We start from the raw sequence: 121,896 nt of genomic DNA, 5'->3' as shown, positions 1-121,896 counted from the left end.
CTTTTAAAAATCTTTTCCCAATTCTCTTAAAATCACACACACACACATCACAGGGTGTGTTCCCCTTGTTTAACTCCCCACAACTCTTCCCCCAGCCTAGGCATCGCGGACTTTTGTTTTTCTACCCCTCCGCCCTCACCTTCTGATCTCTTCCGCTAATTACTGGCCGCCATCCCTTTGTAAAGTAATCAAACCAGTCTGAGTACAACTTCTGCACCTGATTTATTACCCTAGTTCTCCAGGAAACAATCTGGATTAGATTAAATTGTTCAACAGTCTAGAAGGGTCAGTTAATGCTCATTTATTAGTTTATTCAACCTTGGACACCCATAATAAAACATGTAATCCCTTATATGGAATTACAAAATTCAATACGCTTTGAAAACAAAGTTTTCTTTTAATTTATTTGACCATAAAACCTGACCTGAACTTTGTGAGGATATTTATAGTCTATCTATATCCCACTTAGTGTAAATATTTTTACATTTCACGAAGAAAATGTTAGGAAGACAGTATTATAAGCAATATAGTACCTTTCTAAAGTCCTAATCATTCTGAATCTAAAATAAGCCATTGAGACGAAGACTTATTTGCAAATATTTCCTGTAATAATGCTCTATTTTATACTCATGTTTATGTAGCAATAAACAAAATTTTATTTCATTTTTTATTATTTATTGTACAAACATTATGTACACTAGATACTGAGGAACATGTATTCCTCAAGAAATAGAATATGTGGCATGTTAAAAATTACTCAAAACTTGGAACTAGACAAACAGAGATCACTGGAGACATTTTTTTTTTTTTTAAGAGATTTATTTATTTATTTATTTGTTTTTTGGAGGCGTTGGGTCTTCGCTGCTGCATGCAGACTTTTTCTAGTTGCAGCGAGCGGGGGCTACTCTTCGCTGCAGTGTGCGGGCTTCTCATTGTAGTGGCTTCTCTTGTTGCGGAGCACGGGCTCTCGGTGCGCGGGCTCAGTAGTTGTGGCACGCGGGCTCAGTAGTTGTGGCATGCGGGCTCAGTTGTTGTGGCGCACAGGCTTAGTTGCTCCGTGGCATGTGGGATCTTCCCCGATCAGGGCTCGAACCCGTGTCCCCTGCATTGGCAGGCAGATTCTTAACCACTGCGCCACCAGGGAAGCCCTGGAGACATTTTTTATGAATTACTGAGTATTCTCTAGCAGACACTCTCTAGGGATTATTGATTCCATAAGGGTGTGTAATTTTGGTTGACTTTCTATTAACTAGGCTTTTTTACAACTCTCTTATAAGAGTAGAGGTTAATTTGTAGAAAATGGGTAGGAATGCAAATGATTCTTTTCTGAGAACAATGCAAATGATTCCCAATCAGGGCAAAGCAAAAGAATTTTGTCCAGTAGAGATTCAGTTAATTTCCATCAGTTAGAAAATCTGATTTCAAGTATTACAATTTGTTGCCCTGTATATTAACCAGTTTTGCTTCTAGTAGAAAAGTCATTTTAGAATGCCTTTGACTGACTATATATTATATATCTGTTCCTCAAATTCTTCTTTAAATTCACTGTAACATCTTAATGGTTCCCTCATTAATTAATGAGTTGAGTGAAATCTTTGACACTTGTTCATTTTATATTTACATGAATGTCATGTTATTAATTTTTTGAAAATTATACTTTAAAAGATGCTTGCACTGTAGGAGCTCACATATTAGTTGACCAAAGACACAGAAAAACCATAAAAGCAGTATATAATAAGTTATCAGTATGGATTTGAGGGGCTGTGGTAGAGTTTCTGGGTGACTCTTCTTTTCATTTACTCTGCATTGCTTTATTCATTTAGCAGACGATTCTATCAATACTTTTCATTATGCAATGCAGAGGAAGGGAATGCAAACACAGATGAGGCACAATCCCTATTCTAGAGTTGTTGACAGTTGTTAAAGGGGGAACCACAGGTCCCAAATGACGTCATCTGTGCTAAAGTCCTGATACCAAACCTAGATTTAATATTAATACTTGACCTAATTGCGATTTTGACCTTCCCCAGGAATATACTCTTTTTTTTTTTTTTTCCCGGTACGCGGGCCTCTCACTGTTGTGGCCTCTCCGGTTGCGGAGCACAGGCTCCGGACGCGCAGGCCCAGCGGCCATGGCTCACGGGCCCACCCGCTCCGCGGCATGTGGGATCTTCCCGGACCGGGGCACGAACCCGTGTCCCCTGCATCGGCAGGCGGACTCTCAACCACTGCGCCACCAGGGAAGCCCCCAGGAATATACTCTTAATTGGGCCAGTCTGGAATTTTCTGGTCAGCACTAATGAGGTAAGCTGCATGATTAGACTCTCATTTTTTCCCCCAAAGAAGGTGACCTATCCTGAAACAATTCTTCCTTTTCTTTTGCTAGTAACTTCCTTGCCCCACTCTCCTTCTATAAAAACCCTCCATTTTGTACAACTCCTCAGAGTGCCCTTGTATTTACTAGGTGGGATGCTGCCCGATTAATGAATTGTTGAATAAAGCCAATTCGATCTTGAATTTTGTTTTTTAACATAGTCTAGTGTGGCAGAAAGACATGAACAAATCATTACAAAGTAATGATAATGGGGCTTCCCTGGTGGCGCAGTGGTTGAGAGTCCGCCTGCAGATGCAGGGGCCACGGGTCCGTGCCCCGGTCCGGGAAGATCCCACATGCCGCGGAGCGGCTGGGCCCATGAGCCATGGCCGCTGGGCCTGCGCGTCCGAGGCCTGTGCTCCGCAACGGAAGAGGCCACAATAGTGAGAGGCCCGCGTACCGCAAAAAAAACAAAAAAACAAAGTAATGATAATGGATGGGGATGAGAATAACATTAGAGACCTTACTGTGTTTTTATGCCTTTATATTTATTATTATGCTTTATATTTGTTATTTTATTTAAACTTAAGATTTTGTAGGAATTTTACCCCAGTTTTGTAATTGGAGCACAGACAACTAGCTAATGGCTGTAATCATCATGAATAAGAAGCTATGGGAACCCCAAAGCAATTTTATATGCTTCATTCCCAAGACCAAAGCATTCCCCTCATCTCTCTCTTAGCTCATTTGGTTGACTCTGGACTCAGGTCAAATCCTGCCCAGAAGACCACGGAATGGGAAGCCTGGTGCAGAGCTGGCAAATGAGGACATTGTGTTGCTGCAGGACTTTGGAGTCCTTCTCAAGTTTGGAATCCACCAGGACCAGCTCTTTTCTGGGAAGCCATATGGTCTGGAAGGTTGGAGACAGATAAGGCTAGTTGACTTCCTTGAGCTTTTAGACTTCAATGCTGCTTACAGTCTTAGGATACCTGGTATTTGAGAAAGGGGGAGGAGGTAGCACCCAGAGTTGGGTTTTACTTGGGAAAGCACAAGGAATGCACACCTCCACCCCCACCTCCCCGCCTCTACCCACAATGCTGGAGAGAGTTGCGGAAGGTGGACTGTAAACACTGGCAAATATCGACAGATGTGAAGGTCATGGCAAGACCATTTGGCCAAAATCTGTTGGGGAAGGATCAGCCTGCAGTTCAAAGGGACTGGTCAACTGGATTTGCATAAGCAACACTTGGGCTATTTCTGAAACTGAGTTTTAAAACCGGCAATTCTTTTTTATCACCCCTTTGGGTTTTTGCAAAATCCCTCCTTGTACCAACTTCCTTACAGCTACTCTTATTTCCTGTTGTAGAATTTTTTTTCCTTCCAGGGAAGAGAAATCAAGACAACTCCTTCTCTAGGAAGGAGGTGGTTGGTCTGATCTCAAGTGGTGTGAGAAGACCTATTTTGATCTAAACCAGGATCTTAGGCTGGGTTATTTCCAACCCGGGTCAAACAATTTTGATCGCAAGATGTTTTTCTGGTTTATGTGCTGTCTTGTGGATATGTGGCTGATTTCTGCCTCAGATGGTACGTATGCTTTTCTAAACCTCAGTTTGTAAGGCATGTGATATCAGTTTGTGGATTATGAGGCATTCTATCTGGGGTTTTAATGAAACTGAAGTTTATAAAATATATTTCCTTCATTGAAAAATCTCAAATTACTTGGCCTAATGCTCTGAACTAAATAGGGGCATAGTAAATATTTAATGATTTTGCTCTATGAAGTGGGTCATTGTCTGCTACTTTCCCGTTCTGTTCTGGGAACAAAAAATGTACCAATTTCAAAATCTTGAGAGGTCTTATTTATGATAAACTCCAGGACCACTATTTGGAAAGGGGATTGTTTTTTTTAGGAGTGGATAACTTACGGCTGAACTTGAGTAAAACTCCTGTTATTCTTTTGAAAACAAAACTTTGGGAATCCTTGGGCAGGAAGGGATGTGGATGTACATTGACATGGAAGAGTACAAGGAATCAGAATTAATAATCAAGCCAAAAGACACTTGGATGGGGAATCTAGTAAGTGCTTCCTCAGGGCACGTGATATGTCAAACGAATCGTTTTTTTTTTTTCCCCTCCAACAGAGATCTGTCCAGAACTTCCCCCAGTGGACAATAGCATATTTGTTGCAAAGGAGGGGGAAGGACAAATTCTGGGGACTTACTTATGTAACAATGGCTACCACCTGGTAGGACAGAAAACCCTTTTTTGTAATGCATCTAAGGGATGGAATGCCTCTGCTCCAGAGTGCCGCTGTAAGTTTGATCTTTCTGCTACTTTGTTCACCTTGTCATCCCTCTGTATTCTTTCATATCGTACCTCCAGTAGCCCATGGTAAGACTTTATAAGAAAGAAAATTCTCAACTTCTAGTAATACATTTTTAAAGCACTCTAGTTGTGGAACTTCTCTTAGTAGGTACATAATCAGCTCTTAGTATTAATTTAGTTGAATTAGTAGATGCAATCATCCCTAAAAGAAGGAAAGGATTTCTTTTACATATTAAAACTACTTTTTTGGGGGGGGCTGTAATTTGTTTAATATCATATTGCTTTAAAATTTTTAAGTTATGAAAAATTTTAAATATATACAAAAGACAGAACTGTAAAATGAATTCATATGTATGATCAACATGACTTTTTTAATCTACAATTCTGCTTTGCATTATTATTATTTTGAAGTAAATATATCTTATCATTTCATTTCATCCATCATATAATTTTTTTATTTTTATTTTTTTTTGCGGTACGCAGGCCTCTCACTGTTGTGGCCTCTCCCGTTGCGGAGCACAGGCTCTGGACGCGAAGGCTCAGTGGCCATGGCTCACGGGCCCAGCCGCTCTGCAGCATGTGGGATCGTGCCAGACCAGGGCACGAACCCGTGTCCCCTGCATTGGCAGGCGGACTCTCAACCACTGCGCCACCAGGGAAGCCCCCTAATTTTTTTTTTTTTATAGATTTATTTTATTTACTTTATTTTTGGCTGCATTGGGTCTTCGTTGCTGCACGCGGGCTTTCTCTAGTTGTGATGAGTGGGGGCTGCTCTTCGTCGTAGTGTGCAGGCTTCTGTTGTGGAGCACAGGCTCTAGGCGCACGGACTTCAGTAGTTGTGGCATGTGGGCTCAGTAGTTGTGGCATGTGGGCTCAGTAATTGTGGCTCGCGGCTCTGGAGCGCATGCTCAGTACTTGTGGCGCATGGGCTAAGTTGCTCCGCAGCACGTGGAATCTTCCTGGACCAGGGCTCGAACCCGTGTCCCCTGCATTGACAGGTGGATTCCTAACCACTGCACCACCAGGGAAGCCCCATCATATAATTTTTGAAATGGGAAAATTTATGTTCTCAATTTACAAATGTGATAACAGAAATCTAAGTGATTTGTTCAGGTTCATAAAACTCATTTGTGGTGTCTGTAGAGATGGAGAATAATTAGTCCACATTCTCTTTATTAATACTGTTTTTAGGAATAGCTGGATTAGTTCTCCTTTAAACCTAGAGTGTAAAGTTCTCCTTTATACCTAAAGCACACCTGTATATTTATCCTTTATTCATACAACCAAATTCACATCCCTTTGTATTCTCCTGTTTTTCTACCTGGGCAGAACAAAAGAAAACAAAGCAAAAAATGATGACTAATGTGTGTATTTGACAGGATGAAAGGGAAGGAAACATTTGCCTCAAACATGGGCTCAAGAATTTTGAGCAATGCTTAACATAAGAGAATGATGAACATGCTATTGGTAATTTCCAATTACATGCTTAATTTTAGTAAGTTCAAATGTCAGTTGTCACTCTTGTGCATGATCAAGACATTTTCTACCACAGTTAAGGGCAACCCAGTCTTTTCTCATTCTGCATTGATATGGTTTCGTACCATGTACCAGTCCATATTAAAAGGTGCAGTTTTACTTTCTCATTTTCAATTTTCTTGATGAAGCCTGAGGAGGTCTAGCCTTTGCTGTGGTAGGTTTCCACTTAGCCCTTTCAGATCTCTGCCTGTTTTCTTCTTCAGTGGGCCACTGTCCTGACCCTTTGCTGGTGAATGGTGAGTTTAGTTCCTTGGAGCCTGTGAACGTGAATGACACTCTCACGTTTAAATGCAATGAGCATTACGTCCTCAAGGGCAGCAATTGGAGCCGGTGCCTAGAGAACCACACCTGGGTGCCTCCCTTTCCTGTCTGCAAAAGCAGTAAGTATAAGAGAAAAAAAGGGTAAATCCCAAAGATACTGATCGCCAGTAAAAGTCTAGCCATTCACCACATGCCCACAACGCTGTCCTCTTTTTTGTATCTAGAAAGGGTTTAGGATCTAGCAGGCAGCCAAGAAAGAGCCAAGCTCAACACAAGCAATGCATTCTAATGCAATGATCAGCACCCAAACAATAAACAACACCCGCCCCCCCCCCCCCCCCCCCCCCGCCAAGTAGGATTCCTGTACTACTAGGGTAGTTTGGGACATCCAACTATATTTTTTTAAAATTTCAAGATTATGTGATAACTTTTTTTTTGAAAGATAAACAAAAAAAGGGGGAAAAAAGACCATAACTCATCATTGCAAAATTACATAGAATAAGAGTTGAAAATACCTCCTTTTATCACTATAGTTCATAGCTCTCAGAGGTAATTAGTTGGATGTGTTTAATGACTTTTTATTATGTTTACACAGATATTTTAAATAAATGCACACACACATACCAACACACATATATACCTACAAAGATGGGACTTTGCTATACATATTTTTTAAATAGCTTCTTTTTTCATATAACAATATACATGGGAATCTTTTTCAGATCGGTATGTATAGCTCTACCTCCTGCTTTTTAACTACATGTGGATATGCCATGATTTATTCCATATCTCTCATATTGATGAACATTTATTATACTTCCATATTTTTGCTATTACAAACAATGATGAAATGAATGTTATTGTATATATATATATGTCTATACACATACATCTTTATGTCTATGCTACTATTTCTATAGGATAGAGTCCTAGAATGATTGGTGAGTCATAGGATATTATTTGCAAAATATACCTGAAAAATCCAAGAAATTCTACTAAAGACTTCATTCTTGGATACAAAATAAATATTGAAAAATCAACAGTTTTCACTTTCTAGTAATAGTTATCAGATGGATATTGAAATGTAAAAATAATTCCATTCATGACACCTATAGGAAAATTTACCAAAGGACATAAAATAAGACATGACTAAAAGAAAAGATCCTGGATGGGCAGACTTGGTATTACAATGCACTCCTAACCAGAATTTTAAATTAAAAAATAGGAAACAAAAAATTAATTTTAAAATCTCATTTGGAATGGTACACATCTAACATTGCAAATTTATTTATTTCAATACTTTAATTTTTAGAGCAGTTTTACGTTTCTAATAAAATTGAGAGGAAGATACAGAGATTCCCCCTATTGCCCCTGTTCCCACATATGCACAGCCTCCCCCCTGCCCCCCCCCCCCATTATCAACGTCACTCACAAGAGTGGTACATTTGTTACAATTGATAGGCTTACATTGACACATCATTATCACTCAAAGTCCATAGTTTACCTAAGAGTTCACTCTTGGTTTTGTACATTCAATGGATTTGGACCAATGTATAATGACATATGTACATCGTTATAATCTCATACAGAGTATTCTCACCACCCTAAAAATCCTCTGTGCTCTGTTATTTATCACTTTACTTCCCCCACCCCTCTCAACCACTGATCTTTTTATTGTTTCCATAGTTTTGCCTTTTCCAGAATGTCATACAATTAGAATCATACCTTGTGTGGCCTTTTCAGTTTGTCTACTTTCACTTAGTAACATGCATTTATGGTTTCTCCATGTCTTTTCATGGCTTGATAGCTCATTTCTTTTTAGTGCTGAATAATGTTTCATTTCTGGCTGTACCACAGTTTACTTATCCATTCACTTTCTGAAGGACATCTTGGTTGCTTCCAAGTTTTGATAATTATGAATAAAACTGCTAAAAATATCCATGTGAAGGGTTTTTTTCTATGATGTAAGTTTTCACCTTCTTTGGGAGTTAGATCATGTGGTCAGAGTATATTTAGTTTTGTGAGAAACCACCAAACTGTCTTCCAAAGGGGCTCTACCATTTTGAATTCCCACCAGCAATGTATGAATACTGCTGTTCCAAAACCTTCCCAGCATTTGGTGGTGTCAGTGTTCCAGAGACTGACTATTCTAATAGATGTGTAATAGTATCTCACTGTTGTTTTAATTTGCATTTTGCTGATGACATATGATGTAGAGCATCTTTTCATATGCCATCTGTATATCTTTGGTGAGGTGTCCATTTGGGACACTGGAGTTCCTTAATCAACTCATTGAAATTCTTTTTCCTTTCTTCCACACAACTTTTGAACTCAGGTTTTGATCTTTTAAAAGTTATTTATTAACCGCTCAAGTAATACATCTCTGTTGTGGAAAAATACAGAAAATAAAAGAAGAAAACATTTAATTACCTACAAACCTACCACCCAGAGATAACAGAGTACTTCGGTATATAATTTTCAGACTTTTTTTTTTCTGTTCATATATGTTGGTATGTGCCTGTGTTTTACAAAAATAGTATTATATTATACATGCTCTTTTATGCTTTGCTGTTTTAGTTATCTGTTTTGAAGACTTTGTGTTTCAGTAAATACATAATTATTCTTAATTTAGCTGTTAATCTTTTTTTTGTGTGTGGTACACGGGCCTCTCACTGTTGTGGCCTCTCCCGTTGCGGAGTACAGGCTCCGGACGCGCAGGCTCAGCGGCCATGGCTCACGGGCCCAGCCGCTCCGCGGCATGTGGGATCTTCCCGGACCGGGGCATGAACCCGTGTCCCCTGCATCGGCAGGTGGACTCTCAACCACTGGGCCACCAGGGAAGCCCAGTTGTTAATCTTGATCAACAAGTTTAGACTCATAACCTCAGAGCTGGAAGGGACCTTAGGGATAATATTATTTAGCCTGCTCATCTTATAGATTAAGAAGGAAGCTGAGGACTTTCCTGGTGGCGCAGTGGTTAAGAATCCACCCGCCAGTGCAGGGGACATGGGTTCGAGCCCTGGTCCAGGGAGATCCCACATGCCGCGGAGCAACTAAGCCCATGCACCATAACAACGGAGCCTGCTCTCTAAAGCCCAAGAGCCACAACTACTGAGCCCACGTGCTACAACAACTGAAGCCTGCGGGCCTAGAGCCCATGCTCCACCACAACAGAAGCCACTGCAGTGAGAAGCCTGCGCACTGCAGTGAAGAGTAGCCCCCGCTCGCTGCAACTAGAAAAAGCCTGCGTGCAGCAGTGAAGACCCAATGCAGCCAAAAGAAAAATTAATTAATTAATTAATTTTAAAAAAAGAAGGAAGCTGAGAAAGGTAAAATGGCTTATTTCATGCCATTGGTCAGTGGAAGAGCCAAAACCAAAACTCACAACATCTAGTACCTTGTCCAACTCTCTTTCCATAATTTTACAGCTTCATTCTCTTTCCTCGCAGCTCTGTTCTCCGTTTTTTGCTGAATCCCTCATATGGTACAACTGTCACACAGGGGTAGTAAACCTCCATTTGAGCTCATGCTATTTACTGTTTCAGGAGTTACTTCTTCCATCTCTACCTATAGCCTAATTTTTCCCTTCTTGTACACTGACAATTAGCATCTCTACAACTTAACCTTCCTTTCCTCAAGTTCCTGCCAATCACAGAGTACTCTCACATCACTAATGACTCAGAGAATGAGCCAGGGGAGGGAGTCTTTCTCATGGATAAATATGATTTGACCAGAAGGAAATGAATGGAGAACATGTCCCAGATCCCACATGGGCTTGTGAAGGTGGCAGGCGCTGGACTACACAGTTGCACTTAGGGCCCTGGCGTTGTTAATTGAGCATTTCTGGACTTCACAGCTGTCATTCTTATACTCCTGTCTCTCAGGAGACTGTGGCCCTCCTGAGAATCCAACTCATGGCTATTTTGAAGGAACAGATTTCAACTCGGGATCTACCATTACTTATTACTGTGAAGCGAGGTAAGTGTATTGCAGCATTTTAAATATGAGACCTTGCCCATTGACTAGTAGCCTTGTTTTGGAAAAGACCCAGTCTATCTCCACCTAGTCCCCTGATTACTTAGCACATTCTGATATATATTTTTTTGAATTGATTTTTAAACATTTTTTTAAATTAATTAATTTATTTTTGGCTGCGTTGTGTCTTTGTTGCTGTGCGTGGGCTTTCTCTAGTTGCAGAGAGCGGGGGTTACTCTTTATTGCAGTACGTGGGCTTCTCGTTGCGGTGGCTTCTCTTGTTGCTGAGCCCAGGCTCTAGGCCCGCGGGCTTCAGTAGTTGTGGCACGTGGGCTCAGTAGTTGTGGCTCGCAGGCTCTAGAGCGCAGGCACAGTAGTTGTGGCTCATGGGCTTCATTGCTCCGCAGCATGTGGGATCTTCTCGGACCAGGGCTCGAACCCGTGTCCCCTGCATTGGCAGGTGGATTCTTAACTACTGTGACACCAGGGAAGTCCTACACATTCTGATTTTGAGAGCTGCTTTAGCCCACTGCCAGCTCTCCCCAAGCCCTAGAAGACAGACTGATCCTCCTGTTTATCCTAATAGAAGTATCACTCTTTTTTCTCTTAGCTAAGACAAGATAAAATATTTAAAATGTATGTTTTTCTGGGGCTTCCCTGGTGGTGCAGTGATTAAGAATCCACCTGCCAATAAAGGGGACATGGGTTCGAGCCCTGGCCCAGGAAGATCCCACATGCCGCAGAGCAACTAAGCCTGTGCGCTACAACTACTGAGCCTGCGCTCTAGAACTTGTGTGCCACAACTACTGAGCCCATGTGCCACAACTACCAAAGCCCGTGCATCTAGAGCCTGTGCTCTGCAATGAGAGAAGCCACTGTGATGAGAAGCCCACACACCGCAACGAAGAGTAGCCCCTGCTCGCTGCAACTAGAGAAAGCCTGTGCACAGCAAAAGACCCAATGCAGCCACCCCCCCAAAAAAAAATGTTTTTCTAAACAGTCTCAGTCCCAGAACAAAAAGTCAAAAAAACCCCACAGAATATATGGAAGTACAGAAATAGAATTATTTAGAATAGAGAGTCTTAGGACATAGTAATTAAAGTCTAACCTTAACTTAGACTGCCTGGTCACCTGCTTACAGATCTCCTAACATTTTCTTTTCCTGGCCTCAATCTTATTAACCCAGAGTCATGTGACCTCACTGGCATTTCAATCTCATTATTTACCTCCAATGCATTTTGCCATCAACTCTCATGTTTTTCTGATTAAGAGCTGAGGCTCCTTTTAAGCAGTTCCCCAAGATTTATTTCAAGGCTGTCTCTAGCTTTCTACTCCTTTTTAGAGCATAGATGACAGATGCTTTTTTTTTTTTTGCGGTACGCGGGCCTCTCACTGTTGTGGCCTCTCCCGTTGTGGAGCACAGGCTCCGGAAGCGCAGGCTTAGCGGCCATGGCCCATGGGCCCAGCCGCTCCGCGGCATGTGGGATCTTCCTGGACCGGGGCACGAACCTGTCTCCCCTGCATCGGCAGGTGGACTCTCAACCACTGCACCACCAGGGAAGCCCGACAGATGCCTTTTTAAAGTACTGAACAATGAAGAGGTTCCTCCCTCACCCTTCCCACCCAAAAACTGTGTGTGTAAAAACACATATTTAGAATTTTTCACTCCTCCATGTCTTACAGTCTGACTCATCACTTGGGTCCTCTCCGCCCCCAGGAGAATGATTTTACTTTATGACTGCTTTGTAATATTGAGATAACTTAAGCATGCATTAGGGCTCTGGGGCAGAAAAGTAGATTCTATTACAGTGTGAAATACTGAAACACTGTTACATAAAACCAGCTTTAGTTGCCCAGTTCAAGAAGTGGAAGTGTAAACGTTGTTGCCATTCTTACTTGCGTCCAGGTACTACCTGGTGGGCACACCCCAGCAACAGTGCATTGATGGGGAGTGGAGCAGTACCCTTCCGGTCTGTGAGTTGATCCGAGAAGCTCCCAAACCAGCTGAGTTGGAGTTGGAGAAGGCACTGGTAAGAGTGGGCTCTTTTCTGTCTTATTCACAGCTGTGCCTCCAGGGCCTGGTGTCGCTCTTGGCATACGCTCAGTAAATAGCTGTTCTATTTGGAATGTCTTTGAATGGATTGGTCTCGGCCTGATTGTAGAGTGGGGCCTATAAACTAATAACTCATGTTTTTGTATATGAATTTCCATTCTCCACCATCGTTAATACCTCATGAGGCCCTTTTGGTAGGGGTTGTTGTCTCATGTGCTTTAAAGAGCAAGGTAGGGCTTCCCTGGTGGCGCAGTGGTTGAGAGTCCGCCTGCCGATGCAGGGGACACAGGTTCGTGCCCTGGTCCGGGAAGATCCCACATGCCGCGGAGCGGCTGGGCCTGTGAGCCATGGCCGCTGAGCCTACGCGTCCGGAGCCTGTGCTCTGCAATGGGAGAGGCCACAACAGTGAGAGGCCTGCGTACCGCAAAAAACAAAATAAATAAAGAGCAAGTTACATAAACTTATGTCTTAGACTTGGAAGTATTGCTGCAAAAAGTCTCAAATTTTTCTAGACTTCAAAAAAAAAAATCACAAAAATGCTGAACAGATCCATTTTCATTGAGACTCCTCTCTTAGTCTATATTTATTACTGGGATGACAAGTAGATTTAAGCCACTAAATTTTATTTTCAGAAAATAAAAAAGTACCTCAGGGGCAGGCAGTGATAACTTCCCCCAAGACACACCAAGTTGCAAGATTTTATATATATCTCTGTACCCCAGGGAGAAGAGAGGGACACTTGGCAGCATCCTGAAAGGGGCCCTAGGCAGCCCCCAACCAACCTGCAAATTTAAATGATTCATCATGTTGAAGACCCAGATCTGTACTGAAGCTAGCCTTGTTCTGAGCCCCCATTTGGGCACCTAAGCACTACTCATTAGCTTCCGAGTGTAGAGCTGAGTCTCAGTTCTTAAATTGTTAACTTCAAAAAATGTTCTTTCTTCAGCTTGCCTTTCAGGAGAGTAAGGAACTTTGCAAAGCCATAGTGGACTTTACACAAAGATTAAAGAAAAGTGGCTTAACGATGGAGAAAGAAAAATTTTCTCTGGAAATAAGGAAAGCTGAGTTGAAGACAAAAATGTTGCCCTGACATTGTCTGAGCAGACTGAGTAATAGAAATACTCCTATGAATAAAATTTCCTCTTGGCTCTGAAATTGGTTTCAGATTTTTCTTTCTTTGGGCCGAAATGCAACTTCATAGTAACCAGCTGCAGTTGCATGACGCATGGGGTGTGTCTGTGTGTGTGTGTGTGTGCGTGTGTGTTGGATGTAGAATGATCAAGTGTGGTGATTGTCTAAGACCAGAATTAGAAACGCATTAATGGGAAGGGAAAGGTTTAATTTCCTGTCTGAAAGAGAATGGGAAGCTCAGATCACAGCTAAGGTACATGCCTTATTTTTTTTCTCTTTTCTTTTTTTGGCAGTGCCGCACGGGTTGGGGGAATCTTAGTTCCCCCATCAGGGATTGAACCTGGGCCCTTGGCAGTGAAAGCATGGAGTACTAACCACTGGACTGCCAGGGAATTACTGTTTCATTTTTTAATATGAGATGCAAATTATTAACAAAAATTAACCCCCAATTAACCAAAACTTATGAGGCAAAAATTAATGTCTCATTTTGGGAAAATAGGCTCAGAACAGCTATAGCCTTAAAATGACTTATGGAGACAAAAGTAGAGTTAGAACCCAAACTCTCGCCTGGATCTCCCAGACATCCTGTTTATAAAACCAGGTTTCCAAACCTTCTGTGGTAATATTGCTCACTGCCTTTTGGATGAAACTTAGCCCTCAATTTGAGATGTTGCAACACATATGAATATATTTTCTTTTTTTTCCTTTTTTTTTTTGCGGTACGCGGGCCTCTCACTGTTGTGGCCTCTCCCGTTGCGGAGCACAGGCTCCGGACGCGCAGGCTCAGCGGCCATGGCTCACGGGCCCTGCCGCTCCGCGACATGTGGGATCCTCCCGGACTGGGGCACGAACCCGCGTCCCCTGCATCGGCAGGTGGACTCTCAACCACTGTGCCACCAGGGAAGCCCTGAATATATTTTCTTATTCTTTTTTCAGAGGACGAAAGAAATAAGAATCCTTAGGTTTTCTTGTCAAGATTTTATACTGATCTGGTATGACAAGCTTCTCCCATCTCTGACTCTGACCTCTACTCCAAATGCATAGGAACTCTTGGTAAAATACAAACAAAATACAGAAAAGAGCCTGAAATAATGGAAAATCTCTAGGGGAAGTTATGAGGGAGAACAAGAAACAGCCTCTCGGGTAGCCTACAGTCTGTTAATAGACACATATATACATATCATTAATTCAGTGTGTTTAGAATGAAGCAAACCCCTCTCATGAAAACTGCTATGGGCGCTTGCATGGGAGGAGGCTGACTTCTGTCTTAAGAGGAGGACGAGGCAGGAAAATGGTCAAGGTAGATGGCACAGTATTTTTTTTTTTTTTTTTTTTTTTTTTTTTTTGCGGTACACGGGCCTCTCACTGCTGTGGCCTCTCCCCTTGTGGAGCACAGGCTCTGGACGCGCAGGCTCAGCAGCCATGGCTCACGGGCCCAGCCGCTCCGCGGCATGTGGGATCTTCCCGGACCGGGGCACGAACCTGTGTCCCCTGCATCGGCAGGCGGACTCTCAACCACTGCGCCACCAGGGAAGCCCAAACGGCACGGTTTTTTGGGTCCTTGAAAGTGATTACGATTTAGAGACAAAGATTAGGGAGAAGGATATTCCAAGTGGAAAGAAGATTTGAGAAATGTAGTAAAAAGTCATAAGCTTTTTTTTTTTAATTGAAGTAGAGTTGATTCACAATATTATATTAATTTCAGGTGTACAACATGGTGATTCAATTGTTAATAGATTATATTCCATTTAAAGTTACAAAAAAATAATGGCTATATTTCCACGCTCTGTACAATATATCCTTATTGCTTAAATATTTTATACATAGTATTTTGTACTTCTTAATCTACTACCCCTATCTTGCCTCTTCCTGCTTCCGTCTCCCCACTGGTAGCCACTAGTTTGTTCTCTATATCTGTGAGTCTGTTTCTGTTTTGTTATATTCATTCATTTATTTTATTTTTTTAGGTTCCACATACAAGGGATAACATAGAGTATTTTTCTTTCTCTGCCTGACTTATTTCACTAAGCATAATACCCTATAGGTCCAACCACATTGTTGCAAATGAGAGTCATAAGCTTTTTAACCAAGTAAATGGTTACTCCTACTCCTACGATTAATCTAAATTGACCAAAATTTCATTCATAGTGATAGAGTGGCATGGACATATATACACTACCAAACGTAAAATAGATAACTAGTGGGAAGCAGCCGCATAGCACAGGGAGATCAGCTCGGGGGTTTGTGACCACCTAGAGGGGTGTGTTAGGGAGGGTGGAAGGGAGGGAGACGCAAGAGGGAAGAGATATGGGAACATATATATGTATAACTGATTCACTTTGTTATAAAGCAGAAACTAACACACCACTGTAAAGCAATTATACTCCAATAAAGATGTTAAAAAAAAAGGCCAGTTTATGGAGGCTTTTAAATGGCAAGTTAGAGAATTTAAGCTTTATTTTGTAGGCAGTGAGTAGAGATGGAAAACTTTCAAGCAAGGAAGTGATAAGGACAGAACATAGATTTCTCTCACAACAGTATGTAGGACAGGTGTAGTAGGAAAAGAACTGAGACAGAGAAACCAATGAAAGATCTATAGCAATAGATCCACCCGAGAGACAATGATGACCTGAACTGGTTTGATGACATTAGAAATAGAAAAGAGACAGCAGATTTGAGAGACATTGCAAGATCAAAACATCTTGTTGACTGATTGAACGTTGGAGGATGAGGGAGATGAAGTGTTTAAAGGTGAGGCTGAAATTCCATTCCAGGAAGCCTGGATTAATCTTGGGGTCAGAAGGTAAAGTTTCTGGGCAGGAAATGAGAAGTTGTCCTTTGTTGAGTATAAAGGTGCAATGAAAAATGTAAGCCTGAGTTTAGGAGAGTAATGAGAGATAAAGATGTAGTTATGGGGTAGCCCTCTTATAGGGAATAGTTAAAGCCACGAGACCAGGTAAGATAGATGTAAAGAGAAACATTTTTAAAAGGAAGGACTTGGGATTTATCTATATTTAGGGTTGAAAAGTAGGAAGACAGGTAATAACAATGAAAAAAGAGCAGTTAGTAAGATAGGAAAATCAGGAATGTTTAGGGTAATGGGAGCCAAAGGAGAAGAGAGTTTCAGAAAAGAGATGATCTGCAGCATTAGAGGCTGCCGAGAAGTCATAAGTGTTGAGTTAAAGAAATTGTTGATTTGGAGACAAGGGCGCACCTCACAGAGGTGTGTCAGTAAAGGTGGGAGGAAGCCAGATTGAAGACCACAATGGGAGGGGTGGGGAGTGATTATAGAGAAAAAGTAGGCAGGAAACATAGGAGATTCTTTTGAGCCGTTCAACATCTCACAACAGAAGAAAACTTGAATTTGAAGTTTTGGCAAGACTGAGGGAACATTTCAGGATGGAAGATACATTGAAAATAAGGAAGGAAAGAAAAGAAACCTCTTCTGAAACAGGAGTGAAGAGGGAAGACAATCTGAGGCAGATAGAAGCTAACGTGGAATGATTTCTTAGTAAAGTAGGAGGCAAGATCATCTGCTGAGAGTAAGACAATTTGGTGACCTGGAGAGAAAAATCTGGAATAGTCACTATGGCAAGTAAAGAAAAGGATTCCAGCTGATTGAGAAATGGTATTTGAAGACCCAGCTTTAAAGGTTATATTTCCTCCAACTTCGTTCTCAAGACTGCATAGTTTTGTATCCTCTTTTATACTCATTCTTGTCAAATCAAAAATCAGCAAATCAGCCTCCCCTTTGTGACTTGGTCCATGCTTAAACGCTTCTCTCTCTCTTTTTTCTTTTGGCCCTGCCACATGGCTTGCAGGGTCTTAGTTCTCCGACCGGAGCTCAAACCTGGGCCCAGCAGTGAAAGCACCGAGTCCTAACCTCTGGACCATCAGGGAATTCCTGGTCTATGTTCTCTTTACCTCTAGTATCTTTCTTATTTTCATCTAATAATTTCCACTTGTCGTTCAAAGCCCTGCTCAAATCTCCTGTCTTTTGTCAAATCTTCTGCTGTGGTTCAACTCCTTTTCTGAAGACTTTATAGGACTTTTGGTGTTTATTACAGAAAAGGTGAAGTGGTCAGGAAGAATTGCTCTTTAGTAGCAGTCCCCTGAACATACAAACCTTAATCCTGAGGATTAAGAGCTTAATTGGATAATGTCAGGGTTTGTGGTCCTTCTTAGGACCACATGTGATAACAAACATGGCTGGCCCTTTGTTGCATCCTTCTGAGGAACACTCAGTGATAGACCAACTTCTGGAGGTCGTGTATTTCTGGAGTACTGATCATGTGCCAAGCATCTCAGCCTATTGCCGGAACTCTTCACCCTCTGTACTTTCTTGGAGTGGGATGGAGACCAGTACAGGGGAAGGTCATCTGTCCCTGAACCCAAGGAAAGCCTGCTGGACCTAGAATCACAGAAAGTGGATCATTTTTGTGGACCTAGTCTGAACACTGCAGTATCTAAGGTTTCCAGGCTAGCTGGTTTGCATCTTGTATAACCCTCTTTTGTTTATAAAAAGAAAAAAAAGAATTCTGGCGTCAAATTTATATTACCTTTCCACTTAGGGGAAATGGTTGGCACAGGAGAAAGTAAACAATTGCGACATGTTATCAAGAAAGAGGGCTAGTGAAGAGGAAGGTGATTAGATAAACACGGTTGCTTTACTTATGCTGTTAATCATTCACTGAGCCAGTAGGGAGTCTCTGCCCATCCATTTATATTTGGCCATCCCTGAACAGCCAACCACATGGCTGGAATTCAGGGACTTTTTGGTGGAGCAATTACTAGCCAGCTTCAGGGTGCTCTGGTAAACTCTTATCTGGGGAGGAACTAAGCCTATTACAGAACAAAGCAGTTTTCCTCACTTACACACTACCCAAGGCACGATGACAGAGTCTTCTTCCTCGGCTACCTGCAGGTCAGTGGAGTATCCAGGGCACCTTGGGGGAAAGGCTGGTAGTTTGGCCCTTTAAGGAATACAAGATTAGAAGGATAATGCAGAGACCAAACTTGGGGGTGTTTTCAACAGAAATCTTTTCAGGGATACTGCATTAGGGGACAGTGTGACTTGGAAAGTACTTTTAACCCCTACTGAGCCTCAATTTTCTATTATAAATAGGGGAATAATAATGCATGCTAATAAAATACACTGAAGCAAAAAAGAAGTAAGAAGTTGCTCTTATTATTGCATCTAAAAGTTGAGTGTGTTTGTTTGTTAATCCTTTACTACCTCTCCACGTAGGGCAGCTGAGGCAGGATGTAAGCCAGATGTCCCAAAGGAAGTCACAGGAGACCTGGTTTTCAGAGTCTACATTCTGAAAATTGGTGCAATTTCCTTTAGAGATTTTATTAACCCCTCTACATCTCCTCCACCACTGATAGCAAAGACCTTTAGATTTAATCACAAGGAGGATATTGGTCAGCCTCCAGTTAGTTTCTGAAGCTAGAAGCCTTTATTGCCCTCATCTCCTTTCTCTCCCTCACTTTTTGAATCTGGCAATGTTGATTAACTTCACTTCTTGAAATTCCCTTCTCCCTTGGTTGAGCAAGACGTAGTACTTCTCTGGTTTTAGTTTTAATTCTTCAACCACCCTTCTCTTTGCTGACTCCTGTTCTGTCCCTAAATGTAGTACTAAAGGAGAATACAAAGTAGAGTGCCCAGAAGAGGAAGAAGCATCAAAGAAGTTTTGTATTAAGTGTAGAGACACATTTGAATATAATATGGGTACAGAAGGAAGGAGCTGATAGAGAGATAAAGAAATTCTAGGAAAGAAGAGAATTTTGTGGAAGCAAGTTCTTTCTGGAGTCTGAAAGTTATGTGATTGAGAGTGCAGGTGTAAGTCAGGAGACACTCCATCTGAGATTGGAGAAAAATTAATTCTTTCCAGAGGTATCTGAATTTTTAAAAAGGGAGTTTAGATAAAATAAATACATTAACTTAAAAAGTAATCTCTAATGGGAGGAGGAATTTGGAGGCTGAGGATTTTCCCAGAGCCTCTCAAATTGTACTGCCTCGGCAAGTGCCAATGGTATTTTTCATAAGAGACCCTCCATGGTGACTATAGTTCTTGAGCTGGTTTCATTTCTATATGAATTTAAAAGGTGATGATGTCATTGAAATAAGAGGGCATTTGCTAGGGAAGTCTTAGATTTTCAGTGGGCAATTACAGAATTCTAGGGTTTGTAGGGAATAGAAAGATAATCCAAGTTTAATGTCATCATTTTAAGGGTGAGAAACTGAGATCTGAGGAGCTGACGTAGCTTCTTCAAGGTCATAGAAATTGACTGGTATTGCTGGGACTCAAATTCAGGTCTCCTCAGCTCACAAGTCCTAGGCTCCATCTCCATACTCTGTGGTTTGCTGAGTCCTATGCAGGCTCTGCTGAAGGACCACAGTGGGTCGTGATGATGAATTGTAAATGCTACACCTGGCCCACTGAGCCACTGCACATCCTGAGAACTAGTAAGGGAAGTCGAATCACTGAATCATCTCTTCAAAATTTATAAAGCACTTCCTACATATTATTTCATTTGGTCCTCAGTAGGTATTTAGTCATTCTCACTCTGAAGGTAAAACAAAATTAAATTTCATTTATTCATTCTCACTCTGAAGATAAAACAAAATTAAATTTCATTTATTTCACGTTTATTGGATAACTATTATTATGCCAGTTAATATTGGGTTAGAAAGTGGAAGGCTGAATAAACACCTTCTTTGTCTCCAAGGGACCTATAATCTACTGCAAGAGGCAAAAGTGAATAGTTACAATACAGTGTGGTGTTACAATGAAGGTATCAGCAAAGTATTAGGGAAGCATAGCAGAGACTGATATTTCCTGAGGAGAGGGTTGGGCAGTTCTTCACCAAGGAGGTGGCATTTGATCTGGATAGTGCATCACGGGGAGGCTGGAGGTAAGAGTATTCATGCACAAGAGACATCATACGATAATGTTTGAAGGTGTTTAGAAAGTTCCAGGATATGTTTTGGGAAAGGTAAGCACTTACATGTGGTTGAAGCACAATGTTTTAAGTGAGCAGAAGTAGAGGGAGAGTTGGGAGAGTTGTGGGGACCTAGAGAATTGGGGACCATGGATATTTTTAAGTAAATTGCTTTTTAGGAATATAACTGCATCAACATGGAAGGTGGCTTACAGTTGTTGAAGGCTTTTGCTGTGGTGGAGGCTGGGGTGAAGGGAACTAGGAGAACATAAACCAGGACTATGGAAGTGGGTATAAGAGAGAATGACAGATTCTCGTGTTGCTACAGCCAATGGGACAAGACTCGGTGACTCTGAATATGGAAAGGTGGCAAGCGAGAGGAGGCTAGGATGATTCAGGTTTCTAGTCTGGGAGACTGGATGGTGATTATTACCTTGGCTGAGACAGAAAGCAAAGGTGAAGCAGTGTTGAAAGGAAGATAGTGTGTTTAGTTTGGGATATGTTGGATTCAAGGTGCCTGGGAGATACAAATGAAGCAGTTGGAAATACTGAGCTGAACCTTGAGTCGTATTATAACAAATTTTGAAAAAGGGTTTTTGTTTTGGTTTGGTTTTTGCTTAAATAAGAAATCTAAGAAGTGGTTGTCAGGAACTGGGGGGTGGGAGAAACCTGGAGAGGTTGGTAAAGGGATATAAGTTTTCAGCTATAAGATGAAGAAGATTTGAGGATTTAATGTTAAACACGGTGATAACACTGTATTGTACAATTGAAATTTGCTAGGAGAGTAGAACTTAAATGTTATTTCCAGAAAAAAAAAAGAAGATACGCTTCTATGTGGAATCTAAAACAAACAAACAACAACAACAAAAAACCCAGAACAAATTTATAGAAAGAGACTTGTTGTTACCAGAGGTGGAGGGTGGGGGTGGGGTGGGGGGAGGAATTGGAAGAATGTGGTCAAAAGATACAAGCTTCCACTTATGAGATAAATAAGTGCTAGGCATGTAATGTACAACATGATGACTACAGCTAACACTGCTGCATGATATATAGGAAAGTTGTTGAGAATTAATCATGAGTTCTCATCACAAGGAAAAATTTCTCCTTTTTATTTTCTTTGTTTTCTTTTTTTAAATTTTAAGTGTTACTACATTTAAATAAAATATATATATATATATTTATTTGACTGCATTGGGTCTTAGTTGCTGCACGGGGGATCTTTGTCTTAGTTGCTGCATGGGGCATCTTTGTTGTGGAGTGTGGGCTCAGTAGTTGCAGCACGTGGGCTCTCTAGCTGTGGTGCTCAGGCTCCGGGTGGTTGCCCCAGGGCATGTGGGATCTTAGTTCCCCAACTAGGGCACGAACCCACATCCCCTGCATTGGAAGGAGAAGTCTTAAATGCTGGACCACCAGGGAAGTCCTCTTTGTTTTCTTTTTATTGTATCTATATGAGAAGATAGAGGTTTGCTGGACCTATTATGGTAATCATTTCACAATATGTGTAAATCAAATCTTCATGCTGTACAACTTAAACTTATGCAATGATGTATGCCAATTATTTTTCAATGAAACTGGGGGAAAAAGATAAATATGTGATGTGATGGATGTGTTAATTAATTAGATGGGGGAGCAGGGGGAAATCCTTTCATAATGTATACGCTTGTCAAATCACCATGATGTACACTTTAAGTATCTTACAATTTAAGTATGTCTCAATAAAGCTGAAATTAAAAAAAAAAAAAGAAATCCAACAGTCAAAAGTTTTAATTTACATTCAGGATTTTAAGTGAAGAAGAAAGTATAACAATTTATTTTTGGATTTGCAAAGAAAACTCACAAGTATTTATAACTTTCAAAAACAGAATAGTTAATTTAAATATTATCCAAGACAAAAAATAATTTGCTAAGATAACCAGTCAGAATTATAGACTTTTCCAGGGTTGAAGACTATGCTCAAGTGGTAGAGAAACAATCTCCTTTGTTAGAGATAACATTTGCAGGTCAATTTTATGATGTAGATATCTGCTTTTCTGTAGCTTCAGGGGAAGAGAAAAAAATTCCTTCTTATTTTGCTGAAATTTCTTTCACCGACTTTTAGAAAGATCCACAGTCATGAGGCTCAGCACAGGAATTTTCTAATGATTAACAAAAGTAAAGGAGGCAGCCCTGAATGGCTCAAAATTGACATGTGGTAAGTAATAGGGCAGAGTAAGGTTTTTTTTTTTTTTTTTTTTTTTTTTGCGGTACGCGGGCCTCTCACTGTTGTGGCCTCTCCCGTTGTGGAGCACAGGCTCCGGACGCGCAGGTTCAGCGGCCATGGCTCACGGGCCCAGCTGCTCCGCGGCATGTGGGATCTTCCCAGACCGGGGCACGAACCCGCGTCCCCTGCATCGGCAGGCGGACTCTCAACCACTGCGCCACCAGGGAAGCCCCAGAGTAAGATTTTTTATTAACAATAGAGTTTATGGAACATGTATGTTTCTGCACTTACAGGAGACAACGGGGCCCAGAGGTCTGTGAGTGATTCATGGATGATGGTCAAAGTCATGGGGTGGATGAGTTCCTTACAGGAAGACATCCTGATGAGGGAAGAATAAGCCCAGGACGGACCCTGCCGTGGGTGCCAGCTTTGCTGCTCTGGGTGCGGCACTGGGTTTCACTGTTATCACGGGCCACAGTGAAGACCTGACCAAGACTTCTGCCCCAAGTCCAGCGTGTTTTCCTCTTCACCAGGGCTTAGCTAAAGTTCCCTGGAATTGCAGCCATTATAATTTTATATCATTATCATGATGATGTTTTGACTCTAGGAGTTCTCATTCTGTCAGAATCACCTTCCGACACCAGTTCTGTCACCCTTTTCCTTAACGTTTCTCATGAATATTTACTATGTGCTGTCCATGCTCCAAACCAAGCCCTCTCATCAATTCTGGGAGACATGTGTAGTTATTTTTATTTTATGAAAAAGGAAATTGAAGCTTAGAGGAGCTTAGAGGGCTGAGTATCTTGCCCATGGGTACACAGTTCCTATGTGGTGGAACCAGCTTTGAACCTGCATGGCCTGGGTCTGATTCCATGCCCAGGGTCTGGCCACACACTATCCTGCTGTGTCTCCAGCACTGTGTCTGTGGCCCTGTTACAAGACTGCGTGATGTAAATCCCTCACCGCAGGGTAGGGTCTGTACGTGTGGCTGCCTTTTCGCTCCTGTCATAACCTGTGGTGTTTGTTTATTCCTTCCCTCCTTACTATCCTATGTTTTATGGTTGATGATATGATAACTTCGGGTTAAGGATGGGGAATAGCCGAGAGTAAAATCGCTAGGGTCTGTTCTTATTAAGATGTGCCTTTTTTTTTTTTTTTTGCGGCACTCGGGCCTCTCACTGTTGTGGCCTCTCCCGTTGCGGAGCACAGGCTCCGGACGCGCAGGCTCAGCGGCCATGGCTCACGGGCCCAGCCGCTCCGCGGCATGTGGGATCTTCCTGGACCAGGGCACGAACCCATGTCCCCTGCATCGGCAGGCGGACTCTCAACCACTGCGCCACCAGGGAAGCCCAAGATGTGCCTTTTTAAAAAATCAGCTAAAATCTGACCTTGACACAGCAAACACTGTAAGAATAGATATGGAACGGTGTTATTTTTCTTTAAAACATATTTTAGCACTAGGTGCTTTTGAGTGTAAATTCAACAAACATTCATTGAGCACTTTGAATGAGGCACGGCGCTGGATACCATGTAGGGCATGATTAAGAGCTCACCTTCTGACTTCAAGGAACTTATGGTCCAGTGGGGAAGACAGACTTCAGATGTCAGTTAAGCCAAGTCAGAATCAGAGTTATAAACACTCAATTGTAATTGGAAGTTAGAGTCTGGTCTGGAGGATAGGAGGGGACATTGGAGAAGGGACGGCTACAATAAGTAGGAATTAAAGAGGAAAGTGTGAGAGGGAAGATGATACGGGCAGGGGTAGGAGGTAAGAAAGTGTTTGGAAATGTCAGGGATCCAGGGTGTCCAGACCAGCTGGATTATAACTAAAAAATTAATCATTGGAAACCAGTTTGGTGAATGCCCATTCCTGAAGGATCAGTTCACTGAAATCGATCTGTTGAATTTATCACATTATCAATTTACTTAATGTTGTTCTAAGATATATTCATTTTGAATACATTCAATGATTATAAATATTCTTTTTGAACATAGCGAATGAATATGTTCTTTGAAGCAGCATTTTCAGTATTTTTGTTACCTGCAACTGTCTCCAGTCTCATGAGACTGCTAGCACAGAAGGAGTAGAGACTAGAGATCAGGATGAAGGTATTAGGAAAAGAGAGAGGGGGAAACAAGAAAGGGGCTCAGAACCCTGGTCCTGGCTCTTCTCAATTCATTCAGTACAAATTCTGCAAACATATTTTTAGTAACCAACGTATTTGATAAACTGTTCAACAGGTTAAACTTATTTTTTGGTGGAATTGTTCTAGTGACCGTGTCCAGAGCTCATGGGATAGGATGTACGTGGGGTGGAGTTGCCCACAACTGACAGCAGGTGGAGGACTGAATGTGAGAACTGAGTTTTAGAAAGATAAGTTTAGATGAGTCCTTGCTCAATGAAGAAGTTGGGGCCCTACACATAGTGTGAAGGGCCACTATGAACTTTTTTCCCCTCAGTTTGGGACAGAAACATCTTTGAGGGAAATATTGAGGGGACTCCCTTTATCTAAATGGATATGCAATTAGTATGAATTATGGACACATGTGGAGCGTAAGAATCGTGTGGATCTAACAGAAATATCAGAATAAAAGATGAAATTTAGTATTTCATTGGGACTTAACTTCATATATTCCTTTGAGGACAGAGACTATTTCTAATGTAAATTTAAGGTATACTGTTTATTTCCAACGGGAACAGGAGTGTGGTGAAGAGAAAAACATCCTTCATGATTTTGCTTTAAATATGTCTTTAAATAGTCTGATTAAGTAATGAAAGTACATTTGTCCCATATATTTTTATTTTTGTTTATATATCTATATATATCTACATATATCTATATCTATAGATAAAACGATTTTTTTCCAAAACTGCAAATTGCTTGGTTTATTGCCTTGGTTGACAGTTGTCATGAGGAACTCCCAATGTTATACATACTGATCCAACTCTTTTTCTCTATCTTATCATTTTCTGCTTTAAAAAAATTTTTTGAACTATTATTATTTTAATTAAAAAAATATTTTTGGCTGCATTTGGTCTTTGTTGCTGCGTGTGGGCTTTCTCTAGTTGCGGCAAGTGGGGGCTACTCTTCTTTGTGGTGTGCAGGCTTCTCATTGTGGTGGCTTCTCTTGTTGTGGAGCATGGGCTCTAGGCACACGGGCTTCCGTAGTTGTGGCACACGGGCTCAGTAGTTATGGCTCGCAGGCTCTAGAGCATGGGCTCAGTAGTTGTGATGCACGGGCTTAGTTGCTCTGTGGCATGTGGGATCTTCCTGGACCAGGGATCTAGTCCGTGTCCCCTGTGTTGGCAGGAGGATTCTTAACCACTGCGCCACCAGGCAAGTCCTGTTTTGTTTTGTTTTACATTTGTTTCCTTTTCTCTAACTCCTCTACTGTTTCCTTGGTCAGATCATCTTTGTGGCTCACCTGGCCAATCACAATTGTCTTCTTAATCAACCCCTCCATTTCTCCTCTCTGTTCACTTCAATCTATCATGTATGCAACCACTCTAGTGATCTTAAAGCACAATAATGTGTCACTCTAAGGACATATTAAAAACAAATAAAGCAAAACCAAAATCTAAACAACAAACAATGGCTCTTACTCCCGAAAGAATAGTGTCCATAAGTTCCTAACCTTGGCCCTTACAACCCATTCAGACACACCTATGAGCTGCCTCCTACTTAACAACCATCTCCAACACCTTACTTTGCAGCCAAATTGTAGTGTTATCTACTGCTCCCCCAATTTGCCCTGCATCCATTTTCTAACATTTACAGCATACCTGACTCAGATTCAGCCACCTACCATCTCTCCACTTGGAATTAATCTCTCTTAAGAGCAGAGTGCTTCTGCAGAGGTTAACACCCACTGTTTTGTGTTGTAACATTTATGCGCCTATCTTTTCTTTCACTCTAGGCTGTAATTTCTTCAAGACATGGATCCCATAGTATTGATCCTAGTGCTTTATGACAAACAGGAATTCAATAATTGTTTATTAAATTGAGTTCTTTCAGCAGAAAAGTGTCAGCGAAGCAACAGAGAGCTCCAGTTATGATCCTTCATAGAAAGGGGACAATGGCATCTTGGCCTTTCTCTGGGCCCTGGAGAGTCTCTGATCCAATTCTGTTCCAAGTGACCTTGGTTGCTGCTCTGTTGGCTACTGTTCTTGGTGAGTAATAGGGAGACAAGTTCAGATTGTCAACAAACATTCAAGATCATCTACTCATTCACTTTCAAGACTAGCGGAGAGCTGATTAAGCTTTTAGCAGAAATCCAGCTTCAGCAACAAAGGGTTTATTTGATCAGAAGTTTGGAATTTACTTGGAATTCTGAACTTAAGGGGATTTGGAATTATTTAGAATATAAGGGGAATTTGCTTTACCCATAAAAGAGTCCATTTTATAGACATTTTCCGTTAGAATTTCTTCTCCAGGAATTTCCAAAACTATTTGTCCCCAACCAAGACTTGAAACAAATCTGTATTATCTGTCAGCCTGACTAAACAATCTTCACTGTCTGTGGGTTTATCCAGAATGGACAGGGGAAGTATATTATTCTACTGTGGCTCCTGAAAGGTAAATCAGCCCTATATTTCATTCTTGCAGGCAAAGCAGGATGAAGATTTTTATGCTTCAAGGGCTCTATACGTCTCCCTTCAGATCACTCAAAATCCAAAGGGTACAAAAGAGTACAAATGAGAAATGTTATTCTCATCCTTCTCCCAGCCACCCAGTTTCTGTTCCCTGAGTCAACCTATGTTACATAATGTTATTATTAATGAAATAATGTTTCTGTTGAAGGAAATTGTAGGACTTCTGGATTTGCATGGATATATCTGAGTCAGCAGATATGGGGAAACTGATAGGCTGATGAAATCATGTCTGCCATCCTTTTAAGTTAAATCATCTCATTTACAGGAGAGAAGGGGTGAAAAATTTATGGCTTTTATCAGGATCATTGTCATTAATCAACAAACATGTATTACTAATTATTCACTGGATTCACTGAACAGTGGGGATAATAGGAGTTACTATTTTTCTTGATTAGAGGAGAAAAGAATGGTTCCTGCTCTAAAGTAATGCTACTGAAATTTTAAGATGCTGTGTCCCAAGCTATAACTTTTGGTGTTTTGTCATTTTGGTGTCCAGGCAATTGTGGTCCTCCACCTTATTTACAATTTGCTTCTCCAATAAATGAGTTGAATGAGACAGAGTTCGAAACTGGAACTACTCTGAAATACAGCTGCCGCCCTGGCTATAGTAGGACAAGTTCAAGAAGTCATGGTGTTACCTGTGAATCAACAGGCAGTTGGAAATACAGGGAATTCTGTGTCAGTAAGTATGAACATTTATTTTTCTTATTTGTGCTTTTTACTTCTTTGCAAATTTATCTCAGGAACTAAGCTTTATGAATGCAAATGAGTGTCTTGGGTCACTAAGAAACAATTCGGTTTGTCAGTTACTGATTTCAATGTACACATGTGTGCCACTTTTTGAAAAACATAAACAAACAAATGAATAAAACAAAAAAATTGGGAGCCACCTAGTTGCATTGGAAAATGTCTATCCTTTACAATATATTCAGTAAGAAATTTTTTTTGGAAGTGAACTACAAATTCAATTTTAGTACGTTGAAAACTAGATTCACTCTATAAAATTATAAAAAGTTATGTTGCTAGAAAATGGCAATGCAGTTTTCAAAGAAACCTCACCCCAAATATATGCTGTGTTTGGAAGAAGATGCTGTGATTCACTTAGTTGAGAATAAATTCTGTGATGTTTTTCCAGTAGTAGGGGTATACACACACAATCTATACTTTTTTTGTTTCTTTTGTGACCAAGGACATGCATTTTGAGTGGCTTAAGTTCAAAGTACACACTGGAGATGTAGAATGGAGCTTAGCTCCCTGGTCAGTGTGTTAAATCCTGGGCCATAGACTTTATTACCACAGTGATCCATCAGCTCTCTTTTCTAATGCCATATCCATGAGTACATGTAATCACTAATCATCATTTTAATTTTTCTCTCAGAGAAACGATGCGGAAACCCAGGAGAATTACTTAACGGGCAAGTGACAGCTAAGACAGATTACTCTTTTGGATCACAAATAGAATTCAGCTGTTCAGAAGGGTGAGTGAGAGGCAAGCTAGAGACGATACTTTTCTTTTAAATTAATTTTTAAAAAATAGCTAATGTATTCATATATTAAAAAAAGATGTAAAAAGGAATACATTGAGAATTCTCACTTCCAGTCCATTGCCATTGCACCATTCCTTTCCATCCTTAAACAGGGATCCACCTTTACTGGCTTCTTATGTACCTTTTCAGTGTTTACTTTTACATATACAAGCTAAGAAATTAGTATATATTTTTATTTTGCACCTTTCCAATAAGAAAAGTAGTTTTTGAATCTTGCTTTATTTTTTACTTACCAATATAAACAGGAGATATCTCTATGTTTGTGCATAGAGAGGTCTCTCATTAATTCCCTTTTACAACTGCATAGAATTTTATTGTGTGATGTATCATGGATTAATAATCTCTTTGATGGATCCATGAATATTTCCAATCTTTTGCTGTTCTAAACTATGCTCTAATACATAACCTTGTACATATAAGTCATATCTGTAGGGTAAATTCCCAAGATGGGATTCCTGGGTCAAAGAATACATATATTTGAAAATTTGAAAGTTATTTCCAAATTGCTCTCTGTAGGAGTAACATGGTTTTACAGAGTATACAAATGTCTGTCTCTCCATAAACTTTCCAACTAAGTGTGCTGTCAAACTTTCAAACCTTGTAAAAATTTTGAAAAATTTCCTATTTTGGAGGTAACAATGAAATCTTACTATAGTTTAAATGTATACTTCACTTATTCTGAGTAAAATTGAGCATATTTTAATATGTTCAAGAGATGTTTACACTTATTGTGAATAAATATTTGTGAATTACTTGGCATGTACTTTGCCTCTTTTTTCTATTAACCTGTTGACCATTTTATTCTTAATTTCTAAGCTATATACATACACATATTCACATGAATCTATGTGTATTAGGGTTTAGACCTTGTTTCTGATATGAGCTGCAACTTTTCCCTCAAGTATATTATTTTTCTTTTGACTTGGCTTTGGTACGTTTTTTCTTGAAGAGAAATTTCTTTATGTTGTCAAATTTATCAGTCTTCCTTTTAAAAAGGCTTCTGAATTTCAGGTCTTAATTTAAAAGGTCTTCCCAAATACAAGATTTTGAACTATTTGCCTAGATTTCTTCTACTACTTTTTATGCTTTCATATTTATTAATATTTAAAGCTTTGATCCATTTGGAGTCATTATAGAGTATACGGTATGAGGTACATGTCCCAGTCTGTATTTTTCCATATGGCTTTCCTATTATCCATACATTATTTATTAAAAAGTCTATCTTCAATTTACTGATAGGAGAGTGTTTTTTGATACTATATGAAATTCTTATATATATCTGGGTTTATTTCTGGACTTTCTATTCAATGCTGTTTTTTGCCTATACATTAATATATACATTTCACAGTCATCTACTTACTGATGTTTTATAATATAGTTTAATAATAATATGGGTAGTCCTATCTTATTACCTTTCTTTTCTAGGATTTTCCTGACAATATGTATTTGTATATTTTTCTATGTGAACTTTAAAGTTAGGCATATTTAAAAATCAGTGTTGGACATGGAGGCTAAACAATACATTGCTAAATAAACAAGAGATCACTGAAGAAATCAAAGAGGAAATCAAAAAATACTTAGAGACAAATTACAATGAAAAAACAATGATCCAAAACCTGTGGTATGCAGCAGAAGCAGTTCTAAGAGGGAAGCTTATAGCAATACAAGCCTACATCAAGAAACAAGAAAAATTTCAAATAAACAGTCTAACATTACACCTAAAGGAGCTAGAGAAAGAAGAACAAACAAAACCCAAAGTTAGCAGAAGAAAAGAAATAAAGATCAGAGCAGAAAAAATGATATAGAACAAAGAAAACAATAGCAAGGATCAATAAAACTAAAAGCTGGTTCTTTGAGAAGATAAACTAAATTGATAAACCATTAGCCAGGCTCATCAAGAAAAAGAGGGAGAGGACTCAAATCAATAAAATTAGAAATGAAAAAGGAGAAGTTACAACAGACACCGCAGAAATACAAAGCATCCTAAGAGACTACTACAAGCAACTCTATGCCAATAAAATGGACAACCTGGAAGAAATGGACAAATTCTTAGAAAGGTATAAACTTCCAAGACTGAACCAGGAAGAAATAGAAAATATGAACAGACCAATCACAAGCACTGAAATTGAAACTATGATTAAAAATCTTCCAACAAACAAAAGTCCAGGTCCAGATGGTTTCACAGATGAATTCTATCAAACATTTAGAGAAGAGCTAACACCCATCCTTCTCAAACTCTTCCAAAAACCTGCAGAGGAAGGAACACTCCCAAACTCATTCTATGAGGCCACCATCACCCTGATAACCAAACCAGACAAAAATACTACAAAAAAAGAAAATTACAAACTAATGTCACTGATGAATATAGATGCAAAAATTCTCAACAAGATACTAGCAAACAGAATCCAACAACACATTAAAAGGATCATACACCATGACCAAGTGGGATTTATCTCAGGGATACAAGGATTCTTCAATATATGAAAATCAATCAATGTGATACACCATATTAACAAACTGAAGAAGAAAAACCATATGATCATCTCAATAGATGCAGAAAAAGCTTTTGACAAAATTTAACACCCATTTATGATAAAAACTCTCCAGAAAGTGGGCATAGAGGGACCCTACCTCAACATAATAAAGGCCATATATGACAAACTCACAGCAAACATCATTCTCAATGGTGAAAAACTGAAAGCATTTCCTAGAAGGTCAGAAATAGACAAGGATGTCCACTCTCGCCACTATTATTCAACATAGTTTTGGAAGTCCTAGCCACGGCAATCAGAGAAGGAAAAGAAATAAAAGGAATACAAATTGGAAAAGAAGAAGTAAAACTGCCACTGTTTGCAGATGACATGATACTCTACATAGAGAACCCTAAAGATGCCACCAGAAAACTTCTAGAGCTAATCAATGAATTTGGTAAGTTTGCAAGATACAAAATTAATGCACAGTAATCCCTTGCATTCCTATACACTTATGATGAAAAATCAGAAAGAGAAATTAAGGAAAAAATCCCATTTACCATTACAACAAAAAGAATAAAATACCTAGGAATAAACCTACCTCGGGAGACAAAAGATCTGTATGCAGAAATCTATAAGACACTGATGAAAGAAATTAAAGATGATACCAACAGATGGAGAGATATACCATGTTCTTGGATTGGAAGAATCAATATTGTGAAGATGACTGTACTACCCAAAGCAATCTACAGATTTAGTGCAATTCCTATCAAATTACCAACGGCATTTTTTACAGAACTAGAACAAAAAGTCTTAAAATTTGTATGGAGACACAAAAGACCCCGAACAGTCAAAGCAATCTTGAGGGAAAAAAATGGAGCTGGAGGAATCAGACTCCCTGACTTTAGACTATATTACAAAGCTGCAGTGATCAAGACAATATGGTACTGGCACAAAAACCGAAATATTGATCAATGGAAGAGGATAGAAAGCCCAGAGATAAACCCACGCACCCATGGTCAACTAATCTATGACAAAGGAGGCAGTAATGTACAGTGGAGAAAGGACAGCCTCTTCAATAAGTGGTGCTGAGAAAACTGGACAGCTACAGGTAAAAGAATGAAATTAGAACACTCCTTAACACCATACACAAAAATAAACTCAAAATGGATTTGAGACCTAAATGTGGGACCAGACACTATAAAACTCTTATAGGAAAACATAGGAAGAACACTCTTTGACATAAATCACAGCAAGATCTTTTTTGATCCACCTCCTAGAGAAATGGAAATAAAAACAAAAATAAACAAATGGGACCTATGAAACTTCAAAGCTTTTGCACAGCAAAGGAAACCATAATCAAGACAAAAAGACAACCCTCAGAATGGGAGAAAATATTTACAAACGAATCAACAGACAAAGGATTAATCTCCAAAATATGTAAACAGCTCATGCAGTTCAATATTAAAAAAACAAACAACCCAATAAAAAAAGTGGCAGAAGACGTAAATAGACACTTCTCCAAAGAGGACATACAGATGGCCGAGAAGCACATGAAAAGCTGCTCAGCATCACTAATTATTAGAGAAATCCAAATCAAAACTACAATGAAGTATCACCTCACACCAGTTAGAATGGGCATCATCAGAAAATCTGCCAACAAGAAATGCTGGAGATGGTGTGGAGAAAAGGGAACCCTCTTGCACTGTTTGTGGGAATGTAAATTGATACAGCCACTATGGAGAACATTATGGAGCTTCCATAAAAAACTAAAAATAGAATTACCATATGACCCAGCAATCCCACTACTGGGCATATACCCAGAGAATACCATAATTCATAAAGACATATGCACCCCAGTGTTCATTGCAGCACTATTTACAATAGCCAGGTCATGGAAGCAACCTAAATGCCCATCAACAGATGAATGGATAAAGAAGATGTGGTACATATATACAATGGAATATTACTCAGCCATAAAAAGGAACAAAAGTAGGTCATTTGTAGAGGCATGGATGGACCTAGAGACTGTCATACAGAGTGAAATAAGTCAGAAAGAGAAAAACTAATATCACTTATTAATGCATATATGTGGAACCTAGAAAAATGGTATAGATGAACTGGTTTGCAGGGCAGAAATAGAGACACAGATGTAGAGAACAAACGTATGGATACCAAGGGGGGAAACTGGTCGGGGGTGGTGGTAGTGTGATGAATTGGGAGATTAGGATTGACATATATACACTAATATGTATAAAATGGATAACTAATAAGAACCTGCTGTATAAAAAATAGATTAAATTAAATTAGAATAAAAGAAAAAAAATCAGTGTTGGATTAGCTTTTAACTTAATTTTAGGAGAATAGATTTTTTTTTTTTTTGCAGTACACGGGCCTCTCACTCTTGTGGCCTCTCGCATTGCGGAGCACAGGCTCCGGACGCGCAGGCTCAGCAGCCATGGCTCACACGCCCAGCCGCTCCGCGGCATGTGGGATCTTCCCAGACCGGGGCACGAACTCGTGTCCGCTGCATCGGCAGGCGGACTCTCAGCCACTGCGCCACCAGGGAAGCCCGATTTTTTTTTTTTTTTTTTTTTTTTTTAATGTTGAGTCTCCCTAGACAAGAATATGTTACTGTAGGGAAGGGAAAACTTTCCCTTTGCCCTCTTAGGGTCTCTGGCTAGGCTTGAGAATTAAATTAACATAGATTAATAGGAGAAAAGTATATCAATCTTACTTTTACGTACATGGGAGCCTTCACAGGAAAATGAAGAACCTCAAAGTGGTTAGGCCTAAGTGCTTCTATGTTAAATTGGTGAAAGAATAGTAGTTGTGGAAAAGTATCAAAATATATAGGGAGGCTAAAGGGAGATAAGCATTATTTTTAACAAGGCCTTCAGTACAGATTTCTCTGTGAAATCAATACTCCATCTCTGGTGACAAAAATGTTCTTTCCTCCTGGTATAGAAAAGGCATCTTTCACTTGGGAGTTTGATCTGCTTTCAGGAAGAAAAGGGGAGGTCAGGAACCTCTTCTTGCATCTGCTGATTTTCAGGTGTCTTTAGCTGAAAATAATCCTGATGCCAAAGTGGCCTATTTTGGGGTGGCATGTTCTGCCCCATTCATTTTCGTGTTTTTCTCTTGTTTCTTCAGGAATGTTTCAACATTATCTTAACATAGATTTTGCATTTCTTGAAGTGTTTAAACCTAGGCATTTTATTTTTGCTATTTTAAATTGGGTCTTTTCGTCCATTAAATATTCTAACATTTTTTATACATATATATATATATATATATATATATATATACACTATTGATTTCTGCATGTTAACTTTCTGAATTCTTTTATTATTTATAATAGTCTTACAGTTGAATTCTCTTGGGATTACCCAGTTTGCAATCATATCCTCTGCAAATAGTGATTATTTTACCTCTTACTTTCCATTTTTTATGGTTCTTTTATTTTAATTTATTTTTCTTGTCTATTTATATCAGTTAGTTATATTAGTCAGGACTCATTCAGAGAAATATAAATAATATTATATCTGTTTCATATATAAATGTATATAAAAAAACCAACCAGTGAGGGTTAGGGTTAGGGTTATATATACATAAATATAAAATAAGGGATTTACTACAGGAATCTGACTTGATATAGTACTGGCAGCTGGTGAAACAGTGTAGAGGAGGCTGTTTCTTCTATGTTTGCTAACGTGGCCTGAGGTCCGCAGGGCAGGCAGTCAAAAAGGGAAGGTGAATGTGAAGTGGGAGATGCAAAACCAAAATGGGACCCACATGGTTGAGTGGAGTATAGACTGGAAGTCACAGTATGGATTAGAGTACACCCATGAGTATTGACTGGGGTTCACGTTGTTCTTTCACTGCCTCTTAGCCTTCAGCTTCAAAGATGGGTATGTCTTGTAGAAGCTGTTGCCCTTCCCCACAGTGCTAATGTACTTGGATCAGGAGTTGGAGTACATGAAGGAGGACATCCTCCAGGAGCTGGGTTTGCTGTAGTCCTGGCTGTGCCCAATGCCAACAAGGTGATAGCACAGAGAAGCAACAATATGTGTGAACTGCAGTCACATCTTGTGCTCTGCTCTGATCTTTCAAGCATATACAGAACTTGGGTATTAATTCACTTCCATCGTCTCTTATGGACAACACTAACTTGGCGCTATGCATGGAAGAAAATTCTGGAAAAAGTAATTTCTGTTTAGTTAAGTTGACATAATTTGAATCTACCAGGGTCCATCCCTTGTCAAATTTGGTATTTATACACACTTGTTTTAACCATACTTAGCTTAACTTCCAGATAAAAGCAATGGCAAAATTATGCTTCCAACTTACATAATGCAACTATACCTCATAAAACTGAAAACATGCTAACTCTCTCCCCCAAAGACGATCCTCTTTAAGCAAAGTCATACCTCCCCTTTGATATCCTGTAATTTAAATACTGAGATATAAGCTAAACTACTATTAACGCATCTTGTTTAGATGTTAGAGGAATGAAAAAATAAAGAGAAAAAATTTAATTTAGACCAAATCTATTCATATGAAAATAAGAAAGAAATGTTTATAACTATTATGGTTCTTATTTCTGCAACTGGTCATGTGGTTGTAGTTAGTATTTATAACTACCTGCTTCTATTACTCATTCCATATCCACTTTACCCTCAGTAACCACTTCATCTGATCGTGGTTCCTTGCGTAATGGGATCACCTGAACTTTTTTTTTTTTCGGTACGCGGGCCTCTCACTGCTGTGGCCTCTCCCGTTGCGGAGCACAGGCTCCGGACGTGCAGGCTCAGCGGCCATGGCTCACGGGCCCAGCCGCTCCGCGGCATGTGGGATCTTCCCGGACCGGGGCACGAACCCGTGTCCCCTGCATCGGCAGGCGGACCCTCAACCACTGCGCCACCAGGGAAGACCTGAACTTTTATTCTTGAAGGGTCTGGGCCATTAGCAGTCCTGCCTGTATTGGGTTGTTATAGTTTTCATTGACTTTAATTAGAGGGCATGAAAATAGTACAAAAAGGTGCCCAGGAAATCTCCCTGCATTCCAGACGTATACATCATCACCATTGTTGCTTTTAAGCAACCCAATTTCCCATGGCTAATCAGGATTAATCACCTCAGTCAGGAAAGTAACACCCTTCTTTGTCTGTTTATTCATTTGCTTGAGGAACCAGACTTGAGACCCAAATTCAAGTTTAATTTGCCAGATAAAATACAGGATTCCTGGTTTAATCCTAGTGCAAGTATGTCCCATGCAATACTTGGGGCATGCTTATATCAAAAAATGTTTATTGTTTACCTGAAATTCATGTTTAACTAGGCATTCTGGTTATTTATTTGCTAAATTGAGCAACCTTAGTTTAATGGAACTTTTGCTGTGTTAAATGGTAGAAGCATTCCTCCATTGGTTACTAAGACTTCTGGACTAACAGAGAATATTACTTGTATTATTTCTACTTTTTAGAATTTGTTAAGGTTTCTACGTTTTAGAATATTATGTACTTCATAATATATAATCAATTTTAATTGATATTCCATAGGCACTTGAAATGAAGTTACATTGTTTACTCTTAGTATACAGACTTTGATATATACATAACAGGTATAATTTATTTATTAGCTCTTTTGAATCTTTAATTATGCTTTCCTTTATGTATCTCAAGCTTAAAGATAAGAATTAAAGTAAATTAATTTCATAATTATTTAATATCACAAAAAGTCTTGATAAATAATAGCATACTTTTCTTATGTCCCATGTATTTTCCCGTTGCGGAGCACAGGCTCCGGACGCGCAGGCTCAGCGGCCATGGCCCACAGGCCCAGCCGCTCCGTGGCACGTGGGATCTTCCCGGACCGGGGCACGAACCTGTGTCCCCTGCATCGACAGGCGGACTCTCAACCACTGCGCCACCAGGGAAGCCCCGACCCATGTATTTTTTTTGTTAAAATCGCTACTACATTTTTTGGTACATAAATATTTATAGCTCTTCACTGCAAATCAAAATCTTTAACACCATAATATGCCCGTTTTGTGTAATTTAAGGATCTTGATTCTGATGTCCAGTTCATAGGATATTAAAACCAGTATCCCTTATTTTCTTTTTGTTTGCATTTGCTTTATATAACTTTGCCCCTCCTTTTGTTTTTAACCTATCTGAGGTACTTTTAGATTTGTCTCTGGTATACAACATAGAGTCGAATTTTGTTGCAACTAAAAGGTCTTTTTCTTTCAAAAGGAGACAAGTCCAATTACATTTATTGATATTAGTGATACTTATAGGTTTAATTTTCTCATATTATTTCATATTTTGTACTATATGTATATATGTGCAGTTATATATATATTTAGGAGAGTTCAAATTTTGATTCTAGTGGTTACCTGTATATAATTATTATATACCTTTATATAATTATATATACCTTTAAATACCTTCTTTATTTCTGTCTTTATTTTTAAACTTGTTCCTTGTTATAAGTTACAGTAAACTTATCTTGTACTCTCTCCTTCCCTCCCCACCCCTCTGTCTTTTCTACCAGTAAATTTATGTCATTTGTATTATCTTAGTGTTTGCTTTGTATTCAACATTAATGTTAAGTACTTATATATGTCTATAGCTTGATTTTACTTCCAGCTCTTACAGATGAGGCAATCAATGAGTTTGGTTTTTTTCCACTCTGTCCCTCATCTCCTTTTCTTTTTTTTTTTTTTTACAATTATCCATTTTATTTATAGGCATTTACTTATTAAGGAAAGATACTAAAGAGCACTAGACCAACTGTGAAATCACTTAGAAATTTCTATGAGAGCAGAAACCATATGGACTATTTCCATTTCATCCTACCACCACTATATGCCCTCCAACTCAGGACCTGTGGCTTAAAGATTTTTTTTTTGCATACAGAGGTTATTCTAAACATAGTGATTGCAGATTGCAACAACAAGGCTGTAACTCTAGACTCTTACTCCATGAATACATCATGGCTTTTTGTTCTCAAGATATATTACCAAGATGAAATGGCCTAAATTGTTTATATATTACAATTAAACCCAACAATCACTTTGCATTGAGAAAGCCAAGTAATTTTATATTAAATAGTAAATAGGCTTAAAATGACCTTTGGGATTGGAAGGGCTCAAACTGACAAAATTGAAAGTTACAGCCTATCTTAGTGTCCCATAATCTCTTAGGATTATTCAAAAGCAATGCTTAAGTATACATAGTAAGGGAAATAAACAATTATAGAGAAAGAAGAGAAAAAATGAGTGTGGTTAAAAGTTATCCTACATTAAAAGAATTTTAATATCCTGCATTTCATGCATCTGTAATGAAACCACAATTTTGTAGGTGTTTCATTCTTTTAAGATGAAAAGGTTTTTAATATATATTTGGACAAGGAATGATATCTATATCCATGTATCTATATATCTATATCTCATATAGATATATGTGCTGGTTTTTAAATGAGTAAAGATAAGCTATATTGACATAGTGAAGAATGTGCCAGTTTTGGCAATACAGAAGGACTGAATAGAAAAAGCATTTAAATTTAAATCAGTAAACTACACTTCTGGTTCTAACACAAACTGTGTAATCCTAAACAGATCAAACTAACTCTTTGCAGGTCCTTTTCTTCTCTGTGTTTCCCACTCAGAGAAGTTCCTTTAGCATTTGTTGTAGAGATGGTTTGGTGGTGCTGAATTCTCTTAGCTTTTGCTTGTCTGTAAAGCTTTTGATTTCTCCACTGAATCTGAATGAGATCCTTGCTGGTAGAGTAATTTTGGTTGTAGGTTCTTCCCTTTCATCACTTTAAGTATATCATGTCACTTCCTTCTGGCTTGTAGAGTTTCTTTTGAGAAATCAGCTGTTAAACTTATGGGAGTTCCCTTGTATTTTATTTGTCATTTTTCCCTTGCTGCTTTCAATAATTTTTCTTTGTCTTTAATTTTTGCCAATTTGATTACTATGTGTCTCAGCGTGTTTCTCCTTGGGTTTATCCTGTATGGGACTTGCTGTGCTTCCCAGATTGGGTGGCTATTTCCTTTTCCATGTTAGGGAAGTTTTCGACTATAATCTCTTCAAATATTTTCTTGGGTCCTTTCTCTCTCTCTTCTCCTTCTGGGACCCCTATAATGTGTATGTTGTTGTGTTTAATGTTGTCCCAGAGGTCTCTTAGGCTGTCTTCATTTCTTTTCATTCTGTTTTCTTTATTCCGTTCCGCAGCAGTGAATTCCAACATTCTGTCTTCCAGGTCACATATCCATTCTTCTGCCTCAGTTATTCTGCTATTGATTCCTTCTAGTGTAGTTTTCATTTCAGGAATTGTATTGTTCATCTCTGTTTGTTTGTTCTTTAATTCTTCTAGGTCTTTGTTAAACATTTCTTGCATCTTCTTGATCTTTGCCTCCATTGTTTTTCTGAGGTCCTGGATCATCTTCACTATCATTATTCTGAACTCTCTTTCTGGAAGGTTGCCTATCTCCACTTCATTTAGTTGTTTTTCTGGGGTTTTATCTTGTTTCTTCATCTGGTACATAGTCCTCTGCCTTTTCATCTTGTCTATCTTTCTGTGAATGTGGTTTTTGTTCTGCAGGCTGCAGGATTGTAGTTCTTCTTGCTTCTGCTGTCTGTCCTCTGGTGGATCTCCTATTTTTGTTAATTATATCATCTCAGCTTGTCAGAGCACATAACATTTATATTTCATTCAGTCACTCTTAACCACACCTTTTTGTCTTAGATCTGCATGCTCAGTACTCACTATCAGTTGTTTTTTGTTTTTGTTTTTGCTAGTTTCTCCTGTAATCTCTGGGTTGGCTATAGTTTGTCCTCTGGTGATTTCCAAGGAAAAGTCTCTGAGTGAAAATTACTGTTGAATTATTGCAGTTTTAAATACTGTCTGAGGCTTTGCTATTTAAAAGATAATGTGGCTGGATATAAAGTCCTTGGCGCATACTTTCTTTTCTTGAATATCTTATAGATATTGCTGTGTCTGTTTTTCTGGAGGATGTTGCTTTAGAGAACTCTGGGTTTTTTACTCTTATATGTGACTTAGCCTTTGCTTGGCTGTCCAAAGATATTCTGTACCTTTTAAATCTAGTAATCCTACTCTTAGTTGTTTTGATATGGACAATTTGGTTCAATTTTTCATTGCTATATGATGTACAATTTTAAAATGTAGATTAAAATATTACTTTATTTCTGTAACATTTACCAGAAATATGTCTAAAGATAGCTATTTTGTTCTGTTTTGTGTTCCTTCTTCAGGTTGTCCAATTAAGTATATGTTGATTCTTCTATGCTTGTCATCTATATCTAACATTTTTTCTCCACTTTTTGGATATTTTTGTTTCATTTTGTTTGATTTTCTCATGTTTCCCTTACTGTGTATGGCTTCCAAGAGCGAAAGTGAGAAGATTCAGAACTAACATCCTGTTGGAACACCAAAGTGTTCCTATTGGAATAACCAAAAACAACACTTTTCACTTGATTTCCTGGCTAGGTTAGAAAAATTACATTTTTAAGAAATTTCAAGATAAAGAAATGCTTAATTCTTATTGTAGTTTACCTTATTAAAATTACTATTAAATTATCATTAAAAAGTTATTAGTAAATAAATTTCAGGACCTCTTAGATTGCTGAAGGTAACATTTGTATTAGTGTTCAGTCACATTATAGGTTTATTCCTTGATAATAGTACAATTTGAAATTGTACTAATGATGCTTTTTTTTTTTTCTGTTACCGTAACTCATATGGGGTAATAAAACAAACTGAAGAAAGCTTAGGACTTGTCAAGTGCCATAGAAATGGGGGGTCATGAAGTGGGAGTTAATGGTGTATGAGAGAGGGCAAGCATCTGGACGTCAGGAGCTGACAAAGCAGAGGACAAGAGAGTTTGGCACCAGTTATCTGGCTGGTACACTCATCCAAAGAAAATTGCAGAACACACTCAAATGAGTCTTTTACTCTACATTGTCCTGCTTGAGCTCTGAATGAACTCCATGCCTGATATCTAGTCAGCGTCCAATAATAGATTACAGAATAAAAGAACAAGTGAACACACACATCTCATTGCAGTGATAACATTTTACAAAATGGAGTTCTCAATAGGAAATGTTACCTGAAAAAACATTATTTCTTCATTTTTAATATTGAGTAATAAATCCATTTGTTCAGACTCGTTTATTCAACTTAATTTATAGTAGGAATAATTCCATTAAAATCTTTGATCCTATCTTACTCAGGTATATCTTAATTGGCTCAGCCACTAGTTTTTGTGAGATCCAAGATAAAGGAGTTGGCTGGAGTGATCCTCTCCCCAGTTGCGAAAGTAAGTAAAGACTTTTTTTGACTTGCCTCTAAACCTAAACCATGTTACGTAATAAAACTCCTGTGCATCTTTGCTGCTTCTTATACCCTTCATTAGAATTTGCATCATGAATGTTAGATTTGTAAGGATGCTTTCCCTAATTATTTCTTCCTCTTCACTCACTCATCTCAGTTGTCAAGTGTGAGCCTCCTCCAGCCATCAGCAATGGGAAGCACAATGGTGGAGATGAAGACATCTACACTTATGGCTCTTCTGTCACCTACAGCTGTGACCCTGACTTCTCAATGTTAGGCACAGCCTCCATTTCTTGCAGACTGGAAAATAAGACAATAGGTGTCTGGAATCCAAGCCCTCCTATTTGTAAAAGTAAGTCATAATGATGAATTTTGGTTTGAATTTTTTGTTTAAAAGAAAAAGGAAGGTAAATGTATTGGGGGAAGTGAAATGATTCAAAGACAAACTAATTATTGCAATGATGCAGTATTTTTTTGGTAAACTGATGCTTATGCATGAAGTACCAGTATGTGGTAATAAATAACACTGATATCTCATTGGCTTTGTGAAGTAAAAGGTTTTTTTTTAATTAAAGTATCAATATAATTGACTCACAATATTATATTAGTTTCAGGTATACTACACGGTGATTTGATATTCTTATACAGTACAAAATGATCACCACAAATCTGGTTACCATCTATCACCTTACACTATTACAATATTATTGACTATATTCTTTATGCTGTATGTTACATCTTGAGATGTATTTATTTTATAGCTGAAAGTTTGTACCCCTTAATTCCCTTCATCTATTTTGCTCTGCACCCCCTTCCCCCCTGCCACTTCCCTTCCTTGTGGTGACCAACAATTTGTTCTCTGTATCTATGAGTTTGTTTCTGTTTTATGTTTGTTTGTTTTGTTTTAGATTCCACACATAATTGAAGTCATGTATTTGTCTTTCTCTGCCTGACATTTCACTTAGCGTAATACCCTCTAATTCCATCCATGTTATTGCAAATGGCAAGATTTTATTCTTTTTTTATGGCATATATATATATATATATATATATATATATATATATATATATATATATATATATGGCACATCTTCTTCATCCATACATCTATTGATGGACATTGTGGTTGCTTCCATATCTTGGCTATTGTAAATAATGCTTCAATGAACATTGGGGTCACATATATCTTTTCAAATTAGTGTTTTTGTTTTCTCCAGTTAAATAGTAAGGAATGGAATTCCTGGATTGTATGGTAGTCCTATTTTTAATTTTTTGAGGACACTCCATACTGTTTTCCATAGTGACTATACCAATTTACATTCCCATCAATGGTGCACAAGTGTTCTTTCTTTATCCGCATCCTTGTCAACGGTTTTTATTTCTTGTCTTTTTGATAATAGCCATTCTGACACATGTGAGGTGGTATCTCATTGTGGTTTTGATTTGCATTTCCCTGGTGATTAGTGATGTTGAACATCTTTTAATGTGCCTGTTGGCTATCTGTATGTCTTTTTTGAAAAAAATGTCTATTCAGGTCCTCTGTCCATTTTTTAATCAGATTTTTTATATTGATTTGTATGAGTTCTTTATGGATTTTAGACATTAGCCCTTATTAGATATATCATTTTCAAATATCTTCTCCCATTCAGTAGGTTGCTTTTTTGTTTTGCTGTTGGTTTCATTTGCTGTGTGAAAGCTTTTTGGTTTGATGCAGTCCCATTTTTTTTTTTTTTTTTTTTGCTTTTGTTGCCCATGCCTGAGGAGACAGATCCAACTAAAAAAATACTGATAAGACTAATGTTAAAGAGGTCACTGACTATGTTTTCTTCTAGGAGTTTATAGTTTCAGGTCTTACATTTAAATATTTAATCGATTTTGAAGTTATTTTTGTATATGGTGTAAGAAAGTGGTCTAGTTTCATTCTTTTGCATGTAGCTGTCCAGTTTTCCCAACACTATTTACTGAAGAGTCTGTCTTTTCCCCACTGTATGCTCTTGCCTCCTTTATCCTAGAAAAATTGACCATATAAGCGTTTATTTCTGGGCTCTCTGTTTTGTTCCATTGATCTGTGTGTCTGTTTTTGTTCCAGGACCATACTGTTTTGATTACTAAAGTTTTACAGTATAGTTTCAAATCAGTGAGCATGATAACTCTTGCTTTGTTCTTCTTTATCAAGATTGCTTTGGCTATTTGAGGTCTTTTGTAGTTCCATACAGATTTTAGGATTACTTGTTCTAGTTCTGTGATAAATGCCATGGGTATTTTGATAGGGATTGATAAATCTGTAGATTGCTTTGGGTAGTATGGACATTTTAACAATATTAATTCTTCCAATCTATGAACACATTATATGTTTCCATTTTCTGGTGTCATCTTCAATATATTTTATCAACGTTTTGTAGTTTTCAGTGTACAGGACTTTCACTTCCTTGTTTAAATTTATTCCTAGATATTTTATTCATTTTGATGCAGTTGTAAATGGGATTGTTTTCTTATTTCTCTTTCTGATAGTCTGCTATTAGTGTATAGAAATTAAACAAATTTCTGTATATTAAATTTGTATCCTGCAACTTTAATGAATGCATCTCTTAATTCTAATAGTTTTTTTTTTTGTGGAGTCTTTAGGTTTTCTATATATAGTATCATGGCACTGGCAAATAGTGACAGTTACTCCTTCCCTTCCAATTTGGATTCCTTTTATTTCTTTTCTTGTCTGATTGCTGTGGCTAGGACTTCCAATACTATGGTTAATAAAAGTAGTGAGAGGGGGCATCCTTGTCTTATTCTTGATCTTTGAGAAAAAGCTTTCATCTTTTAATGACTGATTTTGATATTAGCTATGGGTTTGTCATAAATGGCCTGTGATATCAGTTGTAACTTCTCTTTTACTTTTGAGTTTGTTTGAGCCATCTCTCTTCTTTTTCATTGCTTTTTCCTATATTTTTTAGTCATTATTTTATTTACTTTCACTGTGATTTTTATTATTTCATTTCTCCTACTAATTTTAGGGTTTTTTTTTTCTATTTCTTTTGGGTCTTTTAGGTGTAAAATTTGATCGTTTATTTCAGATTATTCTTGTTTCTTGATGTAGACCTATATTGCTGTGAACTTCCCTCTTATAACTGCTTTTGCTGCAACCCATAGATTTTGGAAAATTGTGTTTCCATTTTTATTTCTCTCAATGTATTTTTTGATTTTCTTTTTGATTTCTTCATTGACCGATTGGTTGTTTAGTATCAGGTTGTTTAGCCTCCACATGTTTATATTTTTCCATTTTTCTTCTTATAATTGATTTCCAATTTCATATCATTGTGTTTGGAAAAGAGAACTCGATCTTCTTAAATTTATAGAAACTTGTATTGTGGCCTAATATGTGATCTATTCTGGAGAATGTTCTATATGCACTTGAGAATGTGTATTCTGCAGTTTTTAGATAGAATGTTTTGTATATATCTATTAAAACTATCTGATCTAATATGTCATTTAAGGTCAATATTTCCTTATTAATGTTCTGTCTTGATGATCTATCCATTGATGCAAGGCCATACTACCCTTTGCCAGATGTTACTTGCCCATTTATATAGGCATTTGAGAGAGACAATTGGACTTGTTCCTTTAGAAAGCCCTAACATTATTTGATTCCATGCATATATGCAGTGTATATTCTATGCATATACGCACACTATTATTGCATTACTATCAGTTTCTCCCTTTGTGTTTGTGAACATTTGTTTAATATATTGTATTTAGGTGTTTCTATGTTGGGTGCATTGATATCTATAAATGTTATATCCTCTTCTTAGATTGACCCTTTATTATTAAGTAATGTCCTTCTTTGTCTTTTGTTATAGTATTTGTTTTAAAGTCTCTTTGGTCTGATATGAGTATTGCTATCCCAGCTTTCCTGTTGTTTTCATTTGCATGGAGTATCTTTTTCCATCCCTTCACCTTCAGTCTGTGTATGTTTAGCTCTAGAATGAGTCTCTTTTAGGCAGTATATAAAAGGGTCTTTAAAATTTTTTTTATCCTTTCAGCCACCTATGTCTTTTAATTGGTCCATTTAGTCCATTTACATTTAAAGTGATTATTGATATGAATGTACTTGCTGCTATTTTGTTAATTGTTTTCTGTTTTGTTTTGGTTTTTTATAGTAGTTCTTTTTTGTTCCTTTCTTCTTCTCTTAGTCTTTTCCCTTGTGGTTTGATGATTTTCTCTAGTGTTATGTGTTATGATTTTCTCTAGTGTTATATGTTATGATTTTCTCTAGTGTTATGTGTTAAACTGATATATATCTTTTTATTTTAAATTGATAGTCACTTAAGTTCAAATGAATTCTAAGAGCACTATATTGTTTCTGCCCCCCCATTCTACATTTTTCACATTAGAGTTTACAACTTTTTATTTTGTTTATCCCTTAAACTACTTATTATAGTTATAGTTGATTTTGCTACTTTTGTCTTTTACCTTTTATACTACTATTTTAAGTGGCAGATCCACTGCCTTTACTATATATTTGCCTTTACCAGTGAGATTTTTTTCTTTCATATATTTTCTTTTCTTTTTTTTTTTTTTTTTTTTTTTTGGTGGTACACGGGCCTCTCACTGTTGTGGCCTCTTCCATTGCGGAGCACAGGCTCCAGATGCACAGGCTCAGCGGCCATGGCTCAGGGGCCCAGCCGCTCCACAGCATGTGGGATCTTCCTGGACTGGGGCACGGACCCATGTCCCCTGCATCAGCAGGCGGACTCTCAACCACTGCGCCACCAGGGAAGCCCCATATATTTTCTTATTTCTAGTTGTGGCCTTTTCTTTTCTGCTTACAAAAGACCCTTTAACATTTCTTGTAAGGCTGGTTTAGTGGTGATGAACTCCTCTCGTTTTTGCTTGTCTGTAAAACTCTTTATCTCTCCTTCAATTGTGAACGATTCCCTTGCTGGGTAAAGTATTCTTGGTTGTAAGTTTTTTTCCTTTCAGCACTTTAAATACATCTTGCCACTCCCTTCTGGCCTGCAGAATTTCTGCTGAAAAATTATCTGGTAGACTTATAAGGGGTTCTCTTGTACATGACAAGTTGTTTTTCTTTTGCTGTCTTTAAAATTCTCTATCTTTAACTTTTTTCTTTTTTTTTTTTTTTTTTTTTTGTGGTATGAGGGCCTCCCACTGCTGTGGCCTCTCCTGTTGCGGAGCACAGGCTCCGGACGCTCAGGCCCAGCGACCATGGCTCACAGACCTAGCCACTCTGCAGCACATGGGATCTTCCTGGACCAGGGCATGAACCCGTGTCCCCCACATCGGCAGGCGGACTCTCAACCACTGCACCACCAGGGAAGCCCACTTTTATCATTTAAATTATGATAATGTCTTGGTGTGGATCTCTTTTCATTTATCTTGCTTGGGGTTCTCTGTACTTCCTGGACCTGGATATCTGTTTCCTTCCCCGGGTTAGAGAAATTTTTAGCCACTATTTCTTCAAACAAATTTTCTTCCCCTTTATCTTCTCTATTCTCCATTAATGAAAACGTTAGTTTCCTTGATGTTGCGCTAGATGCATCTTAAACTAGCCTCATTAATTTTTTTTTTCTTTTTGCTGTTCTGATTGGGTGATTTCTACTATTCTGTCTTTCAGATCACTTATCCATTCTTCTGTACCACCTAACCTGCTATTGATTCCTTCTAGTGTATTTTATTTTATTTATTGTATTCTTCAGCTCTAACTGGTTCTTTTTTATATTTTCTAACTCTGTGTTATTAAAGTTCTCTCTGTGTTCCTTCACTCTTCTCCTGAGTTCAGTGAGCATCTTTATAATCATTATTTTTTACTCTTTATCAGGTAAATTACTTATCTCTATTTCATTAGGGTTTTTAAAAATAGGGTTTTATTTTATTCTTTCACTGGAAACATATTCCTCTGTCTCTTCATTTTATTTGACTTTCCATGTTTGTGTCTATGAATTAGGCAAAACAGAATGAGCATGGGCTGGGGGATCCTGGCACTCACTGCATTGGGTCTGCCTTTATGGTACAGTTGGAGCTGGAATGGGTGCATGTGGGAGGGGGTCCCAGGGTGCTCTGCCCAAGAACCACCCTGGGGGGATGGCTGGAGCTGGAATGGGTATGGGCTTGGGGTAAGTGTGTCCCAGCAGCAAAGTAAAAGTTGATTCTCATTCATATTGAGTTTACTGCCTGTCCAGGAAACTCTCTAGGGCAGCTATAATTTAGGTGTTATTTAGCAACCATCTCAGCAATCCAGATTGCTTCAATCTTATGATATCAAAATGTGCTTTCACAATCTCTTTAGTAGAGGAAGAGAGAAAATCAAATTGTCCCCTGGCTTTAAGAGCTTTTTTCCTGGAAATGACCACATATCACTTTGCATTTCAGCCTTTTGTCCAAAACTAGTAATGTGTAGATGCTACTCATCCTAAGGGAACTGAGGAATATCACCTTTTGTCTGTGCAGGAAGAAGAACTGGAAATACTGTTTAGCACTTTTCATGTCAACCACATATACCTACAGAGCAAGCAAAACCTATTAAACACCGGAAGTTCAACAGGACAAAGCAAACAGTAATTGAACAAGAAGAAATATTGTGGCATTGCTAGTTTGCTAATCTAAGGCATCTTCCTTTGCTACTAAGCACCCACACAATATCACTTACTATTCTGACTCAGCACAGGACACAATCAAATTGGGGATAAACAAGCATGATACTGCAAACCGTTTAAAATGCCTGAAGAACTCTCATGAGTTCAGAATGAAGGTGAAGGGCAGGCACTGAAAGGCTTTAACCAAAATGTGCTGAATGTTAGAAAGATAACTCTGGCTGCAGAATGGACAACAATTTGAAGTGGGACAAAACTTAACCCATAGGTACCTGTTGCAACTATCTTGCTAAGTAGTGAAGCTCCTTCAACTGTTGCCATGGCAGTGGGCCTGGAGAGAAATTGAGGAATCCTAGAGGAATTAAAGTGGCAGGACTGACAGGACTTGATGACTGACTGCTGTGGGGTAGGAGGCAGGGGCAATTTGTTCTTTGCTTATGATGGTACAGCTCTCTGATGCCCTGGCTACCTCTGCATCATGACTATCACATCATTACCACTGACCACTGGCCCACCATCAAACTCATCCAGGAGAGCAGGTCATTATAGGAAGAGGTTTTGAGGACCTCAAGATATGTCTTTTTTCCTGGATTATATATGGCTAGTTTTTCTTGGGAAAGTGAAGAAGTTAGTGTTATCCACAATCATCTCACAATAGAACCTACATGATGGGATCTCATTTTACTGAGGCTTTTAAAAGTTGAAAAAAGGGCTTCCCTGGTGGCGCAGTGGTTGAGAGTCCACCTGCCGATGCAGGGGACACGGGTTCGTGCCCCGGTCCGGGAAGATCCCACATGCCGCGGAGCGGCTGGGCCCGTGAGCCATGGCCGCTGAGCCTGCGCATCTGGAGCCTGTGCTCCGCAACGGGAGAGGCCACAACAGTGAGAAGCCCGTGTACCGCAAAAAAAAAACCACAAAAAAGTTGAAAAAAAAAGCATATATATATAACCCATTTGTCTTTTCTTTTGAGTTTTTAGAAATCACTTGTTCTCAGCCAGTGGTTAAAGGTGGAAAAATAATCTCTGGATTTGGACCCATCTATACTTATAAACAGACTATTGTATTTGACTGCAATAAAGGTTATCGTCTCAAGGGCAACAAATTAATCCATTGTGGAGCTGATAACAGCTGGCATCCTCCTCCTCCCATTTGTGAACTCAGTAAGTACGGGCCATGAAAGAGTTTCAATGTCTGGCATCTAAAGATATCCAGAAATATTGATGGGGACATATTTATATGCCTAAGCCCATTTGAATCACAGTAAAAATTTAAATTTAGATCAATCCCTCAGTTTTTTTCTTGTTGGAAAAAAGAATGATTACACTACACTGTGCAAGGTCATATAACATCACAAAAGGCTGCCACACGCAGTTGTGCACACTACAACCCTAAAGAGAGATGTAGCATTGTAGACATTGTGGATTAGTATGTGTATTTCAATAATTTTCTTGCAGTTGATAGAAAATTGCTTTGTTGTAGCAAAAATCATTATATTATGGTGATTGTTTTAAAAGATATATAGTAAAGTGTCCTGAGGGAAAAATGCCTTTTTCTAACTTGCACAAAATTATTGTATGGACTAACTATGATTCTGATACTCTGAAATTATAAACTCATGTGGATCACTAAAAATTATCTTTTTTAAAAATTAATTTTTATTGGAGTACAGTTGCTTTACAGTATTGTGTTAGTTTCTACTGTACAGAAAAATGAATCAGCCATACATGTATATATATCCTCTCCCTTTTGGACTTCCCTTCCATTCAGGTCACCACAGTGCATTAAGTAGAGTTCCCTGTTAAAAATTATCTTAATGGTAACAATGGTAACTTGGTGCTAGTCTAAGTACATAACAAGAATTAATTCAATGAATTCTGTCCAGAATTGTGGGCACTGTTATTATCCTCATTTTAAGGATGAGAAATCCATTCACAGAGGTTATGTGACATGTCCAGAACAGGCAAATCCATTGAGAGAGAAAGAATTTTAGTGGTTTCCAGGGCCTGGGAGGAGGCAAGACTAGGAGGTGACTCCTAACGAGTACAGAGTTTCTTTTTGGGTTGACAAAAATATCCTAAAATTGGATAGGGGTGATGGTTGCACAACTCTGTGGATATAGTAAAAACCATTGGATAGTGTATTTAAAATGTTATGTTATGTGACTTGTGTCTTAATAAAACTTAAAAAAGACCCTTACCCTTGAAGATAAAAATAAAATAAACATCCAACTTGACAGATGTTTCTATTACATTTCCATACTGTGAACCAGTAGCAGCAGCAAAGAGTGAAGAGGACAAGATAAAAGGTTTAGGCTCAGAAGTCACTTTGTGCATGGTTTGTTCTTGCCAAACCTTTAAATGATAAAGTTTCTGGTGTCATCTGGATAAGGGGAATGACTCTTGTTTATTTTCTCCTATCAGCCAGGAAACAAAAGAGTTAGATTTATTTGTCTGCAACATTTCTCCAGTCATATCCACCTAGCAAGCCCAATGCTTCAATTCAGATACCAAACTTTCTGAAGTAAAATGAAGAGGAAGAAGAATTCATATTTTGAATAGTTGGCACGACACACAGAAACCACTTGTTAGTGCCCTTAGTAAGAACCTCTCTGGTGCCTTGCACATTTGGGTACATGTCCATGTGTGTTTTCTGGTGTGACTGATTCATCAGCTATGGCAGGCTGGTTCCTGGCTGAATGAGCACATGACACCCTTTGATAGGACAGGCTCATTGATCACTGTTGCATCCCTAGTAAGAGTGTCCTTTTCCCTTGTTCTTCTTTTATGGGCAGATGGCTGTGCTGGCTTACCAAACATCCCCCATGCCATCTGGGGAAGATATGGCTACCAGAACCCAACAGAAGAGGAAGTGTATGATATTGGGACTGAACTGAGGTACTCCTGCTTTCCTGGCTATAAACCCAAGGCAGATGGGCCCACGACTGTGACTTGTCAGAGAAATTTGGAGTGGACCCCATACATACAATGTGAGGGTGAGTTTCTTTTTTTAAAATTTTTTTGTATATTAAATATTCAGTATGTGATAGGATTTTCCATCTTAAATGAATATAATTTGTTTCCTCAAGATAAATTTAGAATTATACTAATTGAACACAATAGTGAACAATTATTGCCAGAAGGGACCATAAATGTTTTGGAGCTTGAGGAGCTGAGAAATTATAATCTTATCCTGGTTCAGAATCAAATGAGACAAAACACAGAAGTCAAATGTTATGAAGATTAAGTATGAGCTTCATTACTGGTAAAGGTACAATGGAGAATACAGCTCCACCACCGCCCAAGTCGGACCTCCATCACAGCCCTTTCCTCCCCAGTGTAGACTTTGGGGTGCTCGACAGAAGGAAAGTCTGTGAAACAGTCATGAACTCAAGCAGCTGCAAGGTGACTTGTGTCTCATGTCTCTTGAGCCATGAGACTGTGGGCTGAAAGACCTGCCTCTAGAAGACAGACTCTGACCCCTGACCCAGTGCTTTTGCCTCAGTAGGATAGAAAGGAGACTCTCTCTAGTCTCACTTGGGAGTAAGTGAGGGGCTGAAAGATATACGGATGCAATTTTATGGGCCTCAATGGAATTGACAACATGCATTCTTCTACACATCTATCAGACTCTTGCCATTTTAGAGGTAAAGACACTGAGGCCCAGAATACAGAGAACTTTATTCTGTAGATTGGAATTTGAAAAATATGTGAAATGCACAAATAATGAAAAATGGTAACCCACTTATTGAAAGATTGGTCATTTCACATTAGGACTTAAAGTTCCATTGCAGTCGTTCAGACTCATTTTGGGGAAATAGAATGAAAGATTTTAACAATATCACTGAATTAAAATATATTTAGTAAAAGTTATTGCCACCACTTAAATAACAAAGTATTGGAAACAACTGAATTGGAAACAAATGAGTTGGAGTGCTTTAGCAAATCAGGGCCAGGGAGAGCAGACTCAAATTGCCTCTGCTTTCCCAATCTCTCTTCAGTGGTGAGATCTTCTAAAGGTAGAAATTAGACTTTTAGCCATAGGGTCCTCCTCATGGTGATTTTACTAACCATTAGCATTCTTTTATATTTTTTAGAGGCTTGTTGCCCAGTAGTAGAACTGAACAATGGCAGAATCACTCCACTGAGAAAAAGCGACATTGACAATAGCTGTACCTATTTCTATAGAGATCAGGTTTCATATACATGTCATGAGAAATATACATATCATGCTACATGCACAGCAGATGGCACATGGAATCCCAAAACACCAGAATGTTACCCAGGTAAGAGCTTATGGAAGCATGTTATTTTAGAAGTTTTTCACATCAAAATGATGGAGATTGTTATTTTTTAATTAAAGTGTAGTTGATGTACAATATTATGTAAGTTTCAGGCATACAGCATAGTGATTCACAATGTTGGAATGTTATGTTCCACTTATAAAAATTGGCTATATTCCCTGTGTTGTACTATATATCCTTGTAGCTTATTTATTTTATACATAGTAGTTTGTACCTTTTAATCCCCTACCCCTATCTTGCCCCTCCTAGCTTCCTTCACCCCACTAGTTTGTTCTCTATATCTGTGAATCTGTTTGTTTTGTTATATTCATTCATTTTATTTTTTAGATTCCACATATAAGTGATAACATAGAGTATTTGTCTTTCTCTGTTTGATTTATTTCACTAAGCATACTACTCTCCAGGTCCATCCAGGTTGTTGCAAATGGCAAAACCTCATTCTTTTTTATGCCTGAGTAATATATATATATATAACATAGATATAGATACACATCTTTTTCCATTCATCTGTTGGTTGACACTTAGATTGCTTTCATATCTTGGCTACTGTAAATAATGCTGGTATGAACATTCAAAATGATGGAGATTATTAAGGAAAGTTTTCAAATTAGGTAAAAGAGACATGGGTTGGTTGGCCCTGAGGACACGGTAAGCCCTCACCTGGAGCCCCTGAGAAACTGGTCTCTAGGGGAATCAGCCCAGGATGCTTTTTTGTGTCAAGCATAGGGGTTCCAAGATGGTTGAGTCTGTGAGGGTCAAATACAACAGTCCCCAAGGCAAGGTCATATTCAAGTGTGGAGCAGAAAGTTTTCATTCTTTCAGTCTCTCTGTAAAATGAAAAAACCTCAGTAAATTTGCCTCTAGCCTTGGGAACAGAGTTACAGTTCGGATGTGAAACCACTGCTACAGCCCAACTTAGAGAAGACTGTTGACAAACAAGTTGGAATGGTTCCAATAGCCTACCTTGCAAAACACCTCAAATTTGCAGAATTTCCTTTGTAAAAACAAGGGAGGTGTCGGAGCTTTCATTTTAGATCAACAGCTTCAAATTCTTAGCATGGAAAATTCAGAGAAGACAGAAGTGGTTCTCCTTGCTTGTGGTTTTTTAATCCTATAATCAACACGCACCTCGAGTTGTTTGAGCTGGCCAAGGACTGCATGAATGGAAGAGGAAAATTAGAATTGTCAAAGGCATAATTTCTCCTATTGGTGATACATGTAAGAAGAAAAGACTCGTCTCTACCCATCACTGAGTTATGCCAGAACTTGCCACTAAGAACTCAAAATGGGTGAAAGGTGATACATGGAAAAGTCTTCAGAAGTATTGGATAGACTGCTAAAGTGCTAAGACACCATCAAGAGACCCTGGCGGCTAGTAGCTGTGATCAACAGCAGGACTCACCTATGCTGGAAAGGCCTAGATGGAAGAGGAAGTGGACTGAACAAAGACAAGATTTTAGTAAAAAAAAAAAAAAAAAAAAAAAAATCTGCTAAGTGAATGAAAGGATAGAAAATCAGATCTTAGAGATGAATGTCATTCTTCCCATCGCTTTTTGGAGGTTAAGAGTTGGAGTAGTACTAAAGAACAATCTAGAAGCAGGTGAAATTATCAAATTTAAGTTTGATTTCTTCTCTTGGAAATCTACTCTTAGTTCATCTGAAGTGTGTGTGAACTGCAGAAAGGCTCCAATGCTAGAATCTCTTATTCTGCATTTTTACCTAGAAGTTCCTATACCCTGATCAGCTGTGAGTATGTTGATCTCGGAACCCACTGGTTGAAGCATGTGGGCACCCTCCCAGGAAACCTGGTATTATTGTGCTGTTTATGGATCAACAACTTGAACATAGAACAAACTGCTTGGCTTTTGTCCCAGTGTCAAGGATGCTGCTAATACCACAGCATAATAGGGTTTTGGATATCCTTAAGGACAGACTCCCTCTTTGGATAATGGAAATTAGAACAATGAACTTCACAGGGTGATAAATATTAGTAACTGTTGTGACTTCCATTGAGAAAGAGGAAGTATGACATTGTTTATTCCCTACCATGCCTTTTTCATAATTTGCTTTTATAATGTAAATTTAGAATTTAGGAAATGTGTAAAGCTGGTGTTTTGTTTGATGCTGATGTTTTTTATGTGTGGTACTTTTTAACCGTTAACATTGTTTGTATAATTTGAATGCAACAAATGAACTTGCAGTGAAAGTCCTTTACTACAGCCTCATTCAGTTGGAAAAATGAAATCAAAACAAAGAAAAAAAAACCCCCACATTAGGTAAAAAAATTCGTATACCCTGAATGATTTTAAGAGTGGATAAGTTTGTTAAAAAATACTGCCCCCTCAGTCCAACTTTCTCTTTTCCCCCACTGTTTGTTCCCATTCTTTTGAACTTCCTGGATTCCTTCTTTTTTCTGAATCAATGAAAAGAGCCCACATCTAAAAGATAAGCTAGACAGTTCAATTATTACCTTTTATTTCTTGGTATTTATTCTTTTTTCTTCTCTTCCTTCTAGTCCATATGGCTTCACCTGCAGTATAAAACCTGCCCACATCTAGTGAACCTGCCTTTCTGAGCTTACTTCTTTTCTTCCTTCTCTATCTTCCATATTCTGGAACATCATCATGCCATCTACTTCTTGCTTATTCAGTAGAACTAACATGATGCCATTGATGTTCTGTATCAATATGATATTCTGTGGATGTCCACATGGTCATGATATCTCCAGACTCTATTATGACAGGGACTGGTGAGTTATCATAGCCAAGGTCTTAAAATGCAGATATTTGATCTTGAACCTTCCATGTGTATGCAAACTGTTTGTGACCTTCTTTTCTGATAGGGATGGAAAAGAAGGCCTCTGCTGAATCAGTGGCCTCACTTACTCGAAGACATATTAATCTGCTCTAGCAAAGATACCACATCTGGTACAGTGGCTGCAATAGGGGCTAAAATGCTGTTGGGTTTTCAGTAGCCTACTGGAATTCTCCAGAATCCTAATTTTTGTAGTAGACACACTGGTGAAGTACATGGGGATATGATGACCCCTCCTGCATCTTTAGTTCTTTAAGAGTGGCACAAATTTCTCCTTCTCCCCTACCCTTCAGTACATGATATTTTAAAAAAACTTACCTTCTTTGCCTCCAGGGGGAGGGTATAGGTAGTATCAATGTCTTGTACTTGGCCTTCTTGGATAAGACAGCTCTAACCCCATAGGCCAAGGACCAATGTGGAGGTTGTACCAATGACCCATTTTGTCTATCCCGTTTATACTTTCAAAGATAATGGGGCTTCCCTGGTGGTGCAGTGGTTGAGAGTCCGCCTGCTGATGCAGGGGACACAGGTTCATGCCTCGGTCTGGGAGGATCCCACATGCCACGGAGCGGCTAGGCCCGTGAGCCATGGCTGCTGAGCCTGCACGTCCGGAGCCTGTGCTCTGCAACGGGAGAGGCCACAACAGTGAGAGGCCTGTGTACCACACACACACACAAAAAAAAGATAATGGAAAAGGCCACCAAATGGCTTAATAGGGGGGCCATGATGGTTCTAGGTATCCATGTCAACTCAAGCTCTATGTTCAATAATCCTTGGATTACTGTGCACCTCTCACCTGTGCACAGTTACCTATGTAAATAGACATAGGTTCTCTTAGAAGACTGGGGCGCTCATTACTGTGTATACTTCCCAAGGTGGTGTAGTATCTTTACTTCTGGAAACTGTCTTTTTTCTTTAGTCGATGATCTCCAGACCTGACAACTGGCACAGGTCCAGAAACTGAACAAAGGATTATAACTTTTTATTGGACCAAATGCCAACAGCCTCCTGATCATCCATCCTTAATTTCTTTCGATGGTACAAGTTGAGTCGTATCTGGTTGGCTTCTCATCTGTTTTCACCCTTATGAATGCCATGTTCTATTAACCATATTCCTAACTCTCAGGCACCTCTGGTTGTCTCTCTAACTGGCCACTCATTATGATGATTACATTTACTTAGCTTCTGAAGCATATAAGCACCTCTCAGACTGCGATTGCTAAGAGTGAAATTTGTTCTTTAATGTTCTTCGCATCATCAGCTCTGGCCTTTGATATGGGTGCTCTTCTTGTTAGGATATTCCTTCTGACCTTGGTACCTGTATCCTCCAGGCTTTCCCAGGGACCATAATCATTTGGTGGGGTTTCCAGCATGTGTGTGGTACATCCACTCCAGCATGCTCTCTTCTCTGAGTCACTTAATCTCTCTTTCTACCACGTGCCATGGCAACTCCAGCATTTGAATCTCATTGTCAGCATCATGTTTTCTATGCCTCAAGGAGGCATCTGAGGATAGTACTTGTAGATACTATAGCCTGTCAGTTTAATATTGTACCTGACTTTCCTGGTGCCCTGTTCTATTTAAATTTCTCATGCACTGTTTGTGGAACCTGACAGTGTTCCCTTTCAGAGAGGTACCCAGCACCATGCCACATCTATTATTCCAACCTGCAATCCACCTTTTTTATTCTTTCTATGAGCTCTTTTCTAAAATATTTTAGAAGACAGTAAGTATATTCTTGGGGGGTTGGATGGACAGGCTTGATTGGGAGCAATGAGTCAGAGATTGTGGATTTATTTCGCATCTTTACAGTCTCTCCCAGATGTACATCTCTGCATTTAGCCTGAAATCAGTGGAGTGTACCACTAGTACAATGAGACTTTGGACTGAATTCAGCCTTCATGCCAAAATGGTTCCTAAATAGTGTCAAGTTTAGTGAATTGTCAATAAAATGAAACAAATCTTAAGTGCTTGTCATTCCATTGGAGCCTTTCTAAGGTTCCCCAGCCTCACGCCTACAGAAGGGCAGCATAGGTCCTGGGTTTGGCTAAGTGAGCAGATGGGCAGAGAAGATAGAAGGACAGAAGGAAGCCTCCTACAAACCACACAGATTCTGGGAAGTGTTGATATAAGCATTCGACACTCTGACCCTCTTTGATTTTTATGTCTCACTTCAAGATTGCGATTCTCCTCCTGTCATTGCCCATGGACATCATAGACTAGGCGGTTCATTATTTCCATTTGGAAATGTTGAGGCTACATACAGATGTGATGAAGGGTACACCTTGGTTGGAAAGAACAAACTCTCCTGCTCTTCTTCAGGCTGGTCATCTGAAGCCCCTCAATGTAAAGGTAACTCCAGCTCTCTCTTCAGCTTTGTGTGTGAGGGAACTATCCTGAAAGGCTTGAGAGCACAGTTTCTTCTCTGCCAGAGGCAGCAAAAAAATATTTGATTTGATTTGATTTATTTAAAATACTTACTATATTCTGACAGTACCCGAAGCAAAAAGTACAGAGGGCACAACAGAAACATTAATCTCTCCTACTTCTTTCTCCCAGGTGCAAAATTCAGCCTCTGTGAGGCAGCCCCTATTCTTTGTTTCTTGTATACTTCCAGAAATATTCTACAGTTGGTACATCTTATCTGAGTGTAGTTGTGGCCCATAGCAAAATTGTCATGGAATGTTGGTCTAGCATGAATGTCGACTCCCATGGGATAATTGCAAGCGTCGTGGTGAGGTCACAGGTATTTCCATCAGAGCCAGTGCAGGGCACCACCAGCCCAGGACGTAGGCATGTCGTGAGTGGGGGACTCCTAGTGTGCCAGCTGTGTGGGGACAAGAGGGGACAAGATCGGGTCTGATTGTTACATGCACACAAGTTTAATATCACTTTGTCATCAACAACCGCAGGGATTATTTGCCACCATTGTTTCCATTGCACACGGGAGGATAATAGGCGAGAGGGAAAATCTTGTATTCAGCATCTTATAGGGATCAAGATACGAGAGGTAGTTGATTTGATAGATGAGGATTTAGGGTCACATGCCCTTTTTATATTCTGTCATGCTATTTAAAATTGTTATGTCCTTGGGCAAGTTACTTAACTTTTCTGTATCTCACTTTCTCCTAGATAAAATAGTGAGACTTAAATAAGATAATCACATAAAGTACTAGCCCAAAGTCTAATACATAGCCAATGCTCAATAAATATGTTAATGAAAATTATTTCTGTTCTCAAGATGAAAGAAAAGGTAAAACAATTAGCAGCACTTCAATATAGTTCATTCGTAGTACCGTAGACTCATATCTTTTTCTTAGATCTACAGATTGCTTAAAATTATGTTCCATTTCAGCTTTGTGTCTGAAACCAGAGATAGAACATGGAAGGTTATCTGTGGATAAGGATGGATATGTTGAACCTGAAACTGTCACTGTCCAGTGTGACTCTCGTTATGGTTTGGTTGGTTCCCAAAATATCACTTGTTCAGAAAACAGAACGTGGTACCCGGAGGTGCCCAAGTGTGAGTGGGTAAGTGGCACAATTCAAGGAAGTTTACAATCTATCAAACCCTAAAATGGGTGTGTCTCACTCAAAGGACTGTCCTGCCAGTAAAGGTGACATCTGACTTGTCAAGATTCATTCATGCAAAGGAACTCTCAATTTTGCCTTGAAGCCCTCTGGTCAGAAAGGAGTGGCAAGTTTTCCTGTTCTCACTTGAGAACAGGGAAAACTGAGCCCCTTTGGAGTGGAGGTTCTCAGATACCTGGGAGTACTGACTCCTTAACTTTACTTTTCTAGGGGATATGGTATACTGTTGTCCCATTTCTGAATGGTCAGCAGAAATAGTCTCTGTTCCCACAGAGGCTTTCTGGGAGGCTGTCTCAGAGCAGAGTTATATTCCTCTGAGGAAAAAGATGGTGGGGTCCAAGGTGTTTTCTTGTTTTCCTGCTCATCCACCAGTTCTGGGTGGGTCTTGGTCCTGAATCTGTAGTCCTGCCTTTGTCAGCATGAACTATGCCCCCTAACAATTGGAAGAGAAGCCTTTTAAGCACACTCATCACATATTTCTCCTTTAGGAGTACCCTGAAGGCTGTGAGCAAGTGGTCAAAGGCAAGAAACTCATGCAGTGTCTCCCAGATCCACAGGAGGTGAGATTGGCCCTGGAGGTGTATAAGCTGTACCTGGAGATTCAAACCCTGGAGCTTCAGAAAGATGAGGCAAAGCAAGCCACTCAGGAGGGTTCACTGTAATGTTTCTCATGAAGGGGAGGAAAATGTGCCTTGCTGCCTTAAATCCAATATGGATCACTTCAGTTAATCACCTTTACCATCTCTTTTACACCATCAATTGTGGTAATAATTATCTAGAAAGGGTAATTGGTTAATATTTAGTGCTTTGATACTGTAGAATTATTGATCATTTTCTGATTCATATTTTTGCTTTTCTGGACACAGAGTACACATTTTATCAATTAAACAATTTACATATCCAACAGTATTTTGTCTTCGTGGTCATTAGGACTCTGTGAAATGAGGTCTGTGAAAAAACCCATACATAAAGTTGATATATTTATTTTACTGTAGGGACTTTGGACATATGAACATGGGTTCACACCAATACATTTCCATGGATTGCCTTTACTCCACAGTTCACATGTACAAGTCACTCAGGTGTTCAGTATTTAGATTAAACATCAACACACCCCAAAAGCCTTGTCCCTTGTCCCCCATTTGAAGCAGTCACGCCCTTTTCTAAACCCCCATGCACTTGACCTCTGCCTCACTAATGCTCCCTTTTGGCTTTTGGCTTGTGAGAAGGAGATTCATGTCGGTGTCTGATCTCCTGATTCCATCCTCAGGAAGAGACTCTGAAAGCCTGATGAGTGGAAGCCCGCCCGGCAGCCACCTTTGTGCTCCCAAGTCCTTGTTCTGTTATGGTCCTCATTTTCCTTAATAGAAAGTAAAATGGCTCAAGCAACTACCCCCCACATGAGGAGAAACCCCATATTAATCACATTTATGTCTCGGGGTGTTTGGCGACTTCCTCCAACACTTGCATCCTCTAAAATCTCTCTCTCATTCATATCTCAGTTCCTTTGGTTGTTCTATCTCCTTTATACACAGAACTCTATGGGGGAACAGTGACCTCTTTAGTTTAATTCCCCCAAACATACTCCAATGAGACAAGGGTGTGTAGCAGGCTTTCACTAAACCTTAGATAGGTTTGAATTGCTATAGTAACCTACTTAATATAGAAGGTATCTGTCCATGGTCTTTTTTTTTATTCACTATTTTTTAATTCCAATACTGTATTTCACTCTATGTATAATATGCTCATTCACCTTCATATAGAAATACTGCTAAGTGAGTTACCATAACCATGGTCTTAAAAGCCATTTGTCTGGTCCTTTTACTCAGAATTTCTTTTGGTTGATGTTTATTTTGGGTTTCTCCTGAGACAAGTGGGGATCTACTTTCCTTGGGAGGTTCCCCAGAAAGCACTGTGATTGAGTGGGGTAGTAAGATGGGGGAGTGAGGACAGCCTCAAGAGGTCATTGCTGTTGCAAGCAGGAGCTCAATCATGCTGACTGCCTTCTGGGAGCATGGGGAACACAATTCCGAGTTGTCTTTCTAAGGAGGATGAGCCTGGGTATTTATTCAACAGTACCCTCCTCTCATTGGTAAAGACTTGCTCTGGCAGCACTGACACCCAATCACATCTGACCCCATTGTGGGCCGGTGGGGCCAGCAATAAGACATCAAGGCCGAGACACACGGGTAGCCAATGGCTCTGTGGGGACGCTTGTGGTAATCTCCAGAGCAGGGATGTGGGGAGAACACAGATGATGTCTTCTCCAGTTGCTTTTTCTCTGTGGACATGTTGTTCCAGTCTATGCTTTTTTCCCTACTCAAATCTCTCATTTGCCTTTATTAGACTCCTGCAACAGTTGGATTTTGTAGCCCTTAACACAATTCCCTTCATTTTTTCACAGTGAGCAGTTTAGTTCTTCGTCCTCCATTGGGCTCTTTTCCAATTGTGGTATTTCTTGTTATATGAATTCTAACAAATCAAATATTTGCTCACACTGCCTAAAAAACAGTTAAAATTCACCAATCCCCTGTAACAAATATTATTCCTCCTTTTTTTGGTTTGGGACGTGAGGATGCAGTATGAGCCTCAGGGGTTCTTCAGACACTTTGTGAATAGGATTGCATCATCATCTGCTCTCATTGTCCAAATACCTTGTGTATTATAATTATCTTCACATTCATCACCAAAAATATGATCTAAGAAAGTGGAATATCCTGTTAGGAATGGGAGTGAGTTGAGAAGGCTTAGGAAAGCTTTATTAGAAGAATCTGCAAGAGAGAAACTTGTTCAATTTGGTGCTCATTGAGGGTTTGTGTGAGAGGAAGAAAAGGGACCTGGATATTTTATACCAAAAATTTAAAGTTTAGAACATATGGAAAAATAATTTCCATTGCCTTATGAGGAGGGTGTAGGGCAGATGTATTTATTTAAAAAAAATTTAAATTGCCAGCATAGTCTCATGTTAGCAGGAGCTGGATAATTGTAAGCAAAGGAAACCCAAAGAGATGTCCCTTCTGTTTAAGTCTGTGTCTTCCTGCAATGGTTCTTTCTACTTCCAGCATCAGCAAGGACTGGAGGAGAAGACGCTGGCCAGTTCCTTGCGATTAGATGTGGATAAATATCTGGCAATTGTTTCACTCACTGGCTTTTACTACTTCTCACTCATCTTCTCCCACCAGCAGGAGTGATTATATGCTCCCATCTCCCTCCTTTGCCAACAAACCTCACTCAGAAAAGCCTTCATTCATTAAGTACTGTAATAATTTGAAAACCATGTCTTTGCTTATTTATTTTATTTTGTTATGTGCTGATTGAATTAATTTCCTATTTCATTATAATTTATATCATTTATTATTTATATCACATTATTTCATTTTTTAACTATAGTACATATCTTCTCTACAATTGAATAAAAACGTAATTTCTATTTCATACTATATAGTATCACTGAACACTGCTTGCAATTATACTCACTAATGAGTTCACTGATTATTAGATAAAGATAGTTGATGTTTTTAAATGTATTATATACATAGAAATCCTTGGTAGATTTTTGTAGCTGTGCTTAAGAAGGTTTTACTGATACAGAGAAACTGGTTTGGATATTGGGATAGGTTGGGAGAGAATAATTTTTCTCATTTTCATAAATGAAATTAAGATTTCTACTATCTGATTCTTACTTCCACATCATTTTATTAGTGGATTAGAATTGAATAGCTAAGTATGCTTATGTTTGGGTATTATTTATGTGCTCAGATAAAGAATTCTACCTCAAGCTTCATTCTTTAGCTGTAAAGCAGAAATAGTTGGGGCTTTTAAATGTCAATCCTTTACGTTTCCTTCCTTGCCATTCTCTGTGAGTATAAAGGAGCAGTACAGAGACTATAATTCACACTGATATGAATTATTTCTCCATTCTTTACTTTATTCTTTTATTTAAATGCCTCTCAAAATATCTAAAATAAGTGCGTGTACACATAAACAAATATTGAAACAAAGGTGGGTGTAAACAGTGCAACTCCCTTACATTTTTCTTTTTTCATTTTAAATTTCACACTTAAAGTTTTAATTTTTATATATAATTATAACTTTAAATTAAAGTTATAAATTATATAAAATTATACATTATATAAAAATTATAAATTGCAAACCACATTACAAGTGAAACTATTTCTTTCTTGGGGGGGGCCCATCTTTTTTTTTTTTTTTTTGCGGTACGCGGGCCTCACACTGTCGTGGCCTCTCCCGCTGCAGAGCACAGGGTCCGGACGCGCAGGCTCAGCGGCCATGGCTCACGGGCCCAGCCGCTCCGCGGCATGTGGGATCTTCCGGGACCGGGGCACAAACCTGTGTCTCCTGCATCGGCAGGAGGACTCTCAACCACTGCGCCACCAGGGAAGGTCTGACACTATTTCTTGACTTATCAATCTTATTTATCTTTAAAATTAATTTAAAACCTAAGTACATTTAACAAGTTAGTGCACTAACTGGACCCACACAATCCCTTTTCCCTAGTCTCAGAGAAACACTGTCACTTCTTATAACATTTTTTTTTTCCTGGTATTTATCACTATATTTTTACCTAACTTGTTTTTTCTGCTTTTTAATGAATTGTCCATTTGTCTATTGAATACAAACAAAGATTCAATCATCTTCTAATTTAATCATCTGCATTTCTTCCTTCTTCCTGTGTAGTTATTGCACAATTTCAGTTACACGTTGTGACTGAACTAAATCAAGTAGTGTTTTGTGAGCATGTTCCTCTCTTTACAACTTTCTTTTGTTCTGTCCTGTGTTGATAGTGCCCTTTTTAGTGAAGTTGTCTGCTTGCTTGCTTAGTTTTCTATATTTCTATTTCCAATTCCTCCTAAATGCTCCAAGAGATTTTTCAGTCTACCAAGATTGTTCCAATGTTCAGAGACATCAGGTGCTTATCAACTCCCTTCTAGTCCCCATAGACCCTCCTCTCAGAGCCCTCCACTCTCCCACTTGGCCTTAGTTTAGGTTCCACCAGGAGCAGACCCTGAAACAAGAATTAAAGTGTAAGTAGTTTGTTTGGAAGATGCAGGAAACACCAGGAGATGAGTAGGGCAGTGAGACAGGGAAGGAAAGACAGACAATAAAGGTATGTTAACAAGCCAGTTAAGATGACAGGAGCCTAACACCAGGGGAAACTGGTAAAGATGTTGAACTCACACCTCAGGGTAATCACCCAAAGGTGAGGGAGCTGGGGTAGTGATACTAACTTCCATCAGTTGTTAATTGAGAGCTGCTTCTGGGAGGTGTTCCTTACCACCATTTTTCCTGCTAAGCCAAAATCAGAATGGCTTTAAATAGTTCTGGAAAAGCCTAGGCAAAAGGAAGCAGAACTGGCATCTGGAAGTTATCCAGACTGTGCTGAAGTGGTAGGGCCCTAGTGACATGGACAGGACTTGATGGTCTGCTACACACTTCAGCACATGGTGGATGCTCTCACACCTGCAGACTCACTTCTGTTACTTTCTCTGGTTCTTGGATCCATGTTTTCCTCTTCCTTGAATTTTCATTTTACTAAAGCCCATCCTTTGGGAACTGCCCGAGAAATGATGCATAGGAAGTAAACATTTGGGTCTCGGCATGTTTGAAACTGTCTTCATTTTCACACTTGATTGATAGTTTGGCTGTGTGTAGAGGGCTGGGTTAAAAATAATTTCCCCTCTCATTTTAAAGGGATTTCTCCACTGTCTTATTACTTCCAGTACAGCTATTGAGAAGTCAGAGGACATCCTGACTTCTGACCTGATTTTCTCCCCCCTACTCTGGAAGTTTTAAAGATACACTCGTCACCTGTGACATTCTAAAATATCATGTTGATGCACTTTGCTATATTTTATTTCTTCATTCACTTTGCCGGTTTTTGATGAGTGCTTTCAGACCGTAAACTCATGTTCTTCTGGTCTGAGAGATTTTCTTATGTAATTTCTTCAATAATATTTCTTCACTCTTTTCTCTTACTGAAGTCCAATTAGTCTGATATTGGATCTCCCTGTTGATTGGTTGATTGTCTACTTTTGCTATGTTTTCTGTCTTCATTCTTACCCCAGCCCTTCACACACTTCCTGGGAGATTCCTTTGGCTTTATATTCCAACACTTTTGTTGAATTTTTCAATTTCTTTTAAGAATATTCAATGTTTTCCAAATGATTTCTATTCTTTTCTTTTTCTTAAAAAAAATAATATCCTGTTCTCTCTACCTAGATTCATTCTGGACTCCATGGAGCTATTTGTAATAGCTAGTGTTATTTTGCTCCCTGCAAACCTTTATTAATGATCACTGGTCAGTTCTTTTTGAAGAGTGAGGCCTGAATAATCTCATTTAAAATTCCGTGTATATGAACAAATTTTGCTGACTGTAGGCTTACTTGCAGTCTGATGGGACAGGTGAGGCATTTTTAATTAAATTGTCATAACAGAGACTGCTAATTGTTTTTCTATATTAACCCCCTTTTGATTTTAAGAAGCAGAACCCCTTCCACCATTTAAAATATCAGCAGGACACATTGCCTCTCTTCACTAGAGCCTACCTTGGAGCAACTTTCCAATGGGTGTGACTTCCTGGTTACTTACTTAAAAAAGAAGCTGCTTGACAGAGTTATAGATATAGAAAACAAATAGGTGGTTACTAGAGGGGAGAGGGTGGGGGAAGGAAATAAATAGGTGAGGGAGATTAAGAGGTACAAACTTCCAGTTGCAGAATAAATGAGCCACCTGTACGAAACGTACAGTGTGAGGAATATAGTCAGTAACTATGTAGTGTTTTTGTATAATGACATATTGTACCTATATTTATCATGGTGATCATTTTGAAATGTATAAAAATATTGAATCACTATGTTGTGCAACAGGAAATACCGTAGTGCTGTAGGTCAATTATACTTCAAAAACAAACAAACTGATAGAAAAAGAGATCAGATTGAGGTGGAAGGGGGAATTGGATGAAGGCAGTCAAGAGGTACACACTTCCAGTAATAAGATAAATAAGTGCTAGGGATGTAATGTACCACATGATAAATATAATTAACACTGCTGTATGTTACATATGAAAGTTGTTAAGAGAGTAAATCTTAAGCGTTTTTATCACAAGAAAAAATTTTCTATTTGTTTAATTTTGAATCTATATGAGATGATGGATGTTCACTAAACTTATTGTGATAATCATTTCATGATACATGTAAATCAAATCATTATGCTGTACACCTTAAACTCTCATAGTGCTGTATGTCAATTATACCTCAATAAAACTGGGAAGGGGGTGGGGGTAAGAAGCTGCTTGCTCTCTGATTCCTTTTTCCCCATGGTGAAGGCTGAGGTGCTGACAGAGTGCTGGTGAACCAACTTCCACCATGCCGAGGAGGGTAGCATCCCGTGGGATGCTGAAGCAACAAGGAGGAAGGGACCTGGTCCTTGGTTAATCATGTGGGCAGAACTGCTGACCGTCCTAAATGTCCTTATGCCTCCTGTTTCATGAAAGACAAATACATTTCTGTCTGATTTGAGCCACTGAGCTTTTGGATGTCCTGTTTCCTGACAAATACAGAGTGGGGAAGCCCCCAATATTATTGTTTATTAGTGTCTTCTCTGCTGCTGTCTAGTTTCTCCAGAGAAAGAGCTTCTGGTCTTCTGCTTGCTTATTTACAACTTGAACTTCTACCATGCAAGATGAGAAGATTATTGCTTCTATATTCTCTTTGGATTCTGTTTTCTCCCTCTACCACTCAGCCTATTTCCATCACATTACTTTTGCACTATCAACATTGAGAGAACTTTCATTTTTCCTGAAATAGTTGCTCCCTTTCCTAAAATGCAGAGGATTTACATTTGTCTCTTTGTTTTAATGAAATGTTTTCCCTTCCACTATGATTAGTTCATCTTTGCATTTCCCTCAGAGGTTTGCTCACAGTGATGCTGAATAATTATGTTGTGAGTAAAAAGTGTATACAGTTGTATGAAATGTTAATTTGGTGCTAAAGTTTAGTTCAGTCTAAGAAAGTCAGCTACAAAGCCTCAGCTGCCAAATATTCTCTGACCACAGGAAAATGAATTACACATAAGCGGATTATTTCTATTCTAGGTTTAATAACCTTGGGGAGAAGGAAATTGGTAAACCAGAGGCTCTGCCATGAAAAATTTTAACTAAGGGGAGACTCTATTGATTGTACTGACATTTTGTATTTATGGGAGCCCAAAAAAGGGGCATGTTATTTTCTAAAACTCCTCTGAATCCAGGACTTATTCTTCTTAGTCCTTTTGTCACCAATTTCAGGCAAATAACCGATTTTCTGATACAAATAATGAGCCTATTTGCAGATTTAAAGATATGATGAGTTCTCTTATATTCAAAATATATTTAAATACTCTACATGAATTTATGTAATTAAAAAAATTTATTTCCAAAAACTATTTTTTCTTAGAACCTTTAGATGTCATCTAGCTCAATACCTGATGGAAGCTTGAGTACTGCAAGTTTTAAATTATATCTATTTTTAAGGTATACCAGAATGTACATGTTATCAATCTGGGTCTAATCAGGAGAGAGAAACCACACAATGATTTAAACAGGGGAAGTTAAATATAAAGAATTATTAAATTGTGATAAAATAGAAGCTATAGGCTCTAAGAAAACTCTATATGTTTCCCTAGGGCTGTGGGAAAGTACTCAAGAAAGGACAAACTTCAAAGGAGGGCCTTTTCCAATGCTTGGGTTTAGATCTCATTGGAAAAGGTATAATTGCAACCTACTAGATGCTGGGGAAGTTCAATAAGTTGCCTGGACCAGAGATGGTGTACAGAAACTACGCTTGGGAATGCAGGCAGGGCATAAATGAGCTACAGCTGATGAGTATGCACGTGGGCCTGAAGCTGGCCAGGGGCACTAGAGCATTCTGTGTTAGTGAAGTGACTGCCGATGGTAGCCAGGAGCATAGGTGTGCAGAGTGATAGAGAATCCAGTGACAAGCCTACAAGACAGAGATGGGGTGCAGGCACATGGCAGCTGGTGGCCAGGTGTGCAGGCATGCAGACAGAGTGCCAGTGTGGCAAGAGGCCTGGAATAGCACCGCTGTCAGGAGAACCACAGGAAGGTGGTGGCCAGACCAGTTCAGGGCTGCAAAATTACCATGGGATTCTGCATTCTGGGCACAGGGCTGGGGCAGAGTGCTAGTAGGTATCCTTACACTCACAATGCTAACCCACTGTGAAGCAGCAGGAAACAGCAGGAGCATATCTTCTTCCCACAATGTTCCTCTGGCACACTCTACTGAGAAAGTTTAGCATCATGCTCACTGCAAAGCGGAAATGTTTAAAGGAATTCTGTTCATGATCACAGTTGTGTGTAATAAATGGTGAATTTGGAGCTAAAGGCAATACATTGATAAATAGCAGAGCATGAATAACTTAAAGTTGCTAAAATAAAAAGGTGAAGTCAAAATCACTCAACGATTGCTTAGAGTTAAATCTATAAAGAAGGAAATGCTGGAAGAGTAGCAGCAAATTTATTAAAATCTAAGTTTATAATCTAAATTTTGTTTATTTTCCACCAAGGAAAAAATGGGAAATACAATGGTTATGTATTTCCTATTGGTTGATAAAACTAAAAATATTTCTGACAGACGACCTTATTTGCTCTTACTAAAATAGGTGATATTAAAATAGAAAATTAAAATTTATCTCATGAGTTATTTTATAAGAAACTGTGAATAACATCATGGACAGCACCATCACCAATTTCAAAGCTATTCTTCTAATAGCCAAATATATAGCCTTTTATAAGAACTGAGTTGATCTATTAAAACATAAGTTGAGATTGATGTTTTTGCAAGGAGTTAAGCTACTGTGAGTCTATCCAGACACATAGCTACAAAAGCTCTATTTTGAAGCAAAGATGGACCATGGAATATATAGAGAAATGAATAAATAAGCATCTCTGTTAGACTAGTGATTCTCCAATTTGTTGCATATGAGAATCACTGGGGGCATTTCAGTAATAATTCAGATACTTGAAGACTTACCAGATGTATTTGTAGGGGGTGGGGCCTGAGAGTCTGGATTTTTAACCACCACAGGGCATTTTTGGGAAACTGCCTGAACCAAATATGCAATCTCTCCTTGAGGGCAGCCCATAATCACTCACAGGTTGATAAAGTGGTTCAAAGGCCCACTTCCCTTGACCCAATCTTGGACATCTTCAAAGGGCCATCCAGATTTCCAGTGCCCTGGAGATCTGCTGAAACTGTTTTTTTTACATCTTTATTGGAGTATAATTGCTTTACAATGGTGTGTTAGTTTCTACTTTATAACAAATTGAATCAGTTATACATATACATATGTTCCCATATCTCTTCCTTCTTGCGTCTCCCTCTCTCCTACCCTCCCTATCCCACCCCTCCAGGGGGTCACAAAGCACTGAGCTGATCTCCCTGTGCTATGCGGCTGCTTCCCACTAGCTATCTACCTTACGTTTGGTAGTATATATATGTCCATGCCTCTCTCCCGCTTTGTCACAGCTTACCCTTCCCCCTCCCTGGGTCCTCAAGTCCATTCTCTAGTAGGTCTCTGTCTTTATTCCTGTCTTACCCCTAGGTTCTTCATGACATTTCTTTTTTCTTAAATTCCATATATACGTGTTAGCATACGGTATTTGTCTTTCTCTTTCTGACTTACTTCACTCTGTATGACAGACTCTAGGTCTATCCACCTCATTACAAATAGCTCAATTTCGTTTCTTTTTATGGCTGAGTAATATTCCGTTGCATATATGTGTCACATCTTCTTCATCCATTCATCCGATGATGGACACTTAGGTTGTTTCCATCTCCGGGCTATTGTAAATAGAGCTGCAATGAACATTTTGGTACATGACTCTTATTGAATTATGGTTTTCTCAGGGTATATGCCCAGTAGTGGGATTGCTGGGTCATATGGTAGCTCTGTTTGTAGTTTTTTAAGGAACCTCCATACTTTCCTCCATAGTGGCTCTACCAATTCACATGCCCACCAGTAGTGCAAGAGTGTTCCCTTTTCTCCACACCCTCTCCAGCATTTATTGTTTGTAGATTTTTTGATGATGGCCATTCTGACTGGTGTGAGATGATATCTCATTGTAGTTTTGATTTGCATTTCTCTAATGATTAAGGATGTTGAGTATTCTTTCATGTGTTTGTTGGCAGTCTGTATATTTTCTTTGGAGAAATGTCTATTTAGGTCTTCTGCCCATTTTTGGATTGGGTTGTTTGTTTTTTTGTTATTGAGCTGCATGAGCTGCTTATAAATTTTGGAGATTAATCCTTTGTCAGTTGCTTCGTTTGCAAATATTTTCTCCCATTATTAGGGTTGTCTTTTGGTCTTGTTCATGGTTTCCTTTGCTGTGCAAAAGCTTTGAAGTTTCATTAGGTCCCATTTGTTTATTTTCATTTTTATTTCCATTTCTCTAGGAGGTGGGTCAAAAAGGATCTTGCTGTGATTTATGTCAGAGAGTGTTCTGCCTATGTTTTCCTCTAAGAGTTTTATAGTGTCTGGCCTTACATTTAGGTTTAATCCATTTTGAGTTTATTTTCGTGTATGATGTTAGAGAGTGTTCTAATTTCGTTCTTTTACATGTAGCTGTCCAGTTTTCCCAGCACCACTTATTGAAGTGGCTGTCTTTTCTCCATTGTATATTCTTGCCTCCTTTATCAAAGATAAGGTGACCGTATGTGTGTGGGTTTATCTCTGGGCTTTCTATCCTTTTCCATTGATCTATATTTCTGTTTTTGTACCAGTACCATACTGTCTTGATTACTGTAGCTTTGTAGTTTAGTCTGAAGTCCGGGAACCTGATTACTCCAGCTCCGTTTTTCTTTCTCAAGATTGCTTTGGCTATTCAGGGTCTTTTGTGTTTCCATACAAATTGTGAAATTTTTTTTTCTAGTTCTGTGAAAAATGCCATTGGTAGTTTGATAGGGATTGCATTGAACCTGTAGATTGCTTTGGGTAGTATAGTCATTTTCACAAAGTTGATTCTTCCAATCCAAGAACATGATATATCTCTCCATCTGTTTGTATCATCTTTAATTCCTTTCATCAGTGTCTTATAGTTTTCTGCATATAGGTCTTTTGTCTCCTTAGGTAGGTTTATTCCTAGGTATTTTATTCTTTTTGTTGCAATGGTAAATAGGAGTGTTTCCTTAATTTCTCTTTCAGATTTTTCATCATTAGTGTATAGGAATGCCAGAGATTTCTGTGCATTAATTCTGTATCCTGCTATGTTACCAAATTCATTGATTAGCTCCAGCAGTTTTCTGGTAGTATCTTTTGGATTCTCTATGTATAGTATCATTTCATCTGCAAACAGTAACTGTTTTACTTCTTTTCTGATTTGGATTCCTTTTATTTCTTTTTCATCTCTGATTGCTGTGGCTAAAACTTCCAAAATTATATTGACTAATGGTGGTGAGAGTGGGCTACCTTGTCTTGTTCCTGATCTTAGTGGAAATGGTTTCAGTTTTTCACTATTGAGAACGATGTTGGCTGTGGGTTTGTCATATATGGCCTTTATTATGTTGACATAACTTCCGTCTATGCCTACTTTCTGGAGAGTTTTTATCATAAATCGGTGTTGAAATTTGTTGAAAGCTTTTTCTGCATCTACTGAGATGATCAAATGGTTTTTCTTCTTCAGTTTGTTAATATGGTGTATCACATTGATTGATTTGTGTATATTGACAAATCCTTGCATTCCTGGGATAAACTCCACTTGATCATGGTGTATGATCCTTTTAATGTGCTGTTGGATTCTCTTTGCTAGTATTTGGTTGAGGAGTTTTGCATCTACGTTCATTAGTGATATTGGCCTGTAGTTTTTTCTTGTGACATCTTTGTCTGGTTTTTTTATCAGGGTGATGGTGGCCTCATAGAATGAGTTTGGGAGTGTTCCTCCCTCTGTTATATTATGGAAGAATTGGAGAAGGATAGACGTTAGCTCTTCTCTAAATGTTTGATAGAATTTGCCTGTGAAGACATCTGGTCCTGGGCTTTTGTTTGTTGGAAGATTTTAAATCACAGTTTCAATTTCAGTGCTTGTGATTGTCTGTTTATATTTTCTCTTTCTTCCTCATTCAGTCTCAGAAGGTTGTACTTTTCTAAGAATTTGTCCATTTCCTCCAGGTTGTCCATTTTATTGCCATATAGTTACTTGTAGTAATCTCTCATGATACTTTGTATTTCTGTGGTGCCAGTTACTTCTCCTTTTTCATTTCTAATTCTGTTGATTTGAATCTTCTCTCTTTTTTTTTCTTGATGAGTCTGGTAATGGTTTATCAATTTTATTTATCCTCTCAAAGAAGCAGCTTTTAGTTTTATTTATCTTTGCTATCATTTCCTTCATTTCTTTTTCATTTATTTCTGATCTGATGTTTATGATTTCTTTTTTTTTTTTTTTTTTTGCGGTACGCGGGCCTCTCACTGTTGTGGCCTCTCCCGTTGCGGAGCACAGGCTCCGGATGCACAGACTCAGCGGCCATGGCTCACAGGCCCAGCTGCTCCGTGGCATGTGGAATCTTCCCAGACCAGGGCACGAACCCGTGTCCCCTGCATCGGCAGGCAGACTCTCAACCACTGCGCCACCAGGGAAGCTCCAAACTGTATGTTTTTATTCTTTTTTCTTTCCTTATTGCACTAGCTAGGTCCTCCAATATTTTGCTGAATAGGACTGATGAGAGTCAATATCCTTGCCTCCACTTCTAATCTTAAGGGAAAAGCATTCAGTGTTTTAGCAGTAAATGATAATATTTATAGTTTTTTTTTAAAACATAGGTTTCCTTACCTTGATAGCTTTCATTCCAAAGATCAGAGTACTAATGTGAGGGTCCTATGAACTGCTATACACTTGAGGACCACAGAAATGACCACCAGGTGGGTCCAAAAACTCAATAGATCACTGTGAGATTGACATGAACTAGGAATCCTTTATTGCCTGGCCCCTGTAGCATCTATTTTAATGGGGTCATGGTGACACTTTATGTTCCCAGGTACCAGTGATAGTTCAGATACAACAAGTCTCTAAAGATTCTAGTGCACAATGACTTAAGTAAATTATTGAAGATTCCTTTGGGGTAAGGACTGGAGAAGTATACAATATATATACTTGTCATGGTGTTGCACAGTCCTTCCTCATAGGAATCTGTCCTCAATTTCAGTCTGAGAACTGGTGAGAAAATTACCAAGCGGGGAGAGTGGAAAGTAACTGAGTAAAAGATCATGACATTCAATGGAACTAGCTGACCTTAGTCTTTGTATCATTCATTTTTGACCTCTTTTAATTATATTTCAAGAAATTCCCATGTTGGCTGATCCTTACCCTAAGGAACATCATATCTATTAACCCTCTTCACAGATTCTACAGGTCAGGATATCCTCTTCCCTTGGCTGCATTCCAACCTTACTGCCCTACATGCCTCACTCTTAAGGAGACTCTCATTTTCAGGGTCAGCGTTTCCACAACCTGAGAATAAGTTCTTATTTAATTTTGCATCCTAGGCACATCTCTTGCATCTCCCTGGTTCTAGCCCTCCAGTATTTTTCACCTAACCTGCTTTTGAAGGTTAAGTTCTTCCACTTAGCCCTGCTATCCTGGGATTCTATATTCCCCAGTGCTGCTAAACAACCACAGCATCTCCTACCATAAGATGCAGCCTTCAGAGAGCCAGCCACAACTAAGTTACTGTATAATTTTGGTCCTTGTCACTAGTACATTGCTTATTGTCCTCAGGGCTCCCATGAAGAAGATAGCAGGTTGGTCTTCTGGTTTTATAAATTAGATCATTCTAACACGTCTACTTCTCTGAGCCTTTGATCACTTCCTACTTAGCCTGCCATGGCTGTTCTGACATCTCTACACATTTAATATTGACTATCACTTTTACTAACCTTCCCAAATCATCCAGAAACATGTAAGAACTGACACTCAGGGCACTTGCCAGGGTGTTAAATCTTGTGTTAAGGGAGAATATTCCCTATCCTGACAAACTCTCCCTTATCCTGCTTTGGGATCCCCTCCTAGACATGCTCTCCTATCTCCAAACTCATGCTAACTAGGTCCCATAGATCCTGCATATGATTTCTCTCTTCCCTCAGCAGGCGTGTCATGCCTTTAGTCAGTTCATGCTGAGATTTGATTCCAGCTATTGGTCTGATGCTTGGAGGGGAGGTGGGGGGTAAATCTTGAGAAGGGCAATTATGGCCTTATAAGATATCTGTCACATTTGATTCCTCTGCATAGTCTTCAAGCAACAGGGGCACTATCTTATAACAAGGGATACTGGACCAATTATATAGGCTTTTTTGGTTTAGGGGAATCTGGCGTTCATGGTTCTGTAGTGCAACTACCCAGATATCCTCATTGAAAATCTAAAGGCACCATTCCTTCCAAAAGGGTCCTGAGTCTGAGTAGGAAGCTTGCCAGGGCTAAGAATTCACCTTTTATTGAAGTTCTAGTATTCCTTTATGATTATACCCTGAACCTGGTCCTTAGCATGATTAGCCTCCCAGCTACCTGAGATAACGGTTTCTTTAAATAGTAACTAGTAGCTTTCACACTTGGATTTGAATTGTGATTGATTGTGTTGAGCTCTCACTTTCAGGCCTGTATCAATGGTACTCAACTGTCCCTTGCAAAATCCTAATAATTGCTATTTTTATTACACTTCTCAAATGTCAGAGATATTGCACAGCCAATGCATCTCCTTCCATCTACATGCCATGAGAGTTTACCAGGTAAAAATGTTTTTTGTTGCAAGGATACAGCAAGCCAGGACTATCAATATTTCATGAATCACCAGAGATGGAGTCTTGATGGTCAGTTGGCTGAAGAATGATCCAATTCTAGAATCCCATTCTTAGAGTTTGCTTCCTAGATGCATTAGTGGTACAAACTGTCTTCAGTCAGCTTCTTCAGAAGGCATTCAGATGCATGTGAATTTTTGATGCTGTGATCTTCAGCAAAAACAAAAAGAAAAAACAACTCTAGGGGAATAAAGCAGCAGGATACGGAGAGAAAGGAGCTGATCAAGGACTGTTCTCAGGTTAAGTGGAGAATCACCTGATCCATGGTGGCTCTAGAGAGTAGATTGCACCACAGCTTTGTCCAGCCTTGAGGCAAGGAGTCATAGCTTTTGTATTCCAATATCAGTCGGCATTCGTTGCTCCTGGGGGACAGGGTATAACTTCCTAGATACATCAGGATGGGGTGTTTCTTGCCATTCCAGCACATTCTCTGGAGGAGGTCACAGGTCCAAGCCATTAACTGCAGCACCAGCAGCAACTGGAGGGTAAGACTACTATTGAGTAAAGGCCAACAATGCTGATTTACTCCCAAATGGTTGGTTCAGTGTTCTGAAGGAAAACCATTATTGGCCAGTAAGTGGAAATTATTTTGGTATAAAGAAAAAATCTTGAATTTATAAGCAGTCTTGGGTTCAGAATTTGGCTTAGCTGCTCATTATCTGAAATGTTTGGAGGCAGTTTACTTAATCTATTTGAACCTGTTTCCTCATCTATGCAAAGAGGAAGGTAAGAACCAGGTCACAGGTTTTTCTGAGGATCAGTTATGATAACTTAGGTAAAGTTCTGGTATATGACGTGCTTAAAGATTAAAAGCAGCTCAGCAAAACTTTCTGGTTAATCATTAAATTGCTTTATTGTGGCTCCTCTTTCTAAAGGCAGCAGCCATTTAGTAGGTTTCCTATTTTTTTCTTTCTATCTAGGAAGTTGAAATTTAATTTTGTTTTCTTTAGTATGCCAAAGGTGTTCACTCAGCTATATTTGGTAATGCTTCTCATTTATTTTTGAGAAGTAGGCATTTTGGCTATTATTGATATGTAGAGTCACTCCAGGTCAGCTGAGTAGTGAAGCTCATTAGGACAGTTCCCAGAACTTAGTCTTCTCTTTTGTTTAGCCAACTATCTTCATCTCCTCTAGGAACAGTAATCCACAGTTGGTGGGCAAAGTATAGAATCCACGTTAGTAGTTTCTTCTGGCCCACTAAAGGAGACAAAATTTAGGAAATGATCTGGATGAATAGACAGGCAGTCCCAGATGGTTAGGAGAAATCTTAGTCTTGGGGGTTAATAATCCATGAAAAATAACACATGTGCCTTCCATCCACTTGTCTTTTTGTGCTTAGAGACAAAATTTGGGGCTTCACTCAGATCCAGCATCATTCAGATATTCTGAGAGTCATAATAAATCTTCCTTTCTTCTTAACTCATCATCCTCAACAATTTAACTTTCTGTGCATGCTTTTTCTGTGCTACAAACACAGGCTAAAATAGTTTCTACACTAGAATATCTTCCTAGAGTGAATTATTTGCTTTTTTATGTGCATTAGAAGACCCAGGAAATAGGGAAAAGAAGTTCCTACTGAAGTATTGTGAGAATAATTATTGTCTGGGCAAGATCTTTAGTATTTTCACACTGAGAGACATTTTACTCTGTTCTGGCTAGACTGTGGGCTATCTAGGGAGAAACACAATTTTCTAGACTTTTAAAAAACCTATTTATCTGTGAGCAATTCATACCCCTGATTAACGAAACCACTCCCTGGACAGGGACTGCTTCTCAGACATCTTATCTTCCCTCATGCTATGGCTTCTACCTCCTGAGGAGACAACTGTGCATCAGACACTGTGCATCATGAGCTGAAGTCCTTGCACCATGTGTTCTTGTTTACTCAGAGAACATCATGTATATAAATCCAGAAAGGATTCATCATGTTCTGTATCTGAACTGCAAGAAAGTCTTGGGGTTACAATAGTAAATACATACAGAATTCCTGAGGCCTCCAGATGCTTCTGCCCAAGAAGGAGGCTTCTGAGCTTGTCCCTGTCAGAGCTATGCCAAGCACCTGGCCTTCTAGTCACTCCCCCAATCCCTCCCCTTTACTGACACATAGCTGGGCTTTGTCAAGGCTGCTTTTCTTTGCTTAGGCACCATTTCAACTGATGCTTACTTTTCCTCATCTTGATCCAAGGTGTCTGAGAACAGCTGAGTGCCACTGTGGCCCCTCTGAGACTGTGCCATGGCCACCAATTTGTCTTGCATTTTCCCAGCACTGCATTTTTTTGGGGTCTTGGTGCTATTGCTGTGCCCTTCCTGCTTGTGTGGTGAGTACAGAGGTTATGGGAAAAGGGGGTATTTTCTCTAACATATGTAGAAAAATACCCAATTAAGAATTAATCAAATACAGTGAAATGCAGGGAGATCAGCTCGGTGCTTTGTGACCACCTAGAGGGATGGGATAGGGAGGGTGGGAGGGAGACGCAAGAGGGAGGAGATATGGGGATTATGTATATGTATAGCTGATTCACTTTGTTATAAAGCAGAAACTAACTCACCATTGTAAAGCAATTATACTCCAATAAAGATGTAAAAAAACAAAAACAAAACAAATTCAGTGAAATGATGGTATATCATAATCTTTTTGAGAGAGTGCAATGAACTATATTAATAAGAAATAAAATTTAAGTATAAAAGAAGTTGTTCCAATTCAGATAGAGGATTTTATAGTGTCTAGAATAACAAAGTGTTGAAATGCAAAAATTCTTGTGAGGCTGCTTTAGCAAGGAATAATCTTTAATTTTTAAATCAATTTCTTGAATTTAAATGCTCTAAAATGCTTAATACAGATTACTTTCCAAATAGGTTAATTATACCATCTACAATCTTAGTTATTGCTTAATTTTTAAAAATTCCATCCATAAACAAAAATATTTTCTGTTATTACAAATACGGAGTAAATTTTCTAGAGTAAAAATATAGAGTACTTCATGAATTCTAAACCATTATATAAAAGTAAGGCATGGTTATTGAAATGTAAGAAAATCTTTAGCAATGAATGAGAAGCCAAAGCATTTGAGAGAACTTACCAGAACTGAAGACCTGTCACTATGAAAATTAATTTATTTTTACAGAATTTAGATGGAAATGTCCTCTAAGCAAAGTGATGTTTTACTCTTTTGTTAGCTAACATTTTATCTAGGAGAATTAATTTTCATAATAAATTTAAAATATTTATGAATTTGTTCCCTGAAACAGCTGTCATGGCATAAAAATGGGAGATTTGGGATAGCTTAGAGGGAATATTCTGAGCTGAAAATAATGGCTGAATGCTCTTATGCGAGCTAGCTTACTGATTTAGAAATGTGGAAGCCATGTTTTCTTCCTCACTGAGACTGGTAAGGGGGAAAGCATGGGTTAATTAAGGAATATCTATATTTGAAAGATGATTTTTCATATCAGATGCATGAACATTATTGAGGGACAGTATTAATTTAGGTTATAGTATCAGTACAGGATAAAGAACTTTATGCTTGGGGGTTTTCCGTCCTCCAACTTCATCTCTAAGTTCCCCTCTTCTAGAGACTGAGGTAGTAGAGGAAAGCCTTATCAAATTTGTCAACAAGTCTTTCAATTATTTTTTCATGTTTCTGTTTCCCTTTTCCTTTCTCTTCTGTTCCCTCAAATCTTCCCATTACCCATGACCCTGACTCTCTGAAATGGCATTAATGTCTGCCAACTCTGATGTAAATCTCCCTTTCTGATTTGCCTCCCCTCTCTCACAGTAATGACCTTCTGAGGCCAGAGACTTCGCCATTGCCTCAATATCCATCTGCCTCTCACATCTTGTCAACTACTTACCTTCTATCCGTCCTTCAGGGTATCTCCAACTTATTCCTGGATGCCTTCCCTGGATACTCTGGTGCCCAGTTCTGTCACCACCTTCTCCTACAGAACTAATTTCCTGTTCTAATCCTCTGGCACAAGTGTGACTAGTGTTGTGGTAGAACTATTTGTATGGTTAAATCTTATGTTTTAAAGTACACTGCAAGAAAAGCCCAGTACAGAACTGCATATATGTGCTTACTTAGAAAAACTAAGAGCCATTTTTATATTTTTATGGAGGTGCTTAATCTGAGGTTTAAGAAAGGCTGTATGGAAGCTGTTGATTTATACACAGATGAATTTATTTTCCTCACAACTAAAACAGAACTTACTTGGAGTTACCGTTACTATGCTTTCTGAACCCTCCAGAGTTGAAGTTTTGGGAGGAGCACAGGTAAGGGAAACAAGAACCTGAGCTGGCTCTTGGCCTCATGGGTATTTAAAGCTTATTCTCTCTTGTGAGTTTTTTTCTTTTTTTTAAATTGGTCCTTCATCATCACTGAGGATCTTCTAAGTGCAATTTGCAGTTCAGAGTCTGGCTGATCCAGGGAGCCACCTCTGATTCTGGTTGTTCATTTCCTATTTCCTATCTCCTAGGTATCATCTGGTGACTTCTAGAGTTATTTTGTTTTTACAGAGGGCTTCCTCCCACCTCAGGAGACCCTTTTGGACTGGCCTGAGGACAATTCCACCATGACTGTCTTTCTCATGCAGCCCATTTCTAATCTACTTGAAGTGCTAACTCAGCCTTGCTTCTGATAATGTCAGGAGTCCAGGCCAACCTCAAAGCAGCAGAGATCTGTTCTTCAGTCTCACCTTAGAGCCTTAGAGTGCCTGTCACTAGACGGCCCATCCTTTGCCTTTTAGATTTCTCAGACAGGAGCTGGACACTAGTTCGCTGTGACTAATGTCCCCCCAGCCTGAAAGGAGCCACATTAGGTTTTCTCAGTGATCTCCTGAGGGTCCTTCTCTCAATGTGAAGCATAAATTCTCTCACACATTAGCCTCACCTGGGACTACAGGTGGTGTTCACAGGATATCGAAAGCTTTATAGAAATACTTCCCCAACTATTATTCTTAAAATAATTTAAATTTCTGACCTGTCTTAAATTCCTGACATTGTCTTTAAGTGAGGGAGGTAAGAGTTTTCTAACTGGTTTCTGAGCTACTTGCTTAATCAAATATGGAGCATTGCTAGACTTTGCAAGTCACAGGAGAGTATTGTTCTTCAGCCCAGACTTTCATTTTATGGCCTTTAAGCATCCACTGATGCCGTAGAAAGTGAAAGTCCAATGATCAGTACCGAGAGCAGAATTCCAGAAAGTGACAGTGGACTTTGTACTAACACAAACCTGAGTTGAATCCTCAATTTGATTCATGTTACTGGTATTTACTAGCTGTGACCTTGTACGGTTGTGTTTCCTTTTCTCTAATGTGGGTCTGATGCTCATACGGCATCAGAGAGTTAGCATGAGGATTAAATGGTATAACATATATAGATGATTAACACAGTGTCTAGCAAGTGGTTAAGAACTCAATAAATCATTCCTAGTGATTTTAAGTAAATGAAACATACCTCAGCAGTATAATTTAATGACTTTGTTCTATAAAATGGGAAGAGTCCATCACTCTGAATAGTTAATTAAACTCTAGCTCATTCTCTTCGACCCTTCTCTTTTGCCATTCAAGACTGCGACATGTTTCCTAGCATTGCCCATGGATCCTATGAAGATGTGAGTCCAATTTTTTCCTTTACTACTGTGGTGCAGTATAAATGTGATGAAGGATATATTCTGGTTGGAGAAGAAAAAATCACCTGCAGAAATTCACATTGGTCATCTCTAGCTCCTCAGTGTAAAGGTAACTCCACTTTACTGATGGCCCTTGCTAAGATGGTAGGACTACCATGCAAGTTCTGACAGTATGGTTTCTCCCCAGCGAGAGGCAGCACTTAGAAATTTGTATGTATGTATGTATGTATTTATTCATTTCCTGTATTTAATACTTGGATGTGGTACTGTGCTGTTTAAAAAATATGTGCGGTATTAAAAAATATTTGTCTCAAAAATATTCTTCTATGTTATCTTCCAGAGCTTTGTGCTTTACCTTTCACATTGATATCCCCAGCCCACTTGGAATTCCTACGGGTTTATAGTGTAAAGTAGCGGTCAAAATTTGTTTTTCTCCAATGAGTAGTCAATGAACCCAGCACCACATTAAATGGATCGTAGTTTTCACACTGCTCTACAGTACTACCTTTATCAATATTCAAGAGTTAGAGATAATAATTTTTAATTTAAGAGAATAGTGAGGATTCAGCAAAATTTTAGTGAATTCCTGTGAAAGTTAGAATGAGGACTCATGGAAAAATCCCAAACGTCCTTGAAGTATCTGGTATCTCCATTAGTACCTGGTGCATGTCATCACCTCCTCATAGAAAAGCTGACTTGATATGAGACCAAGATTAGGTGTGCATTTTTTTTTTTCTTACCACACGGCTAACAGCAACTCAAGTGTCTAATTTCCCACCATTGTCTCCATTTAATACAGGAAGATACTAAGGGCATAAGAATAGAAATTACATACTTAAGATGCTGAAAAGAGTCAGGTTTTGACATACAGTAGTTTTTAAAACTCAGATTTTAGACCACAATACCTAGGTTTATATCATAATCATGTCACCTAAAAGCTACGCAACCATAGACAAGTCACATAAATTGTCTTTACCTAATTTTTCTCTCCAGCAAAGTGTAGATAATAATAGTGTTTTATGTTGGTGATAGCTATACATTAACATTAATATTGTTGTTATTAATTTTATTGTTATAATAATACAATAAACGTAGTTAAAGAACAACTCTCAGACTGCAGGCAAAATTTACTATCAGTGTTTCTCACCCCCCAGTATTCTTTCCTATTGTAAAATCTTATTCTGAGAATCACAAAATGATCAAAATCGTGTTTGCATTACAGCTCTATGTCTGAAACCAGAGATAAAAGATGGAACTTTGTCTCTGGACAAGTATAAGTATGTTGAGTCTGAAACTGTCACTGTCCAGTGTGACTCTGGCTATAGTGTGGTCGGCTCTCCGAGTATCATCTGCTCAGAGAACAGAACCTGGTACCCAGAAGTGCCCAAGTGTGAGTGGGTAAGTGGCAGACACTTCGGGGTATTCTATCACATTGTAAAAATTGTAACCTGCTCCAGAGCACTGTTCCAGCCAACACTGATGAGATCTGACTTTTATTGGGACTCATTTCTGAGTTGTTTAAATCAATTTCAGAATCAGCACTTTTACTCTCAAAGCACATGTTGAGCTCTTAAAGCAAGTTCTAATTCTCTTATTTTATAGCAAGAAAGACCAAGCCCCTAGATAGGAAGGTTCCATAGATATAGGCAACCTGGCTCCCAGCTCTACATTTTCTATTACAGTAAGTGCTATGCTTTTGCATAGACATCAGATCCATCCCTTCAGCTGACCCTGAAGAAGTTCCCCGGGTATCTTCTGCAGTGCTGTTCCTTCTCTGCTTAGTTTCATTGCTGCCTTAGAGCAATGCTGGTCTCGATCTTAGGGCAAATACTCTGCTGAGATGCACAAAGTATCTTCTGATTTCTTGCATCAGTCCTAAGGAGGGTCTTGATACTCCAATTTTATTGTCATCAATAGGCATCCTGAAGTAATCTTATACCTTCACAGTTTGGAGAGAAGCCTCTCAAACCATCCTTTTATCTCTTTTAGGAAGTTCTCTCGGGCTGTGAACAAGTACTCGCAGGCAGGAAACTCATGCAGTGTCTCCCAAATCCAGAGGATGTAAAAATGGCCCTGGAGGTGTATAAACTGTCTCTGGAGATTGAAAGATTGGAGCTACAGACTTGAAGTGGAGCACCAGTTAAAAATCAGTACATCTATTTCCCCTCTCTTCCCCTTAAAAACAGAGAATTAGGTACGTTTCCCCTATTAGCAACTCTACTGGTCCTTAAGTGCTATTATTTACTGAAAAAATACCTGTGTTAGAAGAATCTTTGAAATTTTTGACGCCACTGCTAATGTGGAACTATTGGTGGTTTATATCCTATCTCATTTTAAGCTTCTGCTTCCTTAGGTTTGGTGGAATGGCAAAAATAAATAATCACCTGTCAAAAATGCAGTGTCTTTGTTTTCACTTTGATTCCCTTGGAATGAGAAATTAGGGCCCTATATCAATCACTTCCTGATGCTTCTCAAATTAATGCCTCTTTTCTATTTTCATACTGGAGCCTTGTCTGAGATGTATTTACACTACATCTTCACTTCCTACTCACCCTTCAGTGCCCAGGTCAAATATTACGTCTTCCTCCGTCTTTTCCTTTCTCTTTCTATTGATTACCAATATTTTCTCTGGAACAACTTCTCAGTTCCTCTTTATATTTAAGGTATATTTGGTTTTGCTTGACATACACTCCATCCAATAATAACCAGCTTGGATGCCTTTGAAAGCCTGTGTGAAACCCAAGTATTCTTCTTGAGCATGTCCAAGTCTTCCCATCCAGTGTGATCACTCTTTTCTTTAATACTTCAACTAAAATAGCTTTAGTGTCTCTTTTAGGACAGATTCTCCAGAAGCAGACCCTGAGAAGAGAATTTGTGTGAAAGTAATTTATTAAGGAACTTCTCCAAGTTCTCAAAGGAGAAATGGGAAAAGGAGTAGGGTAAGCAGGATGGGACAGGGAAGGCACATAGTAGGGTGACCAGGCAAAGTCGAAGGAGGGTGGCTTAACCTTGACCCAGAAGGGAACCCTGGACTATAAGTTTGTGTACATTTTGTCCCAATTCCAGGTAAAGGAACTGGGCTTTCATTCTGCTGTACCAGTCAGTTATTGGTGAAGGGACACCCTGTGGGCACATGAGCCCCCAGGGCATCCAACTCTTTCTGTGTGACTACAAAGCTGACTTGCAGCCTGAGGGGAGTCCTCCCAAAAGAGTGGAAGTATAACCCTAAGAAACCAGAGTACACAGAAGCCTGCAGAGTAGAGCACAGAAATGGTAAAAAGGTCTGAGGGCCTGGGTAGAGCTTTCAATGCTTATCCCACACGTGTTATTCTTATATCTCTGGATATTCTGGGGAGCCTTATAATTTCTTATGGTCACCTCTTCTTCCATTTTTTTGCCTCCCCAAATGTCATTCTCACTCATGCTTACTTAGCTACTATGGCTGGCCTCTGGTTCTTCACTGCATCTTGATCAATTATAGAGAACATCACCTCTTTTCTTTGATTTCTTCAAAATAGCAGTCACATAAGAAAGTTGCATAGCAGACTTTTACTAACACTCTTGAGTTAACAGAGGGATGTCTGGCTGGCTGCACAAGACTGGACTTTCACATCGAATGTTACATAACTGTGATCTTAAAAGACGATTGCCTTTCCCTGCCACCAGGAACCTCTTCTAGCTGACTTTCTCAGCATGACCCTGCCAGCCTCCAGAATTTTCTGGTCTGATGTTTTCCCTCCTCCAATCACTCCTTATCACACTTCATCTGTTCTTGCTATCACTGCCTCGGAAACCCATTTCTTTTTACTTTATTAGGGAAAGCATTTTAGCAATCTGTCTTTCCCTAGTTTCAGGGATTTCATATCCAAAAATCTATGAATGTACTTAGGTAAACAAAGGACTATCCATTCCAGGTCTGGGCGCCAAGCTGTAGAGAAGATTCAGAGGCATCTCTGAAACCTGAGTCTCATATTTCCTCCCCTGCCAGTCTCCATCCAGGGCAGTGTGGAGACCTTTCCACACTGATGTGAATTATGCCACAATCTTTTCATGTGTTAATTCTAAATTAATTACACATAATTATAATTAAAGAAGTAATATATGTGCAGGAAAACAAGAATTCAAATCTTACAAAGGGATTTACAAATAATAAAAGATTCTTCTCTCTTCTGCCTCATGTGATATGAACTCATATCACATGACTTTTTATCTCTAAACATATATTTTGATTTCCTGCTACAAAATTGATCAATCTAGCGTCGACTTTCCCTCTCTTCTCTCTCTCCATTGGTCAGTCTCATTTAATTTTATATATTTTTAGTGATTACTTATCTTTAAGGCTTTAAATAATGTACTTAAACCTCTATTATTTATGCAACTTTATTTTTAATAATTTAATATTTTATTAAAGTATTACAAGCAAATAATTAAAAAGTCAAATAATCCAAAAAAAACCTTTTAATGAAAACCCTAAGATTCTGATCCACTCAATTCCACCCTTTGGTCTCTTTCCCCCAAAATAACCATTTTCAACTCCTTTAGCTCTGTGTTACGATGTTTATCTACATATTTCCAAATAATATTCTTATTATACTTATGTTTATTATTTTTAAACATTATGTATTGACTGATTAAGCAAATCTTGATCTTTGCTAAGCCAAGGTAAGCTTAACAGTGATCTGTGAATATATTGCTTTACAGCTCTTTAATTTTTAAGGCATTAATAATTTATCTTGTTTTCTTGTTTAGTTTTCTATGTTTCTATTGCTGATTCTTGCTACATGCTCCAAAAGATCTGTCATAGTCTAGCAATCTATTTCTAATGCTCAGACATGTCAGATGCTGTTTTAATTCCACATGCTTCTCCACCATCACTCCTGGATATTTTCTTCCCAGGCTCTCTTTTCAGTGATTCTGAAATAAATAGTTTACTTTTAAATCTTAGGTCTTCTCTTTGCTGTTCTCTTTATTACTTTGATTCCAAGTCTTTGTTCTGGTGTATTTCCTCATTTTTGTTGGAACAGATCCTTCAGAAGGTGCCTGGGAAGTAAATTTTTGAGTCCTTACATGTTTAACTTTTTTTTTCTACTCTCATAGTTAATTGATAGATTGTTTGCATGTAGAAGTTTGTGTTCTCAGAATGTTGAAGGCATTTTTCCACTGCCATGTGCCTTCCATTTCTGCTATGGAAGAATTCACGGTATTCCAGTTCTTGTTACAGTGTTGTTGATTTTTATCTTCTCTCTCTCTCTCTCTCTGGGAGATATTAGTATCTTCTCTTTATCCCTGTGGCCTTGCTGTAATATGTTTTTCATACATTAACTTGGGTACTTGTTGGGAATTTTTGACCTGTAAACACATAACCTTTAGGTCAGGGAAAAATTTTAGAAGTTTTTTCTGTTATTTTCTGTTTTCATTTTATTTTGTCTTATCCCTCCACCCCACCCACCTCAGAACTTCCTTTAGTAAAATATTGTTTTAACCTTTTTTTTTTTCTGTCCTACTTCCCATATCTTGTTTTTTGCAGCCTACTTTTGGGAAGATTTTCCTGACTTTGTATTTTAAGATTTTTATTGAAGACTAAAATCTATCACATTTTAATTTCCAGTAACTTGCTCTTGTTCTCTACATGTTCTTTTAATGTATTATTCTGTTCTTTCATCATAAATTCAATATCATTTTTTCTGTCTCTGAAAATACTAATTATAGGTGGAGTTTGGGGGACATTCCTTTCTCTCTATTCATACAAAAGAGTGGGACCCTTAAATATTGATTGATATCTCTGCATGTTGAGTGAGGCTTCTCTACTGGTGAACTTCTTTGTAGCATGGTGGGCAGCAAGAAGGTTTAACTATTTGTATGTTTGTTTTATTTTTAAATGGGACATGTATCTATCGGTCTTTTCTTAGGAGATGTTCAATGCCTTCTGAGAAGATTTCTGTAATCCCTTCCTTACTGATTTATCGACCTTAGTCTTTTCTCTTGAGTTTCTAACACTTATATGTACTACTATGTAAAATGAAGAAACGTGTGCTTCTAAGTTTATGTTCAACTTCACTGTCCTTTCCACCTGTCAACCTCTATCAACATACTATTATTTTTATATTGCATCATTTATAGCCCTTTGATTCTATTGAGTATCTCTGACCACTACCCACTGAAGGTAGAACTAACCTCTGTCATATATTGTACTTACCATTTCATTTGTGGGCTTTGTTCACATTAAGTGTTCAAAAATCATTTCATAAAAGGATGTTTAAATTCCATGAGCTAAGATTTAGTACAAAAGATCAATTTTTAAAACTCTCTGCTGAATGGAATTTTTTCTATGGGGCCAAGTACAAAAACAAGTGATCTGTTCATTTTCTGGGTTTATCACAAGACCCCAGGGCCATGAAAAGGGCCAAGAATAGCCAAGATAATCTTGAAACAGAACAAAGCTGGAGAACTAATATTATTAGAGTCTTCAAGAAAGATGGATTATAAAGGTGTATTAATTAAGACAGTGGGTGTTGGTGCAAATAGAATCAAGCTGACTATATCCAGAAAAAAATATACATACATATATATTTATAAAATTTATATTTACAGTAGTATATTTACCTTAATTGTGCAAAATTTGACTCTTCAGTGTAGTGGGAAGTGATGTCTTTTCAATGAATATTTCCTACGTTAATTGTAGAGTTACATGGAAATATTGTATCTTGACCCTCACCTTACATTTACCAAAAAGAAATCCAAAGTGGATTATAGATCTACATGTGAAAAGTAAAAAAATAAATAAATAACACATGTAAAAGTATATCTTCATGATCTTGAAGTAGGAAGATAACCTTATACACAACAACATAAAAGGCATTATGAAAAAATTTATAAACTGCCTAATATTAAAACAAACATTTCTGTTTATTTAAAGATATCATTAAGGTTCTCCAAAGAAGGTGTACAAGTTGCCAGTAGGCACATGAAAAGATATTCAGCATCATTAGTCTCAGAGAAACGCAAATCAGAACTGCAGTGGCATACTGCTTCCCACCCACTGAGATGACTGTAATTTTTTTAGTAGAAAATAACAAATGTTGGGAAGATGTGGAGAAATTGGAACACTCATACATTGTTGGTAGGAATTGAAAATGCTGTAGTTGTTTGGAAAAAGTTTGACAGTTTCTCAAAAAGTTAGAGCCCCTATATGATCCAGCAGTTAATTTTCAACCATATATGCAAGAGAATTGAAAGCATATCTTCCTACAAACACATGCACATGAATGTGCATAGCAACATTATTCATAATAACCCCAAAGTGAAAACAACTCAAATGATGAATGGATAAGCAAAATGTGGTCTATCCATAAATGGCATACTATTCAGCCATAAAGAGGAATGAAGTACTGACACATGTTACAGTGTGGATGAACCTTGACAACAATATGCTAAGGAAAAGAAGCCAGACACAAAAGACTACATCCTGTATAATTTAATTTATATGAAATGTCAACTCTATAGAGACAAAAAGTAAACTAGTATTTGCCAGGGGATAGGAGAGAGAGGGAATGCAGAGTAACTGCTAAAGGGTAGAGGGTTTCTTTTTGAGGTGTAGAAAATGTTCTAGAATTAGATAGTGATAGTGGTTGCACAACTTTATGAATTGTAGACTTTAAAATGATAAATTTTGTGGTATGTCAATTATATCTCAAAAAAAAGCTACTGAGTTGAGCTGAATTTTGTCCTCCTCAAACTCATATGTTCAAATCTGTGGTACTCTAGTACTTCAGAATGTAACTGTATTTGGAGATACGATCTTTTGAAAGGTTATTAAGTTAAAATTAGGTCTTTAGGATGAAAAATCTAATTCAAAAAGATACATGAAACCCAAAGTTCATAGTAGTACTATTTACAATAGCCAAGACATGGAAACAACCCAAATGCCCATCAACAGATGATTGGTTTAAGAAGATGTGGTATATATATACACACACACACACACACACACACACACACACACACACACACACACAATGGAATATTACTCAGCCATAAAAATGGATGAAATGTTGCCATTTGCATCAACATGGATGGACCTAAAGAATATCATATTAAGTGAAATAAGTCAGACAGAGAAAGACAAATATTATTTTATACCACTTATATATGTACTCTAAAATATAATAAATAATCTTATATACAAAACAGAAACAGACTCCCAGACATAGAAACAAACATGGTTACCAAAGGGAAAAGGGAGTGGGGAAGGAATAAATTAAGGGTATGTGATTAACAGGTACACATTACTATACATAAAATAGATAAACAAGAAGGATTTACCATGTAACACAAGGAACAATATTCAATATCTTGTAACAACCTATATGGGAAGTGATATTTGCAATACCTCTGTCCAACTAAAGACTCATATCCAAAATATATAAAAAATACTCTTACAGACCAATAAGAAAAATATAATCAGCCCACCAAAAGATCGAACAAAAGACCTGAAAGAGCCATCACAAAAAGGGATATCCAGCTGGCCAACAACATATGAAAAGATGATCAACTTCATTAGTCATCAGGGAAATTAAAATGAAAACCCCAGGATGACAGTGGGGCATGAAGACTGAAACAAAATACATATCCTGTTCAGTAAAAAAAAAATAAAGAAAACCACAGTGCAATTTCACTACATACCAAGAAGAATTGCTAAAATGACAAAATACGAAGTGTTAGCAAGAATGTATTGCAGAGTCTTCCGGGAAGATGGCGGAAGAGTAAGACGCGGAGATCACGTTCCTCCCCATAGATACACCAGAAATACATCTACGCATGGAACAACTCCTACAGAGCATCTACTGAACGCTGGCAGAAGACCTCAGACCTCCCAAAAGGCAAGAAACCCCCCACGTACCTGGGTAGGACAAAAGAAAAAACTAAACAGAGACAAAAGGATAGGGACGGGTCCTGCACCAGCGGGAGAGAGCTGTGAAGGAGGAAAAGTGTCCACACACTAGGAAGCCCCTTCGCGGGTGGAGGCTTCGGGAGGCGGAGTGGGGGAGCTTGGGAGCCGCGGAGGAGAGCACAGCAACAGGGGTGCGGAGGACAAAGCGGACAGATTCCAGCGCAGAGGATCGGGCCGACCGGAACTCGCCAGCCGAGAGGCTTGTCTGCTCACCCGCCGGGGCGGGCGGGACTGGGAGCTGAGGCTCCGGCTTTTGTCGGAGCGCCGGGAGAGGACTGAGGTTGGCGGCGTGAACACAGCCTGCAGGGCGTTAGTGCACCGCGGCTGGCCGGGAGAGAGTCCGGGGAGAAGTCTGGAACTGCCGAAGAGGCAAGAGACTTTTACGTCCCTCTTTGTTTCCTGGTGCACGAGGAGAGGGGATTAAGAACGCTGCTTGAGAGAGCTCCAGGGTCGGGCGCGAGCCGCGGCTAAAAGTGCGGAGCCCAGAGACAGACATGAGACGCTAGGGCCGCTGCTGCCGCCACCGGGAGGCCTGTGTGCGAACACAGGTCACTAGCCACACGCCCTTCCGGGGAGCCTGTGCAGCCCGCCACTGCCAGGGTCCCGGGATCCAGGGACAACTCCCCCGGGAGAACGCACAGGCGCGCCTCAGGCTGCAACGTCTCGCCGGGCTCTGCCGCCGCAGGCCCGCCCCACACTCCGTGCCCCTCCCTACCCCCGGGCCTGAGTGAGCCAGAGCCTCCGAATCAGTGGCTCCTTTAACCCCGTCCTGTCTGAGCAAAGAACAGACGCCCTCCGGCGACCTACACGCACAGGCGGGGCTAAATCCAAAGCTGAGCCCCTGGGAACTGTGAGAACAAAGAAGAGAAAGGGAAATCTCTCCCAGCAGCATCAGAAGCAGCGGATTAAAGCTCCACAATCAACTTGATATACCCTGCATCTGTGGAATACCTGAATAGACAACCAATCATCCCAAATTAAGAAGCCGTGTGGATGAAAGGCTCTTGGTGCTGCAGCCAGGAGTCAGTGCTGTGCCTCTGAGGTGGGAGAGCCAACTTCAGGACACTGATCCACAAGAGACCTCCCAGCTGCACATAATATCAAACAGCAAAAATTTCTGAGAGATCTCCATCTCAACGCCAGCACCCAGCTTCACTCAACGACCAGCAAGCTACAGTGCTGGACATCCTATGCCAAACAACTAGCAAGACAGGAACACAACCCCACCCATTAGCAGAGAGGCTGCCCAAAATCATAATAAGTCTACAGACACCCCAAAACACACCACCAGACGTGGACCTGCCCACCAGAAAGACAAGATCTAGCCTCATCCACCAGAACACAGGCACTAGTACCCTCCACCAGGAAGCCTACACAACCCACTGAACCAACCTTAGCCACTGGGGACAGACACAAAAAACAACAGGAACTACGAACCTTCAGCCTGCAAAAAAGGAGACCCCAAACACAGTAAGATAAGCAAAATGAAAAGACAGAAAAACACACCGCAGATGAAGGAGCAAGATAAAAACCCATCAGACCTAACAAATGAAGAGGAAATAGGCAGTCTACCTGAAAAAGAATTCAAAATAATGATAGTAAGGTTGATCCGAAATCTTGGAGATAGAATGGACAATAGAATGGACAAAATGCAAGAATCAGTTAACAAGGACCTAGAAGAACTAAAGATGAAACAAGCAACGATGAACAACACAATAAATGAAATTAAAAGTACTCTAGATGGGATCAATAGCAGAATAACTGAGGCAGAAGAACGGATAAGTGACCTGGAAGATAAAATAGTGGAAATAACTACTGCAGAGCAGAATAAAGAAAAAAGAATGAAAAGAACTGAGGACAGTCTCAGAGACCTCTGGGACAACATTAAACGTACCAACATTCGAATTATAGGGGTTCCAGAAGAAGAAGAGAAAAAGAAAGGGACTGAGAAAATATTTGAAGAGATTATAGTTGAAAACTTCCCTAATATGGGAAAGGAAATAGTTAATCAAGTCCAGGAAGCACAGAGAGTCCCATACAGGATAAATCCAAGGAGAAATACGCCAAGACACATATTAATCAAACTGTCAAAAATTAAATACAAAGAAAACATATTAAACGCAGCAAGGGAAAAACAACAAATAACACACAAGGGAATCCCCATAAGGTTAACAGCTGATCTTTCAGCAGAAACTCTGCAAGCCAGAAGGGAGTGGCAGGACATATTGAAAGTGTTGAAGGAGAAAAACCTGCAACCAAGATTACTCTACCCAGCAAGGATCTCATTCAGATTTGATGGAGAAATTAAAACCTTTAGAGACAAGCAAAAGCTGAGAGAGTTCAGCACCACCAAACCAGCTCTACAACAACTGCTAAAGGAACTTCTCTAGGCAAGAAACACAAAAGAAGGAAAAGACCTACAATAACAAACCCAAAACAATTAAGAAAATGGGAATGGGAACACACATATCGATAATTACCTTAAATGTAAATGGACTAAATGCTCCCACCAAAAGACACAGATTGGCTGAATGGATACAAAAACAAGACCCATATATTTGCTGTCTACAAGAGACCCGTATGCTAACACATATATATGGAATTTAAGAAAAAAAAAATGTCATGAAAAACCTAGGGGTGAAACAGGAATAAAGACACAGACTTACTAGAGAATGGACTTGAGGCTATGGGGAGGGGGAAGGGTAAACGGTGACAAAGCAATAAAGAGGCATGGACATGTATACACTACCAAACGTAAGGTAGATAGCTAGTGGGAAGCAGCCGCATAGCACAGGGAGATCAGCTCGGTGCTTTGTGACCGCCTGGAGGGGTGGGATAGGGAGGGTGGGAGGGAGGGTGACGCAAGCGGGAAGAGATATGGGAACATATGTATATATATAACTGATTCATTTTGTTGTGAAGCTGAAACTAACATACCATTGTAAAGCAATTATGCTCCAATAAAGATGTTTAAAAAAAAAAAAAAAAAAAAAAGAATGTATTGCAGCCATGACTCTGAAAAACTGCTGTTGAAAGTGTTGATTTGTCCAACTGCCTTGGAAAATTCTTTGACAGTAACTCCCAAAGCTGAACACATGTCTACTTTCACTCCTGGATATTAACTCTCAGAAACGCATACATCTGTTCAACAATGGACATGTATTAGAATGTTTGTAGCAGCCCTATCTGCAATAGCCCCAAACTGGAAACTACCAAAATGCTTATGTGTAGTAGAGGGGATAAATTAACTGTGATATATCACATGATGAAATATACCACAACAATGGAATGACTGATTATATGGATGAATTTCAAAACATAAAATATTTAGTGAAAGATGCCAGACACAGAGTAGTAGATACTGCTTCATTTCATTTATGTAATGTACAAAAGCAAGCAAAAGAAATCCAGTGTTCAATGTCAGAATAGCAATCCCCCTTGGAAGGGGGCATGGGGAGGGCTATGAAGGTTTTGGTAATATTTTGTTTCTTCATCTGGATGGTGTGACATGGGTGTAATTCAATGTATGAAAAGTCAACTAGCTCTATACTTAATTGCACTTTTTGGGGTATAATATATTTTAAATATAAATTAAATTAAAAATTGGAAAAAGGGTGGATCTTCCATACCCTAGTGATCTGGGAGGGTTTGGGTAATGACAGGTTTTCCATTTACTTAGAATATTCTTATTAATAATGCATTCAGATACAGAGAAATTGCCATTTTTCTCACTGTAGAATTCATCTTTCCAATGTCTTTATTGGCTGCCACGTTTTGCCCCTTTACAGCTACACCTGACACCCCCAAGTTTACTGTGGCACCAGTTTTGTGGGACAATGTGAGTAAGTCCCAGTAGCCACATGCTTCATCTGTGTTGTTTGGTTTCCTCTATTGGCTCATTGATTTTTATTGGGGCAGGAAATAATAGTCAGGGTATCAGATTTCATTGTTGTTGCTCTCCAGATTATTCTACTAGACCAGATCCTTGAGAGTTAAGGGCATAGTTATTATGTCCCACTAGTAAGTTCTACCTTCCATTATACATCTCAAAGTTTTAGGTATCTCAAACTATAGATGGTAAATAACCTGGCTTTCACAATATCATACCTCTCCCCTTCATTGTCCCAACTTTTTCCTCACAGAGATTTAGAGATAATATGTGTGGAGACTGTGCGTCAACCCCACTGTTATCACTAATCTACTCAGTGATAGTATTTACAGTATTGACAAATGTCAAGAGGAAGGTCAGATTGATGCGAAGATCAGATGCTTGGTTGGGTAAATCAAATCATTTGCTTATATAAAACATATAGAAATACAGAAGGATGTCATCAAGGTCTGGACATAGGGCAGAGAGATCAGTCACATGTTCCAGGTTAGGCAGAGGTCAAGTTTCCAAACTTCAGAATCATCACAGTGGATTCAGTGTTGAGATGATTTCATCTAAGTGAGTAAGAGTCTCATCAGAACATCTGGAAATTCAGATGTTCCCTTCTGAGCATTGCCTTATAACATTGAAGCAGTTCTACACACTGGCCGCTTTTGATAAATGCTGAGCCCACTCATCTGGGCCAGGTGTACCTCATCAATATACAAAATGACTAGCGGTATAAAAACTTAGCCTCCTTGGCTAACAGAGCCCACCCCCAATACATTCCTAAACTGGAACAAGGGTTAGTTACTGAGACATCTCTTGGAATCAAACTAATAGGTCATTAGGGCTTATCCTATAATTACTCTGCACCTGAGTCATTATATTTTATTAAAATAGTACCATTCTCTCCAAGATTGAAGATCACTGGTTTCTTTACCTCTTCCCTTTCCCTTGCACTCTACATCTAATCAGTCATGTAATTTGGTTGTTTCTTTGGGCTATTTTTTATTTGTTACTCCAATTACAGCAATTCTTTGACCTAAAATGGACCTTTGGTCCTTTGCTCTTTTACTTACCATTATTCTCCACCTCCCTTTTGAAAGTCTTTTCAAACAAGTTGTGTTCAAGAAAGATTAAAGAAGGAGGGTTGAGAGTGTATAAAAAGAAATGATTATAGAGATCAACAATAGAATCTAAATATATCTCAAATTCTGTCATTTCTAATAACATCTACCACTATCACCCTGGACTGAGACACCATCATTTCTAGTCCAGATTACTCCAATAGGCTTCCACTCTTTTTCTTCCTGGTAGCCATGGAGACCTGTTGGGGTTGTTCCTCTGCTCAAAATCCTTGATTAGTTTCCCTTCACAGACTAAGTCCCAACAGGGCCTACCAAGCCCTACATGATCTATTGCTCTTCTGTGTTCTTCCTTCAGCACTTTAGAGAGGCTGGTATACTGTCTTCTGGCTTCTATTACTTCTGGCGAGAAGTTAGCAGTCATTCAATGTATTCTCTGTATGTAAATAATGTTTTTTCCCTAGATGCTTTCAAAAACAATTTTTTTAAAAAATCTTTCGTTTGTAGTTGTTTAAATATAATGTGCCTAGATATGGTTTTCTTCATATTTATCCTGCTTGAGTTTCATTGAACATCTTGAATCTGTAAATATACCTCTTTCCACAATTCGAGAAATTTCTGATCATTATTTTTCCAAGTAATTTGTCTGCCCCATTTTTCTTTTCTTTCTTTATGAGACCCTAACTACATGTATATTAAATCTTTCCATTGTTCCATAAGCCCCTGCAACTCTATTTTTTTACATGTCAATATTTTTTCTCTCTCTTCTTAAGATTGGATAATTTCTATTAATGTATCCTCAAGTTTGTTGACTCTTTCCTCTGTCATTTCCATTCTGCTGTTAAGTTCCTCCAGTAACATTTTTATTTTAAAGATTGTATTTTTGAGTTCCAGAATTTCTTTTGGTGGTTTTATATAGTTTCGGTTTTTCTGCTGAGATTTCTTGTTTCTATTGATTAATAAGCTTCTATTCCTTTACATCATTGAGCATAGTTACAGTAGCTATTTAAAAATCTTGTTTGCTAATTCCAACATTTGGATAATCTTGAGGATAGTCTATTGACTTTTTTTCCCCTTAAGAATGGTTCAAGTTTTCTAGTTTCTTCATATGTCGAGTAATTTTGGACTGTATCCTGGACATTGTTAATGAATTCTGTTATATTCCCTCCAAAAGACAGGTTCTGTTTGTTTAAGCAGGCAATTAACTTAGTTGGACTCGAACTGAAAATTCTGTCTTGGATAGCAGCTCAAAACTTAGTTCAGTTCTTTTATCCTCAGGTGGGCTGTTTTCAGTCATTAATAAGTGATTCAGAGATCAGCCAGAGACTGGGGCAGGGTTTACAGAGAGTATGATCTCCCCCTCTCTCTGGCTTCTTAATTTTTAGCCCTTCATTTTCCAGGGCTCTTATTGCTCCAAACTCTGTTTCTATTTCTCCAGGCCAGAAAGTCAGCTGGTTTTCTATTAAAGTGTTAGCCATCCCCCCCATGCCCTTAACAAATGGAAACTTGTGCTATGCTGTTCCCTTCCTCTCATAGTTATTGCTTTCTAGAACGTATTCACTTTGGTTCACTCACTAGTCCCTTTAGGTAGGTGCTCCCTGCCTCCATATCTTGTCCAGAGTTCATAATAGTTATCTGTGGGAGAGTAGAACCATAGAAGCTTACACAGCTATACTGAAAACAGAACTCCACATACTCTTACACATATTCAGTCTTTTAAGTTTACAGACATGTTGTTATCTCTTTTGGTAAATTTTTCCCCTGGATATTTGTATGGTTTATTCCCATACTTAATTCAAGTCTTCACTCAGGTGTCAATCATTTGGAAAGAACTTCTTTGAACATATTGTTTAATATATGCTGCCCATCCCACCTCACACATTACTATCTACCACTTTACCCTGCATTATATTATTTTCACAGTACTTCTCTTTCTGACCTTATGTTATACATTAAATTTTATTTTTGTATATATTTATATTTCTTACTAGACAATAAGCTCTATGAGTATTGAAATTTTTGTTTGCCTTGGATAGTACTGCACCCTCAGCACCTAGAGGAGTTCTTGGCTCATTGTAGGGGTTCGATACATACTTGTTGAATTAACAGCTCATGCTAGACAGTTAAAAATAAATCTACACACAAATATGCTCAACTGATTTTTGATAAAGGCAAAAGCAAATCAATGGGGAAAATGTAGCCTTTTTGACAAATAGTTCTACAGCAACTGGACATTTATCGGCAAAAAATTAACCTTGATCTAAACCTCATACCTTATATAAAAATTAACTCAAAATGAAACCTGGACTTAAATGTGAAACATAAAATCAAAAGAACTTTTATGAAAAAACACAGGAAAAACATTATGTAATCTAAGACTTAAATGTAATGTGTAAAACTATAACACTTTTAGAAAAAAAAAAGGAGAAAATCTTGGGATATAAGGCTAGGCAAAGATTTTAGGCTTGACACCACAAGCCATAAGAGGATATTCATAAAAGGAAAAATTGATAAATCAGACCTCATTAAAATGAAAAACTTTTTCTCTGCAAAATACCATGTGAAGGGAATGAAAGACAAGCTATAGTCTGTGAGAAAATATTTTTAAATCATATATCTGACTAAAAACTAATGTCTAGAATAAAGAACTCTCCAAACTCAACAGTGAAAAACAATCCAATAAGGAAATGGGCAAAAATCATGAATAAACATCTCACTGAAGATCATCTATAAGTGGCAAATAAACACATGAAAAGATGTTCAACATCATTAGCTATATGGGAAATGCAAATTAAGACCACAAGCTATCACTACACACCTATTAGAATCACTAAAATAAAAAATAGTGACAACATCAAATTCTGGCAAGGATGTGGGGACTCTCATTAGGTGAATGGTTGAACACTGTGGTATATCCATACCATGGAATACTACTCAGCAGTTAAAAAGAACAGACTATTGACACACACAAAAACTTGAATGGATGTCAAAGGAATTATGCTGAATGAAAAAAACATCGAATACCCAAAGATTACATACTATGTCATTCTGTTTATATAACACTTTTAAAGTGACAAAATTTTTGAAATGGAAACCAGATTAGTGGTTTCCAGGGGTGAGGGATGAAGAGATAGCCAGGAGGGAGATGGGTGTGGTTATAAAAATTCCTTGTGATGATGGAATTTTTCTGTATTTTGACTGTCACAGTTGATGCACAAACCTACATATGTGATAAAACTGTATAGAACTGAGTACATTCACACACGGGTATAAAAATGAGAATAGATGAGTAGGTTGTATCAATATCAATATCACTCATTGATATGTATGAATGAGCTCTTGATTATGTCCTTACTTGATTGGAGGAGAGAGACAGTGCTTCTGCTTTCTAGATCATAACCCCATTTCCTTAACTTCATCATGTCTACCTAGTTATCTATTTTTCTTTGACAATTATTTACATTATTTAAAAAGTACTAAGTTATAGTGGAAAGCACATATCTGGCTCAGATCTTGGTTCATCCATTTATTGCTTGTAAAATTTTTGGCAAGTGTTACTTAACATTTTTCAAGAAAGGGATAAAAAAATTATAGGATTGTTGTAAGATTAAATAGAATTGTTTATGGAAAGTGCTTAGAACATAATAGGTGCTTAATAGATAGAAGGGATAATTCAAAATTGTCTTCTAGTGAATGTTTTAAATTCCTTTGTTTCTAAATAATATTCAGTAGTACCTTGAATTATCTTTCTAAATTAAAGCAAATTCATGGTGGATTTATTTGCTTTCCTTCCTCTCTGGGAAGGTTGAAATTTGGTTATGTTATGATCAATATTATGCCATAATTTACTTAGTTATCTCTGGTGAGAGTCAGCACTTTGGATTTCGAACTCTTACAACAGTCTGCAGCTAAGCTTGTTAGGAAGGTCGTTTTCAGGCATTTGCCAAAACTCATTGTTTTCTTTTAATAAACATCGGCATATTTTCAATTATTACTTCCCGTTAAAGATAAAAATTATGCATGTAAACACTTGTCTTTTGCTGCTTTTGTCAGAGATATAACACAGGACTGGACGTATTTTTTGGCTGACAGAATACATTCTGAATATTCTTAAGGTCTTCAAGAATGTTCGTCTTATTTAACCACTTCCAACCACTTCAAAGTCTGGTGCATGCTTTTTCAGTGTTTCAGGCACCACTCTTCCCTCTTCTAATGGATTAGAATGGCACCAAACGGTGACTCATTAGGTGTTTTAAGTAAATCAAGAATAACAAGAAGGAATATCCCACTCAAATACTGTCTAAGTGATTTTTTCAGGCCCATCTATATTCCTGATTCTTTTCATGCCTCTCTTTCCCCACTAGGCTTTAGAACTTCAGGAAGGAAACAACTTTCTCCATCAGTGTTTGTTCTGTTTATGTTTTAATTTCATCCTGCTGTTGGCAGCCTAAACTCATAACCAAAGTCACAACTTTTCCTAATAGGCAGTGTTTCTCAGGAATGGCTTCCTCGCACACTAATTTCCAAACTCCACTGGACTTAATGCTTAGCTTGACCTAACTCAAGTTTTGCTTTGAAAGTTGCTGAAACCTCCCACTCTGAACCAAAGTGCTTTTTAAAAAAATCCCTTGTTTATCTTTTTACTTGGAAATTAATTATTTACATTTCAAGATAGCAATTTCCCACTCCTGATACCCAGGTAGGGCCCCGTGGGACTCCTGGGCACAAAGCCTTTCTTTGTCCCTCATTTCTTTGATTACAAGGAAATAGGCTTCATTCAGCCTCCATGACCTTCCCTGAGTTCCAACGGGCAGATTCAAGCAGTTGTTAATTAGGGAAGGAAAGGGATCCAAGACCACGGAGAAACAAACAGTCAAGAGAAAAATTAGTGCAGCCTTGGGGCAAGGTCCTGGCTCCCCATCAATGGATACACACAAAAATACCTTTGAGCTGTTTTGCAGCTACTGAAACCTCCTCCAGATGGGAGAAGTTAATGAAAGGTATGCTGCCCACAAGTATGTAGACTCGAGACCAGTTGGAACATGAAGGTTGATGATGCTGACTCCTACGTACCTCACAAACCAACCCATCAGAAGAATGTCCATGAGCTGATCACGCCCTCTTTGAACCATTACAATAAAACTTCTCACTGTCCTCTCCAAGTTGAGACACATAGTTTTTCAATGCAGGAGGCTGCTGTGTCCCCTTTGCCTGGCAAGCTATCCTTTTCTACTTCACCCAAAACTCTGTTTCCGAGATTCAATTCGGCACCAGTGTACAGAGAAGTTGAGCCTTTGGCATCACTCCTAGCACAAAAAGAAAAGATTAGGGTTACACTTCTAAATACTCTCAGAGTTCCAAAAGTCTACTTGCTCCTGGCATCGAATCTTGATGATAGCATTGTCAACTACAAGTTGGCACTTGCCACGGGCACTTGCCATCTACCTCTACAAAGATTGCCAGGTGCCACTGCAGCTGCTAACTTTCAACACCCCTTGAAAGGAGTTCAGGGTGGAGAGCAGAAATGAGGCACTCTGTGCTCTGGGAAAAACTGGGAGAACAGGTCTTCAGATAGTTAGATATTTTTAGGAGCTGATTTTATGAGACCAATTCTTGTATCTCCTCATATCTAGAAAAGCACTAAATTCCCTCATGGTGACATCTGCTCCTTGTGACTAGCAGTAACCCTCACAAGACCTTCTGCAAAAATATGTGTTTGATTGCATGTATTCCCTCTCACCAAAATCACATATATACTGACCTTCCCCCCCACCTCTTTCGAGCAGTTTCTCAGAGCTATCTGAAATGCTGTCTCCCAGGCTACAGTCCTCATTTTGCCCCCAATAAAATTTAACTCACAATTCTCATGTTGTGCATTTTTTAAAAAGTCAGCAGCATTGAGGTTTCTAGTGCACTTTGACTCAGCCCTAATTCTGCCCTCTTCTGCTCAGTTTCTTCCGAACTCAGAGTTCAGTATTGACCTGTATTTTACCCTGGGGTTTTGCTGACTGTTCTGCAACTGAACTCCAGTTTGGAGAGTGCTGCTGCTAGTTCACTCTCTTCCTTCCAGATATTTTGGGTGACATCTGAGATTGTTGAGCTTCGGTTGGTGCACGATTGGTTGTCAACACTTACCATGAGGCCTTTTTTAGGGAGCAAGTCCCCAGTTCTGTACCTCCTTGGGATTCTGACCATGCTCCTCTGCCCCGCCAGCCCACATGGTGAGTAAAGTAGTTGCTGGTTCTCAGGGCCCCAGGAAAGCAATTAGAGAAGTTCTCAGTTAATGGAGAGACGGTAGTTTAGAACAGTCAATTGCAAATGTACTCATTCCTCAGAATGGGAGAAAATATTTGCAAACAAATCAACGGACAAAGCATTAATCTCCAAAATATATAAACAGCTCATGCAGCTCAATATTAAAGAAAGAAACAACCCAATCCAAAAATGGGCAGAAAACCAAAATAGACATTTCTCCAAAGAGGACATACAGATGGCAAAGAAGCACATGAAAAGCTGCTCAACATCACTAATTATTAGAGAAATGCAAATCAAAACTACAATGAGGTATCACTTCACACCAATTAGAATGGGCATCATCAGAAAATCTACAAACAACAAATGCTGGAGAGGGTGTGGAGAAAAGGGAACCCTCCTGTACTGTTGGTGGGAGTGTAAATTGATACAGCCACTTGGAGAACAGTATGGAGGTTCCTTAGAGAACTAAAAATAGAATTACCATATGACCCAGCAATCCCACTAGTGGGCATATACCCAGAGAAAACCATAGTTCAAAAAGACACATGCACCCCAATGTTCAATGCAGCACTATTTACAATAGCCGGGTCATGGAAGCAACCTAAATGCCCATCAACAGACGAATGGGTAAAGAAGATGTGGTACATATATACAATGGAATATTACTCAGCCATAAAAAGGAACAAAATTGGGTCATTTGTTGAGACGTGGATGGATCTAGAGACTGTCACACAGAGTGAAGTAAGTCAGAAAGAGAAAAACAAATATCGTATATTAATGCATATATGTGGAACCTAGAAAAATGGTACAGATGAACCGGTTTGCAGGGCAGAAATTGAGACACAGATGTAGAGAACAAATGTATGGGCACCAAGGCGGGAAAGCCATGAGGGGGTGGGGGTGAAGGTGTGATGAATTGGGCGATTGGGATTGACATGTATACAGTGATGCGTATAAAATTGATGACTAATAAGAACCTGCTGTATAAAAAACTTAAAAAAAGAATTTTAAAAGTATGATCAAATTGAAGTAATTTACACTACTTTGTGGAAGGTATAATAATTTGTTTTATTAATGTTAATTTCAATTAACAAATTGCTTTATCAATGGTATAATAAATTGTTTATTGACTTCCATTTTATTAATGGAACAATTGAATTCCAAAATATTTTCAAAGCGTTTTATTTTTTTAGCTTATTTATCATTTCATTTTTAATGGAGTAGGTTGTTACTATTTTTATTAAGATATAATTTACACGCAGTAAAATTCACTTTTTTTTACTAATACAGTTTTTCAAGATTTGACAAATGCATACAATTATATAACTACCACTACAATCAGAATATAGAACAGTTCCATTACCCCAAAAAGTTCTCCCATGCTCCTTTATAGTCAATCCCTTCCCTCAGCCCCAATCTCTGACAACCACAAATCTGTTTCCTGTCCCTGAAGTTTTGCTTTTTCAGAATGCCATATAAATGGAATCATACAGTATATAGCCTTTGGACTTGGCAGAATGCATTTGGGATTCAACCATACTGTTATGTGTATCAATAGTTCATTCCTTTTTATTAATGAGAATTATTCTGAACCACAGACTGAAGGACATTTTGGTTGTTTGGCTGTTTGCCGTTCTTACAACTGCAAGATTACAAACAAAGCCACCATAAGCATTCACATATTTGAATCAGGATTCATGGGAGAGATTCAGCTTCCAGATTCTAGGATTAGTGCCAACAATTTCACAGGTGCTCTTTCCACACAATAAATCACCCCAGCACCTGATCTCAACCTTCCTTGGATACAGGATCTTCCAGGTCTCCAGGAGAGACTTCTTTTACTTCTTGCACAAAACTTCTTAAAATTCATATTAGAGAAAGTCTCGATATCCTTTGTTTTCTCAGTACTTAAGAAATATGAGCAAGTCTGTAATATTTACCCATTGCCTTAGCTACATTTTTAAAAGAAACTTCTTCCTTACTTGAGGATTCTCAAAGCTTGAGTTTGCCTTTCTTCCTTCGTACATTTGCTATAGTGTGGAGTACGCTCTTGACGTTTAAATGGATGGTCCCAGACAGAGACATTCGTTCTTACTTTGGTTCAGTATATTTTCAATTTCCTGGTAAGATGAAAATTTTACTGTTTCTGAAAATCACATAAATGACAGCTAAGGAGGAGAAAATGTCTACAGAGAATGTTCATGGATAAACTGAGAGATTTTGAGGTCATAGAATAGACTTGGCCTTTTTAGAGGTGACCCCAGCTTTAAGGACAGGCAGTATGAGAAAATCCCAGTTAATAACCCACACATATCAGGTTCTGGATAGTCATCTCCACAATCCTCATTTCTTTCAGAAAGCATTTACCACGAGTTTCCATTTGGAAAGCAAATTCTCTAGTTCTTTCAACATATTTAAAATGTCCCCCTTTCAGCAGTGTACTTATTGCATCAAAGGAGGTAAGGCATGGTTTCAGTTTTGATGCTAGTTTTATTTTATTGGAGGGTAACGACTACCTCTCCTCTATGTATTTGGGAGTGGGGGCTGTGAGGAGGCAGTGGAAAATAGTGAGAACTGTTAATTTTTCCATGAGATCATTTTTCCCTTGACATGCAATTTGATGCTTAACAATTTTTCTGAAAGTCAAAAGGAATACTATGTTCTCTAATTTTCACAGTGCTATAAATAGTCCCTGACAAAGTATAATTGTATAAAAGAGATGACATTTTTTATACGTCTTTATTGGAGTATAATTGCTTTACAGTGTTGTGTTAGTTTCTGCTGTACAACAAAGTGAATCAGCTATATGCATACATATAACCCCATATACCCTTCCTCTTGACAAAGCGTTTTAATACTTTTAGGTTTATACTATTATTATTACTAGAGAAAAACAAAACGGCTGTTTTGTATGAATTCCTCGGGGTCTGCTCTAGTAAACAGGTAATGAATTGTGGGGATGAAATGTACAGCATGGGGAATATAGTCAACAATATTGTAATAACCTTGTATGGTGACAGATGGTAACTAGATTTATCATGGTGAGCATTTTGTAATATAAAGAAATATGTTGTGCACCTGGAACTAACATAATGTTGAGGTCGATTATCCTTCAATGAAAAAAAAGAGAATGAATTGCAAGTAACTTCACTTTCTTATATATAAATATGAGCTCACAAATGCTTATAATTTTTAAATTAGTTTATTATCCTCAGTGCTTTTTTATTTCTAATCAGTTGTCATATTTTTACTATCTATTAAGCAAAAGTGAAACGAACTGTTACCACTAATTCTGAGAAAATTAACTAGAGTCTAAAGTTGTAAGTTATATGTAAAAAGCTCTCTGTAAATGATATTTGATAAATGTAAAGTTTTATTTTTTGCAGTTTGGTGATGTTCATAAATTAATCAACATTGAGAAGATTTGATAATATCTGTAGGACTCCATGGGGAAATGTGACTAGAACATTTTTATATTTTATATAAATGAATATCCATGCATTAAAGGTGATTTTCTTAATTAGAAAATATGATTTCTTTTTTTCCTATGGATAATTTAAAACATAAACAAAACTCCGTATACTTATTACCCTGCTTCAGCAATTATCAACTCAGGGCCATTCTTGTTTTATCCATATTCACATCCATTTTGCCCACTCTAAGCTATTTAGAAGGAAATCCTTTTACTTCTGAAGATTTTAGTATGTATCTTTAAAAGCATTCTTTTTAAAGAATAATCACAAACCATTATCATATATAAAATTAAATAATAATTCTATAATATCAAGTATCTAGTGTTCAACTTTTCCTGATTGTCTTATTTATAAATGTTTTTGTAACTGTTTATTTGTTCAAATTAGAATCCAAATATGGTCTACACATCACAATTGTTTGATACATCTCTTAAGTCTCTTTTAACATATAGATTCCTTCCTTTTTTTTAATATGATTTTTTAAATCTGAGTTAATTTCTAAGGAGGATATGGAGGTACCTTTATTTTGGAGGTTTCTTCTGCAAAAAGATCAAAATATAGAAAAGGCTGAAAGTTAGGCAAAAGAGTCAATATAGGATTATAAACTTCTTCAAGTGTTTGACTGATAATTGGACCTGATGATTTTTTTACTTATTTAGTAACTAATCACATTCTCGTGTGTGTGTCTGTGTGTGGTGTATTTATTCTACCAATCTTCCATGTTCATCTTTGAATTTCTTTTTCCATTTTGACTAAGTCAGTGAAGAAATGCCTCATATCATTTGTCAAGAAATCTTGTGAACTACTCAATTATTTTTTGGATAAACTCCTTCCTTTTCATTCCCTTAATAATTCCTTGATTTTTTATGGAATTATGTCTTTAACTCAGTCTGTTGTTTAAAACCTGTCATACTCGGATCCCAACTTTATAGTCTATCTCTCACACTTCTCCCGCATATGAGTCTCTAGACAAATTAGCCTATTAACCAACCATAAATGTTTCCATGTGTTTTTCTCCCTCTCACCCTTGCTAACATAATTCTCCCCCAATATAAAATGCCTCCCACCAGTGCAGTTACCTAATCCAATTCCAATTCCTCTCCCTAGGAGGCATTTTCCTGGCATATTTAACTCATGGTATTCTTTCTCTCTCTTCCTATAGTACATATTTTCTGCTTTCTTTTGACATTTGCCATACTCTGCCTGGTATTTTGACTTAACTATTTATATGTTATGCCTTAGTATCCTAATGAGATGCAAGTGTGCTCCTTATGTTCTCCATGGAGTTTAGACGTAAGAACAACTATCTTATGTCTATTGTGTTAATAAAAATTGATTTCATATGAGGCTCAGAAAAGGCCATACTTGAGCTCTAGACTTTCTGTGTAAGTAACAACATCACCTTCACACAAATATGTATTTTGGAACTACCCTTTTCAGAGGAACTTGTCTGTGGCATGGAGAGGTATGAAATGTGCTCCCTGCTCTCAAGATGCAAAAGTTAAAATAAAGATCTGTCCATCAATTTATCTATCTGTTGACACAGATACAGATCTGTCCATCTATTTATTTATCTGCTGACACAGACACAGACACAGACACAGACACACACACACACACACACATACACACACACACCCCACAATATAACTGCCACATCAGTGAGACAGAAAATAGAATGTCATTAAGAGCACAGATTTTGGAGGCATACCTGACATACTTCATTCATTGAATGACCTTGTGTGATTTATTTGCTTAGTCTTTCTACTTATACTTTATTGATTAAGTTAGTCTGTTTCTTCATCTGTAAATGAGGATGATAACGACACAAATAAGTTATTGTTTTCATAATTAAATGGAATATTTTAAGTGAAGTGCTTAACACAGTACATAGATAGATACTCCTGTTATTACTGACAAGAGTTATACAGTTCAGAGAAACCAAAGATTGTTGTGTGCCAGGGGTAGTCAGGTATGTTCACAGGTACAATAATGTGATTTATAAGAAAAAAAAATTTTTTGGTCATTCAGAAAATATGTATTTGGTCTTCATCCATGGTTCCTGGCTCACAGCTCCCAAAACCCTTATAATATCCTAAGTAATGAGGACAACAAAAGTGTCTTTTGTTATATTAATGACCTAACTTTGGGACACCACCTAAGGATGGTGGCTGGAGGTTGAATCAATTGCTAATGGAAATTGATTTAAGTAATCATGCCTATGTAATAAAGCCTCCATAAAACCCCAAAGAGATGGGACTCAGAGAGCTTCTATATTGGTGAATACGTGGAGGTGCAGGGAGAGTGGCACCTGGAGAGGGCATGGAAGCTCTGTGCCCCTCCCACACACCTTGCCCTCTGCATCTCTTCCATTTGGCTGTTCCTGAATCTAGTAAGTAAAATATTTCTCTGATTTCTGTGAGCTGCTCTAGCAAATTAATTGAACCCAAGGAGGGGGTTGTGGGAAACTCTGATTTATAGCCAGTTGGTTAGAAATGCAGGTAACAACCTAAACTTGAGACTGGCTTCTGAAGTCCAAGGAGGAGGCTGTTGGAGGAGGCTGGCTCTAATCTATAGCCAGCCAGTCAGAAGCACAGGTGATAACCTGGGCTTGTGACTGGTGTCTGAAGCGGGTATTGGGGGAAGAAGTCTGGTAGGACTGAACCCTTAACTTGTGGGGTCTGACACTATCTCTGGGTAGATAGTGTCAGAATTGAGTTAAATTGTAAGACACCCAGCTAGTGTCTGAAGAATTGCTTGTTGGAAGTGTGGGGAACCCCCCCATTTAAATTGGGTCCAAGAACATCACAAAGAACAAAAAAGGAGGGAACTGAATTAGATGGGGAGGAGGATCAAAGGGATGGTCAGGAGAAAAGACTACGTAAGTAAAGATACAGACGTGGGAACATAGGGCAGACGGGAGAATGATTTCTGAGCATGAGTTTTCAATGAGAAAATCCAGGAAAATGTTTCAGTGAGAAAATCCCAGGGTTACTATATGGCTTTAATCTTTTATTTATAGAAGATGCAAAACTATGAAAGTTTTTCCAGTCCCAATAAGACATCTTCCCTAAAATCTCTTTCCTTAAAATTATCTGTATTTACCAATGTATGAAAATTCTCCAACAAGGTTTTATGAAATTTGATATAATGTCTTTAATATTGACTAATTCTTATTTCATTATCCAAGTAATTTAAAAACAGTTTTCTAAGATTCTCTTCTATAAAAATTCAAAAAAATAAATCAAAAACACAGAGTACTCTTGGGATTGGTGGATAAGGAGGTACTTGAGGTTTCTGGATTTGCACAGCCCTTATAAGTTTTCACAGAACAATGTCTCTTGATCACAAATGTTTCTTTAGTAACTTAAGTTAAAAAAAAAAAAAAGACTCCTCCATTGCTGACTCTAAGCTTTATTACGGAAGGTCCTCCACGGTCCCCAAGTAGCCCATTCTCTCAACTGAGGCAGCATATTGCCAAGAGCATGGTCTGTGTGGAGCAGAACTGCACTGACTCAGCCCCTCCCTCATTGTGTGACCTTGGTCAAGCTACTTCACCTCTTTGTGTTTCCTCATCTATAAAACACGGATAATAATAATGCCTACCTCATAAGTTTGTTTAGGAGAATTAAATGAGTTAAAGTATGGCCTGACACACTATAGTAAATGCTTATACACACATTCCATTAAATATTTAAATTTATTGAAAAAATAGTTCTATACAAGGTGAGGAGTCAGTTCTCTTTCCCCCATATACCCATACATATACCCACTTTCCTTAATTTCCAGGCACATGGTAATAGAAGGGCACACTCCTACTTTGTGAATTATTCCAAGTTATCTTATGGGCAATGAAATTGATTGGGAAGGATGAAAGTCTTCCAATAGATCACCTCAGTTGAATGCTGTTTTGTTTAATGAGTCAAAAAAAACACTCTCTCTTCTTCTCTCTCTCTTTCACCATCGAAGGTTGCAGTTCATCATGTGGAATTAAACATGGACACTTTAGATATACTAGTGAACAAAAATTCTTCAATGCTGTGGTCGAGTATGAATGTCAGAAAGGATATATTCTGGTTGGAGAGGCTAAAATGTCCTGCACTCTTTTACAATGGTCATCACTGGCTCCTCAGGGTAAAGGTAATCCCAGTTCCCTGGGACAGAATAGCACTAAGCTGATAGTACAACTGTGGAGCGGTTCAGAAGTGATTCTGAGAGAAAGCGTCCTCCCAGGCAGAGGTAGAGTTGTCATGAGCATGTGCTTGAGCCTGAGTGAGGTCCACTGTGGTTTAATTCCAAATATCCAAGAAAGAGCACCCTCAGATTCTTGTCCAGCCTGGAATCTTTCATGAGAGAGTTGACCGATGGGGTTGACCTCTTTATTGGGAGAGCAGCTATTATAGCAGAATAAGGAAAATGTTCCTAAAGGTTACTTACATCATTTCACTCAGGATAACTCCAGGAGCTGAGTTGCTGTCACTGTTTTCATTTTACAAAGGGGAAAACTGAGGCCAGAAGAGGGGTCCTTTAGTGTAGAAATAAAGAGCTCAGAACAACCCCTGGGTTTTCACTCTGGCTCTGCCACTTAAAAGCTGCTGTGCGACTTGGGGCAAAGCATTAAGCTTCTCTGTGTCTCAGTTGCCTCATCTCTAAGATGGAGATAGCCATGGTGCCTCCCTCACAGAGTTGCTGAAAGCTTACATGAAATAATGTGTGTAATGTGTTTGGCATGTAGGTGACTGCAGCCAGAGCTCAGATAGTTGCCAGCGTTGGTAGAAGTAGTAGCCGTAGTGGATCAATAGTGTAGAAAGAAAAGATAGAATTCAGCAATATTTTTAACCCCTTTTTAATGATATTATCAGTGTTAAAATGTGTTCTCTCTGAGACACTCAAGATGCTAAGAAAATGTGTCTTGATTACAGCTCTGTGCCTAAAACCAGAAATAATAAATGGAAAGCTGTCTGTGGAGAAGGATCAGCCCTGAAACTGTCACCATCAAGTGTGACCCTGGCTATCAGATGGTTGGTTCTCAGAATATCTCTTGCTCAGAGAAAAAAATCTCGGAGTCTGGATGTGCCCAAGTGTGAGAAGGTGAATAATATTCAACGAATTTTATGTCATATGACACCTCAAAATAAATGATAGGAAAATAGGATGGCTCATAAAATAGGAAAGAAATAATATGTCCTAAAGGACCATCTCAGTTGTGGGGTTAATTTATAAAGTGGTTACTGGCTCTTTCCACCTTATAACAGGTCCTTCCAGGTATGTGAACATGAGAGTCTTATTCACCAGATATCTAGCCTTTGGTTTTTTCTCCAATAAATGATGTGCTTTTGCTCCATTTCTGGTTGGTCAGCAGAACTAACATACTCGTTGCTCTTTTGGATGTTTTTTTGGGATTCCCTTGCTGCTTACACTCTATGCTTGACACTGATACTGATTATTACTTAAATACAGATATGGATTCACCTCTCAGGGAAATATTTTGCTAGGATCCAAAGTATTTTTCTGGAGTTTCCTGCCCATCAATAAGTCCCGGGGTTATCCTTCATCTTCCAGTCTTCCTTCTGCCACAAGACTTCCTGAAGAAGCACACCATTTACAAGAATGGGGAAACTTTCTGAAATCACACTTTTGGTTTCTTCTTTCAGGTAGGCACTGAAGATTGTGAGATAGTCTTGAAAGGCCAAAAACTCATACAGTGTATTTCAAGTCCCCAGGACTCAAAAGCATTCCTGGAGTTACATAAAGTATCTTTGGAGATTGAAAAACTGGAGTGACAAAGAAACAAAGAGAAAATTTCTTGAGGCTTTCTCTTGGATACACACTCAAGAAAGAAGTTGCAGTATCAACATACTTCACTATGCAAAAGAGTTCTTGCCACACTTGCACAAAATACAGTATCTTTTACCTTACTAACTTTTACAGTTGGGTCTTTCTTATTATCCTTTGAATAGCTGTAGAATCTGTAGTGATGCTCATTTCTGATGCTGATAACTCACATCATCTCTCTTTTTGCTTCCTGACCAGTCTGCCTTGGATTTATCAATTTTATTGATACATAATTTATGGCTTAGAATGTGACACTTGCTAAATGTTCCATGTGTTCTTGTAAAGATTGTGTGTTTTGCTGCTGAGAGGCATTTCCTATAAATGTCAGTTAGGTAAAGTTGGTTGCTAATATGGTTCCAGTCTTCTCTTTCCTTGCTGATTTGTTGTCTATTTTTTTCTATCACTTATTGGAAGAAGGTGTATCAAAATTCTCATTGTAGGTTTGTCTATTATTCCTTGAAGCTTTTAGTTTTTGCTTCATGTATTTTGAAGTACTGTTAGTAGGGGCATAAATGTTTAGAATTTGTATGTATTCTTGATAAATTGATTCTTTTATTATTATGCAATAAACTTCTTTATCTTTCATTATGTTCTTTGTTCTCAAATACATTCAAATATAATTTGTCTGATATTAATATAACCATTTAAACTTTATTTTTCTGTAAATTTCTGGAATAAATTCTGAGAGGTAAAAGTGTGTAATTTTCACTAGCTACATTTAAAAAGTAAAAATTTGAAATTAATTTCAATAATATATTTTATTTAACCCAAGTTTTTGAAATATTCTCATTTTGACATGTAATCAATGTAAAAGTTATTAGTGTTATATTTAACATTCTTTTTTTCATACCATATCTTCAAAATGCAGTATATATATATATATATATATATATATAGTTAATAACTGTCATATTATACAAAGCAATTCCAGATTTTCTACAATGTGGATGTTAATAAATATTAAAATAAAATATGTTTGTATTTTCATAATTCTAGTGATTGTATTTGACCTTTTTTAAGTATACCTTAGAATCTGGAATCCATAAAGAAGAAAATTGCAAGAATACAAAGCCAGGTACAAGAGAGGAGTATGTTTACCTGTGAGTAAGTTATGGAATATTACAGGAATGCTAATACTTGAAGTTAAGGAGTAATCGAGATTAAAATAACTCAATGCTCTAATTCCTCCACCTCTTGAAAATTCACACAGTAATGGTGTGTTACCCAGATTTTAAATATCGAGTTCCTGATTCGGAAACCATTTCTATAATTTTGTACAAAAGTGACAGACTTTTATCCCAAGCCATACAGAACAGCTGTTTTGTGCTATAGACACCAGTGCAGATTTGGGGAACTAGAGATGTTGCAGGACATGACTCAGGCTTCTGAAGGGTCCTGGTAGGAGTGGGATGAGTATATTGAGTGAGTACACCACCTCTGATCAGACGGCTATTTAGAGGAAGCCTCTTGTGGCAGATGGCAAAAAATGGCCACAGGTGTTTTCTGTCCTTGTATCTATATCTTTAATAATTCCTCCCATTGGAGGTACAGGCTTTCTTCATCCCTTGAGTCTGGGCTGCTTTGTCATTTGCTTTGGCCAATGGGACAAAAAATAGCAAATATGATATAAGCAGAGGCTTGCAAATCACTTTGTGCATTAGGATCCCCCTGTTGCTGTTCTTGGAACCCTATGTCCACCACTGGGTGAATAAGTCCAGGCTAACTTGCTGCCTGATGTAAGATATATGCTTCTTTGCCTCAGCTGATAGCAGACATGTGAGGCCATGGCAACTATTCAGTCTCCAGCCAACTCACCAACTGACCACAGGCACATGGGAGCTAGTCTAACTGAAATCAGCTGAGCTTTGGCCGTACCAGAAAAACTGCCCAGAAGAATCCTTGCTTATATATAGTTGTTTTAGGCAACTACATTTTGGGATTGTTTTGCAGAAAAAGCCAATCAAAATACTCTTCTAATGTGCATGCAGTTTGTTAAGCTAAGCCACAGAAAGGATTAAAGTTATCAACTTGGCAGTTATGTCAATTTGTCAACCCCAGACATGTTGCAGGGCTTATTATATGTGGGACAGATTCAGCTTACAAATGACTGACCTAGTCTTTGACACATGAAGTAATTCACTTTTTGTTGTTTTGATGAGGTGGCCCTTGATCTGGCCTTTGTGATAGACTACTCAAGGAAAAATGACAGAGACCTTGGAGGAAGAGGCTGAAGTACTCACCCGATGCATTCTTTCCAACACATGGGAGTAAACCCCAACTCAGGACTTGAGTGGGGATGGAAAGGAAGGGTGACAGAAGGCTCGTTCTCCTAATGCTGCTGCATACCCTCTGATACCAAGAGCTTCTCTCTGTAAGGGTGTGAGAGAAATGCCACAGTGAGAGTGCAGACTTCTCCATGGTCCTAACAAATCAGGCCAAGCAAGGAAGTAGGAAACAAGAAGGGTTTCATAGATGCTACATGCAATACCCTGGGAGAGCAGTGGTTCAGGGGGAGGACAATGAGGGAGATAAGGCTGTCTCAAAATAACAATTATAGAGAGATTAGCTCAAGATGACAGAGTAGAAGGGTAATAACTTTGTATGATGACGGATCGTAACTGGTCTTATTGATCATTTCATAATTTATAAAAGCATTAAATCACTATGTTGCACACATGAAACTAATATAATATTGTATGTTAATTATAACTCAATTTTTAAAATCCTTTATAAAAATAGAAGCAGCTGCAAGAACTTGATGTGGCCCTTCCTTGGACCACAGGGAAGTTGGGTGGAGCTAGATTGGCTTTCATAGCAAATAATCCCCAAATTTCAGGGGCTTTACAAACAAGATTTATTTCTTGCTATCACTGCATACCCATCTTGGGTTGGCAGGGGGAGCTCTACTCTGGGACCTAGGCAGAAGAAGCTTCTGCTGTAGGGGGAAGGAACAGGACAATCACGCTGGCTCGTTAAGACTGCACATTTTACTGGCAGAAGCAAGACACTTCAAGGGACCTTTAAAGGGAACACAGAGCTATCCTACTCTGTGTCTGGAAGGAGAAGAATCAGAATCATTGGTGAGCCACACTAATGACTACCTTAGTAGGACTACAGAAATTTCCAGCAAATTCTGTAAATCACATATGCTCATTCTTTTTGGGTTTCTTGTGCATGCCAATCAAGGGCAATTTCTTAGCTGGTCACACATGAAGCAGAGACTATTTTAACAAAAATAGATGGAGAAGCACAGTCAAGGGGAGTCAGGAGGATGTACAGACAAAAAGATTCAACAGGAAGGGTATGAACTGCTGTTTAGGCCAAGTTTATCTGTAAAAGCAATAAACTGAAGATAACTCAAATGTTTATCAATAGAGGACTCATTTCAACTATAGTGCACTTGTAAACAGTGTACTTTATTCATTCACTTATTCACCGAATATTCATAGAGTGCCAACTATGTGCCAGACACTGTCCTAGGCACTGAAGATAGAGCAGTGAATATTAAAAAGCCATTAAAGGGCTTCCCTGGTGGCACAGTGGTTGAGAGTCCTCCTGCCGATGCAGGGGACACGGGTGCGTGCCCCGGTCCGGGAGGATCCCACATGCCGCGGAGCGGCTGGGCCAGTGAGCCACGGCCGCTGAGCCTGCGCGTCCGGAGCCTGTGCTCCGCAACGGGAGAGGCCACAACAGTGAGAGGCCCGCATACTGCAAAAAAAAAAAAAAAAAAAAAAAAAGCCATTAAAGTTAAATGCAGCTATTAAAAAGAATGAGGTGTACTAATACGCACTGATGTGGAAAGATATCTAAAATGTATAAAATGAAAAAAACATGTTGCAGGACAGCATGTATCATAGGATTCCATTTGTGTAAGAAATTCTTATACATCTATATATATTGCATACACATATACACAAACAATCTTATAGTGATTATCTCTGGGGTATGTATTTGGGAGATGGTTAAGAAGAGAAAGCATTTATTTAACACTTTGTATTTAGGTAATGTGAGCATGTTTATATATGTAATATATAACAATAATCATAATTTTTATATAAACTTATAAAGTAATAGTAATAGAAAACACTATAATTCCAAAGACCAACAAAAATTACATTTGACTGCTAAAGAAAGTAAAGACAAAGAGAAGGCAGTAGCTGAAGCAGGACGTCAGGTTAAGGGATAAATTGCTGATAGACAGATGTGGCATAGAGGAGACTGGGATGGGAGAGTAGCCCAAGTTTCTCTGTGATAAAGCCATAGAGGAAGAGATTCAGAGCTCAGGCAGAGAAAGTAACCTCAGATAGGAGGATGGACATCTCCCTTTAATGGGAGGAAAAAGGAAAGAATGGGTGGGGATGCTGCTTGGTTGTATATGAAACATCCTTTATTACAGCTTCTGTTTTCCCACTGAAGTAAAAAGTAAGCGCACCGCCTCAAAGAGAGGGAAGAAGTAGGGAGGTCTGCATTTCAAGAAGGGTAGAGAAGGATTAAAAATGTTGTAGAAAATGTAAGAGCAACCTTATTCAAGAGGGAATTTCCAGAGGGTCAGGGTTGAAGGCCCGGGTGAAGTTGGTGTCATAAATTTATAGTGGTACCATTCTGATTAATTTTATCTTTTTGTTTTTCCCCAGAACTCTGTTGGCATAGAACAACTGAGCCCTGATTCATTTAAGCGTGGGATTTTGTTAGATGCGTGTGATGAAAGGACAAAGGGGCAAACAGTTTAAGATACTGATAAAAGATTGAAATGTGCACCACTGACTCTCTATCTGAAGAGGGGTTGATGATGTTGCTAAAAGATCTCAATATCAGGAGACTATTCAGAGTGAACAAACTGGAAAGACAAAAGGATGTGGTCACAAAATGACATATTTGAATTCTTTATTCTTTAGGTGAAACAGTTCTGGGTAATGACAAAGTCTAGGATGGCCATTGGAGAGGGTGCTGAATGTCACTGAGTGAGGAGCATGTCACTGCAGATACAGAGCTTGAGGAACTGAGAGGCCAGGCCCTCGCTCAGGTCATTTCCTGACCTTATATCTCCCAATTTGGGAGCCAGGGCCAGGGAGCAGAGGTGGAGATAGAGTGATGGCAGGGAAGGAAGGTGAGGCATATTTGGCAAAGCATAATTCAGGTATTTCTGAGTCCCCTGGACATACTTCTATTTATTGCCACTCAATCCCTGTGTGGTCTCTAATAATGAGATCACTGGTCCCCTGGAGATCAGTGTTCTTTGCCTTAGCTCCTATATCCTGGGACCTGAAATTCCATCACTGGCCTGATTGATCACTGCTCCAGGTCGTCCAAAGGCGAGGGCTCAGATATTTTGCTATAACTCTGTTCCTTTATCATGCCATTTACTAGGTCTAGTTTGTGGCCATAGTGTATTCACAATGGGGTACCAAGAGAGGATCAAGCCTACTCCCTCCAGGAGGTAGCAACACTTGAGGACCGATTAGCAGAGGTTCTGCTGGAGATGTTTTCCCTCTCTCACGGGTTCTGCTTTTCACGGTCCTCCCAACCCTCCCAGGTCTGCCCCTATTCCAAACTTCAGAATTTGTATGAGAGCATAATCTAAAGTCATTGTAAGGCTTGCTATGCAATTTCTATCTTTTGTGAGTAATATGGGTTCTTGGGATGATTAGAAGAGATGGTATTTTTAGTGTCCAGCCTGGTGGGGAAGGTGGAAGAAATTAGTGGTTATCCACGTGGAACCTAACATTCCTGCTGCTAAAGATCACAGAATGGTTCTGAATACTATTTGGGAGCATGTCTAACCAAGGCATCTTCGCTAATGCTATTATTGCTTTTTTCTCCCAAAGTAAAGGGGATCATGGTAAGCCATATTTGATGACTGCTTGCCCAGAACCCATTTAGGGATAATCCAAGCAATTAGGGTGCACTTCGAAAATGCTGAGCAGAACTCAGGGGGTCTCTGGTGACGTACTTACAACTGACATCCTTCAATTCACATTAACATGTGACACGTGCACCCAGACCAGGAATGCATTTGCCTACCCTTACCCATGTGTCCCAGGAAAACCATCACATTAGACTTCACACTAGAACAACTACCCCTCCAGCCTACAATACCATTTTAGTGGTGTAGCTACCAGAGATGCACCCAGTAGCCTCAGTGCTTGACCACAATTTGCTATTCAGCTTTGTCATGTGGAAGGCCAGATAGCTGAATGTCTCTTGCAATGTAATGCCTGGCGTTCCTGAAGGCCATATCTAATCACAGATAATCAGAGTAACAGTGGTGGTAATGTCTAAAAAGAATGTCATTCAGATTTATAGGCACTACCGAACATTCTCTCATAAGTATAGGTAGGTATTCTAGATGTAACTCAGGGTGAAAAGTCTGCTTGTGTGCTTTATACTAAGATCCTATCAGTCAGTTGAAGAATATATATATATATATATATATATATATATATATAAAATACAGGTATCATCACAAATACACCCTGTGATTACTGATGACTGTTAAAGCTATTGATTGTATATTAAATTTTTTTTAACATTTAAATAAGTAGAGAAATAGTTTGATAGTCAATATAAATATTGAGAGTACATTACACAGATGACTTTACGGGAAACATAATTTTTTATCCAACAAACATCTCATAAATTAAGTAATTAATATATGGGCAGAACACAAGGCAGAATAATAGATTAGATTGTATCAAAGCGATCATTTTTATAAAATTGCTTGATACAGTGGCACTCATTGTGTTAAACGAAATGACCTTTGATAGCTGAATTGAATTATTTCATTTAGGCCACTACATCTTAAAGAGCAAGTTCTATAAGGAATTCACCAAAACAAATAGAGAGGAGAATGTCAAAGCTGGCCACTTGAAATGTGACAAAAAAAGAAAAATTCTAAATCATATGTAACATTCATGATATATTATCATCAATCTGAATATAATCACTTATTATAAGACATATGAAGGGGAGAAGAAATTGTTAAGGAAAAATGAAGTAGCCCCCAAATATCTTGCTCTTCTTCTGAGGTCAGTTGAAAGTGAAGACCTATGAAGTATCACAGGGAAGTGATTCAGTGAGCATAGGAGCAATCGAGCAGCTGGCAGTGCTGATGAATTCTTGTTCCTCCATGAAAATATCAAACTTAAAAAATTTGACCATTAAATATTCATAATATATTTGAAATAATTATTAAACTGATTTGGGTTAAAGTCTACTTTTCTCCTGCAGCATCCAAATGCATTCCGTGATACTGATAATAAGTGTTTGTCTCCATTTGTTCAAATATTATACTTTAATACCTGGCCATTTGGCATTAGCACAAAATGTATGTTTGATGTATCCTTAGGGATGCACTTTGCAAAGTGGTACACGTCTAACTTAAAAACAAAATTCCAGGTTTTCCAGGCATAGTTCATTCTGCTTCCAGGGATCACCTTGCCATTTGTATAACTTCAGCTCCCACTGCTCAAAATCTACATCAAAATTCATTTTAAAATCTCTCTTCGGGGCTCTCCACATCTGTGTTCACTAAACAGCGTCAGACAAAATGTATGAACAGATCCTGGAATAATACAGACTCCTAAAAATATTTCAAACAATAGTTGATGACTATATCCACAAAATTGACCTTTGTCAGTATGACGGATGATAATTTTTAAATAAACAATACTGTAATTTTAAATAAATTGCTGTGCCACATTCAATGTAATGTTAAGAATACAGAATCTGGAATCCACTGCCAATTCAAATTATAGGTCCTCCATCTACCTGCTGCGTGTCCTAACATTTTTGTGTCTCAATTTCCTTATTCATAAAATGAGGATTTAAAATTTATTTACCTTATAGAGTTGTGGCTACTAAAGCAACAAATATTTATAGACCACGTATTCTGCACTTTTACAATGAGGTGAAAAAAGCAGACAAAGTTTGCTGCCTTGTGGAATTTATATTCTGGAAAGAAAAAATAGAGAATAAGCACAATAAGCAAGTAAATAGGAAGAAAAATAGGATGATAGATGAGTGGGCACCAGAGTCAAGCAAATCTGATTTCGGGTCATCAAACGTTTTAAAGTTAAGAAAAGGTAGTTAGTGACAGGGTATAATGGAGGGACAAAGTCCAAGAGGAAGACAGAGAAGGGAAATAAGAGAAGTATGTCCGCAAGAGCTAAGAGTGCCATATGAGAATATGGTTATAGACAGGAATAATCTGAGGAGAAATATGTTGGGGTTACACAGAATGCCTTCCACCTAGGTCAAGTGGGATGGGAGGTTATCCAAGGGTGGGTCAAGTGACAGGTGTGGAGCTATGCCATCTCTACATTCTACAACAAGAAGTCATGAGATGGCTGCTGTGAACACTACCTTAGAAACCGAGCAGATGACTTTAGAAAATGCATAACCTCTGTCTCTAAAAGGGGGGAAAAGATGAAAGAAAAAAAAAACCCCAGAGGATTTATATTACAATTCTAGAAAAAACACGGCCACATATTTTTAGTTTTTTGCTCCATAAAAGTGGTTTTCCTTCTAACCCTTCTCTTTCCCTCTTCCATTGGCTCCGACCATCTCTGATAAGGAACTGTAAGATGGCAGTCAGGACACAGGGGAGAATACACCCGGGGGTTCTGGTTGACCTTCCTTGTGTTGCTGTTTTTCTTGGCCTTACTTTCCTGTTGTTACACACTGACCACTACCCACCAGTGCTAGCTCCGATTTCCTTCCTGGATGGTCACCACTATGTTGATTCTACTACAGTACTGCTCTGGTCACAGCTCTCAGTTTCCATCCTGCTAGAGGCTCCTGCTGCATACAGTTTCTCATCAACAACCCCACCACTGAGATGTGCAGTTCTCTTCACTCCAAGTGGATGAACATTTCCACAGGAAGTGTCACATCTTGTAGTCCAATTTAGATAATCCAACCTCTAAGCAATCATATTTCATTTGATCCCTGAAAGGGAGCCTAGCTTTCTAAAAACATCTAGCCCCTTCTGTCTTTGACCAAATTCTCCTACAGACTGAGTCTGAGTGAGGGATATTTGTGACATACCCCCTCGTGATAGAACTTGAAATTTCCTTCTACCTCTGAGCAATGTTCTTGGCAGTGTTAATCATTTTTTAATGTAGATAGTAAACCTAGGCATCCAGGAACCTTACTCTCAGTTTCCATCAATTCTTATGGCATTGACCATAAAAGGACTAAATGGTTTGTCTAGATGTCCCAGAGTTCCTACAAAAATATATAAATCAGGTCCCACTATAACTCCTGATACAAAAGATATTTAAGCAACAATCAAAGTCCAATGGGGAATGGATGTTAATTATGTTAAGGTATGCTAATGGCTATGACAAACAAGCTCTTAAATTTCAGTGGTTTAATAAGTTGAAGCTTCTTTCTTCATTTTGTAAATTCCAAAAAGGTCATTCCTGGTCAGCTTTCCTCCAGGCAGTGATCTGGGGACTTGGGCCCTTGCTCTTGTGTCTCCATCGTTTTCAACACGTGGTTTCCAAAGTCACCCTATTTATCTGCATCAAACTGTCAGGAGGGAAAGAGAGAATATAAAGAAAGTAGGCTCACATCTTAACCACCTCTTCCTGGAAGAATTATACCTCACCTATGCTCATATTCCCTTGTCTTTAAAGCTGTCTGAGCAGCTGCTTCATAGCTAAAACTGGTTTCTAAGAAAGAGGATTACAGATCTTTGGTGAGCAGTGAGCCTTCTCTGCCACACTTCCAGTGAGTCAGATTTTCATGGTTCTGGATCTTTCCTCAGGAGTACTGTAGCCTGGGCCCAAGTGCAAAGTATATAGATGATACTAAAAGTGTTCCAGAGTTGGAAAATGCAGGACAGTTATGGCAGAGGGTGGGCAGGACTGCCTACTTGACACCTACACTTGGAAATCTCATAGGCATCTCAAATTTAATGTGTACCAAGAGGAGTTCTTTACCTCCTCTGTCTGCCATGCCTGACCCGTAGATATTGTTAAAAAGAAACAACAGGACCCAAATGGAGTCAGCTGTGCTAAGCTCTGTGTCAGTAAACCAAGTCTTAATACTTAACCTAGCTGCATTTTCAGCCCCTGCCAGGAATGTGACTTTTAACCAGTTAGTCTTGAATTTCCTGGTCAGTACCAGTGAGGTAATCTGCCTTCTCCCAAAGGAAGGTGACCTTGTCTGAAATAGTCCTTTCTTTTCCTTATGATGTCCTTGTCTCATGCCCCTTTTGACTATAAAAGACTTCCATTTTGTACGGCTCCTCAGAGTGTCTTTCTATTTACTAGATGGGATGCTGCCCTATTCATGAATTGTTGAATAAAGTCAATTAGATCTACAAATTTACTTAGTTGAATTTTGTTAACACTACCAAATCTCTCCCCTTCCCATCATGACTACGTTTGTATATAATATTATCACTTGCCCAGGGCCCAAGTAAGAATCTTAGGAGCCACCCTTGATTTCTTCCCTGCTTTCAGATTCTCAATTTAATCTAGTCTCATATTCTGTTGAGTCTACTTCCAAAGTACATTTCTATCTCTTCCACCATTTCTCTAGTCCAAACCATCATTATCTCTGATTTATAATAACTACAATAGCCTCCTAACTGTTCTTCCTACTTCTACTCTTTCTCTCTTTAACTTATTTTCCACTGAGAAACCCAGAGATCTTTTTAAAATGCAAACTTTATTCTATTAATCTGCTTAAAACTGCTAATGACTTTCCATTGCACCTAGAACATATTTCATAAATTTATTTATTTTTGGCTGCGTTGGGGCTTTGTTGCTGCACATGGGCTTTCTCTAGTTGTGGCGAGCAGGGGCTACTCTTCGTTGTGGTGCAAGGACTTCTCGTTGCAGTGGCTTCTCTTGTTGTGGAGCACAGGCTCTAAGCATGTGGGCTCAAGTAGTTGTGGCTCAAGGGCTCTAGAGCGCAGGCTCAGTAGTTGTGGCACACGGGCTTAGTTGTTCCATGGCATGTGGGATCTTCTGGGACCAGGGCACGAATCCGTGTCCCCTGCATTGGCAGGTGGGTTCTTAACCACTGCACCACCAGGGAAGTCCTAGAACATATTTCAAACACCATAACATGGTCTACAAAATCTTGCATGATTAGAATCCTATCTAGTCCTCCAACCTCATTTGGAGCCACTTTCTTGCTTGCTCCTGCCACACTGGCCTTTCCCCAGATACACCCAACACTTTTCTATCTCAGGCGCTACATTCATGCTATTCCTCCTCATTCATCATACATTAGCTTAAATGCCACTTCCTCAGAGAGCACTTTCATCACCCTCCCAATCTAAAGTGGGCCCCGCCATGATTTTCTCTTAGTACTTTTCATAAATCTTGTTATTTTGTAATTACAAATCTGTTCATTTACTTGTTTAATATGTAAATGGAGTTCAGGGGTTTTGAGATGATTAGGGTCAGAGTGGGGACATGCTGGTGGGAAGTGCAGAGCCGATGAAGATCAGCAGAGCTGGAGAAACAGGAATTGGGGCATAAAGGTGTCAAAGAGGCCAAAGCAGTAGATGCAAATAGACCTGACACATAAATGTTTTTAAAAGTGTAGCTCACAAAATGAATGATAGTAGCAGGAATTTGGGTGGAAAATAAAAATGAGAGAACAAATATCATCAATAAAAGCCATGTGGGGGAATTCCCTGGTGGTCTAGTGGTTAGGACTCTGTGCTTCCACTGCAGGGGGCATGGGTTCAATCCCTGGTTGGGAAACTAAGATCCCACATCCCACATGCTGTGCAGTGGGGCAGCCAAAAAAACCAAAACCAAAACAAAACAAAACCATGTAGGCAGTGGGTTAATATTCTGGAAGTTAGTAAGTGTAACGATCAAGGGTTGGAAAGACTT

At 38.7% G+C, this 121,896-nt stretch overlaps 3 protein-coding genes across 8 annotated transcripts; all 3 read left to right on the top strand.

Annotated features, from left to right (window-relative positions):
* The first annotated feature begins 2,066 nt into the window (after positions 1-2,066).
* On the top strand, positions 2,067-13,612 carry C4BPB (complement component 4 binding protein beta). Of its 3 annotated transcripts, XM_067729136.1 has the most exons (7): positions 2,067-2,304; positions 3,057-3,898; positions 4,456-4,626; positions 6,379-6,555; positions 10,321-10,414; positions 12,318-12,441; positions 13,187-13,404. In XM_067729136.1, the coding sequence occupies exons 2-7, from the start codon at positions 3,841-3,843 to the stop codon at positions 13,256-13,258; spliced, it is 696 nt and encodes a 231-aa protein (XP_067585237.1). In that variant the 5' UTR covers positions 2,067-2,304; positions 3,057-3,840; the 3' UTR covers positions 13,259-13,404. The 3 variants fall into 3 exon arrangements, with proteins under 3 accessions (XP_067585237.1, XP_067585238.1, XP_067585236.1); XM_067729135.1 differs by lacking the exons at positions 2,067-2,304; positions 13,187-13,404 and adding an exon at positions 13,411-13,612 and having other exon boundaries at positions 3,389-3,898; XM_067729137.1 differs by lacking the exons at positions 2,067-2,304; positions 4,456-4,626; positions 13,187-13,404 and adding an exon at positions 13,411-13,612 and having other exon boundaries at positions 3,378-3,898.
* A 4,752-nt stretch (positions 13,613-18,364) lies between these two features.
* Positions 18,365-59,985, top strand: LOC137212000 (C4b-binding protein alpha chain-like). 4 transcript variants are annotated; one of them, XM_067714845.1, is made up of 12 exons: positions 18,365-18,519; positions 26,757-26,911; positions 27,891-28,076; positions 28,773-28,872; positions 41,675-41,760; positions 41,932-42,126; positions 49,354-49,536; positions 51,168-51,368; positions 52,470-52,658; positions 57,669-57,842; positions 58,846-59,021; positions 59,570-59,985. In XM_067714845.1, exons 1-12 carry the CDS (start codon positions 18,488-18,490, stop codon positions 59,741-59,743), a joined length of 1,851 nt encoding a protein of 616 aa, XP_067570946.1. In that variant the 5' UTR covers positions 18,365-18,487; the 3' UTR covers positions 59,744-59,985. The 4 variants fall into 4 exon arrangements, with proteins under 4 accessions (XP_067570946.1, XP_067570966.1, XP_067570955.1 ...); XM_067714854.1 differs by having other exon boundaries at positions 18,389-18,519; positions 26,760-26,911; XM_067714836.1 differs by having other exon boundaries at positions 18,395-18,519; positions 26,748-26,911.
* A 17,147-nt stretch (positions 59,986-77,132) lies between these two features.
* On the top strand, positions 77,133-82,943 carry LOC137219892 (apolipoprotein R-like). Its single transcript, XM_067729133.1, has 4 exons — positions 77,133-77,257; positions 80,505-80,675; positions 81,789-81,964; positions 82,556-82,943. The coding sequence occupies exons 1-4, from the start codon at positions 77,173-77,175 to the stop codon at positions 82,691-82,693; spliced, it is 570 nt and encodes a 189-aa protein (XP_067585234.1). The 5' UTR covers positions 77,133-77,172; the 3' UTR covers positions 82,694-82,943.
* The last annotated feature ends 38,953 nt before the right edge of the window (positions 82,944-121,896 follow it).

Source organism: Pseudorca crassidens, chromosome 2 (assembly GCF_039906515.1).
Source record: "Pseudorca crassidens isolate mPseCra1 chromosome 2, mPseCra1.hap1, whole genome shotgun sequence".
Taxonomy (NCBI): Eukaryota; Metazoa; Chordata; class Mammalia; order Artiodactyla; family Delphinidae; genus Pseudorca; species Pseudorca crassidens.
Note: the sequence above shows the minus strand (reverse complement) of the source record. Positions and strands in the feature narration are given on the sequence as shown.

What these genes read in the sequence shown, in the direction of transcription:
- LOC137212000 (XM_067714836.1), top strand. Translation starts at nt 18,488, where the DNA reads ATGACAGAGTCTTCTTCCTCGGCTACCTGCAG. An exon ending in TCCTCTCCCCAGTTGCGAAA is followed by an intron (nt 41,761 to 41,931) that starts GTAAGTAAAGAC and finishes CACTCATCTCAG; the next exon opens with TTGTCAAGTGTGAGCCTCCT. An exon ending in AGGTGCCCAAGTGTGAGTGG is followed by an intron (nt 59,022 to 59,569) that starts GTAAGTGGCACA and finishes TTTCTCCTTTAG; the next exon opens with GAGTACCCTGAAGGCTGTGA.
- C4BPB (XM_067729135.1), top strand. Translation starts at nt 3,841, where the DNA reads ATGTTTTTCTGGTTTATGTGCTGTCTTGTGGATATGTGGCTGATTTCT. An exon ending in GCTGATTTCTGCCTCAGATG is followed by an intron (nt 3,899 to 4,455) that starts GTACGTATGCTT and finishes CCCCTCCAACAG; the next exon opens with AGATCTGTCCAGAACTTCCC. An exon ending in TGGAGTTGGAGAAGGCACTG is followed by an intron (nt 12,442 to 13,410) that starts GTAAGAGTGGGC and finishes TTCTTTCTTCAG; the next exon opens with CTTGCCTTTCAGGAGAGTAA.
- LOC137219892 (XM_067729133.1), top strand. Translation starts at nt 77,173, where the DNA reads ATGGCCACCAATTTGTCTTGCATTTTCCCAGCACTGCATTTTTTTGGG. An exon ending in TCTAGCTCCTCAGTGTAAAG is followed by an intron (nt 80,676 to 81,788) that starts GTAACTCCACTT and finishes TTTGCATTACAG; the next exon opens with CTCTATGTCTGAAACCAGAG. An exon ending in AAGTGCCCAAGTGTGAGTGG is followed by an intron (nt 81,965 to 82,555) that starts GTAAGTGGCAGA and finishes TATCTCTTTTAG; the next exon opens with GAAGTTCTCTCGGGCTGTGA.